Source organism: Sturnus vulgaris, chromosome 26 (genome assembly GCF_052056855.1).
Source record: "Sturnus vulgaris isolate bStuVul1 chromosome 26, bStuVul1.hap1, whole genome shotgun sequence".
NCBI lineage: Eukaryota > Metazoa > Chordata > Aves > Passeriformes > Sturnidae > Sturnus > Sturnus vulgaris.
Window position 1 is genome coordinate 5,021,310 of NC_142268.1, and position 129,101 is coordinate 5,150,410.

Genomic DNA, 129,101 nt, shown 5'->3' on the forward strand with positions numbered 1-129,101 from the left:
TAGGAGCAGATAGCAAATTGATTTGCTTCCTTGTCCAAGGCCCGTAATCGCTTCATCACTTTAAAATATTAATGCTATACTTCTTTGCTAGTTTCCCAATTACCCTAATTGAAGGCAAATTGGTTAAGAAGGTGCAATGCAGAGTATCAGGGGGTTTAGTTCACTCAAATGACAGTTTTAAACCTCCCTAATCCTATTAGCGCGCAAAGCTGCTAACGCTTAGAGACGCTGCGTCAGCTTACCGGGGCGGTGGGGCCGGAGGCGGGGGTCGGGCCGGGGGGCGGCCGGGGGCCACCGGCCTCACGTGACCAGCTCGGCCGGGGATTTATCACTTTTTTAGTTCATTAAGAGGCCTTGGGCAGGCGGGGAGGCAGCAGGGGTGACCCAAAAGGGTGCTGAGCGGGAGGCAGGTGGCAGCATGGGGAGGGCGGGGGGGGCAGGACGATTAGCCAAGGAGACCTGGCGGAGGGTCCTGACCCGAATCCCAGCTGGCGCTGGGAGTCCCCATGCAGCCCCACTGGGAGTACTGGGAGAGGGGTGCCCATCAGAGCAGGATAGGGGCCCGATGTGGAGCGGGGTGGTGCTGACAGAGCTCGTTGGGGACCTCAGTGCCACCATTCCAGCAGCTGGCACTTGGTGGCGAGCCCAGCCCTGGGGAGAGTGCAGCGATGTGGGGTGGGATCAGCGTTGTGCTGGGTGCCACAGCTGCTACCTGTCAGGGACCTGGCGAGGGACAGGCGTGGCACAGACGGTCCCATCCCACAGGTGGGGTTTGGGCCTGAAAAGGAGATTTTCTAAGTTCTGAAGAAAAGCTGGTGAAATAGGATGGGAATGATGGCAGAGACAGCAGGGATGATGAGGACAGCAGGGACAGTGGGGCCATCAAACATCAGGAGGCTCCCCTGTGTCAGGCCCAGACGAGCCTGCCTCACGCTCCCTGGGATGCTCCAGCAGCCGCCAGCCCCTGGACTGGTACCCGGAGGTGTTCCAGGGGGACCTGGGCACCTCGTGCATGCAGGGAGCTCCTTGCTCCATGAGCTCCAGCTCCTCAGCAGAGGCTGAGCCCGCTGGTTGCAGTGCCAGCGCTGAGCTCGGTGACAGCTCCCAGCCCACCTGCGCCGGATCCGGCCGCCCCCTCCCAGCCCGGCCCCTGCGGCCGTGGTCAGCCCGGGCAGGGCCGTCCCCGCAGCCTTTCCGGAGCAGATGGCAGCGGCGTGGGGAGGACGGAGGCGGCTCAGCGCGTCCTTCCTTTCATGCATACACAGCGTGATTCCCGGCGGCTCCGGCTCCGGCGGGAGGTGCCGCTGGGGCCAGCGCTGGCCGTGCATTTCACACGGGTTCAGCGAGCTTAGTCCTCGGGGACAGGCGACTCAGGAAGATTAGACCTCGCTAAAATAGGCAGGTATTAGTGATCTCAGCAGCCCCCGGCCTTCCGGCGCGGCGGCATTTAACCAGCGCTGCTGCCTAGCGCCCAGGACAGAGTCCATGGCGGGGCAAGAGGCAGCCGGGCACCCTGGCCCAGGCAAAGGGATGCCCCTGCTGCCCGCACAGGCAGGGGATGCTCGAGCACGGGAGTAAATGCTCCACACCCCCTCCCGGTGCTGTCCCTAAGGGATAGTCAGGGTGATCACTGAGTCCCGATGGGGCTGCTGCAGAAGGGGGAAGACGGACCCTGGGTTGGTTGGTGGCTCAGGGAACATGGGGCAGCCCGGCTCCAGCGCTGTCATCATGTCCCCTCACCAGGACAGGGACTGTGTAGTTGCGGGATATGGCAGGACGACCAGAATGGTGCCAGCAAATGCTGTATTTATTGAGCCAAATGGTGCACGGTGCCGAGGCTGGTGAGGGGGGTGCACAGTGTCAGGGACCTGCCCCATATGAGGGCTCACACCAGGAGCACCACAAGAGGGACCTGACCATAACGGCTGGAGGGTACCCAGGCATTCTACACCCCTGCACATCCTGGGAAAGCAACCGGGAATGATTTTGGGGAAGAAAACCCGCGCCTAACATGCGTATTCGGACCCGCACCCCACGTGAAGGCACCCAGAGCCTCCGCATCCCGGGACAGGGGCTGCCGGTGTCACCTGCCAGCGGTGCTACATCAGGACGCACTTCTCCTTCACCTCGTCCACACCGCCCAGCGCGCGGTCCCGCAGCGCCGGCAGCTCCACCTCCCGCAGCTTCGCCAGGAAGGCGAAGGCCCCGGCGCTGCCATCCTCCTCCTCCTCCTTCTCGCTGTGCACCATGGCTGCCAGGTCCTGCGGCAGCTCCACCGCACCTCCGGCCACATGCACCTGGGCGCCGTCCCGCTCGTCCTGAACGCGGGTGGTAGAGGATGTCGGGTGGGGACAGACACGGTGCCTACCACGGTGGAGCGAGGGACGGGGGACACAGAACAGCCAGTCCCAGGGTGCTGGGGACACGGGGGATTCCAGGACTGTCCAGTGCCAGACTCGGACGCTGGATGGACAGTAGGCTGGATCGTCAAACGGAGACAGTGGCCGTCTGCTGCCCTCTTCAGGAATCCCTCCCATCCAGGGGAGCATGGCAGCCGTGGGCCTGGGGCTGTTCCGGGTGATGTAGGGTCAAGGGCAGCCCCCCAGGTCCGCAGACAAGCTGGTTCTTACCTGGGCCAGGTGGTACTTGTCCCGCAGGTGCATCCGCACCGTGGCCCGTTCTGCCTTCCTCTGTGCAAACATCTTGTCCCGCTCGATCCTGCAGCAGGTGCCACACCATCATCCCTACCTCACTGAGCCCCCCAGGAACACCCCCACATCACCCTGGTCTTCCTGCAGAGCCAGTCTAGGGCAGGAGGGAGAAGGTCTGAGACGCATAAGAGGGTGAAAGTGGAGATCTGGGAACAGGAGCCAGGTCCTGTCCACCCAGCTCAGCACCCAGATTTAAAGGTGTCTGATGAAGGTGCCCATTGCAGGGACTTGTTCCTCTTGCAGCCTCTCATCTCCCTGGTGCTGAGCCACTGGGTTCCCACAGCACCTGGTCCTAGGGAAGTGGGACCTTAATCCAATCCATGCTGACCCCCCCATCCCTTGGCTCCAAGGGTGCTGGGCTGGAACCATCCTAGGGCTCTGACACCTGAGGGTTCCCCTTGTTACCTGCGGTGCATGAAGGTGCTTTCACAGCCCTGTGCCAGCAACTCCATGGACCTCCCATGCTGTGGGGGAGACACACAGGCTGCCCTGCACTATCTCTTGGCCAAGCTGCCTCCCTATCCCTGTCCTGTGCCACCCTGGGGAAAGCCCACAGCGGGTGGGATCCTGATTCTGGTGTGTTGGGGGACCTTAGTGACCCGCCCAGCCCCAGCAAAGCCTTACTTCCCCTCCAGCAGCTGCCGCTGGTACTCCTCAAACTCCTCGCGGGCCATGCCGTTGGGCAGCGCCGCTGCCTTGTCCTCCTTGGGGGCTGCCTTGGGTGACTCGTCCTTGCCCCCCTGGAAGCTCTTCAGGGCGGCCGTGAAGAAGGAGGCCATGCTGGGTGGTGGCAGCAGCTCTTGCCCCAGGGTACCCACCAGGTCCCTGTGCCTGCAAGGTCAGCGGAACCAGCCCCAGGGGCGCCGCGGATCAGGGGCGGATTAAGGCATTAGGAGGGGAAGCCACAGGCAGGGTGGAAAGACCTTCCCTTCGCTGCACCCAAGGGTGCTTGCAGGGGACAGTAGCGGTGCAGGGGGACTGTAGATGCTGCCACATCAGAGTGATGGGGAGGTAGAAGGAGTCATTGAATTGCAGCTCACACTGGGTCAGGCTGAAATACCCCCATTACACGGATCCCAAATTGGGGCAGTACCCATGGGGCCGGCACAAGCCCTGGTGGGAGTCCCATGCCGTGGGCACCCAAAACCATGCATGCAGGGGAATTGGCGGTGCAGGAAGTCAGCACATAGGAGACACAAGAGGATTAGCCGAAAAAACCCAATCGAGGGTCAAAGGACTGGCGGCAGATGAGGTGGTGGCGGGTGCACACCCACCCTTGTGCCCCCGCTAATCCCTGCTCCAGCGAGACTCGAGATTGCTTGGGAGCCTGCAGGGCTGAGGGCTCCCCACTGCTGAGGATGTGCCCCGTGCCTGTAATCTATATGAAAGCAATTCCCATACAGCCTCTGATTAAAGCATAATCCCCTGCTGCACAGAGCCCCGATGGGAGAGGGGCTGGATGGTATGGGGTGCTCCAAGGCCAGAGCTCCTGGCCTCCCAAAAGCCTTTCACTGGGCTTTGTTAGGCCCCAAGTGAGAGAGAGGCCTAATTTCACCCCAGAGGCTTAAAGATGCTGTTAAACTAATTTCTTTGGTTTAATCAAAAAAGCTCAAATCCATGTGGTTTAGCTGGCTGTGCCAGCATCCCCATGTGGGGCTGGGCACTGGAGCAGGGCTGAATCAGGGTGAGGTCTCATCTTCCAGTGAGTGGAGATGTCCAGTCCTGTCTCCCATCACTGGGAGTTGCAGCTTGAAGGGACCCCACATGTAGCATCCGCTCCTGGGGCTGAGCACAGGGTGTGGGCATGGCTCCCTTGGGGTCTGTGCTTCCTACTCTGGTGAGTCAGGGGAAATCAATCCCATGGCAGCCTTCTCTGGGCTGTGTGGTGGGTGGAAGGACCATGCTGGGATGGAGGGAGGCTGCTGCCCCACCTCTACAGGGAGAGAGCAGCACCACAGGCCATCCTGTTCCTGGCCCCTATTGCCCTGCCACTCCCAACCCTGGACAGTCTAGGGGCTTCAGGTCCTGGGTCCTGGTAGCAGAATGGGGGTTAAATGTCCCTCAGGTGCTTCAGCTCCTTCTGCAGCTTCTCCGTGAGTTTCTTGAAGGACGGGCGCTTGCCTGGCTCCAACTCCCAGCAGCTCTTCATCAGGGCATAGATGGTGGGTGGGCAGCCCTCGGGGGGGTCCATGCGGTAGCCCTGCTCCAGCAGCTCCGTCACCTCCTTCAGGGCCTGCCAGGATGGAGAAGCTAGCTGGCAACCCCCTTCCCTGCCCTGGTCAGGGAGCAGCGGCATGTCCCCATCCCGTGAGTGCCAGTGGGATGTAACCTGGGGTGCTCCCTGGCACAGTGCTCACCAGCTTGGGGTAGGGTGCCCGTCCAAAGGAAAAGGTTTCCCACAGGAGGATCCCGTAGCTCCACACATCCGACTTGGAGGAGAATTTCTGTGGCAGCAGGAGAGGGGGAGGCTGAAGCCAGATGAGGGCTGTGCTGGGTCCCTGCTGCTCCCCAAGGGCAGGACAGAGGACAGTGACTGCCCCCTGCCCCCCCTCAGCTCCCCAGGGTGTGAGCACCCCCCAGTCCCATCATCCTGCCCCAATTACCACTGCATGCCTGCTCAGGACAGAGACAGGATTTTGGGAGATGCAGGGCTGACTGTGCCAGAGGCCCCTGTGGGGCAGGGATGGGTCAGTGAGAATGGGAGCAAGCAGGGGCAAGCCAAGGGGGTGAGATTCTTTGCAAGGACCCCCTGGCCAACCCCTTCCCTCTCACTGTCACTCACATTGTGTTTCAGGGCCTCTGGTGCCGTCCACTTCACAGGGAGCAATGTGGCATCTGCACCCTTGGGGTTGACCCGGGCCAAGCCAAAGTCGCTCACTTTGGCCACGTTCTCCTCGGAGATGAGGATGTTGCGGGCAGCCAGGTCCCGGTGCACCAATTTCTTGGACTCAAGGTAGTCCATGCCCTGAGCCACATCCCTGCCACAACCGAGTGAGACAGAGCCGTGTCACTGTGTGTCCCCTGGGGCTGCACGGTGGGGTGCAGAGCCCCGGATCCCAGCCCAGAGGACAGAGAGGCACTTACAGGGCGAACAGGAGGAGCTGCTGGGTTGGGACGAGCGCCCGGCCCCGCGTGCGCAGGAAGTTCACCAGGTTGCCCTGACAGGAGGATAAAATGAGTCAGGACCAACAGGATGGAGCTGCCAGGAGACTTTTCCTTCTGCAGGTGCTGCAGTGCCAGGCATCTGTGATGACTCAGCCCCTAGACAGGGATATTGTTCCCAAATCTAAGTGGTGATGGGTCCCACTGGCAGAGCAGCAGCCAGGTGCTCTTACCTTGCTCATGAACTCCATGACAATGTAGAGGCCATTGTGCAGGATCACTCCCAGCAAACACACAAGGTTTTTGTGTCGGACCTTCCTGGAATGGAGGGGAGTTAAGGAGATGCCTGCTCATCCCGGGCTACAGGCAGGGTTGGGCCACACCTCCATGGAGCACTCACGTCATGGCAGCTGTTTCAGCAAGGAAGGCCTGGGCAGTCACATCGCACTTGATGTTCTTCACAGCCACCCTCTGCCCCATATACTCGCCCTGTAGGACATCTGGGAGAACATGGGAGAGTCAGGCTGAGCACCACACCTGCACCCCAGGTTGAGCCCCCCCATGCCATGAGATGGGGAGGGGGATCAGGCAGTGCCATCTGGGGAAGCTGCACCTGGGGAACATCCAGTCCCATCCTCTCACCTACCTCCGAACTCGCCTTGCCCAATGCGGTCTCCCAGTGTGAGGTGCTTCAGGTTCAGCAACCAGCCAGCTGGGCATGGGCACGAGGACAGGTTAGCAGGGGCCACCAGTGGGGCCTTGTCCCTAAAATGCAGACCACAGCCCCCTCCCACCATCCCCTACCTTTGGCCAACTCCTCCTCAGCTGACTTCATCCCAGATTTTGGCTTGGGCTTCACCAGCTTGGTGCAGATAGCTCCCTGCTCCTTCATGTAATGCTGCCAAGGGATGAACAGATGGAGGTGATGCCAGCTCTTACCCTCAGGCTCGGGGTGTGAGCCCAGGGAACAGCTTTAGGATGCTCCATGAGACTGCACCATCGCCACCCTCGAGGGCAGCCCATGTCTCAGCCTTGTCCCCCTCTGGGCACAACCAGAGGAGCACCATGATGGGGCACAGGAGATATGGGAGCTCCCAGTGTGGTTGAATCCCCAGCAGGTGCTGCAGCAGCTGAGGGCAGTTTGCAGAGATGATGGGAGCGGATGCAGCCAGACAGAATGGGACAGGATGGGACAAGATGGGATGGGACAGGACAGCCTTTGGAGTTTTGAAGTGAGGCTGGGGCAGCTGAGAAGGGAAAGGAGCCACCTAAAAATTGTGTCTAAAAGGGAAACAAGGGAGTGCAATTCCCAGGAGAGGAGACAGGGTGAGGTACGGATCACCAAGAAAAATTCACTGGAAGGGCGAGAGCTCACACAACAGCCTGGGAACCCTGTGGGGTCAGCAGGTGAGAGTGGACTTTGAGTGGAGGGAGACACAGCAAAATGCCTCAGAGTCCAGGGGAGGCAGAGGCCACCAGGGTCTTCCTGCTATGTGAAGCACTGAATAAGCAGGGATAGGGGTAATGCGGTCCTTGGCCAGGGACTGGGACTGCAGCTGGCACAGCTGGTTTGCAGAGACATCCTTGGGATATCCCAGATCCGCCCATTGCACCCCAAACTGAGTTGGAACGATGAGCCTTTGAAGAGGATAGAGAATTACACCAGGTAACAAACACCAATGAAAACCACAGAGAACAGGACAAGGACCTGCCTCCGTGTGAGCCCATGAGGTCCTTGCCTTTGTCTGGCACTGCTGGGACTCTGTGCCCAGGCGGGGTCTCACCTCAATCATGTCAATGAGGTTGGAGAAGTACTGCTGGCTGTCGATGCTGAGCGTGTTGTCCTCGTGCACCACACGGTAGTGGATCACCTCCTTGCCAAAGCTCACGCACAGCACATAATCACCGGGGTGCCGCACAGACTCACGCACCAGGAACAGCCCGTCCTCAGGGGGCTGCAGCTCCTGCACTGCCTCTGTCCCTGAGATCTTCCCGTGGAACCAGCTGAGGAGAGGGGCATTGGAGAGAGGCTGAGCCAGGGGGCTTCTCCCAGTGAGACGGGGAAAGCAGAAGTTACACAGACCCTACTAATGAAACCCCTCTCCAAGCTGGAGAGGGGCACAACTAGGGATCCTGAAAGCCAGGTACTGGCCCCAGCAAATCCCTCCATTGCTTGGGCATGGCTAGAAGATGCTCTGTCTCCAGCTGCCACCCAAAACATGGATGGGGGGGAACACATTGGACTCATCTGCTGTTGCAGCTCCCAGGGGCTCAGCTGGGTCCCCGGGGCCCCCCAGACACCCCCGCTGTACTCACGGCATCAAGCTGAGTTTGGGGTCGGCGCGGATGGCCCCACGCTCCCGCAGAGCACTGGCTGCCAGCAGCCCCTCCTGCCCCGTCTCGTTGTGCCTGGCGCGGTACCAGCCTTTGCCCTGGGGACGAGAGGGTCTCAGAGCAAGGCAAGGAAGGGGGGATCCCTCTGGAAGGAAGGGACTGGCTCTGGCAGCTGAGCTGATGGCACTGGAGTCCCATTCCGGCCATGCCCTCTCAGCACAGCGTGTACCTGAGCACCCGTGGGTCTCACCTCCACAGCCTCGATGATGGTGACCATGTCTCCCTTGCGGAAGGCCAGCTCCCGGGGCTTGGGCTTGTTGTGGTCATGCTTGGTGACACACTGCGTCCCGGGGGGCCAGTGCTTCTGCAAGGAGAAAGCAGTGTCAGTAGGGACAGCGAGAGCTGGACCCCTCTGCTTCCCACAAGCACCAGGGCCAGCCTCAAGGACCATCTGAAACCCTGGCTGGGGACCAGGGGCAATGGGCACGAGCCCTCCTCCACCCCACTTCAGTCCTGGGGGCACACCAGGTGTCCCCCCGGTGTCTGCTGGCATTGCTGGTGTCCCTGTGCAGCCCCGCTCACCCCAGGCATGGCCAACTGTCAGCGCATCAGGGACTGCCTGTCCTCTCCTGCTGCCACCTGCAGAAGAAACCAAAGGGGCTGTGGAGGGACGGGGCTGAGCTGACTGGTCCCAGGTCACGGCTGCTGTCCCACAGACTCCCCCGGGCAGTGCAGCTCCTGTCCCTCACACAGCCTCACACCACAGGATGGAGGAAAAGGCTGAAAACTCTGTGTGTGGCAGATGTGTCCTGGGGACACTCCTGTCCCACACATGGATGGGAGCAGGACCCAGCACTCCTGCTCTCTGCCTCTGACACCAAAGAGGGGCCCCAGCTCGCAGCAGGAGCCCTGCACCACAGCTGTGCAGGAGCAATGTGGTTTTTTACCAGGAACTTGCTTTTTCACCTCCTCTTTCAGGAGCTCTGAGTCACCAGGGCCCCACTGATGTGGGATGCAGCAGGGCTGATGCGGGGGCTGCTTGGCACTGGGACACAGGCCAGGTTGGGCTGAGGTGGGACTGTCACATGCACTGGCTGACGGATGATGCACAGTGTCTCTGTGCTGCCCTTGACACCAACTGGTCATGCTGGGATACATATGATAGCTTTGCAATTTAAAATTGTGGGTCTTTTCCTCCTGGAGTCCTTCATCTCCAGTGTGACCTCCTTGGGAGAATCACAGAATCAGGGAATGGGATGGTTTGGGAGGGACCTTAAAACGCATCTCATTCAACTCTTTGCCATGGGCAGAGACACCTTCCACCAGCCCCAGGCTGCTCCAAGCCCTGTCCAACCTGGCACTGGACACTTCCAGGGATCCAGGGGCAACTACAGCTGCTCTGGACACCCTGTGCCAGGGCCTCCTCACCCTCCCAGGGAGGAATTCCATCCCAATATCCCATCCAGCCCTGCCCTCTGGCAGTGGGAGCCATTCCCTGTGTCCTGTCCCTCCATCCCTTGTCCCCAGTCCCTCTCCAGCTCTTCTGGAGCCCCTTTAGGTCCTGCAAGGGGCTCTCAGCTCTCCCTGGATCCTTCTCCTCTCCAGGTGAGCACCCCCAGCTCTCCCAGCCTGTCCCCAGAGCAGAGGGGCTCCAGCCCTTGGAGCATCTCCGTGGTTCCTCTGGGCTGGCTCCAGCAGCTCCACGTCCTCCTGCTGCTGTTCCCCAGGGCAGGTGGGGTCTCACCTGAGCGGGGCAGAATCCCCCCCTGCCCTGCTACCCACGCTGTGGGTTGAGCTCCCTGGAGCAGAGATGACTTTGCTCCTTTGGAAAGTGAGTCACAATCACTGCTCTGCATCACTGGTGGTGAACTCGTCTGTGGCAGTGTGGATCCAAGGACTATCTGATTATGCCAGCCCATATCCACAACAACAAAACAGAGACAATTGCACCCGCTACAAGGTTAGTACCAGAAGCCATCGTTAGCCAGCACTGCCATCCCCTCGCCTCACAGCCCATCCACAGCACATATGATTGTCTTGGTGAAGTTAGGGCTGCAAAGGCAGCCACTGTGTGCCTGTTCACCAGCAGGCACAGCCAAAGGCTGATGAGACTGGGTGCAGCTCAGATCACTGCCAGGACAGTGAGGACCTCATGAACACAGAACTTCAGAACAGGGTCTACCCCTGCCATGGTACATCCTGCTCCAAGGAGCGAAGGCTGAGACAGGACGGCCGGTGGCAGCTCTGACAACTGCCCTTCATTTTCTGCTGCTCCAGGACAGAAATTTCGGGTGAAAAGCAGCAACTGTCTGCTCAGTTCTGCCCCCGTGTGCAGGCAGCAGTTGGTGCTGGGAAGGGACAGATCCTCCACTTGAGCACCAAAGGGAAGAGCTTCTCTGCCCAGCTGGGCCTGGGGCTCAGGGTGATGGACACACACCCCACAGGGACACCTGTCCCCGGCAGAGCCCGGGCACTAGCCAATGCCACACCCAGGCACCAGCAGGGACAGCAGTGAATCACCTCCCTCCTGGTGACACTCATATGCCTTGTCCTAAAGCAGCTCTTTGTTCCTGGAGCTGTTTGATCCATCAGGTTCCCATCACTGGAATGAATGTCCCCACAAGCAGAGGTGCAGCAGAAAGCCTGAGAGGAGATATTTGGCCCCTTCTTTGTTTTGGGGCTGTTCTGTACTTTTGTGAATTGGTAGACACGAGTAATTGCGATGAGGTTGAGAAGCACAGAATCATAGTGGGGGTTGGTAGAGCTGTCCCAGTCCTGGACTGGAGAGCTCAAGCTTATTCCCCGTGCACAGGGTTACTCCAGCTGAGGAGGTGCCACACCTGACAGCTCTGTGACTGGAGGGGACAGCGCCTGCAGAGGCTGCAGCTCTGGGTGCGATGGAGCTGAGAGCTGTGCACTCCCCTCCGGAACACGAGCACCCCTCTGCCCTGGGTGTCACTCGGACAAAGGGCAGGTACAGCTGCTCTGCTGGAGCATGGGGGACACCCGGGCATTCCCCCCCTGCCCAGCACGCTCAGCACCCTGCCCGTCCCTCCAACACCTCCTGTGCCCTCAGCGCCTCTCGGACCTCGCTCTTACCTCAGCCATGTGGGGTCGGGGGCAGCGATGGCAGGGGAAGCTCCCAGCTGAGCCTGGGCTCGGATTCCTGAACTCCTGGAAAGTCTCTTTCCTACACAGAGCCAAGCACTACGTTCAAGGGTATCTCCCAGACAGAGCCGGGGCCCAATTTCCTGATTTCTCTGCTGGTGAGGCTGTGATGCAGTGCCCGGGCGGTCCCTGAGCTGGCGCCGCCTGCGCCCTCAAGCCTCCATCAGAAATGACTCATTATTTGACAACACTTAGAGCAACTTCTGCCCTTTGAGGGCACAGTTACACACCCTCGCTGGAAGAGAACTGGAGCTCACCAGATCCTGTCCCCTGTGGCACTTGGGGGAATCAGCATCCCCTGAAAAGAGGGATGGTTGCTGTGACCACTGCTGGCCTGGCCACAGCAGTGACAGTGCAGTGGGTCCGTGTGGTGGCAACAGATCTCCAGGAAGGCTGAGTCTCAGGAGAGGAAGAGCTGGGACCAGAGATCCCCAAGTGTAATCTTGTCCCAACATTGGCTCTGTGAGCCTCAGAGCAGGATGATCTGGGAGCATGGCCACTCTTTGCTGTTCCTCTGGTGGGGGTAATCCAGAGGCATCACTGGTTGGGACAGGCAACAGCAGAGACCTTTAAATGAGTACCACTGTCAAAGAGAAGCAGCTTATCTGTATTCTGCAGCATCCCCAACGAGTCAGGAGGGAATAACCACCTCTGCAGTTCATCATCCCAGCCGGAAAACCACACACCAGTTCTGCCCTAATGTTCAGCATTTCCAATATTCTGAGCAAAATGGTGAAAAAGAGGAAAATGCAGTTGTAGGCAAACACCAGACTTCATTCAGGGGTCTTGGGATCTTTTAGGGTTTACTTTCAAAAAAGTTTTTTAATAAAATGGTGTTTAAGCCTTCAGAAAACATTGGCAATTCAAGGGCAAATGCACTGTAGAAGAAAACTAATACAAACGAGTCGGTACTTTCAGATCCTGGTTATATTTTTCAATCCACAAACAACTTCCCCAAGACATTTAAGCCAGACTGCTCATAGAATTTTTGGGGTGGGTTTCCCCAGGAGGACTCTCTGTATTTGTAGGGATGGATCCTTAGAAACCTGTCTGTTCAGGCTGGAGAATAAACACATGAGTTCATCCTTACAGCTCTGTGCTGCACTCCCAGGACCTGCACAAGGCTCTCTGTGACAAACAGAAATGTTTTGTACTTTTGGGTTTTGCCACATCCGGCCGTTGTTACAGACATGACCACGGGCCGAAGAACTCGGCGTCATGCACAGGGAACCAATCCCTCAGATGTAAGAAATGGCCTCTCCTGTCCTGCTGCACAGCCAGCAGAGATCCCCACGGGCTTCTGCCTGAGCTGATGTTCCCTTTACATCCTGGTGCCACCCAGGCGGAGCCTGAGACTTTCACACACTGAACCTCAGCCCTGCTTTCTCCCTTCTCTGGTGCAGCAAAGACCCAGCTCGGGGGTACAGCTGAACCACAGCGTGCCTGGGTCCCTCCAAAAGCTACAGAGCCAAAACATCAGAACTGTGCAGCCTTCCCAAGTCACTGAGTAAATGGGCAATAGTATGGGAATATTTGTCTCACATTCTAGGCTGGGGCTTTGCCTGCTCACCAGTCTTCCTCCTGGCATCTTGCATTTGGACCTGGGAGAGTGAGGCTCAACATCCTACAGAGCAAATTACTGAGCAGTGTCATTCCTGGCAAAATCAAAGTTATCCAAAGGAGCAGAGTTTGGAGGTGGAGAAATGGGCAATAGTATTCATCAGGAGCAGCACACATCTCAGCAAGATCTGAGCATTAGCAATCCCAAACCCACAGGCTCTCTTTTGCTGACTCAATCCATTTTGGTCCTCTTGGACAAAACCGTTGGATTCACCAGAAATGTAACTCCAGCCTGAGGAGCCCTGCATTTCAAACATTCAAAAAGGGAACCAGAAAGTGGCAAGAAGTCAAAAGAGCAGACCTATCTTTGATGTTCAATCTCCAGCATTTAAAGGGAACATCACTGAGTTAAAACATGCTTTATCACAGCAAAGATTTCTATTTCCACCCAGAAATATAGATTCATTGAAACCCATAATGGTGGGTGTTGGAAGAGACCTTGAATGGCATCCCTTTCTAAACTCCTGACATGGGCAGGGACACCTTACACTGTCCCAGGCTGCTCCAAGCCCCAATGTCCAACCTGGCCTGGGACACTGCCAGGGATCCAGGGGCAGCCACAGCTGCTCTGGGCACCCTGTGCCAGGGCCTGCCCACCCTCCCAGGGAACAATTCCTTCCCAATATCCCATCCAGCCCTGCCCTCTGGCAGTGGAAGCCATTCCCTGTGTCTTGTCCCTCCATCCCTTGTCCCCAGTCCCTCTCCAGCTCTCCTGGAGCCCCTTTAGGTCCTGCAAGGGGCTCTCAGCTCTACCTGGATCCTTCTCTTCTCCAGGTGAACACAGGGGGACAGCCCCAGCTCCAGCAGAGCTCAGAACATGCTGCACTGGGTTAGTTCATACCATGGTCATGTAGTGATGGGATGAGGGGGAAAGGCTTTAAACTGTATGAGAGTGGTTTTTGATGGGATATTAGGAAGAAATATTTTTGGTTATGAGGTTGTCCATAGCAACTGTGGCTGCCCCTGGATCCCAGGAAGTGTACAAGGCCAGGTTGGATGGGGCTTGGAGCACTCTGGAATGGTGGAAGGTGTTCCTGTCCAGGGGGTGGAACTGGATGAGCTTTAAGGTCCCTTCCAGCTCAGTCATTCTGGGATTCTGATTCTATAAAACATTGCATCTATGTAAATATCTATGGAAGCTTTGAAATACATCCCTCTCTAATATATTTTTGTATGGCCTATGATCCTTATCCCAGAATATCTAAGCAGAACCTTTTTTACACCTCCCAGAAATGCACTTAAAGAAGAAACAGCCTCATTTCACAATAAACAATGCAGAAACAATGTTTTTCAGTAAGTTCTAAAAAGCCATTCAAAATACTCCAAAAAGCCTGAAGGAATGTGAAGTGTGATTTGAAACAGAACTTTAAATGAAGAATCACAGTATTCCACAAAGGTTTTGGTTGGGAGGGACCTTAGAGATTATCCAGTCCCACCCCCTGCCATGGGCAGGGACACCTTCCACCAAACCACATTGCTCTAAACCCTGTCCAACATGGCCTTCCTTGAGCACTTCCAGGGTTGGGACAGCCACAGCTGCTCTGGGCAACCTGGGAGCCAAGAATTCCTTCCCAATATCCCATCCAGCCCTGCCCTCTGGCAGTGGAAGCCATTCCCTGTGTCCTGTCCCTCCATCCCTTGTCTCCAGTCCCTCTCCAGCTCTCCTGGAGCCCTTCAGGCCCTACAAGGCACTCTGAGCTCTCCCCAGAGCCTTCCCCTCCCCAGGCTGAACAGTCCCAGCTTTCCAAGCCTTCAACAAATATGTGCAGCTAAAGCCTGTGACAATTCTCTTGCTGTCTGGTGATGTCTCATCCAAAAACCAAAATGTCTAGCTCTGGTTCTCTCATTGCACTCTTTTTCTAGGTACCACTATGACAGCACCAAAGCCATGTTACAGCTTGGTCAGCTTTGTTCAAAACCACTGAGATGGAAGTGTCTCCATGTCTGTAGCTCACTGCACTGCTGCTCCCAAACAGCAGCCCCTGGAGCCCAGGATCCCTGCTCCAAAGGGTGGGGGAAAACCCCAAACCCACACAACAAAACCTGGCAGCTTCAGGCACTTCAGGCCAGAGGGCAGAAATCTAAAGAGATAAAATGTTTAAAGGATACACATGATACCAAAGTGTGTTACGATTTCTTTTTTCTTTAATATATCTCTCTATATATTTTGCTGTGGAAAGAGTTTCTTCTAGAGCAAGGAGTGGGAGGGAAGGAAACATAACAGAAGGAAAGGAACTGTTGCTACAGGCAACTCAACTCTTACACAACGGTGCAATTTCTGTAATGATTATGGAATCACAGAATCATTAAGGTGGGAAAAGACCTCCAGGATCATCGAGTCCAGCCATCAGCCTAGCACCACCTCCATGCTCACCACTAACCCTGTCCCCAAGTGCCACATGCTGTTTGAACACTCCCAGGGACAGTGACTCCATGGTGATCAGCTTGTGCCAGTGCCTGAGCACCATTTCCATGAAGAAATTTTCTCCTATATCCAACCCAGACCTCTCTTGCTGCAATCTGAGGCCATTTCCTCTCGTCCTGTCATTTGGTACCTGGGAAAGAGACTGACCCCCACCTGGTTCCCCTGATCCATCAGGGGTTGTAAAATTTTGGAGAATTTAAGTACAACAAAACTACCTACAATGGACTATTTAAAATGCAAGCTATCAGACTAACCCAGGACTTACTACAGGTAAAAATTGCAATCATATGAGCATTATTTCATACATGCAATATGATTACTACTCAGCATCTATTGTTTGTAATTTTTTCCATCTCCTCCACCCTCTGCTCTCTACCTGTCTTTCTTCTTTTTACTGTGTGCAACAAATGTATTCTTTCAAGGTTTCAAGTGCCCTGATTATGGTTTCTTCCCCTCAAAGCCATTTTTTTAAACCACGCCAGGAGAAGAAGGAGATAAAATGGTAACAACGCGACTGAAATGAAGGCAGCTATATGGAGGAAATGCACAGGAATCTGCAGTTCTTCCCACATGCTATGGAAGATGGAATTTTAAGTTATTTAGAAGTTCACCACCACCACACACCATACTCAGAAATTAAGCTTATATTGCAAAACCTCACCTAAAGCTACAGTAGCCAGCGCCTTTGAAAATACGAAACCAAGATTTTGGTGTCCAAGCTGAAGCCTTCTTCATCTCCCTTCTGGCCTGAGCCACAGAGGTTACAGGCAAGACTGGCTACTGCAATTTTAATTTAATCTCAAACTGGGTTCCCTTTCATCATATTTAACATGAGTAAATGTAGGATTTTCATGTTTGCTTATTTGATATTGATCAAGAAAGTCAGTGCTCTCATTGCACAGTCAAGAAAATTGCAACTGTTAATAAAAAAAAAGTAATTACATGTAAATGACCTTTCTTGATGTGTATCAAACCAAGAACAACTGAGCAAACAGGATGGGAGAGGGCTTGAGTCATGCACTGTACAAATTTATGTGCTACAATAAATTCTGTGGTTTTCCACATAGGCAATAAAAAATGGAACAGAGGAGTCAATGGCACAGAGAAACACTTAGGAGATGAAGCATTTCCTTTCTAGACAGTGGGACACACCAACCTCTCACTGCCAGTGTGGAGAACCAAATTAACCAGGAGCTTCATGTCAGGGCTTGGCATGGAGCTCAGGGAAAGGTTCTTCCCCCCGAGGGTGCTGGGCACTGCCCAGGCTCCCCAGGGAATGGTCCCGGCCCCAAGGCTGCCAGAGCTCCAGGAGCGTTTGGACAGCGCTCTCAGGGATGCTCAGGGTGGGATTGTTGGGGGGTCTGTGCAGGGACAGGGGCTGCACTCATCATCCCTGAGGGTCCCTTCCCACTCAGAATTTTCTGTTGTTCTATGCTCCTCTCACTTTAATGAATCCCTTTACTTACACCTGAGCAACATCAACACAATTTCTGGTATTACTAATGACAGAAGTACAATAATAAAAGAGATACACATAAATGAAATCTCCACATCTCTCAGTAGTTTAAAAGTGTTAATTGCAGTGAGAATCTTCAGTATCCCACTGTCAGGGACATTCACCAGACTGGAATTAACTGCACTTCTCTACCTAAGCATCATTTCATTACAGATTCACTGAATCCCAGAATGTTTTGTGTTGGGAGGAACCTTAAAACTCATCTCATTCCACCCCTGCCATGGCCAGGGACACCTTCCACTGTCCCAAGCCCCAATGTCCAACCTGGCCTGGAACACTCCAGGGATCCAGGGGCAGCCACAGCTGCTCTGGGCACCCTGTGCCAGGGCCTGCCCACCCTCCCAGGGAAGAATTTCTTCTTCTACACTCAAGAGTTCCTGGCAGCTTACAGTCTCTCAAGCATCCAACATCTTACCTTCCTAACAGGGATCTTGCAGTCCAGGTTCATCTGTCAATGCAAGAGATGAGAAAGAAAACCCAGCGCAAGAGTGAATATATTGCAGTTAGATTTTTAACAGCAAACATCAGCAGGCAAAGAATTAAAAACATGTTTTAAAACTATTTAAATAATTCTGAAATCTTGCTTTACCTGAAGTAAGAAAATGTGAGAAGCCGATCAAATGAGCTTTAGATTCTCTGGAATGAGCCAACAGTACAGCATCCGAGACTTCCCTTAAAAGCTTTTCTATAAATAACAACTGTGAGTGTTCTGAAAAGCAACATGAGCTTTGTGGAAGTCAAGTGGGAGTGCCTAGGGCTGGAAATACAGTTCTGAAAAATCCGTGGAATCATAGAATCTCAGAAAGGTTGGGGTTGGAAGGAATCTTAAAGCTCATCTCATTCCACCCCTGCCACTGTCCCAGGCTGCTCCAAGCCCTGTCCAACTTGGCCTGGGACACTGCCAGGGATCCAGGGACAGCCACAGCTGCTCTGGGCACCCTGTGCCAGGGCCTGCCCACCCTCCCAGGGAACAATTCCTTCCCAATATCCCATCCAGCCCTGCCCTCTGGCAGTGGGAGCCATTCCCTGTGTCCTGTCCCTCCATCCCTTGTCCCCAGTCCCTCTCCAGCTCTCCTGGAGCCCTTTTAGACCCTGCTCTGAGCTCTCCCTGGATCCTTCTTTAAATCCTTGTTTACAAAAAGTCCCATTGTCTCTGGAGAGGATTAAAGTGACACGTTAGAAGTAGAAAAACAGACAAACACACTTTCCCTTTAACCAAAGCTCTCTACTTCTCTGGATATTTGCCCATTCCTGGAACTCTGCCTTGGGGTTTGCAGTGCTCTGAAATTAATTACCAGACAGCTTGGTCACAGGTTGTCAAACTACCAGGAATGTATCCACTTCTGTGGGAATTTTGATTACATAATAGCCAAATAAGAAATTAGATTTGCTCTTTTATCACCAAAATGCACACATCCCCAACAAATCAACTCTTCCACCTGACCTTGGTGGCAAAGCTTCCTTGTGATGAATGTCAGGAGAACGAAGAGCTGATTTCAGAGCTCCTTTCTAAAAATGTTAATGATCTCAGACAACCGAGTGCTTGCAGGATTTTACAGATGCCTGGTAATCTTCTTAACTGCAGTAATCATACAAGAAATTCTACCTCAAATGCACACCAAGAGCTGCATATATCACCTCTGTCACTGAGACTGAGTCTTTGGGGTCTCCATGGATATTTCTGTTCTTTACTGGCATTTTCCCATCACTCACCTGCTGCAGTTTGATGGCTGTGTGCAAGAGAAGATTTTTCCCCACCTCCTGTCACATCTTTTATCTGGATGTAGGATTTTGGCATTACTCTCTGAATACTAAACACAAACCCATTGCAGCTGCACACAGAGCTCACTGGGAAGTTGGATATTTTAACCTTCACCATTTCCTGTCTGAGACACAAAGCACATCCTTCAGAATAACTAACCATGACAGTAACAGCAGGAATTTCGCTCCAGAATGTATTTTCTCAAGGTGTACATACTTATTCCTTAATAAAATGTTGCCACCCTTTTGAGTAACATTGACTTTAAAAGCTTCCAGCCACCCTACACTGCAATTCAAGACAGGAAGGAAAAGCAGCATCCATTGAATCTGCAAAGGGCTCTAGAAAGAGCCAATTGAAAATCCCACAAAGAATTTTAACTGGAGCACAGTTCATTCACATACATTGACAGGGTTTGTCATCACGTTGGACATGTCTTAATTTTAAAGCTTATGGGAAGTAGCAATCATTTAGCAAATAATTTCTTACAGCAGATTTTTTTTAGTTCACTGTGCACTCAGGTATGTTCTCTTGAAGATTTATCACCCCTTCCTGGTGCCAGTCAATCACCTGCCTGTGTTATAGGCATTTTCCAGGTATAGATAATATTTACATTTGGCATTTTTTTTCTTTTTATCTGCTCCTGCTTATAGCAAGAATGGAAAGAACAAAACCTGATCTCACTGGAAATGAAGATTTAATTTTTGAATATTAATGTATGATTTCATAAGTAAAAGCAAAGTAACATTTTCAGGAATTCACAATAGCAATGCAAATAATTTAAATGTGTTATCATCTGCCCTGGCATTGAAAACAGTATTTGCACACAGAAAGAAAAAGAGCCTGACTAATACAAAACCCTACATGAAAGCCCATAAATATATATTTGAAAATTCAGAGTAAGGTGATTATGCGCAAAATAAACCAGCATGGCATAAGTTCAACAGCTTGATCAAGCATTGTTGAAAAATAATGTTGCAAAAAAGTTAAAAATTACGATTAATATATCTGAACTCAAAAGCCTCACACGACAATTTGTCCCACAAGGAAAGTGTCAACCTCTCCTACTCAGTCATGTCAAACAGGATGCACACCCAGCAGCCCTCAAGGTACACTTTCAGAGACAGTTGTCTGCTTCAGTTTTGGCACCTTCTATTTCACAAGTTTGCTGCTTCTTTCCTCTATTTTTAGCAGTTTGTGAATGAAGAAAACTGGCTTAGTAGCCCAATTCATAGCTATTTAGGAAGGCATCCTTAACAGCATTTAAATTAAAAATTTTTCATACTATTGCTAGCTGTTTGTTCCTATGAAATCTTCCCTGATTTGTTCTATTCCTTCTCATTAGAGCAATTATTAGAGCAGCAGGCAGTGGTGGATCAAATTTATTACTGACATACTCTAACCCAACACTGCAGCAATGCCTTTGCTAACAGCTTTACTTTGTTAAGCAAAAGCTTCTGCTTGAGCACCTGGCTGGCACTCAGCCTCCCCAGTGTCCAGCTGGTAATGCTCAAAAGGCACAGCTGGCAAAGGCAGAACCTCTGCACAGAGGGGCTGGAGCTGTGGCTCTGTGCCAATCTCACCGAGTTCACCAGGGCCAAGCACTGCTCCTGCACCTGGGTCAGGGCAACCCAGCACAAACCCAGTCTGGGCTGAGAATGGATCAGGACCAACCCTGGGGAGAAGGATTTGGGGTGTTGGTGGTGAGAGGCTCAACCTGCCCTGGCCATGGGCACTGACCCCAGAAACCCCCCCTGTGCTGGGCTGAGCCCCCAGCGTGGGCAGCAGGGCAGGGGGGGATTCTGCCCCTCTGCCCCACTCAGGTGAGACCCCACCTGCAGAGCTGCCCCAGCCCTGGGGAACAGCAGCAGGAGGACGTGGAGCTGCTGGAGCCAGCCCAGAGGAACCACGGAGATGCTCCAAGGGCTGGAGCCCCTCTGCTCTGGGGACAGGCTGGGAGAGCTGGGGGGGCTCAGCTGGAGAAGAGAAGGATCCAGGGAGAGCTGAGAGCCCCTTGCAGGGCCTAAAGGGGCTCCAGGAGAGCTGGAGAGGGACTGGGGACAAGGCATGGAGGGACAGGACACAGGGAATGGCTTCGACTGCCAGAGGGCAGGACTGGATGGGATATTGGGCAGGAATTGTTCCCTGGGAGGGTGGGCAGGCTGGCACAGGGTGCCCAGAGCAGCTGTGGCTGCCCCTGGATCCCTGGCAGTGTCCAGTGCCAGGTTGGACAGGGATTGGAGCAGCCTGGGACGGTGGGGGCAGTGTCCCTAGCCAGGGGTGTGGAACAATATGATGTTTTAAGATCCCTTCCAACCATTCCATGATTCCAAATTTTTCCAATGGTAAGAAGTCTTTTAAAACAAAAGGCAATTCAAGACTCTCCTAGAATCTTTGTGCTCTGCAAATACTTATTTAATTGTAATTATTTCTTTGATGATATTTATATCAACTACCATGCTGTAGTTAGGCCTGAGAGATTCTAAGCTTTTTATCACAAGGGGATATGAATGTCTCCATGATGTTTTACTTTAGATGCTTTCAATATCATAGAGTATTTCTGAGTGGTGTGAGCTATAACCTATTTTCTCCACCCTTAGCATCCCTTCTCTCTGCAGTTCTCAGGATCAGCTGCTGCTAAACTTCTATTCATGCCACATTTCCAGCCTCAGTGAAGAACAGTAACTGCTGAGTAACTTCAGATGCTTGGCTGGTCCCACAGACAAACAGACCTGTCACAGCGTCTCTGAGAGTGAGGAGTAAGCACTCTGTTGTAAGTACTTTGGGATAGAAGTAGACATTGAGAAAAACTCCAGGAAAAACTCTGATCACATTGTGATCATGTGCATGATCTTCTTCCAGGCCACATGAAAAATTTTACAATTCTTGCACTCAGACATTTTCAAAGCCATAACTAGAGAAGATATGAAGTACAATGTCCAGAGACGAGTTAACACTTGGAGCAAAAGGTTTTTAGAGACATCAACTTGAACAGCCAAAACTAATTGTGAAATAATTTTTAGGAATGTTTTAAGAAATAACACTTGAGGTTTGATTGTGATCTGCTTAATTTCTTGGGTTTTCCCTGTTAACTGTAACATCAGGCTAACTTTTGAGAAAAATGTGGTAGAAAACCTTTGTGAAATGGTTTGGTTTCATAGCATAGATGACAACTTTAAGCTAGGAACTTTTGGCAAAGCTAAACAACACAGACCACGCCAGGTTGTCCCAAGAGCTCGTTTACTGCTGTGAACTGACTTAAAGCATACACTTCTATCAGAGTTTTTATTTCAGAAATGTTTCTGAAAGAGCTTTTCCTTGATGTGCACCCTTCTGTGGTGTTTATAACCCCACATACTCATCCCACCTCCCAAGGCTCCCTGGATACATGTAGCACCTGCTCCTGTGAGCCACAGAGCAGACACCACAGAGCCCACATTGATGTGATTTGCATCCTGCAAACCTGTTTCCTCAGCTTCCTGCCTGCTGAACAACGCCTTTCTTGTTGCTCTTTTGTCATTCTAAGTGTCCCTGGTATGACAGGGCAACATATTCATCTCCCTTTCAATGAAAGTACTGTTTTTCTATTAAACATTGTGTCCTTTGAATATAAATGGAAAATTTTCTTCTTTAAACACTCAGATTAAAAACAAAAAAAAAAAAACCAGAGTGGAGTCACATTCAAACCTGTAATGTATAAAAAGCTCCCAAGCACTGGCGGTTTGATGAGTTTCTCCTTCACTGCCTCACACTGCTGGTGTCCCTAAAGCAGAGTTCTGCCACCCCGTATGCAAGAGCCAACCGAGTCAGGACACTGGGCTTTATCACCATTCTGCAGAACAAGGTGCCAGGCCCCTCACAAAGTTGGCACACCTAGGAAAGAAGCATAGGCTTGTATACAAAAAGGTAGCACAGAAAAATGAAACAGAAATGTGTGATTGGTCACTCACGCTTCCATCACGTAATTCTTAATGTGCATCTGATGTCTTAATCCAGCTCATTACACCCTCATTCACACAGACAAATTTCCCTGAGGGGCTGTTTTTTAGTATTATAATAATCTAAGGTAACTTTAGGCTGTATTTTCATCCTATCAGCTACCACCAAGTTAATATTTAACCTTACACTTGATTAGTTTCTGCATGAATCTGTTTGAACAATTGTCAACAAAACAGGGATTTCTGGTGGTGTGCTCCTGGGGGCTCCATTGCTCTGCATGCTGTTCTCATAGTGTCTAGTTGCTGCGAACTTCCTGTGACTTTTTAAAACTTCATCTGACATCACCACTGCAAGAATCCACACAGAACCCATCCATTTTAAGCTTCTTATGCAACCAGTCCAGTCTTGGCTGCAAGACTTGCACGTGGCATGGACTGAGTGGGTCCCTTCCCATCCAGGATATCCCAGGGATCGATGGGATCTATGGAATCTATGATTCCCCATATCCAAACATACCTGTGACATCAGCTCTTGCTGCCTGCAGAGCACACCTGAAGTAGCTGGGTTAGATCCAGGTGACAACATTGTTGGCTTAGCTGGATGCACTGACCTTACCAAGTATGAAGAAATAAAGACCCTTTTACCCCAAGCTGAAGTCTTCAGTAAAGGACAGACTGAGCACTACAACAAGCATAGAGCAAAGATCAAAGAGGCCAGGAAAGCACTGAAAGAGCACTAGCTCTGAAAAATGTGCAGTTTTAGATGTGGTAACTTGGGAGTTAAACACTTGTGAGATGTTGGAGCTCTTTCCGAACAGCCCTTTGAGGAATAGATCTCTTTTGTCCCACCACAACCAGCTGTCACTCAGATGGAACACAGGGACAGTCACACAGGTCAGGGGAAAATCCACCCTCGAGTTTTGTGTCTCTCAGTTGGCTGAGCTCCACACACCAGGGGAGGCTGGCCCTAGTTCCAGGTATCAGTGGACACATTAAAAACCAGCTGCTGGACTGAAGGCGTCCCAGAAGATGTATTCCCATACTTTCATATAAATTAAGAAAGAGATGTTTAGCATATCAATATGCATTGCTTCTTAAAACGAAAGGAGGTTATTTAACAAAAATCATAAGAATTCACTTGAAAAAAGAAAAGCTATTTAACTGTAAATTCTAAAACAGCACATAATCATTCCACAAAACTACACTTATCATAGAAATATTTGCATTTTACCTGGAGAAGAAAGTTTGTTTTTGTTTTTTAATTTACTAAAAATAAATCTCAGGGGAAAAGAGAAACGTGAGCCAGTTTTTAGCACTTCTTTCTTCCTCAACAGCACAAATACAGCAATTTTAGTTACAAATATAGTGCTCACTGTCTCCTGTTTTTTCAATATATATGCATTGAGGAAGGTATAGTATTTTTATAGTCCCTCAAAGATTGTACCTTTTGAAACCTTCCCTTCCCTGCCCACCCCATATCAAAAACAAATCAATGATGGAGTCAGATAAAATACATCACACCTTAAAAAGGTGAAATACTAATTCTATAACGCTTTAATTTCTCAAATTCAGTGCTACAGGAATATCACCTTCTAGTATAATTTCAATAAATTAATGAATACTTACAGTTCACAGTTCATCTCATCATATTCTCTCAACAAATAGATATGGAAAGATATCGCTTATGCACTCAAGGTACTTCTAATCCTATTTGGAGACACGATGATCACAAAATCATAGAATCACGGGATGGTTTGGATTGGAAGGGCCCTTCAAGTCCATCCAGTTCCCAGGTGGGCAGGGTCACCTTCCACTAGACCAGATCGCTACAAGTCCTGTCCAGCATATTTACTGCACAGCATGCATTAAACACAACCTATTTATGAGAACTGAATTTCTCACAAGAAGCAGATGTTTGAGCAAGAAGGTTGTAACTTCACACTGAATAAATTATTTTTCTCTTTACATAGAAAGAGGCTCCTCCAGAAAGAGCCTCTGGGCAGGAAGCTCATCTCCTTCCGTGAATGAAGTTGTTTGAAGTGTCTAATTTAAGAACCAACTACCTGTACTGCAAGAACTTTCAGATAAAGTATGGACGTACAGAAGCCATGGATGCTGGATTCTAGCAGCAGTGGTCCTGCTTGCTCTTCACAGTTGCTCACAGATGTTTGTTGTTCATAACTAATTACCTGTATACAGAACTCCAACAGAAAAACATTAAAAAGAGGAATTAAGCCAACTGTAGTAAAAAATAGTTGTTTTTGATTGCCATGGCAGACAATTCATAGATTGAATTTCTTATTCTGCCTCAAATACTGCATAATTGTTTCTAGAAAAATACCTAGGGATATCTTTGTGGTGTTAGAAGGGAATAGGTGGGGAGCTGGAACAAGGTAATTGTGCTCACTCCAGGGGAGCAGGGAAACAGGAGGAATCACTGACAGCAGCTCTGAACAAGAAGGTAGTTTTAATTCATTCCCATAAGAGGCCCATTCCATTTCCAAATGGTTTCCAGTTTGAATTAATCCAAAATTAGTTATGTTACAAACTTCTAAAGCAAGATACACCACCTCATTAAAACTTACACAATCCAATGTTCTTGCCAGCATGACAGGTACCAATTCAAAATAGGTAATTTTGCAATGGGGTTTAAAAAAAGAGAAAGATTTGTTAATTTTGATTCTCTAGAAATAAAGAGGTCTGGAACACTGATGAAAAAGAAACACATCATCTCACCATTCAAAGGAAGCAGGTGAGGTGCTGAAGTCTAGAAGCACTTCTGACATTTACTAGAGTCAAAGCTGACTCTCATTAACTCATTATCACTCACTACTTCTGGCAATGCCAAGAGATTTATTAAGGATTGAAACCTATTGCATTACTGAAAAAAGCTCATCCTTCAAAAAAAGGAGGTCTGAGATCAGTCCCATACACAACAACTCTTTTCATCACTTCAGTCAAGGGTGAGAATTGCCCTGCACTGCTCTGCACTGGGGCAACCTCACCTCCAGGGCTGGGGGTACCTTGGACACCACAAGATCAGAAGGACCCAGAGGTGTTGGAGAGTGTCCAAAGGAGGGACACGGAGCTGGGGAAGCTCTGAGGAGCAGCTGAGGGCACTTGGCTCGTTCAGCTGGAGCAGAGGAGACTGAGGGGAGACTCCTCGGGGGCTGCAGCTCCTCCCGAGGGGAGGCAGAGGGGCAGGGGCTGAGCTCTGCTCTGGGCCAGGGCCAGGAGCCCAGGAAGGGCTGGAGCTGTGCCAGGGCTTGGCATGGAGCTCAGGGAAAGGTTCTTCCCCCCGAGGGTGCTGGGCACTGCCCAGGCTCCCCAGGGAATGGTCCCGGCCCCAAGGCTGCCAGAGCTCCAGGAGCGTTTGGACAGCGCTCTCAGGGATGCTCAGGGTGGGATTGTTGGGGGGTCTCTGCAGGGACAGGGGCTGCACTGGGACCCTTGCGGGTCTCAACCAGCTCAGGAAATGCTGTGGCTCTGTGACTTAGGTACCCTGATAGCTGACATGGAGCCAGAGGCTTCACACAGGCTGCAGTGCCGAGGCAAACAAAGCCCTGGCACCCTGACTGTCTGCTGGCCACCAACCTGGAAACATCAGAGTCGCCAATAACACCGGCGTGTCCGCACAGGTCCGGAAGCCACAGACACCTGACAGGTACCTCCCCGGGCCCTGCAGGGGCTGTCAGGACTGGCTGACACCGGAGCCAGGAAACCGCAGCAACGCCCACACGGAGGAGAAAACCATGCAGTGGTGATAAAGAGACTGTGTGAAGTCTGTCACAGAGGTACCTGAAAACAAGCACATTGTTGGAGGTTAGGATTTCTCCTTTTGTTTTTCTTTTCCCAGTGAATTTTCTCCCATTTGTTGCCTGATGTTTAGTGACAATACTTTAGAGACAAAAGATGTGCTGGGGGGGGGAGGAGGGGAAGGGTGCAGTTTGCTACCATCCCTTAGCTGGGGGCATCCCTTAGCTCAGCATCCCTTTCTCTTGGGAAGGGCAGAGACACTGCGGGACTTTGGCTGGGGGTGAGGGGCTGGGCTGAGCTCCCCGCTCGCTGTCGGGACCGGGGGTGAACCCGTGTCACCTTGTGGCTGTGGGGAGAATTCGCTGCCATCGCCGAGTTCTGTCCCGCACTGCTTTCTCCTTACTGTGGGTGAGCTTCTGCTAGCAAGAGCAGCTGTTGAATTGGGACCTTTCCAACACCCGACCTCACTGGAAGGGACCCTGAGCCCTTCCCCCAGGAGGGAGCGTCTCCCGGCTGCCTGTGGCAGCTGCTTGTGTGCTTTCTTGGCAGACACCTGTCTTTCAAACCAAGACACACATTCAGGTCTGTCCAGCAGGATATCCTGTCTCCGATGGTGCCTGTAAAAAATGCTGAGGAAAGAGGCAGCACAGAATCCTCCCTCACAAGTTCCTCTGCTTCAACTGTCAGCCCCCAGAATAAGCCAAGCCTGTCATAATTTGTCCTTTGGTAAAGCTCAGAACATCTCTGAGGTACTTGCTCAGCCAGGTTTTTTTCCCTGTTTAACTTTCTGTAGGTGCAACATCCTTGAGCATCCCACGGATGCAGAGCCTATTCCCAGGATCCTCACCTCCTCCACCTGCGTTGAAGCCTCACTCACCTCCTCACAGCCTCATTGGTAACCCAGGCTCATGCAGCACAGGAAGAGACAGCAAACAATCAGTTCCTATTCAGCGGCTTTGTGCCACTTCAGATCCAGTATTTGCTTTAAATCATCTCTCCAGGCTGAAGAGTTCCAGCCTGCTCAGTCATTTGTGCAATGGCAGCTCTGCTCTGCTTTTGATTATCAAAAACATTTTTTGTTATTGTCAGCAGTCCCAGGCTCTCCCCACTTCCTACATATCTTCTCAAAGAATCAAAGAATTGTTGAGGCTGGAAAAGACATTTAAGACCATTAAGTCCAACCACCTACCCAGGACCATCACCATGTTCAACACTAACCCATGTCCTCAGGTGCCACATCCACAAAGTTTCTGACCACTTCCAGGGATAGAGACTCCACCTCTGCCCTGGACAGCCTGTGCCAGAGCCTTCCCTTCTGTGAGGAAATGTCTTGAAGACAAGAACAGAACTGCCTGCCATCTGTATCCTGAGCACAGGTGAACACTATCACAGCACCGTGTTCTCTGTCCTCTCTTTTTGTTCTTAATGTCTGATATTTTATAAGCTAATGCTCTGCAACGTCAAAAACTCCAATATTTTGCTTCTGAGTGGTGATGGCCAGCATAGCTTCTCATCTTGTAGAAAACCAGAAGAGTTCCCCCAGGCTTTACTTCTTTATGTTAACTATTCAGTCCTGCATGATGGCTTCCTGTAACTCCTCACATCTGCCCTACAGAACTGTGGATTATGTCACCTCCCTGCTCATCTATTTTTCAGATCATGAATATACTGACCCAGACCTCACCGTGAAGTTTAAAACTCACGGTGTGACTTATGCCACACCATGTCACCAGCATCACTTCCTATAATCTGGCAGAAATACGTCCTCACACAAGAGGGAGAATACAACATAAAACCTACCAGAAACAATTCAAATATCCTAATCTCCAATCAATTAATTACAAATTTCAGTGTGATTCTAACAGAAATTAATACATAGAGCCAATTGTGTGCTGGATCCCAGCACCTCTTAGAGCCAAGAAATTAGGATTCAATTAATATCATACTAGTGCAGAGCTGTAAGTGATACATGTATTCCAAGAACAAAATATGCACAATTCTGTTTTCCTAGTGGTCCATGAAAACTATGGGAATTTCAGACTTCAGTTCTAGAAGGGATTTCTCCCTGTATGAACCACACAATTTATTCCAAGAGGTAATCTGGTGGCCCCATGGTTCTCACCCTTCTCTACACTACACCAGGCACAGGCAGCATCTCAAACAAGCTTTCCTAGCTTAAAACCCTTGCTGACAATCTTGATGTGGAGCAAGAATAACAAAAACCATTATGTTTGGCACACCAAATCTACAGACTTGCTATCAGTGGCATTAAACATGGACCAGGAATTGCCTCTGTGGGCAAGGAGGGCTTATCATTAAGATGTGTGCTTATTGTGGGAGCTGGATAATGGTCCTGTTCCTCCCTGCCCTTTGCAGAACAACTCCTCACTGCTGTGACTGTGGAGCATCCAACAAAGGTTACAAGCATTTTCTGTTACAGCATAAGTATCTCTACCTTTGACTGGAGCTCCTTGACAGCTCACAGGCCTCCTTCCTCCTCCAAATACCCGATCCTATGCTTGGCAGTAATTTGGTCCTTGCCCTTAGAAGTAAATCCTTTGGCTTAAGACAGATATCTAACCTGTTTGTTTTACTTCTTGTTATAACTCCACTTTGTGATCTTCATGACAAAAGATGAAGTAGATCATTAGTAGATACATCAAATTAGCCTGGGGAAATTAGTCTGGGAAAAGGGAGGCTCAGGGAGGACATTGTGGCTCTCCACAACTCCCTGACAGGAGAGTGCAGCCAGGTGGGGATCAGGCTCTGTTCCCAGGGAACAAGGGACAGGAGGAGAGAAACAGCTTCAACTTGTTCCAGGGGAGGTTCATGTTGGATATTAGTGGGAAATCCTGCCTAGAAAGGGTTGTCAAGCCCTGACACAGGCTGCCCAATGCATTGATGGAATCAGCATCCCTGGAAAAGTCTGAAAAACATGTGAATGTGGTACTTGGGGACACAGACTTGATGATCTGAGGTCTTTTTCAGCCTCATCAATTCTGTGATTCTAGGAAATGCTAATGACAGAGTGGGTTGGAGATGTTACAGCACCGTGTGTACTGATGGTCAGGCCAGGCAGTATTCTAGTCTCCCAAAGCTTCACAAACTGACAATTTTTTCTTCAAGATGTCAAATCTTGAAGAAAAACATCTACTCCTTTATCAAAGCTCCCAAGCTGCACCCAGTGCAGATAAGCTTCATGCATTCAGAAAGAGAACAAAACATTGATATATAGACTTATAGACTAAAAGCTGCTGGTGAATTTATTCATCCTTGATGCCAAAGCAGAGATATTCCTATGAAACTGATCAAAAACATTCTATGAGCTCCATTGTCTTCTGAAGAGCTCTCAGTACATAGATTAAAAGAGCAAATCAAAGCAACTCCCTAGTTAAGCAAACTCCCAACCAGCCCACTAGTTCAAAGCCACAAGTCTGAACAAAAGGTCTGTTTTTTTCCTTGGAAAACATTAGCAATGTATGTCTGTAATAAATCACATGAGATGTAAAGACAATGACTCACTTCATTATCTTCAAAGTAGGAGAACAAAATATTCTGCTGAGACAAAAGTCCCTCAGAAATGCTGATACCCACTGCACTTTGCTCTCTGGTGGCAGCAAGGAACAATAAAACAATTCCAATAAACCTCCACAAAAAAAACCAGAACTGCAGAGATTACAGGATTTTAGTCTGGATTTCTGTGCTATATATGCTCATCTTACAGCTCCAAAAAGGCTCCCTTTGAGGAACAGTCCCACAAATAAAACCTAAAGTAGCAAAACTAAATATGTGCAGAGTTGAGGAGCAAACATGCCAACAGTAAAAGTTCTGGTGGCCAGAGGAAAGAAACCCAGTGGGACGTGGTAATCGTTTCTGTGGATGATCACAAGGATTAGTTCAATACATTCCAAAACTGACACTTCTACTACAAGCAATAAAAACCTCCAAAATCTTCGTAACTTGACATTATGCCATATCAGGAAATTGCTAATTTAATTTACCCAGAGCCCGTACTGCCCACAAGCCACATCCCTTCCTTCTTGAAGCTGCCTGAGTATTTATGTTGGACAGGTCTGTTTTATCTGCTCTATCAGACAGCCAGAGGTGACAGGAACCAATTTCTCCTAAAAGGGTCAAAAATCCTAACTCTAATCCAGGAAATAAGCATAGTTGATGAAAGCTCAGAAACACAATCATGATGCCACAGAGCCCATGCCCAATGATGCAGTGCTGTTGGTGAGGCATTCCTGTCAGGAGTCCCAGGGAATTACTTGGAATAACCTAGACCAAACGCTGAGATTTATTAATCCTGATGCACAATTAGTTCCAGAGTTACATGAGGACAAATATGCAGCAGTAAAATTCAAACTGCATGAAGCCACGGTGTGGCAAAGGACATTCCCAAATGAGGTTTTCTTTTCATTATCCCATCATCTAAAATCCACATTAGAATGCTAGGACGAACTATGAAGGCATGGAGAGCACTGAAGTTAGTAACAACTGATTCTTTTCAATTAAACATTTGCCACACAAGTTGTACAGAATCTCAGTCTTTACCATCTTGACTGTGTAATTGGCATACAAGAAACACTGAGGGGCTGGAGTGTATCCAGAGAAGGGAACAGAGCTTGAGAAGGGTCTGGAGCACCAGGAGCAGCTGGGGGAAGCTCATCCTGGAGAAAAGGAGGCTCAGGGGGGCCCTTCTGGCTCTGTACAACTCCCTGACAGGAGGAGGAAGCTGGGGGGGTTTTGGGATCTGCTCCCAGGAACAAGTGATAGGACAAGAGGAAGCTGTGCTAGGGAAGGTTTAGGTTGGACATCAGGAAGAATTTCTTCCCTGCAAGAGTGGTGAAGGGTTAGAACAGGCTGCCCAGGGCAGTGGTGGAGACACCAACCCTGGAAATGTTCAAAAAATGAGTTGACATGGCACTTGGAGATATGGTTTAGTGGGCATGGGGGGATTAGCTTAAAGGTTGGACTTGATGGTTGTGAAGGCCTTTTACAGTGCTAATGATTCTATGATAAGCAAATACCATCAATACTGGTTGCCAACAAACATCATCCCAGGTGTAGAGCTCCAGTAATCCCTTTTGCCAATGAGAAATGAATACCAGTGAGTGAAAGTGAAAAAAAAACCCAAAAACCGAAGTGTTTATTAATGAAGAAAAAACTCAAAAGGGTGCCTGCAAGGCACAGGAAAGGATTGTGAAAATGGTAGATATGGAAGTCTCAAAACCTTTACCCCCACCTTGCACCAGAGCGCTGGCTGGGAGGCAGAGATGGCAGCTGCCCCCTTCGTCTCAGGGAATGGGAAGAACAGGAACTCACGCAGCCACTCGAGTGGAATAGATGAGAACCTTTCTGGCATTAGTCTCTTCCTCACAGCAAGAAAAACTGGTGGTTTTTAGGTTCCTTTCTTGTGTTGGTTCAGCTTCTCTGAGATTGGTTTGGGGCAGCTCTCCACCAGCTCCCTGAACGGGCCAAAAAAAACCCCAAAATTGAAACAGTTCAAGGAAAAAAACTCCAAAAAAAAAAAGCTGCCAAGAGGATTCCTGGTACAGCATCCAGGCTAGGGAAAGGAAAAAAAATCCCTTCTTGCTTCAAGATGGCAAAAAACTAATCCAACAAAAGGAATAATGTAGAGTCCCAGTCCATGTTGCAGCCCAAGCACCCAGAGACAGTTTGAACCAAACCATGCAGGAGCCCAAGGCTCCCCACCTCAGGTCCATCTTAGAGCTACAGCAGCAGTTTTTGGGCACAGACAATTCAGGAATAAAGTATCATCATAAAATCACCCCACCACGATTACAGAAAAATCTGCCACTTTGTCTATGCGGACAAATCGGCAGCAGCTCAGACCCCGGGAGTTACCACAGCTATGCTGAGCATTCCTGAAAGAAAATATAACCCTGCAGTTGCTACCTTGGAAATTTTGTAGCAGAGCTGATTTAGAAAGCAAATAAATGATCTTTTCATGTGTATCTAAGTCATTAACTTAGAACCTTACTTCTGCATTCAGCATCTCTAGTTGCTGTTAGATAGAAATTAAAGCCATACCATGCAGATCACCTGGGTCACGGCACTGGGGAAGCTCATGTGGAAGCACAAAACTGAAGGAAGGAAAAACATTAAGGTCCATTAGTTGTAACAGCCAACAGAACAAGGTCCCCAAAATGATATTGTTAAATTGCATGAGGAAAACTGATTTAAGAACCTGCTGTAAAAGCCTTCATTACATCATTACTGAGGAAGGCAGAAAACTGTCAGAGCATTCCTCCTCTTGCTATACCTCCATCTCTCGTGCATATTCTAATTCTGAGGCCATAGTTCACCTCAACATTCAAATAATAGAGCTTTTATTTTTAAAAAGTCAACATTTGCAAAGATTTTACAAATATTTTATAATGCCATTTGTTTCCATGCTTAGTTATTTAACTGCAAAGGTGAAGTTATGGCAAAAGTTACTTCTTCCAGCTTCAGAAATTATTGAAATTGGGTCACTAGCAAAAACTTACATTTTAAAAAACACCCTGATACTAGTGTTACTGTAATAATTGCAAGCATTAGTTTCCATTAATGAGAAGAGCCTTGAAAACAGAAATAAGAATCATCATGACTTGTAAAGAGACTTTAAAAGGTACAGAAGAATTTGTACACCCAAAAATCCATAAACTCAAGAAGCACTGTGCTGTAAGTCTTTAAACCCTGACAGCTTTTCATTCTCCCCAGATACAGGATTCTGTCATTTGAAAAGAAATCTGGGACAACATTGTGGCCTTGGTTTCAGTTTATTATCAGATTTAGCTCTTCAAATAAACCAAACCTTGAAGTGTAGGTATCTTCTAATGAGCAGGGTAACACCTTAAAAAAATAAAGCAATGCAGAGGTGAAGATCTTTTCACTTTATTATAAAGAGAAATTATTTAGTCACATTGGCTTCCCCCCCCCCCCTTTTTACACACCACTGTTATTAAAAGCTGTTTTAGAGATTTATCTAATATCTAGGTAAGTAGCAAAGACACAAACAACAAATGCGTGAGCTTAACCTATAAAGTAGAGGGAAATGATTCTTTATTGCTCTCAGGCAGATACTGAGGCACTGTGATGTCAAAGGAGAGAGTCTGACTTTCTTCAGCAGCCCAGTGCTCACCTGGTTCGAACTGCATTGCACCTTTTCTCACACCACATCATCCAGGCAGTAGCAGCAACACCCACATCCACTGCCGAACTCTGACTGAAACACAAGAGGTCATGTTGGGACACAGCAGACCAATAGTACAGGACAATTAATTGGCATATAATTGTCATATAAGACAGGTTACAGTTACCCACATGACAGCCAGCTCAGCAAGCTGCAGAGGAAGGATGGGAAGGGCTGGTCAGCATCAACACTGGGATGTGACACCATCTGAAGGCCATGCTGGAGGTGCCTGGGGCCATTTGGAATTAGTCCGGGCCATAGCTGAGTGCTCACACATGACCAAGGTGGCTGATATGCCGCAGCTTCAGCTGGGGATGAATTTTCCCAAGGAGCTCCAGTGCTTTGCAGCATCTCCAACCTGTTCTTGTGAGGGATTTTTGAGAGATTGTGCTTGGCTTCTGTCACGGAATCTTATAAAATTTTGCCAGAGGAGGTTTAGACTGGATATTAGGGAAAGGTTCTTCCCCCAGCAGGTGGTCAGGCACTGCCCAGGCTCCCCAGGGAATGGTCACAGGCTGCTAGATCTCCAGGAGTATTTGGACAACAATCCCCAGGGGGAAGGATTGTTGACGTGCCAGGAGTTGAACTTGATGATTCTTTTGATCCCTTCCTACTCAGGCAATTCTATGAATCTATGCTGCTATGAAATAATATATTCAAATGATATTTATTTTGTAAACCATTTAAAGCAGATAAATCAATTAAGGCTTGGCCAGCCTTTGAATACAAATTCATGTCAGATGGAGCTGGTGCTGCCCAACTGACTTGAGAACTCTGAAGATTTTGGAACACGTAGTCCAGATATGGAATCCCTCACACACTGAGGCAAGGACTCTCAGCCTCCAGGAGTTCCACTGGGCATCCCAACCCACAGAAAGAGTCCTCAGCTGCAGACTTTACTACTCCAAGGAGGGCTAACCCCACTGGCAGCCCTGGCAGGGCTCCACCATAGCCCAGTCAAATCCGACCTATGGTCATGCTCACCCTCCCTGGTGGGCTCTGACCTGCTGCCCACCACAGCCACTCTGAAATGTGAGGGGGCCCAGCCTGCACAGTGGTCAGTGATTCATCCCTGGAGCCAGCCAAAGCTCAGGCCAATCGAAGGTCCCTGCTGGGGCCAGCAACTGTATAGGTGCTGAGGATATGTATCTCCTGCTTGCTCTAACACCTAGCAAGCTCATGACTGATGATTAGAATTTCTGAAGTTAACCCATTTGAGGGGCAAAACATAAATAGTTGTGCGAGCAGACATCCTTAAGACACCCCACCTATTCAGAAAAGTGTGCAGCATGTAAACACAAAGCATATTGCTGGAAACAGTAACAAAATATCCCAACCATCAGCAGTACCACTGGACAGCCACACACTGCCAGGCACAGCCACACACCAACCGGTACTGCCACGTGCACCCACCGGCACTGCCTCCTGCTGCTGCTGTTCCCCAGGGCTGGGGCAGCTCTGCAGGTGGGGTCTCACCTGAGCGGGGCAGAGGGGCAGAATCCCCCCCTGCCCTGCTGCCCACGCTGGGGGCTCAGCCCAGCACAGGGGGGGTTTCTGGGGTCAGTGCCCATGGCCAGGGCAGGTTGAGCCTCTCACCACCAACACCCCAAATCCTTCTCCCCAGGGTTGGTCCTGATCCATTCTTTGGGTCTGTGATTGGTATGCTTGATCTCAAGACTAACATTCTTGAATAACGTTATTGAAGTACACATCAGGCTCTTCAAAACTCCCTACTGCTAGTTCATACTACCACACAGAGTACCATAGTGAGTGGCAGGTTTTGTCAAACATTCAAATGTACTGAAAAAACAGGCGCTTTCCCTAAGCCGTTGGGGAAACAAAAAAAAAGTAAATTAATCAGTGTGTTTACTGTGCATTTCACTACTGCTTAATATCTTCCTGGAAAATGAGGACTGGAAAATGATGATAAATGTAATTAATATTGCCTAACTGTCAGTCTGACAAAGTGGTTTTCACACCAACAGCTCACTGGACAGATACAACTATATTACAAATTCATTTACAACCAGAATAAACCACATACAACCATAAGCTTCATAAAATAAGAGCTTGGAATAAAGATGACTCCTGGCAACCAGGAAAGCTTCTGGCTTGCTTCCTTATATTTTGTTGTTTTTCTGTTAAATCTTTTACCTATTGATAAATTTTAAAGGAGATGATTTCAGAAACTAGGTTAACAGATAGCGGCTGCTGCACAACAAACATTGAAGGGGGAACATATACAGAAGTCATTAATACATGAAGGAAAAGAGAAACCAAAGAAAGCATAAGGGAAAAATCAGCTTCAATAGCAGCTTATAATAATTGCACATTTAAATAGAATTAAAACTTTTCCACATCTATCCACAAATGATTAAGTGTGGCTGGTTTAATTAGAGCAGCTGAGTGGAGAGAAATGTGAACTGACATGTCCCTTGGCCAATGTGCTGCTGGCGGCAGTGCTGCTTCAGAGCTCACACAGCCACACCTGGCGTTTTCTGCATTGACCTCAGCAAATCCAGAAAAAGTTCTCCTACAAATCACTGGGAATGTAAATGGTGGTGATCTTTCTGCAGCACAACTAGAGACAAACATGCTCCAGGTGACATAATTCACCTCACAAGTGAAATGACAACAGAGGCAGAACAAGAACAGCAGTCACAGGTAACATCAGGGAAGGTGACTCCTGTGGGAGTGAAGTGGCAAGGGTGAGTCCATCCTTCTGCAAATAGCTAGAAGAGAATTCCAAAGAGGGCAAACTGCTCCAGACAGTGGATATTAGTCCTCCTCAGGGGAGGAAATGACACTTGGAACACAGACAAAAGCATCAAGGAGCAGGACACCAGGAAGATTGAGGAGAACACAGGAGAACACTAAGGAAAGAAAAAGCAGAGTTATCTAGAAGGATGCTGTCAGCAGAGCAATACAGGAGCCCTCAAGCCTGGGTGATGAACCCACAAACCCAAAGGTGAGGGATCAGAAAGCGTCAATAAGCAAAGCCTTGGAACAGAGCTGGGGCATGTGTTGAGAGAAGCAGGATAATGGAGAATAGAGGCTGAAAGCCTGTGGAGAGGAAGACACAGGAGAGTGAAAGTGGTGAGAAATCAGAGAACAACATGTGAAACCCTGAAGAAAGGAAGAAATCCAGACACTGAGGAGCCAAAGAAGGATGGCTGGAAGGTGCCAGGGCACCTTTCCAAAGCAGGATCATAGAATGAAGGAATGGTTTGGGCTGGAAGGCACCTTAAAGCCCATCCCATTCCACTCCCTGCCACGGGCAGGGACACCTTCCACTGTTTCAGGTTGCTCCAAGCCCCATCCAACCTGGCCTTGGACACTTCCACGGATGAGGCAGACACAGCTGCCCTGGGCACCCTGTGCAAGGGCCTCACCACTCTCACAGAGAATAATTTCTTCCCAATATCTCACCTAACCCTGCCATGTGGCAGTGGGAAGCCATTCCCCCTTGTACTAGCACACCAGGCCCTTGTTCAAAATCCTTCTCCAGCTCTCTTAGAGCCCCTTTAAGCACTGGAAGGAGCTTTGAGGTCTCCTCTTCTCCAGGCTGAACATCCCCAGCTACCCCTCACACTGCTTAATGGCGGGAGATCAGAGCAAGTGGCAGCTGCCTAGGCCGCTCCAGCACCCGCAGCGCCCCTGTTGCCCTGAGTTTAGCAGCCTGTGCAGGAGCAGACGAAAAACACTCAAAACACGCCGCACGCGGGCCAGCCGCCGCCATTTCACCCCCTGAGGGCTCGGGGGGCGGGGGCGGGCGGGGCCACATAAGACCCCGCCCGGTCCCGGCGTTCCCGGCCGCCATTTCAGAGCTGCGCCGTGGCAGCGGCTTCGGCCATCCGGGAGCGGCGTAACCGGGGTTTAAGGGCGCCGCTCTCCGGGGCTGTGCAGCGCTCACAGAGAAGTAGAGCTTGGGCCCGTAGGGGCTGCGGAGCCAGCACTGCCCACTACGACCGTGTCGGGGGTAGTGGCTCACGGCTGTGAACCGGGAGAGCGCCCCCGAGGTGGGGCGGCTCTTGGGGCCTCCCTGCTGCTCTCTGTGTGGCGTCTGCGCTGTTAGGGAGCTCTGTACCCATCCATCCATCCATCCATCCATCCATCCATCTGTAACCTGGAGTGCTCAGCTGAGGGCACTTGGCTCGTTCAGCTGGAGCAGAGGAGACTGAGGGGAGACTCCTCGGGGGCTGCAGCTCCTCCCGAGGGGAGGCAGAGGGGCAGGGGCTGAGCTCTGCTCTGGGCCAGGGCCAGGAGCCCAGGAAGGGCTGGAGCTGTGCCAGGGCTTGGCATGGAGCTCAGGGAAAGGTTCTTCCCCCCGAGGGTGCTGGGCACTGCCCAGGCTCCCCAGGGAATGGTCCCGGCCCCAAGGCTGCCAGAGCTCCAGGAGCGTTTGGACAGCGCTCTCAGGGATGCTCAGGGTGGGATTGTTGGGGTGGTCTCTGCAGGGACAGGGGCTGCACTGATCATCCTTGGGGACCCCTTCCAACTCGGGACATTGTGACTTTATCAATGTTTATTCACAGCCAGTTACAAACATTTGTCCTTGGTGCTGCTGCTTCCATCCCTCAGTTCCTGCTGTGTGTTTCCCTCCTGTGTCAGAACCACGTTCACCAAGGGCTTCCTGGGTCACCCTGTTTGCACTGAGCTTTTTTTATCTTTCAAGATATCCCAAGAAATGACATGACCAAACATACCCGTGGCATTAATGTTGCATCATCTTGAGATGATTTCAGACATGACACCTGGCTTTATGTTGCTGAAATTCTACATTATCATGAAACCTTCAGGCTGATGTTTTCATATTGAACTGAAACACTGTAACAGACCATTAATAGCAAAAAAAGGATAGTTCCTTTAAAAACTGACACTCTGTTTCAAACAACACCATTTAATTGCCAGTACATCATAAATAAGTGTTTATGGTGATAGATGAAATTATGAGATTGCGAATATGCCATCAAAAGATAAAGGCATCAATGCTCTGTGCAGTGTTGTGCTCATTACCTCAATTTTTAAAATTTGAGACCCACCTCATGTCCAAGAATGGGACTGTTTATTAAAATCTGGATGATAGAAGGAAAATATTGGATTTACAGTAAAAGAAAGCTGCCACTGATGTGAATGACAGTATTGTGATTTGGGGGCTGGCAGGATGAGCAAATAACAGATGCACAAACGTCTTTAATGTTTTATGAGGCCTTGAAGGATATTTCCAAACCTGTCAGGCTTGGAATTTTCATGTGAGGATTCCCCATCTGGCACCAAGAGCTATTGTAGAGAGGAAAAGAAAATGGCCATGTTTTTAACATCACTCTTAATCTGACATCCTCAGTGAGTTCTTCATGGAGCTGAATGTTAGGATTTCTGTCATGCTGTGCCCATTGGATATGGCAGAGGCTGGGCTGTCCCTGGCTGTCACATGTGGAAGATCAGGACATGGTCATTTGAAGGGGTTTCTGGAACAGATTTCTGGGCAGGTAAACCAGAAAACATCAGTTGCAACCATGTTGGGAATTTACCAGACAAGGTCTTGCTGGAGACCACATCAGTGAAAAGGCAGTGAAAAGATATTTGTATTTTCATTGTGTCATTTGCCACGTATTCCAGTAGACAGACCATTTCCACATGTGTGCACAGAAATACCAAAGAACACAAACTCCTGTCTTGCTGCAATTCTCATCCTTCAGGTGAGATCTCACTCTTCTAGACTCGAGAAAGGAGCTAGAGGGGAAATTTGATTTTCAAGTATGTTACTCAACTAAGTAAAATTCAAATCATGAGTTGTCTGTGAGTGAAAATTAGCATCACATATTGTAATGCGGAAGTATTCTGATTTTTTTTCCTTCGAAGATGAGTATCTTAAAATAAGATTTAAAGACCTGAGGCTTACATGTCACACATGAAGCATGCTGCTTTGTACCAGGGTATTATTGCAGAGTACTGTTAGCAATGACAAAAAGACTTCTTTTTCTGCAGAATAGTGGAATTTTACTTTCACAGATGATTCCTGTGCAGTAGGATGCAGATACAAAGATCTTCCAGAAAAGTGGAAACGGAAGAGGGAAAACTTTTGGGCATCTGGTCCCTTCAGGGCGCTGCGGATTTTCTCAGAGCACAGGGAAGTGGTGGCCACCAGTTTGTTTGACAGATTATTATTTGCATCTCATTTACACAGGAAGCATTTAATCTCTTAACCAGTCATCAGCATTCCCGTGGGTTGTGCCTCGGGAGATCCCATGTGCCGGGCTCCGGCTGACACTGGCCCTCAGGCGAGGAGAGTCTCGGCTACCGGGAGCGCTGCCCGCAGCCGGCGAGCCCAGGGCTGCCGTGCTCCATCTTTCACCGGAGCCTGGCTCTCTGGCACAGGGCACCACTCGCGTTTCTCCTTCTCCAAGCGCCCAGCCGGCCGCAGGAGGCACGTTCTCCTCCAGGCTCCTTTCCCACGAGAGCAGCCGGACCCGCGGCTGGGGCGCACTGGCCCTTCCCGAAGCCCCAAGCCGTCCCGGGGAGATCGCTCTGGTCACGCTGCCGGGCCCCTCCGGCCTCAGGCGCTGCCGCTGCCGCCTCCGCGGAGCGACCGCGGCCCCGGCCCCGGCCCCGCTCCCCCCGGCGCGCGGTAGGCTCCGCCCCCGGCCGGCATTTGACGGACGAGCGAAGGAGCCAATGGCGCGGGGGGCACGTGCGCACGGCAGCCAATGGGTGTCGGCGGGCGGTGCGGGGGCGGGGCCGTGGCGCTGGAGCGGCTCGTTGTGCGCTGCGGACCGATCGCCTCCCGCTGCCCGGGCCCGGCCGCCGCCGCCGCAGGTGAGGCCGCGCGTGGGGCCGCCGAGCCGCACCCGAACAGCCCCGGCAGCATCTGCGGGGCCAGCGGGGGAGGGAGCGGGCGCCGGGGCCCGGGCGGCCGGGTCGAGGCCTGGGCCTGGCGGGGTAGCCTGGGCCTGTGGGGGGAGGGGCCTCTGGGCAGCGCGGGCCCAGGCCGGCCGGCGGGCGGGCGGCGGGGTCGCGGCCTGCGGGGCCCGCAGGGCCCGGATGGGGCACGGGCGGGGAGCGGATCCCGAGTCCACCATGCTTGCGGCAGGAAGGCCGCGGGTCTCGGTGCCGCGATGCGCTGCGGGTCCGTACCGCATCTCAGGGCCTTTCTCCGTTCGGTTAATGGCCTCACCTTTCATGTTTATTTTTCCCGTGTTTGTGAGGACACAGCTTTTAAATCTCCCACGTTGGGTAGGACTGGTACGTCCTCGTTGACTGGCGATATCCGAGGGTCCATGCCAGCGGGGTCAGTGCCGGTTGGTATCAATGCTGGCAGCGGGTCCGGTGATGGTGTGGCGAGTGCTTGGGGCCGCAGGAATCATGGCTAAAGCAGCAGCCACTCTTGTTTGTGTTCGTGGGGACAATTTTGAGCGTTTGCTCTGCGTTAGCGGTTGGAAGAGGCAGGTCTGCCCTAGGGGCCGTTTCACGGCAGCACGCGTGAGAGCTGGGGTGGGACAGCGTGGGGAGGAGAGGGCTCCTGCCGGGTTCTGCGCTGCTGGCAGTGCAGGCGCGTTTGCTGGGTACAGTGCTGTGTCCAAGACTTGCTGAGAAAGGAAACACAGTTTATTGCATGACGACTTGCACTGGGATCCTGTAATCACTTAATGAAGCATCTGCGGAAAACAAAAGAGGAAAGTGTTGGGAGGGGTAGGGATTAATTCCTTTTGTTAACGCATATTGTTATATTTGATCACTTTTTGAGGTGTTTGTATTTTTGTTCATTTTACTCCCTGATTGTGGGTGTTGACTGCTCATATTGCTCGGCTCTCACCTCTTTACGAGCTGTTGTTTCCCTGTACTCATGTTTTAACCACTTTTTTTTTTTTTTCTGGAACTGTGTGAACAGTTCTGTGACTTGTGTATTCCCCATTACACTAAGGACGATGCCCATGTTCAATAGTCTTTATCAAACCTGTAGAGTTGATGGGATTGCTTAGATTCCTGTTGAGTCCTGTGTTATGTCTGTGTCTGTGATGAATAATAAAATCAAGAGTCCTGAGCCTGCAAGTCTGTGCTGCCTGAGATGTTACTGTGAGTGTCCTGGTTTTTGTTCTGAAGCAGAGTAACTGTGTGTATAATGATCCTAGTGTTCCTGTGGTTTCCATGATTCAAGGCATTCAGCGGTCTGGAGTTACAGCTGTGATTGCAGTAGGCTCTCCCCAGGCCTGATTGGAATATGAACAGGAGCATCTTAAGCTGGTGTGATTGTTAAATGTCTTGTACAGTGAGTTTTTAGCCCTTCTGTGGTTGGCTCTGCAGGACCAGATGAACTCCTTAGGGAGTTGTCCTGAGCATTACCAAGTTTGTGAAAACAGCAGCAGCAGTAAGCACAGTCTGAACAGAAATGTGTATGTTGTGTGTAGCAGCTTATTTATCTGTTATTGATTTGTTGAACAGTGTCTGGTGTTGACATGAACTTAATGTGAAATGTGCTCTATGCTCTGAATTCAATCACTGTTTTCTTTTTGTTTCTTACATGTTCTATCACTTCTTTTTTTTTTTTTTTTCCTGGAAAAAGCCCTCCTTGTCTTGACCTGAGACGTGCCATTTTATTTTCAGAATCCATCTCTTTCAGCTGTTGTACCAGCCTACTTTCTCTCCTGAAGCTCTGATCTCTGTCTTGTTTTTTGCTTATTTGTTGTGAGCTCTCTGAATTGATTCCCAAACTTAGTGGCTGTCACTCTGACCACACGTGGGTAAGCTGCCTGTGAAGCTGATAGGCTTTTAGTCACCAACTTTAGAAAGCTCAAACTTGCTATGTTTTCAGACTTCAACAAGAAGTTGAGAGAAACTGTTCTTTTTGCACTTCCAGGTAATTTAGAAGCAGCCTGGAAGGCAGCAGCAAGAAAGTCCTGCCAATTTAAGCATTTAGGGAGAATGAAAGATTTCAGGAAAGGAGAGGTGATAAATTTTGATTTGTGCTGAAAATCATCAGGGCACTTCTCCTGTCTGATGTGCAGTTTTATATTCAGGCACCTGCAAGCTTCAAACTGCTGCCCTAAATGATCCATTTGTTATACAACCTTGGTATATGTAGGTGATGTATGCAAAAATAGATTTTAATCTTTTTTTTTCTGAGGGGATGGGGTGGAAATAAGCTGTACTGAGACAGCAGAGACGTTCTTCATGTGTGTGGGTTTGCTGCCTTTGGGGTTTTTTTGTTTGTTTAGTTTGTAATATTAGTTGCAGTGGCATAGTATTACAAAAGTGTGATTTTCCTATCTCGTATTACTTCCATGGCCTCCATGTAGGAACACAGCAGCAAACCATGGTGTCTCACCAGGCCCAGAGGTGGATTTCCAGCTAGTTGTTTTGTGCTGGTGAACACTTTGGATGCTGTCTTTTCCTCCTGCTATTCACTTGCCTTCCTGCCCCATCAAGGTGACAGTATCTGAAGATGGGTTAGTATTATTCAAGGTTGGATTAATGTGTGGAGCAGCTGTTGTTAGAAAGTGTCTGGAATCTACAGTTCTTACATACAGTTTTTCTCATCTCCTGCCCTCTCCCTCAGAATCATTCCCTCACAGCACAGTTGTTTCCAGATGTATTTTGAATAGGTGAAAAAATTGCCAAAGGCAATTTATGGACAATCTAACACTGTCTAAAAAAAGTAAGATAATAGATTATTTCTTTTAATATCAGTTTTTTAAAAAATACCAGTGCAGAAGGTGAGATAGTCCAGGCTGCACAAAGTTCTTTGATGTCTCTTCCCTGTGTAAGAACTTGGTGGTGTTAACTGGCAGAATCTTTGACCTAGGGGCAAACAACTGTGAAATCACAGAATACCAGAACTGCCGGAGCTTTGAGGGACCTTAGAGACCACCTTGTCCCACCCTCTGCCATAGGCAAGGACACTTTCCACTATCCCAGGGTGCTCCAAGCCTCATCCTGCTTGGCCTTGGACACTGGGCACCCTGTGCCAGGGCCTGCCAACCCTCCCAGGGAACAATTCCTTCCCAATATCCATCCCATCCAGCCCTGCCCTCTGGCAGTGGAAGCCATTCCCTGTGTCCTATCCCTCCATCCCTTGCCCCCAGTCCCTCTCCAGCTCTCCTGGAGCCCCTTTAGGCCCTGCAGGGGGCTCTGAGCTCTCCCTGGAGCCTTCTGCAGCTGAGCACCCCCAGCTCTCCCAGCCTGTCCCCAGAGCAGAGGGGCTCCAGCCCTTGGAGCATCTCCATGGTTCCTCTGGCCTGGCTCTAGCAGCTCTTGTGCTGGGAACTGTATTGTGCTGCTTGGAGGGTGTTGATTTGAAACTGAGCAGAGCCTGGTATGCTCTGTCAGGGCTGGCTGTTAACCTCGGAAGATGGGGAAATCTGCATCTGGCAGCAGATGTTCAGTGTCTCAGCCACAGGTTTCTGGTTGCCCTTGTTCCTATGGCTCGAGCTGAGAGGGGCCCCGATCCCTGCCGTGTGTTGGAGCAGCAGCGGATGCTAATTATGGCCAGCCTGTATCTGATTTCTGACAGCATCCCACTGATGATTAATTTTGTTCCTAGGAGTCGAGTGTAGTTCATCAGATTGGTAAAGTAAGGTCATTAGTCTGAAGAATGCAGCTTATTTTTTGGCCTCAAATGCTTTTGTCACTGAATGGCTATATAAGTGTTGACAAAAACACCGTGATGATATTATTATATGGACATGAATAAAAACAACTAAGGGAGGCATTTAAAACCCTTCCAGACAAATGTGATTGCTAAGGAACATCTTAAACTGCTTTTCTGAAATATTAAAAATATGACAGTTGAGATTTGTTAGACCAAAAATGTGCTCAAAACTAAGTTTATGCCCAGTGTTTATAAAACAACGCTAAAAAAAACCCCTTAAAATATGTTGTACTGAAATCAGTGATTCAGCATATGGAAATAGAATTTGTGGAAATGCAGCGGCAGATTTTAGTAATGGCTGCTTCTGGTGCTGAGCTATTTTTAATGGCAAAAGTGTTGCCATTATCTTAGGTGCAGTGAAGCTGAGGAGAAGAAGGGTAGTGTCCTTGTTTCAGGTGTGCAGAGGGGAAAAGAATCAAAGAAATGAGATCTCTTACCTCTGGAAAACCCAAAGGGTCTTCAAGTAGAAAGAGTTTACTTGGTTGCCAAATTTGCAAACATAATTTACATATCAGTGTGGAAGGGTCATATATGTACAGCATCTATGACAACATTCAGAGTTTCAAGGTAAAAGAATCTTCCTGTCTAAAGACAAGTGATTTTTTTAGTGACCTTCAATAGCATATGTCAGCATTGAGTTAGTTTTATTTTTGTGGGGAGGGGAGAGTTAAAATGCCAGTTGAATCAAACTGAATATTAAATTTAGAGTTTTCCTGTTTGCTGATTTAAAATATTGTGGCTGCAGAGCAGAGGAATTCAGATGAGCCAGAGAATATTGACCTGATTGATTGCTCTGGGACAGTAGAAGGAGAACTAGGGTAAGTAGTTTGGGGAAAGAATCTGTGGCACCTCACTTTCTGCCTTTAAATTTCCATGTGTATCCAATCATCATGTTCACAGCTCAAGAAGATGGCTTTTCCAGCAGAATTTAGGATTCATACTCATGAAACATAGCTGCCACTCAGCCTGAGAAAGGAAAGGTGAGGACAAGACTTGATGTGGTAACAGACTTTTGGAAACAGCATCAGGCACCTCTCAGACACGGGCATGCTCCCTCGTACCTGATTTGGTTTTATTCATAAGAAAAGCATTACCCTCTGCCCTCACAAATGTACAGAAATAATCTGTTGCAGACTTGGATATGTTGCTTGGATCTGAGTGTGTGGCCTGTAAACGCTGGGATGACCTTTGATTCTCAACTTCATGCCATTTTCCCTCATACACTATATAAATGCTGTTCTTGAGTTTAATAGACAATCTGGATTTTGCAATTTTTCCCTCCCCCCAAATGGCTTTCAATGTTTGGTCAAGATTTGATGGGGAATTGAAGGAATAATGCATGAATGCACAGTAAATCACATACCAACAGGACTTGCACTGCACTGTCCTTGTCCTGTTCGTGGAGAGGTCTGTGCTCGTGGAGTGCAGTATGCAGAGCTGTTGGGGACATAAAAAGAGTTTGATGTAGAGAGGTCTGGATTAAGTTATTGAGAGAGATGTGTTCTGACTGTGGAGTGATAGGAAACTTCTTTTTCTAGGGGAGGGTTTTCTTCTTGTGTGGCTATTCAGGTGAAACCTATTCTGTTCTTTACAGTGATTTCAGAGAAGAAAGTATGTTACTTTTTCTTCCCCCGGTGTCTATCCTTGTCTATTGTGATTAAACTCTTGCTTCTCAGTCGTGGCATGACAGCTGCCTGCAAAGCAAGCTTTTGCATGACAGCACTGTCTTGGGTAATTCTTGAAATCTGTTTTGCTGTAGCAGTTTAAATTCATGGAGGCTCTTCAGGCCGTTCTACATGTGTGGCCTTCTGGATTGGTTTGGCACTTGCCTGAATGTAGTAGTGTCCTTTTTGTTCTGTTTCAGGTGTGATCTGCAAGGCTCAGCAGCTTAAGTAAGACAAGATTGTGCCTCTTAGTCAGCCATGACTCTATGGGGGAGGCACATCAACAAATATCCATGTGCTGGAGAAACAGAAAGGGCTCTAACAGCCCTGAGATTCTACTTGAAACACCCCATTTAGATTCTTAAATACACAGGCAGAGCTCAAGAATAAACTTATGAGACTGAAGTGAGTTGATGAAACAGCTCCTGGGCAGAACTCTGCAGCATCACTGGTTTCAGGTTCCTGTTCATTTATCACTGACAACACCAACAAGGAGATTTCACCAGTTCAGGGACTTTGTCAGGCACTGTCCACTGAAGCCATAGAGTGTCCTGGGTGATGCTGACTTGCGCTTCATTGCAAAGAAAGATGGAGGTTCGGGGTGAGTAGCTGGGTCAGCAGCCTCAGGTCTGCTGTGGTTTAAGGCTCACTGTGGCCCATTCCCAGTGCTCCAGTCAAGGTGCCATGAGCTCTGTGCTACAGAGCTCGTTGATCCAGGAAGAATTTCTCATTTTAAGTTCTGCACTAGTTGCACCATCATCCATCCCACCTGAAGAGCTGCCTCCATCTCTGGGGAACCCACCGCAAGAAAAACATGGACGTGTTAGAATGAGACCAGAGGAGGCCATGGAGATGCTCTGAGGCTTGGAGGCAGGCTGGGAGAGCTGGGACTGTTCACCTGGAGAAGAGAAGGCTCCAGGGACACCTGAGGGCCCCTTGCAGGGCCTAAAGGGGCTCCAGGAGAGGGACTGGGGACAAGAGAAGGAGGGACAGGACACAGGGAATGACTTCCCACTGCCAGAGGGCAGGAATGGTTGCGATATTGGGAAGGAATTGTTCCCTGGGAGGGTGGGCAGGCCCTGGCACAGGGTGCCCAGAGCAGCTGTGGCTGCCCCTGGATCCCTGGCAGTGTCCAAGGCCAGGCTGGACAGGGCTTGGAGCAGCCTGGGCTGGTGAAAGGTGTCCCTGTCTGTGACATTGGGACTTGGAGCACTCTGGGATAGTGGGAGGTGTCCCTGTCCGTGGCAGGGGGTGGAATGAAATGGTCTCTAAGGTTCTGTCCAACTCAACTATCCTATGATATCAATTATCTTGGGATTCTGTGAGCATCTCTAGGTGTCTGTGTACTAATTTGTGACCCCAGTAGTGGTCTGGTGCCTTTTTAGTCCTGTGAACAAGGTAAAGGTAGACAAAGCTTCTTGTCTCACATTGGACATGGACAGTTCTTCTTGCCAGTGCTCTTGTTTCACACGATCTCCACAGATCCATACAGATCTTCCTTCTTAGCAAACATCTTGCAGTGAAATAATTCATAGCAGTGATTCCTAGCATTCTGGATGGAGATACAGAGTATCATTGGGAAAAAAACTTTTATTGGTCTGTTCTGAGAACTGTTAAACCTGTGGGATCTTATACACTTTTGTGAGAGGGTGATTGTCATGGTCAGTGCAACATTTCTGCAGATATTGCCCATGAGAGCTTTTCAGTCCAGTCCTGGGAGTTCTGGCCTGGCTGAGGGTGCCTGAGCTGTCGTGGGCACAGGTGGTGAAGTGTTGGGCTGCGTGGATTCAAGCACCTCCAGAATTAGTGGAGGATTCGGGCATGGCACATACAGTTCCCATTGCTATGTGCACCCTTGGCATTGTAAGTTTTAGGGCATCTTACCCAAGGAAGAAGGTGGCTGCTGCCTTTTTAAGCAAGCTTCTGAAGCATTTGGTTATTTTGTTAAAATTGTCATTTCAGGACTTGCGGTGCAGTGGAACCTAGTCTTAAAGTTTTAGTTTTTTGGAACATAAAAATGAAGGCCTGTTTTGGAAAGGTTGTAAACTACCAGTCTCTTTTCAGTCAGCTTTCCCAAATGGAGCTGTTGGGCCTTCTTGCCATCATTGGCCTGTCCACTGAGAATATAAAAGCATTCAGTCTTTTGATTTATGTCATTGTGAGCTGACAAACATCATTTAATGAAGTTCTAGATGCAAATTAGTGTCTCGGCCTGGCTCTCAAATCTGGAATATTTACTCATGGAAATGGATTGCTACCACGTTGGTAAAGAAATATCAGGACATTGCCTCAGCAATGTCAGTGCAGTCAGTTCAGTGTGAGCAGAATAAAAACTTGTTTTCCAGTGCAGTACTGCTTGTTTCAGCCATCCTATCTTTTAACTCCTTTTCTTTTTGGAAATCTTTTCAGTATGCAGTGGTTACAATTCTTCAGGGATTCTTTTTAACTTTGCGGGCATGAGAACTGTTCACCTGTTGAGGAGTACACCTGCAGGTGCAGGGTGGGCAGCAGCAGTGTGACTTGCAGGTTGTTTTGGGAGGGAGTTCTTCAACTCTGACAGACTTGGGGCCATGACCATTTCCCTAGGGAGCCTCTTCCAGAACCTTTTCCTAATATCCCACCTAAACCTCCCCTGACACATTGAGAAGACCCTGGACTAAACATCAGCATCAGGATGGGCACAGCCCAGGGGGGCTTTGTCCGGGGTCCCTCCCCAGGGACACCAGCTCGAGCTGTTCTGTGTCTCTGCACCACAAAGGAACAGCAGTCTGGGACTGTGCTGTGGGAAACCTGGGGCCGAGTCAGTGGGAGGAGCTGGTCTGACTGGGAAATGTGGGGTGTGCAGGGAGTCACACAGGGCTTGTGGGGTCACTGGAGCCACCTCTGCAAAGGGGCCCTGATCCCAGCAGTGAGCTGGGGTCGTGCCAGTGGGACCCCCAGAGTGGCATCAGACTCGTGGAATGGAAGAGTTTCCTTAACGCCTCACTAGCAGAGGAAGTGGTTTCCTACTAACTTCCAGGCTGGCTGCACAAGTGCTCAGCAAGAGATTAGGAAGAAAGAAGCATCTTCTCTCTCTGCTCTGCTCCTTTAGCTCTCCTGTGCCTTTATTGCTCCTGCGTGCTTTGTTCCTGGTATCCCATGGAAACCTTTGCCAGGCCTGTGTGCAAGGGCTTCCTATGTTTGCTTTCTAAAAGCATGAAGAAAAGCAGGTGGAAGCTTCCTTCCCACCTTCCAATGGCTCTGAATCAGCATTGCCCCAGGCACTGCTAGAGTATCCTGAAAGGTGTAGACTGTGAGTGTTGCAGACAGGTTAGAGGATGTGGGACAATGATACAAAATCAGTAGCCGCTTGCCAAACTTGTCAATTCTGCTTTATGCCAAATAGAAGTGGGGTAACTTGCCATCATGGTGTGCTGAGAATGTTTCTCTGTTTGATATCTTACTGTGGTGCCTTCTCTTCAGGCAACAAATACACCTCAGAGAATTAAAAAAAACCCCAAACCCCCAATCTTGTAAGTGTCTGTCCTTGAAATCATTACAATATATAGAAATGTCCTAATCTCAGCAGCAGGAAGGATTTGTATCATAAATAAATGGCAATAAAGGGTAGATTTGGTTAAAATGAAAGAAATTTTAACTTTTCCCTCTTAAAAGTGGGAAAATCTCAGTGTTTCTTCCTTTGCTTACTAAATATTGTAGTTGTGCTGTGCAACTTGCTCTCGTCAGCATATCGGTGTGTTCTGTTTGTAGGGCTTGAACTTTGTAGAGGGCAAAGGCAAGCAAAGTTGCCTTCTATTCAAATAATTCTGAAAATGTGTGTTACGTGGTTTTATAACTTAGACACAGTGACCAGAGACAGTTCAGCTGTTTGAGTGTTGTTTACCAGAACAGGAAACTTCTCTTGAGATTGTGCTCAGCAAGTTCTGACAGAGCCAGGAGGGAATGTGTATTTAATGGCAGAATTTGCACTACAACTGAGATGACCTGGCAGTTTAAAAAATGTCTGCGGAGGGGAGTCTCTTGCCCCTCTTCCAGCTTTGCAGTGCTCCCTGTGTTCTCCTGTCCTGTGGAATTAACTGGTGCTTATCTTGCTGCAAGGAAAGCAGATTAAAACTGCTGACACAACAAAAAGGGCTTCCCTCCTGTGTGGTTTTCCATTGCTTTCACAGTACAGACTGGTTATCCCATGGGAAGAGGGTGTTGGAATGGGCTCGTGTTGCCACTTGAAACACAAAAATGGGGGTAGAACCTGATCTGTGGGTGAAGGGGAGCAAGAGCTGCCGGCTCTTAATGCTTCAACACATATTGAAAAGATTCAGTTCAAATCCGTACTGCGTTAAATCTCAAGTTAGCATAAGTCTTCTCATGATTTATTCTACAATGTGCTCAGGTATTTATTTAAAAATTTGACCTTCACTGTCAGACTTGAATTAACAGCAGCTGCTGGTGAAGGGCCTAGAAGTCCCTTCATGCAGGGAGCATTCCCTTTCTAGACTGAGGATTTCTGGTTGCTGTTTCTGTCTTCTTATATTATTCAACTTCTGGCTGTCAGTAATGGTGCAGTCCCTGGAAAGGCTTATCCTTTAGCAGATCCAGATCTATAGATCCTGTTGCAGAAACAGGGTTTAGATACCCTGATTTTGACCATTTCAAACTAGGATTCTGGCAAGCCATGAGCAGCTTGAGTCTGGTGTGAGTTTTAGTTGTAGGTAACTAAAACATCAGGATTCAGTCCGTGATGGTGGACTGAGGGAGAGAGTATCTTCCTGTGGTAGGAATTCTGGATGTTTTCTCAAGGCTTTCTTTAAAAAGCTGCAAAAATAGAAACTATCAAATACTCAATATGCCCCCAAGTCAGTGTGCAGCACAGACTCACAGGTTTCATACACACAGTTAAGCAGCACCAAAGGCAGCATTAAACAGTAACAGGCCTTGAGGTACAGGATGGACAACGTTTACAGGGGGAAAAAATTGAGAAAATTAGTAGTCCCCAGTTGAAACACTGAATTGGGTCAGATCTTGCTGCTTCTTGTTTGCCTGTCTGAAAGAGTTCTGGGCATAAGGTTGGAATTGAGGTTGAGGTGGCAGTTTGGTTTTGCTGGTCAAGTATCTGGACATGAGGGACCTGGTTTTTACTTTGGCTGTTGGGAATACTTCGGTGTTTACAGGAATGTCTTCAAAATCTATTTTGATGCTTTTCATTAATGTAAAAAAATAGAAATCCTCAGGAGCTCTTTAATGGTGCATAGTTCTGTAAAATGTTGTGTTTGTGCTTTTGAAAGAATAAATTGTTCTGGAATTTTCAACAAATAATGTTTTGTTTTCTGAGTTGAAAAAATGCATTGCTGAAGCAGTGGCTTGTTCTCATTTTAAAATAAACATTCAAACTTATTTCAGGTGGAGGAAGTTTGGTTTATGGAAATGTGAAGATCTAAACCTCACTGAGGATTTTTTCACTTTGCAGATATATTGTAAAATGTCCAATGGTTATGAAGATCACATGGCTGAAGATTGCAGGGATGATATTGGTAGGACAAATTTAATTGTGAACTACCTCCCTCAGAACATGACACAGGATGAATTACGGAGTCTTTTCAGCAGCATCGGTGAAGTGGAATCTGCAAAACTTATTCGGGACAAAGTTGCAGGTATGATTTAATATTTCGGAAATTGTCACCTTGTGCTAGACTGCTCGACCAAATACTTGATTAAATACAACTTAATGTAGAATACTAAATATTTCTGAATGTGTAACAAACCATTAACAAGTTTGCCTGGAGCTCCTGTAATGCCCGGATTGGGTATTGGGAGGATGAAATGCTCAAGGCTAAGTTAATGACTGCTGTGTGTATGACTAAGAATTCTAAGAAGTACAATTCCCAAATTTGAACATTAATAGTCAGGTCTAAAACTGGTTTAGATTTAGTCCCCAGCTGATTTATTCTTCCTACAGTCTGTGTGGTTTTGACTCCACCAGAGCTGTGAATATACAAACAAATCCTTTGTTCTGATTTTGATCAGTAAAATAAAGGTGTGCTGAGGTTCTGAAGTGGCTGCAGGTCTTATCACCGTTATGGAATTTAACTTGTAAGTTCCTTAAATAGGATTGGTAGTAGTAGCTTTAAAATATGAGAGGAATGAATTGTTCTGACTTGGAAAACTTAATGTTTCCTTGAAGCAAAACAAGTGCTGACAGAGCAACTGCTTCCATATCTGTTTAGTTGCAGGAGGTTTTAGCTGCTCTCTGAAGAGGTTTTAATCCTTGAACTGTTAAAGTACTTAATTTACAAGTTTTGATTATTCTTGTTCAGAATTCACAGAATCTTGGATTCAGTGAGAGCGCTTGGTTGTTTCTGGAGGGGGAAAAAAAAGTGCTGTTAACTAGCTGTGCACGGGTGTTTGTTCCCAGCCTGCTGCTCAGTGCTTGTGGAATTCTCTGTTGCACATGCTCAGTGTTATGTTTCAGGATCCAGCAATACTGATCGTTATCTAATCCTGCTCCCCGGTCTGTAAAAGCTGCATGGGAGCTGATGGAATGCATGAGAGGTCTTTGTGCGTCATCTTTAGTGCTTTATTTGCTTGAGAATACCCAAGAGAACTGAATAATTAAAAACTTCAAAATTTCCCTTCCGAATAGCCTCTCTGATTTCCATGTCTCTGGCATTCCTGATATCTTACAGGTGAAGCATCTCACGATGTCTGTCGGTCCCAATGTGTACTTAAGGGGTGTATATGTTCAATCATGATAAAACAGTTGCATAAATACTGATTTCTTTGAATGTTTCAGTAGGTGAGTGTTTGTCCCAGATGTCGTCATGCACTTTGTGGCACTTAGAAGTTGAGGCTTGCTCTGAAGGCTGATTTTACAAGGAATAAGACCCCTTAATGATAGCAAGTCATAGCTGACCCACATGTTAGACTGTAAAATGAGCACAGAACCACCTGCACAGGAGGGATGGATATTTTCAGTGGGAAGCAAGAGACGCATCAGTGCCTGAAATTGAGAGCCTGCTTCACACTGTTACCTGGAGCATCAAAAACTCTGGTAAAAGTCTGGTTAACTTTAACTTGGAACTTGACAGTGCTGGGTAGTTTAAAGTCCAAAACATACACTCGTGTGCTAGAGGTTGTTCTTAACCTCAAGAATCAAAAGTAAAATTGCTGTTATTGTTGCAGAGAGTCCTTGAGTGCCTGTGGACAGAGCAATGGCTTTTCTCTAAAGTGGTTGCAGGTGCTGGATTCTGTGTGGCTCCTGTGGTCGCGCCACTAAATTTTATTGCTACCTAATTTTTCATTTGCTTGCAACACTATTAGGAGCAGTTACCAATCATCTCCATGCTTACTGATAGTTCTGGAATATCAGTGCCAAAGAACTGGCTCCTTCTGAGCATTTTTATTCCCTCTTGCTTTTGTTTCTGCCCCTTGATGTTCACATTATATTCTTTATTGTGAGGCTCTCTGTTAAACAGATGGATGTACAGCAGTCCCTGAACAGAAAATCCTGTGGCACAGTTCTGCTTTTCTTGTGCCTCTTGCATTTCTCTGACCCCGTGGCAGACAGCAGGAAACTAGAGCTGCAGAAAAACCTGTTTAGCTCCCTGACCTTGGTTTCTGGTCAGATAAGTCATAATATTGGCATGTGAGATAGAGCAGGTTGAGTAGCCTGGACAGGAGGGAGGGAATCTTCTGCTTTTGTTGGAATTAGACTTTTTGGATCAGTTTAGTTCTTCTCAATGAAGTCATAACTTTTGGTGCCCTCATAAAGTTTTAATAATCAGAGTATTTTGTCTTTGCTGTTCCCTTTATTGTTTGTGTTTGCCTGCTTTTTGTAAAACATTGAATGATACATACATTTCTTATCAATTTGTCTGTTAATGAAACATGGGGCAGAAAATTCTTCTGCCTGGCATGCAGTTTTTCATGACTTATTGAACTGGCATAAGCTGTCTGGAGACTGATTAGTGGGATTCAAGAATTGACTTGAAAGCCAAAGTTTGGATTTGTTTGAGCAAAGTATTTTTTTATGGTCATTACCTTTGCTGTTCCATTTTGCTTCAAATGCGGCAGAGTATTGAACAGTCTGTGTTCCATTTGTTAGATTGCGGTTATAAAATGTAGAGAAACTCCTTGAAGCCTCCAGACTGTTTAGCCTTTATCTCACTTCTGATGAGCATTACAGGAAGGTGAAAGTAGCGACCAACCATAGTGTCAGTTCACATTCCTTACCAGGAGCTTTTGGCTTTGTGTAGGTATGGGTTATAACCACGGATAAAGGTGTGACTGTGTGTCTGGTTTGTTGTTTGAAATGTGACAGCTTCTTTTTCTGTTGTTTTGTTTTTCTTTTTTTTTGTTTCAGTACCTGTACAGAGAAACTTGTGCACAGTAGATGAGCATTAGAGGGATGCAGGGCTCCTCCTGATCATACTGGAGGAATAGAGTGCTGGGCTTTGCATTCCCCAGTTGGTGTAGTGCATTCCTCAGCACTTCCAGACATGGCTTTGCTTGACTTGTGATGACTGAATCAGTTCTGGGGGTCAGCAGGCAAATGCTGGATTGTTGCTATGCTGCTCACCATACTTCTGTTTATGAAGAGTATGTCTTGGATACCCAGGATTTTCATAAAAGAATTAGAGAATTCATTAGACACTGTTCTTTCTGTCAGATCTTAATCGAACACCAGCCATGCTCTCGGGCATTGAGCCCTAGGGGACTGTTAGAAGGCTGATTCCCACTTTCCAATATAGTATGGCACAGTGTCCAGCCTGCAATGTAACTTTTTCACTGGTGTATATCCTGGCCTGTCATGATGATTGCTGAGATCTGTGAGTAGCCATCGACCTGATTCCATCAATGAAATCCTCTCTTCCTGTGGCTCTGGCACATGAGGCTGAGAGCAAGAAGTCTGGGGTTGGTCCAGTTGGCCTGCACTGATCAGGTAGTAGCTCTGCAGCATTGACTGCAGACACAGCAGGGCCAGACTTGTACTCTGCACTGATTCCCTCTCCAGGGATGTGTATGATAAATGCCCAATTTCTTGGAGCAACTGCCTCATGCTGGAGATGATCCAACAGAAGAAACCTGTCTTGTGCTGTATTTTGCTTGGGGGGTGTTTGACTTTGCTGTGACATCCAGGTTCTGGGGTTTGGGTTTCCAGCCATTGTGCTGGGCTGGACTACTCTAACAGGTGAGTTTTTTTAAAACATTTCTCCTTCAGTACCTGTTAATGCAGGAATCCAGGCATCTGGGCCCTTTTGGGCTTGCTCAGTTTCTTGTAGCACAGATGCTGATGGCTTGTTGTGTCAGGATGTCTGACTGTACACAGCACAGATGCTTCTGCTCAATAGCTCTAAATTTTCCAAGAGAACCTGGTCATCTTCAGCCTGCTGTCCCTGCAGCTGTACACAGGCTGTTAGTCCTTTTGGACCAAATGCTGAAGCTGAAAGTTAGTCAGTCATGTGTGTTTTAGTTTCTCTGTCTTCCCCTTACTCTGCTGAAGTATTGGGACTTTCAAACGTGACTATCCTAAAGCTCTGAAAAGGTCAAGTTAAACTGCTTTATTGTGGAATTATTAAAAATAAAAAGCTACCAAATTCACGTGCAATGGCAACACATGGTAATATTAAAAATAATATTCCTGCTTATTGGAATAATTGTGTGAGCTGTGGGGTGCTCCCACCTCTGATACTGTATGTAACTGTCCTCAGAGTGCAAGGGAAAAAAATTCAGCAAAACTACCACAAAGCTGTGTTGGGGGAGTTTAAACTGGATATTATGAAGAGTTTGTGCCCCTTGAGGGTGCTGGGCACTGCCCAGGCTCCCCAGGGAATGGTCCCGGCCCCAAGGCTGCCAGAGCTCCAGGAGCATTTGGACAGCGCTCTCAGGGATGCTCAGGGTGGGATTGTTGGGGGGGTCTGTGCAGGGACAGGGGCTGGAAGGGCCTGACAAAGACCATCAGTCCAACTGAGAATATTCTGTGGTTGTATTCTAGGATTCTCTGAACCTTTTTCCCTATGTGTTTATGGTTTCAGACTTCTGTGGGATCTGTTTATTGCTCCTGACACCATATCCCTGCTCTGAGTCCCTGGTGACTCAGAGCTTGCTGTGCACACCTCGCTCTCTGAGGGTTCCTTCTGACAGTGATGGATTTTTGTAAAGGAGGCATCCAACTTACTGAGGTCTCCTGTTCCTTCCCTCACACCTTCTGTACTGCCTGAGCAGGGAATGTTTTCCCTCTGCTACTCATGACTTTCTACCCTAGGAAGTGTAGATATGATCCTTCACATGGTTCCAAAGGCTCTGTCTATACCTGTCAGCTCTCTAGACATGGCCCCCTCTGTGCAGAGGCTGGGAAGGAGACAGGGGCGTCCTCTGCACCCTCTGCATTAGCTTGTGTCAGTGTGAGCTCTGCTGGAACTCGCTATGGTCAAACAATGGGATCAGCAGCTGTCAGGGCAAAGGGATCTCTCCACTGCTGCTGGCAAGTGTGGAGCACAAAGGACGTTTCGGGGTGACTTGTTAAGGCTTTATGCAGGAATTTGGGGTCCATCTCAAACATTGCTGTCGTGATGGCTCACTCTCTGTAGGTGTGCCTGGGACATGTTGCTTACAGGACCAAAAGAAGTCACTTTCGTATAGTTGCAATTCCTCAGGAATGGACATAAAACTTTACCCTTTCCCTGCTTTTTTCTTTTCATGTCTTCTCTGGAAGACTCACTCTCAGAAATTGTACAGTTAAAGAAGAAATGAATGTCCTTGTCCGTGTGAGCTTTTCAAGCAGAAAGGGGAGGAGGATTTTACTGCCCAGCTGTCAGGTGCTGCAGGGTGGTGAGTAGCTCAAGTTCATGTGACAGGGCAGCTAATCATTTCACCAGTGCAGTGAACTCCGTCTAGAAACGGATTCTGAAGTGTTCTTGTTTGTGGAAAATACCTAAGTATTCTCTTTGGCTGAAATAGTTTCCTTTTGCATGCAAAACACCCGTGAAATTGTTTATGCAGTTTTGCTGTAAACGATGGAATTGGAATGCATCGTTACCTCTGGATTTTTTTTTTCCCTAGTTCTTTAATCACACTTGGTAGTTGGTGATTTCTTTAAATGTACATTCAAGAATGTCTTGTGGAAATAGTTAACTTAATGAGAAGTGCAAATGGTTTGCAGACAAATTGCCCAAATACTGAAAACGTGAACACCAACTTTGCCAGCTCCACTTAATTCTCTTTGTCATAAAGGTGGCCACATAAACTGCCTCAAAAGTAGTAACTGAGTTTTCTCAAGGGTATAGGAATACAGTTAACCTAAATCAGAGAATCCCGGAATATCCTGAGTTGGAAGGGACCCTCAGGGATGATCAGTGCAGCCCCTGTCCCTGCACAGACCCCCCAACAATCCCACCCTGAGCATCCCTGAGAGCGCTGTCCAAACGCTCCTGGAGCTCTGGCAGCCTTGGGGCCGGGACCATTCCCTGGGGAGCCTGGGCAGTGCCCAGCCCCCTCGGGGGGAAGAACCTTTCCCTGAGCTCCATGCCAAGCCCTGGCACAGCTCCAGCCCTTCCTGGGCTCCTGGCCCTGGCCCAGAGCAGAGCTCAGCCCCTGCCCCTCTGCCTCCCCTCGGGAGGAGCTGCAGCCCCCAGGAGTCTCCCCTCAGTCTCCTCTGCTCCAGCTGAACGAGCCAAGTGCCCTCAGCTGCTCCTCAGAGCTCCCCCCCCCAGATCCTTCCCCATCTTTCTAGCCCTAAAGGTTGCCTAGGTTCTTTCAGATTGATCAGAGCACAGCCAGTAGAAGCATCAGCTGTAGCAGCAGTTCTTGGGCTCTGCTTCTCAATATTTGGGCTTATCTGGGGTTGTCAGTGGATTTTTGGTACCCCTCCTATGACCCAGGGTGCTGACTGCTGTCAGGGTGGGATAGCTGCAGGACACCTGGACTTGGAGCAGGTTACTCTGAGCTTTGTCAGGTGTACTTGACCAAAAGGAGGTTAGAGTTTTTGTTCTGGTTGACCCCTGCTTGGAGACAGTCAAGCACTTGTTTAGCTGTTGCTTAGGCTGGGCCTATATACCAGTCTGGCCTAGAGCAGAGCTTCTGGAGCACTGTGAACAGGGAGAACAGGGCAGGGACTGGGCATTCTGCTGTGTTCAGTCCATGTGCACTCAGGGCTAGTGATGGTGTGCTGTGGTCTCCAGCAGTCGTGGCAGCACCTATTCCTGGAACAGCAGAGAGGCCTTGGACAAAGAAAAGCTGCCTTGACTATAAAGGATGGTGGAGCTGTGCAGGGGCCTCTCACTCAGGCTGGGCAGATTTATTCTTAGTTCTGCAAGTGAGGAGGACCTGTGTCACCATGTGAGGGGCCTGTGGGTGTGTTGAAAACCAATCCTTGAGTTTGGGTATCATTAGCACAAGGTGCAGCTGCAGGGGAGTCCCTAGTGAAGTACCCGAAGGTTTGACATCAGGACCAAATCTGTTAGAAGTGTTGGTCACTGAGCTGGCTGATGGTTCCCATTGCACACTCAGTGTGTGCAGTGATGCCCGACTGGGAACAGTGGCTGGTCACCAGGTGTGGTGCTGCCACTCAGAGGGACCCTGAGGGTGTTCTCTGAAAGCCTTGAGGCAGGGCTGACAGACAGGCAGTGAGTCCCTGCTGTTTTGGTGTCATGGTGTCCTTCCACTCTGTCTGGATACACTGAGAGGGTTAAATATATCCCTCCTTACAGTACAAAAGTAAAAAAGGTCAAGAGAATTGTACAGACTATTCCATGGCTCTGCTTCCTTTGCTTTTTTTTTTTCCCCCTCATCAAGCCATACAAATGAACCATGTAGCAACGTCTCTGGTTGTGTTCTAATATTTTCCAGCATGTCTTTAGTAAGAGTTACTGTTCCACATCTTACATTATTTTCATTCTCTTCCAATGGAGCAGCTGTGTTTCTGCAGTGTAAAAGTTGGGTTCAGCTCAGCTGTGATTGGGATGATTGAGCACTTGCTGAGGTTTTTGTACTGTAATGTTTGCAGCTAAAGAAGTGTCATTATTTGGAAGTTGAAGTTTCTTTCTCAAGAGAAGGAAGAAGTGAATTTTTGAGCCCTCAACATCTTGAATAATCAGATTTTTGTTCCAACAATAGGTGAACAAATTCTGTCCTGTGTAAAGAAATAAGATCTTGCAGTAAGTGGGCAGGCGTTTTCCTCCCAGATGCTCTCAAAAAAACAGCCTGTGGTATTTCTGCACAGTTTTGGGCCTGGTATGTTCACTTTACAAATCCTTTTCACTTCACAGAATCTCAGATGCTGGCAGTTCATCTGGAAAAGGAGCCCTGGAGCAACTGAAATTAAATCTCAATATATTGAGAAATGTTCTGGAATTGAAAGAAAAGAAAAAATTAAAGGAGAACATATAGAAATTATAATTATGTAGAGAGGCTTTGTGAAATAAAATTAATTACTAACAAAACCCCACCCTTTTGTTTACAGGATTTAAAACTGTTACTGTTATGGCTCAATTTTTGTGATATTGTGGAGATGGTGAGATCCTTGTGAGTTCTCTGAACCAGGGTTGACAACAGACTTTTGTCAAGTTAGCTTTGTAGCTTTTGACTTTTTTCCAAAGAGGTGCCTATTTGAGTTGCTTGTATTCATCTTTGTTTTAAGGCAAATACCACTGATTTTATGTAAGAAGGAGAGGCAGCTTTATTTGTAATTTGTAATGTTTTGCTGAGTTGTTTGGAGGTCAGGCTTTCCAAAACAGCTAAATGTGCTTTTGCCCTTAAACTTCTCTAAATGAGATTCTTCACTGTTTGGCCGTGAACAGAAAGAGAATTGTGTCCTAAAGCTAGGAGAAGCAGTGGGGACACATTCTGGACTGGAAAGTCATTATCAATATAATTAGATATTTTCTTTGTTTCCTTGCTAGTTCCTTTCTGTTGCCGTCAAGTGTCTCTTCAGTAAGATGTGCTGGTTTGAATTCTTGAGCAGAAGTGGCAATTGGTTCAGTGAGCAGTCTGGGTCTTAGTCACAGGAACTGCAAAAAGCTGGGTTCAGATCCTGCAGAAGGAAGATCCTGAGCTGCTGCACAGACACAATGAAGGGTGAAACGTCGTGGAAATACTTAAATATAAACCTAAACTTTCAGCTTGGTGCTGTGTGTAGGTGGAGCACGGTGCAGTAATTGCTGTGCAGGGTTGGTCTGACTGACCCAGCCCTACACCAGCACGGTGCTTCCCGGGGCTCTCACCAGGTTAGGCACAGCCCCCAGCCTGACACAGACAGCACTGTGTGAGGTTTCTGCTGCTGTCTTAGTGTTTCAGGGACTAAGTGATAGTTCCGGGCAGCATTTATGACTTAACTGAAGATGAGGCAGATGAAAGTATTTCAGAATGATTAATTGTTGCTTCAACAAATTCTTTGGGTAAACAGAAAAATACTTGCTTCCATTTCCCAAAATCTGCATAGGAGATAGCAGAATATTTTTGGTAGGCAAAGTAAAAGTGAAATTTTCCACTAACTGCTTCAGTACCTGCACTAAGGCTCCTGTACTCAGTTGTCTCCAGTAGGGTGTTTTCTGGAGCTCGGTGTGGTCACCACAGCGCAAGTGGTTGTGTCAGAGAAACAGCAGCTGCTCAGTGTCACTGGTGGAGCAGATGAGAGGACATCACTGAGCTGTGGGCTAGGGGATGGAATAAGAGAAAATTTTTGGTTCAAACTATGGGTTTTAGCTTCAGCTTCATGTGTTTCCAGAGTAGCTGAGATGCATCATCTATACCATATATGAAGGATTGAGTGCAAGGCTGGAGCCCCTCTGCTCTGGAGCCAGGCTAGGAGAGCTCAGGGAAGCTCAGGAGAAGGCTCCAGGGAGACCTTAGAGCTCCTTCCAGGGCTTAAAGGGGCTCCAGGAGAGCTGGAGAGGGACTGGGGACAAAGGGGAATGGCTTCCCACTGCGGGTCCCAGTAGAGACCCTGCAAACTCCACTAGTTCCAGGCATACAGCTAGAATGTGTGTGAGGGGCATGTGTGTTTTTTGTCTCCTTTTGAAGATGGATGTGGTGCTTACCTGCCCTCTTCTAGTTTCCTGATCATTCAAAGATGAAAGAGTTTTGGCAGGGACATGAGCCTGATGCCTCATCACCCTTACAAAGAGCCCATTTCATCCCCCCGTGGTATGACTGGGACCAGTTCACTCAACCAGTCAGTCCCTGGCTCAGTGTTCATCCACTGGCCTTTCTCTGGGAGCTCTTTTCAAAGTGCAGAGGCCTGTTAGACTCTGCTGGTGAAGTGAGGCACAGAAAGCATCCTGTGCCCCTCTGCTGAGATCACATCTTAAGTCTGTTGCCATACTTACAGCCTTGTGCTGCTGGGACAGCAGTAGAACATTTTCTTGTTACCCTTGATATTCTTTTGTTTCTTCCCATTCTTTTCAAGTCTGAACTGCATTTGAGCTCTGCCATTCCTCAGACACAGTAGACAGTGTTTCCAAATTCCTCCTCTTGTAGCTGTCACTTCTTCTATCTCCTGTGCTCTCTGTTTCCCTTGGAGCTCTGCCATGGCTCCCTGCTCAGCCAGGCTGCTCTGCTCACACATCTATGTGTTTTCCTGGCTGTTAGGAAACAGAGGATTCTGTATATGTGCTGTGACTTGCTCAGCACTTAGGGTGCAGTCACTTGATCACCTGCTCTGCCAGTCCTACCTTGCTGCACTTCTCCATTGCTGTAACACTTTTCAGGAAGTTTGATGCAGGATGGTTGTGTTTTTCTCCTGGCTGATGTGATTGTGTAGTCCCGGTTGTACAACAGTGTAACTGTGCCAAAGAAGCCCACACAAGGCACGTCTGAGTACTTTAATCTATTTTTATCCTCAGAAACTATAGCCACTGTTTGAATTCTGCTGATGCCTGGTATTTTAGGTGGTACTTACTTCTCGATGCATTCACACGGATTTAGGCTCTCTGGTTATCACTCATGGCACGGTTTGTAAAGCCAAACAAAAAACTCAAACCCAGCTCATGTCCTCCAAAAACTGATTCCCAGTTCAGAAAACAAGTTCTAACTAAGTTGCCATCATGCTGAAGTGCACTGACATTACAGGAGCCAGGTTTGATGTTGGGGTTTCTAAGGAGGACAGGAGGGGGAGGATCTGAGTTAGCTGCTCTCAGTGAAGTGCTCTGGTGTTTATCAGACTCCTCAGTAAAGCTGGAGTTGTCAGCGCTGGGCTGGGAATAAGGAAGGAGCTGGTGACTGAAGCCATGTGTCTCGGGAGCTGGGAAAGGAAGCAGGGACATGGACAGAAACCCAAGTGATGCATGGAAAGAAAACCAGTGCCCTCTCTCCTGAAAGGGCCTTTTATCATGGAAACAAAACTTGATTCTTTCTGCTGAAGGACTGTAGTATTTTGCTTAAAACTAGATTTTGTAGTTACTTTGTTAATTATTCATCCAGATAAGGACCTACTTGTTGCTCTTTTTTTTAGCTTTTCTCTAGAGTAAATTTGTATTTAAGTATATGCAAACTTTAAAAAATATTTTAAATTCGTATCCACTAAAATGTTTTCAAAACTGTTGCAGTACCAATTTCCTTCGTGCTGCAGGGTTCTATAGCAGAGTGGGAATATCAGGAGAAAGCAAAAAATCTCTTCTTGCCTGGGGTAAACACTTGACAGCAGTCATAATGATGTGTAAATGCCATTTCCTTATATATTTTCTGGCATCCTTAGCAGATAGGTAGATTGTACTGTTTTGGAGTAAAATTACGAAGCAAAGACCATCCCTGCACAGGCATCTGTGAGATGGAAATATCTCTTGCAGTGACAGGGCTGTTGTGTGTTGGCCCAGCCTCTGTAGAAATGAACACTGGGCACTTCTTGGGGGGGAGATGGCTGAGGCTGATGGTATGGGGTGTTTTAGAGCAAGATAAGTTAATATATGCTGTCAGTTTTGAATGGGTTGGGTTTTTCTAGCACTTAAGGACTATAAGGTCATTTTATACTACTGTAGTTTAAAGGTGGTAAGTACAGACTAAGAGGGATGATCTACATTCTAGGTTACTGTAGAGAAATACAAGTAATTGATAGTTTCTTACCTATTGTCAGGTAAAAGTTAATAGGACTGTAATTCAGTACAAACTTAGTTGCAAATGTGTAGAGGGAATATGAGAATGAAACTTTGTGATCCTGCCACTTTCAGAGCCTTCTTTTTTAAATCAAATGTCTGTTTGAGTAAACCGTGTTACATCCCTGTCCCCTCATTTCCAGTTCAGACTGTTGGATAAGGAATAGTCATTGAGGAACATGTATAAAACTGGAAGTGAAAAAGATGCTGAATTTTATTTACTCTGACAGAAACAGTAAAGAAGGCCAGAAGGATACAGTGACTGTATGAAAGTACTTTGGGGATACTTGGAAGGAGAAGCTGTGTAAGGTCCAGGGTAGGACTTGTACAGGAATAAGTGGACACAGAATATGTGCACCTCAGTTTGTAAAAGGAGAGTGTTGGCTGGAGGCTGAGGAATGTGCTTTCAGTCAGAGTGCCTGGGAGGAAAATCAGAGCTGCTTTTAATGTGGGCGTCTGTGTGTGTTAGGGACTGGACCCAGGTCACGTGGTACCTTTTACTCCTGCATGTCCATGAGTGCTACAACTTAGGTTTGGTTTTATCTTGTATATTAAGTAACTTAAAATTCCTTGTCACCGATCTCAAATGGTGAATAAACCCATAACCTGTGTGATATTTTGGAAGGAAAGAAAGGAGTGCGGGCAGCAGGGGAGAGGGCGATTCTGTCCCTCTACTCCACTCTGGTGAGGCCCCATCTGCAGAGCTGTCTCCAGCCCTGGAGACCCCAACACAAGAAAGACATGGACGTGCTGGAGTGACTCCAGGGAAGGCCATGGAAAGAACCTGAAAGCTGGAGCCCCTCTGCTCTGGAGCCAGGCTGGGAGAGCTGGGGGTGTTCACCTGGAGAAGAGGAGACTCCAGGTAGAGCTCAGAGCCCCTTGCAGGGCCAGTCCCCTGGAGAGGGACTGGGGACAAGGAATGGAGGGACAGGACACAGGGAATGGCTTCCACTGCCAAAGGGCAGGGCTGGATGGGACATTGGGAAGAAATTGTTCCATGTGAGTTGGGGAGGTCCTGGCACAGGGTGCCCAGAGTAGCTGTGGCTGTCCCTGGATCCCTGGCAGTGTCCAAGGCCAGCTTGGACACTGGGGCTTGGAACAACCTGGAATAGTGGAAAGTGTCCCTGCCATGGCAGGTAATGGAATGAAATTGTGTCTAAGTTCCTTCCAAACCCAAACCATTCCATAATTTACAGTTTTGTGCCTGCTGTGTTCTCTGGTTACTTGTTGCAAGGGAAGGATACTCAGTGTATTGAAGCCAGCGTGGTAAATTTATGTGAGTGGAATCTTGCTCTTCTTCACCTCTGAACAGAATAGTCCCCCAGTCCTCCCCAGTGCAGTATCCATCCAGGAAGTGACAGTCCTGACTGCCAGGGCTCATTGTGGGTCACACTTGGAGGGATTTGTCTTGTTTGGAGTATATTTCCCTGGCCTTTAAGGGCCCATTTTCATAAGTTTTATTAGAACCTGGTTCTGTTTTGTAGTTTGCTAGAATATTCATGTTTATATGGCTTTTGGGACAGACTGAAAATATCCATAAAGCCGCTGTTGCTCTGAGTCTTCAGGGCAGAGCTGGACCTGGGAGGGATGGTGGATCCTTCCCATTCTTGCCAAATGTCCACCTATTATTTTTTCCTCTTAAACATACTTTTGTTTTCTTAGTCTGGAGAAATAAGGTAGGGTCCAGGTGCTCAACGTTTTTCTGATTGTTCAGTTACTCATTTTCTTAATCAGAGGTAAATAATCTCAGTAGGTAAGTGCGTGTGAACCAACCATATTTGATCTAAATGACTGACCATCTTTGACTAATAAAACAAAATGAATCTTATAAAGAAATCACAAAAACCATGCTGTGGGTACATTAGAAACATTGATCAGAATTTTATAGATGTTCTCTTTCGGTCTCCAAAGGATGGAGTTAAATCCTTGCACAGAGTGGTTTGGTGTTAGTTGTGTTCCGTGTCTGGTGTCATAAGAGGCTGTTTGGAGCTGCTAATTTAACCCCAGGTGTCTGAGGGAACAGGATGTTATGGTTCTGTGTGAGACCTGAATGCAGAGGATCTGGCTTCTCTTAAGAGTTTTAGCAGACAGCAGGAATTACCTGAGAGTGTTTATACAAAGGGTGTATTAGACAACAGGCTCTGACATTGTGTGGGTTCAGCTGAGTTACTGCTGGATTAGGTTTCACAAGGAAGCAGCCAAAGGCAGAGGTTGTGCCAGGAGCTGGCACAGTTCTGCAGTCAGTCCGTTGGCATGAAAACACTGAGGGTTATTTGGGGTTTCCTTCCATTCCCATGTGGATTTTATGCTTGCAATCTCAATGTCTCAGCAGACTGGGTATCCTTTTTTTCAGTATCTGAAGCTAATCTACAGTTCTCTTGTAGGCCTTTTCTTCATTTCCTCTGACATTTGTGCTGGGATATCATCATTTGACACCTGTATCTGTATTTGGTGTTCTAAAATGTCTGGAAAGCATAAGGAAACTTTCTTGTCAGCTAAGATCATTGCAGAGCCAAGCAGTTTGATTTAAAAAGGGCTATTTCACCACAGAATCCTTTACCATTGCAATTAGCTTGGTCTTCTAGCGTCCTTAAGCCTAACAATAGAATTTAATAACTTAAAAGTAGTACGTTTTTAGAGGAAAATAGCGCTTTTCCCTATGCATGCTTACAATTCTCTAGAAAATCCCACACATCTGACAGAGACAAGGCTGAAAAAGGTGTGTCTTGGGTTGAATTGCAGTTGTTTTATTGCTCTGAGACTGCCTTGAAAGTATTTTAGTTATTTTTAGGCCTACACTGATAAGAACCTGTAATTGTTGGGAAATTGCCACCCGAACTGATCTTAGTATGTAATGTTCTAATGGATGGTAGCAATTGTGGAGATAGAAGCAGAATAAGTATCCAAATAAAAATCCTTTTCCTTAAATATTTTAAGGATTTTTATTATTAATATCTAATTCTTCTGGTAGGAGTTAAGAGTCAGCTTAAATAAAGTGTTCATGAATTGTCTGCCTTAAAGGGAATTTTTCACTCTTCACTATGATGCTGTGTTTGGGAAACTGGCTGCTTGTTAGCTTTATTAATGAAGGATTAGAAACTTCTTTTTCCCTCTTGTCCCCAGAGGTGGGGGTTGGAATAGCCAGAGAAATTACCAGGTTCTTGATTTGATACCTGACAGTTCATCTGTTGACATTTTCTCACTTTTCTGTTCTCTATCCACAAGACTTTGTACTGATGAACTTGGTTAAGTGACTGCCTTTGTCTCACACCCAGGAAGTTTGCAAGACTGGTCAGAGTTGGTGTTTTAATCCTAAATTTCTTGTTGTTGATGGGTGCTTGTCTTGGTTTGAAAGACAGCTGTCCTCTAAGGAAGGCAGGAGCCCCTCTTAAAATGGAAAATGTAACCCCCCTCCCTCCAACTTATTATAATTTTGAAATTAAGGAGCTCTCAGGCAAAGATATGGGAATAGGAATAACAGTTCTTTACTAGGAAAATTTAAATATAAATACAGTAATACAAAACAGCGAAACACTGACAGAGTGAGAATCCAAGCTGCCCCCGTCAGTCAGTCAGGGCTTGGTGCAGTCCCATTCCATGGTGGCTGCATCCTCCTGCAGTGACAGATGTGGTTCTGCTGGAGCAGGGCTCCTGCACAAGGTGCAGTTTTCCTCCAAAGCTCCAGGGATGATGGGGAAAGCTCTGGTTTTCCTCTGGGATCCAGTGGGAAAAGGCTGCTCTGCTGTTCCAATCTCAGATTTTATCTGGCTAGGAAATGCTTGGCTCCTCCCCTGGGTGGAGCATCTCCCAATGGGATGATGGAATTTTATCAGCCCTGCCCTGGGACTGCATGGCCCATGAACAGGAGAGATCTCCTGGAGGAAAGATGGATTGTGGAAAACATAAAGAACACTGCCCCACTTGGTTTTAACAGATGGTGATAGAATACTTTTGATACTAACCCGAGACATTATCCACCCCTTATTCTATTACCATCTGCATCATACCCAAATCAATACCCTCATTAAACTCTGCAATGAAACCTTACGCACAGTTCTCACTTAAGATTGGGTTTCCCTGTGGTACACAAGGGTTTCTGCATTACCCACCAAGTGTAATCAGGTCCTTGAGCAAAGACAATTTCACGGATGGGTTTGTCTTTGCCTGAGGTGGGACTAATCTAAACAGTCTTTCCTAAAATACCTTAGTCCAGTGCCTGCTGTCTATGAAGACAGAAGGATGTCCAGAGTGGAAATAAAAGAGCTCCGAATTACTCATGATCTATGCCAGACTTGGGAAACCTCCTTGGCTTGCTGAAATATTTGCTGTGTGGATTATGTTAAGTTCACTCCTTGTTTGCATTTCCTTTCATTTTAGTAGTGATAACACTCTTTTGTTTAGGATTAATTTTAAAAAATGTTTTTCCCTTTAGGACACAGCTTAGGCTATGGCTTCGTGAATTACGTAACTGCAAAAGATGCTGAAAGAGCAATAAACACACTGAATGGCCTCAGACTTCAGTCGAAAACTATCAAGGTAGGAGCTCTTCAGTCTTCTGTGACAACAGCATTGTAATGAACTTTATTATAGTTAAGTTTGTGTGCTCCCAGCTGCAGTAAGTATGAATCTGGGAGTAGTGAAGTGTTTTGAAACAGCTTAGTATTTGAAGATTCCCTTTCTTTGTATTCCCACCATTTTTACAGCAGTTGAGGGACCATTAGAGATGATTGCCAGGCTTTTTAACTCATGCACATCTTGCTTCATAATATTTGTTGTAAATCTTGTTAATACACATGCACTCCTTTTCTTATCCAAAAGAATTAACCTGTGTAGGATTCACTCCTGCTTAGGTGATCTATGTAGTGTTCTCCAGTAGCAGAAATTAAGACAGAAAACTGCACTCTACTCATGCCATCTTTTTATGAAGCTTTAGAAAATACATTGGCAGTACAAGTTCCTGATGTGAGCTGTGACAGGTCCAGTGGCTGAGTCAGAACTCAGGATTCTTTATGTGGCAGAAGTGTTTGCTGGGAGTAGTGGAATTGGTCTGCTGCTGTCTCCTTACAACAATGCTGATATAGTTGTTGTCTGTTGAGTAAGCCCAAAATGAATGGAGTTATGTAGAGACATGCTCTTTCTCCTGTTGTTTGGTTGATTTTCCCCTATTCTCTCCTGGTTCAATTTTTTTGAACGCCAGTAAAAATGCATGTGTTGATAATGAGGGGGAGTTAATTAAATTGGCTCATGACAATAAATTGATTGTCCCTGTTAATACCCTGAACGTGTGTTTTTATTTCTTTTGCAGGTTTCCTATGCTCGCCCAAGTTCTGAAGTTATCAAGGATGCTAATTTATATATCAGTGGCCTGCCCAGGTCAATGACACAGAAGGATGTAGAAGATATGTTTTCCCGTTTTGGGCGCATCATCAACTCCCGTGTGCTTGTGGATCAAACCACAGGTAAGTTCTGGGGCCTTGGCTGCAGAAAACTGCAGTGTACACCTGTGTTTGGTGTTTTCTGAGACTGGCAGTACCTAAACTTAAGTAAATTTGACTTCCACCAGCTAATCATGACATCTGGTTTCAACCAGTGATAGAATTTCAGCAGGATATCCATGATTCAGTGATTTTTTTTTTTTAACACAGAATTATTCTCACTGCCTTTTTGCCAGCTTACAGCCCAAACCTCAGATCATATGAAACTCATTCACTCAATTTTCTTTTATTTTAAACCATTTGAGATGTCTTACAGGCCTCTGTGGTTACTGCTAAGCAAAGGAATTGATTTCATACACTTAGTACTGCCCTGAAAGTTCTGAATATATTTTGTGTAATTAAAAAGAAGAAAAAGAGAGAGGAATGGGAGAAGTTACTGAGTTATACACTTGGCTCAGGAGAGACTAAAGTTAAGGGTTTTTTAATAATGGTAATTCTGATTCTGTGTTACAGTGTGTTTTCAGAGTTTTAATTTCTTAGCCCGTTATTTCAGACAGTGTGACTGTCTGGCTTATCCTGTCATCTAGGTGTTCTGTGGTTTTACTGGTAGCCCCTATGTCATGTATTAATCTGGAGATAGGTTTTACACATACGGTTTTTCATTGAATGTGCATCTGCTGCATTGGAATAGAAGACAATCTTAAATCTAGCAATTCCACATTTAACATTTATAACTGGGATGTACATTTATACACATCAGTTCAGAAGCAGCTTTCCTGCTCTGTGAGGAATCTGCTGTAGTTCGGAGTGGGCCACCAGCAGCTCCTGGTGGGCTCAGTGTGAGTGCAGGCTGAAGTGTGCAGGGCTGTGTCCCCATCAGAGCCAGCTCGGGGTGCAGGCACCACCTGCAGGGGTTTGGTCAGATCGTGCTGCAGACATGACTGTGCATCAGAGAAACCTGAGGTGACTTGGTGACATCTGGGGACTGACATGGCAGACAATCCATGGCTGAGTGAGGAAAATCCCATCCTGCCTTTCCTGGAGAAAATTATTTGTTTTGCCCAACTCTGATACCTGGATGCTCCTGTCTCTAGAGCTGGTTATCTAGGACACAGCTGTAATGAAAAGCAAGAAAAAAATTTGCAGAGCACAGCAAACTTATTAATGCGAGTGTCCAAATTAGTCATCCCTGTCTGGCAGTCCCTGGGGTTTGGAGAGTATCTGGATTTGACAGAGCTGTAAAATGAGATGACAGAAGTCATACAAATAAAACCTCCCCAAGAATAATACAGTTTTAATGGGTGTGCTGAGGCCTGATGCTGTGTAATTCAGCTCAGAGCGCACTGCCTGCTTGCTGATAGCCTTAATAATGCATTGACTCAAGAGTGGGTTCTGTTACATCTCACAGTTAATGCCTGCAGAGCCTGGCCTTGCCATCCCACCAGGAATGTAGCTGTGCCTTGGCTTTAAGCCTGCCCTTCATATGGTAATCTGCTCCCACTTAAGACACATTTTAATTTGTACTTAGCTGTACCTTCTCACAGAGCTGGTACTCCAGCTTTTGAAAATTGTCTGTTTAAAAATACGCTTTCTACAATATTTATGTTTTAAATGAGTGCATTGAGAAGCACTAGGATGAGCAAGCATGAAAATGGAGGAGTCACAGTAAGCTGAGCTCTAGGATAGGCCTCGCTGAGTTCTGAGTGATGCTGCTACTCTGCCCTCTCCAGGGTGTGACATAGCCTTCCCCCTGGCATGGGAGCTGATCTCAGTGGTACCTGAGCATACAGTGCTGTGAGCTCTACTCTGGTGAGCCCATCTGTTGTTATTTATCAAAATGCAAACATACCTTGATTGCTGCAGGCCCAGGTTTTGATATGTTGCATTTCCTTCTGTGAAACTGAGAAAATGATCCTCAACTGTTGCCAACAACCTTGTGATTTATGATAAGCTTAACTTCTGTATCTGGCTTTGAAGATGGTCCTGCATGGATGTGAAGAAAACATGAAAGTGTCTGATATGTCACCTTCTGAAACAGAGCTAATGAAGTCCTACATTTAGTCTGGTCACAATACCTGCTTTTTAAGCAAAATGTGCCCTTTTTAGCTTCACTGTGGTAATCTGTGTTTTCAGCCTAAGGTTAAGTCACAGATAAGCAGGGGGAGGAGAGGAGAGCCCACAAGGCAGAACTTGTGCCTCATTCAGGAGGATAGCAGCATTCAGGGGCTGGGACTAGGAAAAAAATACACAAAATTTTAACAGCTGTGATACTGGTTCAGTGCCAAGTTACCAAGAAGTAATTCTTCATTGATTTTAATGAATAAAAATAATCTATGTGCCAGCTAGAAATAAAGTATGTGGTGCAGGTGAAACTGTGATCTCTGCATTAAAAAAAGTGAAAGTCCTTTATTATAGACAGACATTTGTTCCCTCATCTCTGAATCTGAGTGTGTTTCTAGCATGGGAAAATGAAAACATTTGCAAAAGTGTATCAATTCTGTGTTTGTGGATGCTCTTTAGTGATAAAGTAATGGAAAACAGGAAGTTTGGGTTTGTTCTTAACCAACAGGAATTAATTTTTTTTTACTTAATTTAAAATGTTGAGTAGTTTTTTGTGAATGGAAATGTCAGTTGATGATGAATATTGTGGCATTCTGCCATGTATTTTTTAAGTGTTCAGTCACTGTGGTTGTTATAGCTGAAATGTGTATGCTAATTTGTCATTGGTTTCTTAATTTTGTACTTTATCCTCCAGCTGATGAAGAAATGTAAATTTAGAAAACTTGAAAGCTGTGACCATAGAAATACTGAACTTTTTTGGGTTTTGTTTTCAAAGTTATTTTGAGTTTATCCTGAACTTCAATTTTTTTGTTTATTTGTTTGTTTTGTTTTTCTTTGTTTTTTTTATTGGTTTGGTTACAAGGTTTGTCCAGAGGGGTCGCATTTATCCGGTTTGACAAAAGGTCAGAAGCAGAAGAGGCAATTACAAATTTCAATGGTCACAAACCCCCAGGTTCCTCCGAGCCCATTACAGTGAAGTTTGCAGCCAACCCTAACCAGAACAAAAATGTGGCACTGTTGTCGCAGCTGTGTCATTCACCAGCTAGACGGTTTGGAGGGCCAGTGCATCACCAGGCGCAGAGATTCAGGTAGGTTAGGAAGAATAAATGCATTTAAGGCTGTGCTGCTGTTCCTGTGTCTGTCTGGGGAGCTGTGCCCCTGCAGCTGGGCAGTGATACCTTCATGTGTGAATGAATACATAGTGCACTGTGTGTCCTCAGTGGTATGTAAAGAAACTGTTGCATTAAAATGTGATTAAAGAAAAATCTTACTTGTAAAATTTATACTGAAGTTAGTATGTAAAGGTACCTGCACTCTGGTGTCTGTTTCCACTACTGGGTTACAGTGAGGAGACAACAGCAGCAGGTTCCAGGTGGGTGTTGGTAGGTGCCTGTCTCAACAGATCCCCATTCTGTGGTCTATATATCTGAACACAGATAGAATTTGGCAACTTAATTAAAGCTCTGAATGGTTGGTTCCAGCAGGGAGGTGTTACAGTAAGAGAGGAAAACCTTATTTCTGATGAGGAGGTTCTGTGGGATTCCTGCCTGCCCTGCAGTCTGTGCAGGGTTCTGCCTTCCCTTGAGGCCTCATTATATTGAGTAAGTGCAGCATCCTATCTGCTTCCAGGGCTATGGAAGACTCTGTGCTTTGCCACAGAAAATTGCTTTGGTTGCTTTGAATATGAATTGCTTGAATTGGAAAACCTTGGGTGTTCATGGAGGAAGCTGATGGTTGGAGGGTGCTCTGCTCTGGAAAATGCAGTGTATTGACTGTCTTTGCAGAGAGGCAATGGGCTTTGAGATGATACATGTTCTTGAGTAGTGGTTCCCTGTTGAGAATTTACTCTTATTTTTTTCTTTTTCTCCTGTGAGGGATCCAATGAGATGAATATAATTGGACTCAAATCTCAGCCACCTTTTAGCTGTGCTGCTGTTCCAGTATTGCTGTCTTGCTGTCTCCTGTCCACAGTGCTGTAGCTCAGCATTTTGAGCACAGCTCTGTGTAATGGCTCTCCAGAGAAAATTTGTACTTTGTAGTCAGCTGTGGTTTTATACTGAAAGTGATTGAACAATTTGCCCAAGGAGACAGTGGAATTTTTGTCCTTGAAGATACTGAAACTTGGCTAGAATTGATAGCAAAAGGGTTAATCTAATTTCTACTGTGCTTTTGTAGTTTTAGCAGGAAACAGGGTATGCAGGATCTGGTTTCTCAGCAAGGATGGTTGGAAGATAAGGGAGAGACATCTGGCTTGGGAATGCAGCCACAGCCAAAACAAGGACTGAACCTGGGAACCTGGGGAAAGCTTTATGGTAATGAGCAAAATATGCACGTGATGACTGTATATAAACAACACACTTGTAGAGGATCACGTGCATGCAAGGTGGGGTTGGAGTTATCCTCTGTGCAACCAGGCCTGTAATGAATGCCCTTCTTTCTGAATGCTACACTGTGCTAAGGAGTTTTATTTGACTGATTCTTGGTGAGTTTCTGTGACAGGATGAGCTTAAGCAACCTGCTCCAAGTACGCTGCTTTGAACATGGGGCTTTATTAGAGGATTTCTAGAGGTCCCTGCCAGCCCAGTTCTCTTCAGCTGTAGCCCAGGGAAGTTTAGCTCAGGCAGCTCCTTGTCTCCCTGGAGCAGTCACCCAGATCTACACCCAAACCTTCTGAGCCATGCTGAGGAATAAACTCTGCACTGTTTGCATTTAGGTGAATTATTAAAAAATTAACACACCTGCCCTTTGTCTCAGACAGGGCTTCAGTGTGTCCTGGTTCTAGTAAAATCTCGAGACTTACGGCTCATTTTTTCATTCTTAACTTTCTTAATTTATTTGGACATTTTCATCATTGTTCTTCCCCCTAAAATTTATACCAGGGTCAAATCGCATCAGAATAAGCACTGCAAATGAAATTTACATCTATAATTAGGAGACCAAATACCTTTAATTCAGTCCTGTAATGATCACTCAGGAACAATAAAAATTATTGATGTATGTATGTCAAAGCTTGTGGTGAAACTAAATAACCAGTTTGTTAATTTTTCTTTTACTGTACCATTTAGAGCAGTATTAATGTAAATTGTGAACATTTCGCAGAATCGCAGACTGGTTTCGGTTGGGAAGGGACCTTAAAGCTCATTTCATCCTACCCCTGCCGTGGCAAGGACACCTTCCACTATCCCAGGGTGCTCCAAGCCCTGTGCTACCTGGCCTGGAACACTTTCAGGGATGGGGCTGCCATACCCAGTGTTTCTGTAGGCTTGGGATGTCACAGTGGGGGTTAAGATGAAGGAAATGTTCTGTCTCTTTTCCATTCCTGCTGCCATGGGAGCTGTGTCTTGCTGGATGTCTGTGCCCAGTGCTTGTTTGTCAGCACACTTTGGCTGGCTGCTGCTCCCAGTGAGTGACAGGCCTGCTACTGGGGAAAGAGCTGAAGATTTTGAGGTCCCACAGCCTGGCAGAGGTTGGAAGAGAGCAGTTGTGGGTCAGAACATGCTTTCAGGAAGATGCTGTGGACACAAGAACCATCAGTTGACTTGCAGACACGAGCTCTTCATCTCTGCCTTGTCACAGCCTTGTGAGAACTCCAGCACTTCCTACAAAGCTTCCTTCCCTCAATCACTCATGCAGGCACATCTGTACACAATGCTTACACCATGGAGTCATGGAATGATAAAAGTTGGAAAAGACCTCCAACATCAAGTCTGTCCCACAGTCCTTTGTATTTTTCTTCCCACCTTTAGTGTTAGCTGCAAGTTTTTCTAGTGAGTCTATCTTCCTTGAAGGATGCTGAACTGAAGGAGTTGTGATTATTCATGCTGTGGTTAAACTCAGGAACCTGAGTTTGGGCTGGAGTCTTGTTTGCTTTGGTAGTGAACAAGACATGATGAATGGATAAGCAGCTTCCACAGAGCCCACAGTCTGTATAAATTAAAGTTGTGATCTCTGCTCCACAGGGGTTGAATACTTAACCTGATATTTTGATTACATTTCATCTTGTTTCATCATAATCCCTGTAAATCCAGGATTAAGCCTTTAGTATCTAATTTGTAATTATTAGTTTCCTACAGATATTTCTCCAACCCTTTGTTTAAAGTTCTTTTAATCCTTTCGAGTTCCTGTGGTATTCGTGGCTCACATCAGGATCTGGTCTTAGTGCTGTCTCTTACTGGATCCTGGGCTAATTCAAAGACCCAGGCTCTCTGCTTTCTTCCAGAGGGAGTGATGCCACAGAATGGGGTTGTGTCTGGAGGACAGATAAAACATCTGGGGCAGGGGTTTCTTTAGAGTGTAAGATCTGTTTGCTTAGAGAGAATAGCAGATCTCCAGGTGCTGATCTGATGAAATGGAGGTGTTTAGCTCCTGAAGCATGAGGAGACTGCCTAGAGCCCCTGGAAGTCCTGTGCTTTTGCAGCTTGTCAGAGCTTTATAATAGAACAACATCCTTTCAAATCTCAGTTATTACCAGTTCAGCTGATTTTGCTTTCAGACTTGTTTCAGGCTGTTCAGGGAGACAGTTCGTGTAATGGGCGTAACTCTACCAGTATCAGCCCATGAGTTCTGCCCTGAATGCCAGAAGGGGAGCGAGCCACTTCTGATAGTTCTTTGATCCAAGTGGAAACACAAGAAGACTGTTTAACCCTGTCAGCGATATGGTTGTTCAGACAGCTCCTGTATGCCTGCTTGATTTCACTCCAGTGAAATGGTTTAAATTTTCCGGTTTTAGACCAATTTGTAATTTGGATGCAAACTGTGTGTATTGAGTAGAAACCATTTCATCCAGAGTAGTATTTCATCAAAGTTCTGGAAGAATATGTGAGTGAAACCCCAGTTGCTCCTGTTCTTCCTTATGTGGTTGTTTGACCCAACACCTTGATTTATTTCGCAAGCTTAGAGCTTGTGTCACTGAATTCTCAACAAGGTTTGTGTTGGCCACAGCAGATCATTTCTGTTTGTAACAGAGACAGCAGAAAAAATTCCTTGTCAGAAGGACATCATCAGCATAGCTGAACTCCTGCTCTTTGGAACTATTAGAAAGTAAAAAGCTGCCAAGCTTAAGTGCAATGGCAACACATGGTAATATTAAAAATAATATTCCTGCTTATTGGCATCCCACCTGTGCTGTTGTGTGTAACTGTCCTTAGAGTGCAGGGAAAAGAGGTCCGCAAAACCAGCACAAAGCTATGTTATGGGATGTTTAGGTTGGATATCAGGGAACGTTTCTTCCTTCAGAAGGTGCTGGGCACTGCCCAGGCTCCCCAGGGAATGGTCCCGGCCCCAAGGCTGCCAGAGCTCCAGGAGCGTTTGGACAGCGCTCTCAGGGATGCTCAGGGTGGGATTGTTGGGGGGTCTGTGCAGGGCCAAGGGTTGGACTTTATGATCCTTGTGAGTCCCTTCCAGCTCAGGAGTTTCTGTGACTCTATGAAAAGCACTTATAGGACTTGCATAGACCTAAAGAGAAATTGCTTTCATTTAGGAGTGTAATTTCTGAGATTTATATTCTCCAGTGAGTTAAGCTAATCCCAGGATCTGTTAAATGAAGTAGTCTGTCTGTCTAACAGCAGAGGGAGCAAAAGGTCATTAACAGAAATGAGAAGTTTATAAAGTGAAGAAGTGTTGTGATTGAAAATCCACTATCGTTGATACTTAATGCCCTGAGATGTTGGAGTATTAGGTTAGCATGGCTTGAAAGAACCATCCACAAATAATACTGGCTACAGATTCTTTGTGAGGGTTGAAAAAGCAATGTGGAGGAGACAGTATAAAAATAATTACAACAGAAATGAGGACACTAGCTGTAAGTGTGCTAGGACTGAGATTGTTCAAATGACAATATTAAAGGAATTTTAGAACCACTTTCTCTGAAACATCCTGTATCTCTGTTGGCCCAAGTGTTTGCCCTAGTAGGACATTCTTTTAAACATCCTTAATAAGTATCACTTCCTAAAGGTCATCTTAAATTGGCATGGCCACAAAAATCTGTCCTGGTAGGACAGAGAGCTGTGTGTCAGCTGCTCTGGGCCCTGCTCATGCAGGCTGTTGCCCTGAGCTGAGTGAGAGATCTGAGGTCCCTCTTGTACAGAGTGAGAACAGATATACTGACTGCTGGAACCAACGTCAGGCAATTCTGAGCTCAGTGGTTTGAGCAGGGACTCAGGACTGGTGATTTGTTGAGATGAAAAAACCTGACAGATATTAAGATAAATTCATCCTACCAGATCATTACTCACTTGGAAAGAAGCTACAGAACTGAAGGTGTCTGTCAGAACAAGTAAGTGTATCAAGCATGCAAACACAGGAACGTATTTATACAAAGCCAAAAGAAATAGATGTGTCACCTCATCATCAGATCACACGGGTTGGTATGTCTCCTTCACCTTGTGGTACTTCTAACTGCTTTTTCAGTTTGGCTGTAACAAAAGGCTTCCCAAACTTGGATTTTCCTGGGGCTGGCTGTCAGTGGGTTGGTGCAGCTCGGGAGTGTCCCAATGTGCTCTGGGGGCCCCTGGGCTGCAGAGCAGCAAGGGAAGGGTAGAGTGACACTTGCTCTGGGAACAAGAGAGTCCAGGAGCTCAGGTGTCCGAGGCAGTGAGCTCTGAGCACCAGAGAGCCTGGGGGAGCTGGGCACTGAGTGGTTCTCGTGTGTGAATGTACAATGTGTGTGTGTGTGTGTGTGTGTGTGTGCGTGCACTGCTGCCCCTCTGTTCCCTTCCCTCCCCTTACACCTCCTTAAGCCCCCTCTCCTCGAGAAAGGCAGCAACAGCTCCTTCATGCAGGGCAAGAAAGAATCATAGGGGGAAGCATTTGGCACCTACTGCAGCATTCACTGCCCAGACATCCCTTCCCTGTTTCCTCCAGGTCAGCAGAGAATCAGGATGTGCCACCGCCCTGCTCTTGGCAGAGAGCAGCTCGTGTACCGCTTTTAAGGGGTTTGCAAATCACCAGTGGTACACCTCAATTTGGGAACCCCTGGTATAGTATCATTATATTTCTATGATCACATGACCTCATATGTTTCAATAATAAATAAGCACAAGGGTTCAAAGTGAGTTTTTGACCTTAACTTTCACTTTTGCTGGCCTCTGAGCTGTGCAACCCTAATATTGCACTAAAATACTGAGCAGCTTTGATTTTCTGGAGTGTAGGCCAGAAATAGAATAAAGGGGAATTAGAAATGTGGGTTATAGGAAAAAGAAATTAATACGAAGCAAGACATAAAAAGATGATTTTTGCTTTTTGTTATGCATGAATCCTGCTGAGATATTGTGAAAGAGGCAGGATTTAGGAAGAGTGGGTAGGTAATTTAAAAAATCCAGTTCAGTAAAGTCAGATCTAAGTTTTCCTGGAAAAATAAATCAAGCCATTCATACACACTGGAATATTAAAACTGCACTGAGCCTGCTCATGTTGGGAGTGTTTGCCTGCCCCTGCTGCCTTTGGGTGGAAAGGGTTTTGTTCTTTTTCACAAAAGAAGAAATTAATACATACAGTCTCTACTTCTAAGAACTTAGCACACTAATCCCCTGCCCCAGCAAACCTAAAGAAACTCTTTGACTTAAGAGTTTCCTAACATGCTTAGAGGCAAGAAAAGGAGCATGGGGTGGAAAAAAAGTCTCCCGTGAAGTAAGTGTGAGATGCCTGGGGGTGTCTGGGGCCTCTGGGGAAGTGCTGCCTGTGCCCCCAACTCCAGCAGTTCTTCAGCAATGCAATGCCCTGGACACTAAGCAGCCTGACTGAGTTCAGAGATCCATCCAGATCCCTGGAAAGGTGATCATGTAATCTTGCCTTGCTTGTTCCTTGCCTATTTCTAAGGATAGTTCCCTGTTGATAAAGCAGTTGGAATATTTAACTTTTTTTTTCCTGGCAGCTGTCAATTTGATTGTCAATTTGAATGGGGAAACATTTATGTGGCGGTTTTGATGTGCCATGTATAAAATATTCATTCTCAGTTGCTTCCCATTCAAGTTAATTTGCTTAATTGAATTGAACTTTTACATGAAATATTGTGCTTTTTATTTGCTAGGTTCTCTCCTATGGGTGTAGATCACATGAGTGGGCTTTCTGGTGTAAATGTTCCAGGAAACGCATCTTCTGGCTGGTGTATCTTCATCTACAACCTTGGTCAAGATGCTGATGAGGGAATCCTCTGGCAGATGTTTGGCCCCTTTGGTGCGGTTACCAATGTGAAAGTTATTCGAGATTTCAACACCAACAAGTGCAAAGGTTTTGGTTTTGTGACCATGACAAACTATGAAGAAGCTGCAATGGCCATAGCAAGTCTTAATGGCTACCGCCTGGGGGACAAAATCTTACAGGTTTCCTTCAAAACCAACAAGTCCCACAAATAACTTGCTCGTGCTTTTTGTATGGAGTAGATAATGGAGTGACAGAAGTTGAAACATTTTTGTTAGTGTAAAACTCATTTTGCGCCAATTTTCACAAGTGTTTGTCTTAGTCTAAATGAGAAGTGAAAAGGTTTTATATTCTGGGATGCAACTGACATGTTCAAATGTTTGAAATCCCACAATGTTAGACCAATTTTAAGTTCCTTTAAGTTATTTCATTTAAAACATGTTAAAACTCCCCTGAAATCTTAAGTAGATTGCATTAACTAGATCCTCTGGATGGTGGTAAAATTGAAGCATGCTTTCACTTATGAGACTAACATTTGTTTCATTGAATGTTGTCTGCAAAAACTGGAATTTTCTGAAAAATATCAGGCTGAATTCATTGATTTTCTTTGGTTTTATGTTGTTCTTCCTACCCATTCCCCTGTCCTTTTGTTTCCCCCCCAGTTTCAGTAGTATGGAAGAATAGTTGAGAAATACTAATGTTTTAGTTGACAGTAAATTGTTTGATCAATTAATATTCATTATTCTGTGTCTAGTTGAGGATCAGGCTTTTTAAAGTCAAGGTCTTGTAAGTAGTAGCATGCCAGCCTAACTTTAACACCATTGAGGAGGTAAGTTGCACACTGAGCAGTGGCCAAGCTGTCCAATTCACAGGTTTTAGAAAGGTGACTTTTAAAGCCCATTTTGAGAGGAATGGACCAAAGAGTTTCAAAGAAACTCCGGGAAGATTTCAGAGTCAAAATGAAACTCCAAAAAAGCGAGTGTGAATATATGTTGCTACTTTATCAGACTGAATCTCTTCTGTCCAAATATTTAATGCATGGTGCACTACTTACTGGTACATTATAATACAGCAAGATACTTACTAATTTTCCAAGATCATTATAGTTGGAATTCCTTTGGCAGTTCTATTTTGTAAAGAAAAACCAGTTATAAACATTTGAGCATTGTATTTCTCGCATCCCTTCTAATGAGTGCTAGTTTTTCTATTTTAATAGGATTTTGTTTTGACAACTAGCTTTACTTATTGAACACTCAGCAGAAAAGTACTTACAACTTGCAAGTTAGATATTAACCAAAAACCCCTTTGATTTGTAGATTTAAAGATTAATCCCCCAGGTTTTCTGCAGACTGCCTTGAAACTTTGAGTTGTTCTGTTTCTGTTAATTTTCTTTTGCTTTTTTGTGTTTTTTGTTTGTTTTTACTTTTGCATTTAAGAACATTAAATTTGATTTTGTTTTGCTCAAATTTTGTTTTGTTTTTTATTTTCTGTTCTTTTTTTTGCTAAGTATTGCACAAAGTGTCCAGCTTTCAGAGTGTTGTTTTAAGGAACTGTAGCTCTTCTTTAAGAGAATTTTAATTTACTACTTTGACAGATGAGTAGAAGAAAAAGAGTTTTGAAACAAGCATCACAATAAATCTGTCACATAGAAATGATGTGTCACAGACTGATGTAAGCCTCAGGTGTGCTTGGGTAGGAAACTGGGAAGGCTGACCCTACCTGTACAGGTGTGTGAGCTGCTGTGCACAACTAGAGACTTGGCTCTGGTGTTTATGTAAGTAGAGCAGGTGTGGAAATGAGGTCTGTGGCATTTTAATCCAGTGTCTCCTTGTTTTGCCTGAATCTCTACCAGCCCCAGAGTTCATTTCCAAACTCCAGAGGCCAGTCCGTGCTGCCTGCTTGTCACACTCTATCCCCAGCTGACCTTGCCTTGTGCTTGCCACCATTTGTCCTCTCCTTGCCATGGGATCTGCACAGCCCGAGGGCTCCCTCAGCCTCCCCATGTGGCTGAGCTGCTGCCCAGCTCCAGGGAGGACCTGTGGGAGCTGCTGATGTTCCTGGACATTCCCAGGACATATCTAAACCCTCCAGACAGGCCTTGGCCCAGCAAGCAGCCTCCTGCTGAGTTTGCACTTGGGTGCTGTGAATGCAGGTGGGATTTTTCCTGTTAAAGCATCCAACCTTGCCTCTCCTGATGGTCTGTTCCCTCCTCATCTCTTGAGAAGCTCAGTGGTCGATGAAACAGTGACTGTGACACAGCAGCCAGCCCACTCCCACCCTCCATAGCTGCTCTTGGCTGTCAGAGGTTTCCTTCCACCAATTAATCACCATCCATATATCACATCAATGATTATTTCTTTTCTGTGTACAAGGAGAGCTTGGGAAGCGTTCTGGGGGTTCTCCCAAGTTGAAGCTGTGTAGTACAGAGAAGTTCTCTTACCATATCCCATCATTGTTTCCTGTTCCATCCTGTTCCACAGGAGTGGGCTGTAGTCATTCCGAGTTCCTGTCATTCTCTCTTGCTTTATTCCGTTGAAGATAAATTTGCTAAACTAAATGGGAGTTGCTGTTTATCACAATATTTAACTGGGGGTTCAGACTTCCAGCGAGTGACCCCTCAATATGACTCTGTATGAGTACTAGTTCCAAGCACACTGGCCATGGCAGCAGCACATTGCTGTACTGCCACTTTTAAGAAAAACTCCTTCCTTTAGATGCTTGCTGGCATCACTGTTCCTTGCTTTTTCCACTCCTTCCCTATTTTTCCGTTTCTCATTCTTTGCTAAATAAGAAGGATATGCAGGATATGGTTTTATACCGCTACTACAACAATCTCTTTTAGGAAAGGTCTGATTCTAGCTTTCTTTGATAGTTGCTCTGATAGTAATTTTCAGGCAATTGGTATGAGTAAAGCACTGCTGCTCGAGTCAGGAAAAAAGGAAAAACTCCTGCTACTATCCAGAGCTGATACCAGAAGTAGTGTATGATCTGCACTATTCTAACAGTCAATAAAACCTGGCATAAATAGCTGAAGTCCAGAAAAAAATGTGTATGTATTCTTGATGCATTTGGTCCTAAACAGCAGACCAAAAAGGAAGCTTCTGGGGGTGGAAACTAAATTCTAACAAGACATCTGCTAGGAGTTTTTCTGCGCAAAAGGCAAGAGCGACTGGTTTCCTCCTCACACCGTGCTTTGAAGCTCTCACTTGAACAGACCTGTTTCAAGAGAGGTTTTGGCCTCTTTATTCTTCAAGAGTGTTCTTTCATCCATCAATTTGATGGAATGCAGGTGTTTCTGTCAGGTGATGCTTCTATCAGTCAGCGCTTACAGCATTTTGGTAGAACCAAAGGGCTGTCTCAAAGCAGAGGTCTCACATTGCTCGTGAGATGCAGTGGTCTCATTTAGGTAGAGAGTTCTGGAAAGTCTTCATTGGTGGATTAGGATGTGATGATCCGATTTTGGAGACCTGGATTTGTTGGTCTGTACTGGAGGTGTGCTACAGGAACAGCTGAGATGGGACTGTTCTGCGGTCCTTTAGAGTAGGTTTAGAGTCTCTTGGGACAGCCCCAGGTGTAGCTTCTGAAGGACCAGGTGTCATTCCTGCTGAAAACACATTGTCCATGCTGTTATCACAGGGTCTCACGTATAGATGCCAAGGGGAGTTGCTACATTTGTTTCCCAGATGTCCACATGACTGGAATTCACTGTGTGTGGAATGTGGCCATGAGCCTCATCACCTATAAACTTCCTGTTAGCCATTAGCAGCCAGGGCAATCCCACATAAATATGGAAGAGGAATCTCTGATGTTGCTGTATGTGCTTGGTATGAGCTGGTAAAGGCACGTGCAGATCCTTCAGGTGAGGGGATGGCAACACCAGAAGTTGAGACATGAACAGAATCAGAGCAGCTCAGTGTGTTCAGTTCTCAGTGATTCCCTGTTAGATGGTGTCTGTGCACTGGAAGTGTTGGATTTATTTTATTTTATACTTCAAGCTGCATTATCATAAAATTTGGTTTACTTGAGCTGTTCCCCTCTCCTGTCAGAGACTGGCCCCTGCAGTTACTGTTGCCTCCTGAGCCCTCGTGTGCCAATCCCTGTTCTTGCTCTGGGACTGGGAGAGGCTTGAGGATCCAGCTCTTAGGGTGAGTGGAGAAGTCACCATCGCCACAGTGGTGTGTGGGTGGCCTTACAGCTTTTCTTTCCCTTTGCTTGGATATGTTTTTTGTACATCTGTATCATGTGAGCATGAAAACCACTGAAAATCCAGAGATGAGTCACTGGAGCAGGATAAATTGTCACCGCAGTGAACACTGGTTGCTCAAGTGTGTGGTCACTTGCCCTTGTCCAGATGACCAGAGGGTGTTTGCATGGAGAGGACACCTATTTTTGTAGGTGGTTTGAATGTTATAGTAACATTATTTATGCAAAGCAGTTAAAAGTCTTTTAAAAAGTTAAAAAAAACCTTGATATAATTCATAGAAAGAATATCCAGCAGTCAAAACCAAAACGATGAATGAACTGTAAAGGTGATCCATTATTTTAAGGCTGAGTTTAGAAAATGAATAGTCCTTAAGGTCCTTCAACATTTGTTACAATTCTGTGTTGCTTTAATGTTCTGGGTAAGGTCAATAAAGTAGAAATTCTTCAAATATTTCAGGAGATATTTTCTTTTCAGTGCATTTTAAATGGCAATAACTCAAGTTCCTTTTTGGATAGTTTATCGTTACATACGTGCTTTAAAAAAACAAACTTGGAGAATGTCCCCACGTTTACTTTTCTAACACAATATACAGGTCAAATGATGAAATAAACTGTTTATTCAAAGTAGCTCCTCTGCCTGCAGAAGGTTAGAGTTTCTGGAAGGTTTTTAACACACGACTCTTGTGAGCTGCTGGTAGCCTGGTTCAGTCAAATAAGCACAGAGCAGTTTCTCTGGATGCTGTCTCTGTTAGAAGGTCACCATATTTTTTTATTTCCATAATGAAGAAATATGTTCTTTATAACTCTGTCATTGAAGCACCTTATTGTTGTATTTCTATGTTTAGGTATCTACAAATAGCTTTAGAGGGAAGGGACCAAATTCACCTTTAGCATAAGGAAACACCAACCCCTTGAGCTCCCCGAGCGGAGCTGTACTTGTGTTTTGGCTTTTGTTTTGTTTTGTTTTTACTTTCCAAGAGCTAAATTTATTGCCTGAGGTATTTTAATCTCTATTTGGAAGCAGGAGAGTCTTTTTGTGCCTTTGGCAAGTTCCTCTAACGCAGTTCTGCACTACTCAAGGTTGGCTACTCAGCACAGTAGAATGGATAAATCCAGAGCTCAAGAGGCCAGTGGTTATTTTCTCTGATTATTATATTTATTATTACTGGGTTTCTCCTTATTAACATAAAAAATAAAAAATGTGGAGTTCATAAAAAGGGTCTCAGTTCCCTCCCTCTCACTTGGAAGAGCAGTACCTCTATGACAACCAGTGGATTGAAAATCACCTAATTAATTTCTAAGCATCCACTCGTAGGTTGATCAGGTACAGCATCATTTCAGTGCTTGCTGTTTGTGGTAGTCTCACGTAGTCAAACAAAACCAAACTCAGAATGTTGCTTTCTTATCCTGCATGATTTAAAAACAGTGAAAGTCTTTATGATCTCTAAAGCATACCCACCACCCCATGAGTGGGTTTGACATTCAACTCTGGTGATTCCTTCTAGATTACACTCGATCAAACAGCAACAAAGGTTTAGAAATACTTTTTTGTTGAGTGGAGTTTTCAGCACTGAAATTCTCTTTTGTTGCTAATGATGGGAAAACAGTAATGATAGAACTGCCACCTGAAACCTTGGAAAATTGCTTCTATGTTCACATTTTAGAATCTCAATATTCTTCTACTGTTGTTCCTTATTTCTAAACATTTTTGAGCAAGTTTTTAGTGGTATGGGTGAACTTTTTCACTTGGTCATTGAGAAGAAAATGACTTGAGACATTTGAAACATAAGTTGGGATAAACCTTTATTTGATGAGTAATTTGAATAATACTGTACTTCTAGTCTTTTTATTGATTTATTTTCCTTTAACTTATGTAATCTTTTGTTTATAAACTAATCTGTTTGTGGGACAGAAGGTTTTATCAATTGCTTTCCATACTGTACAGTATATGGTTACACATTTTGTATATTTAGTGTGTTTTTAAGTTATTGATTTGTTTTATATCAAATAATTTATTTTTCAGGTACCATTTTCATTTAAACTTTGTTTTTACATGGGTTTACTTTAAATAAAGTATGACACTGCTTTCCAAATGTCTAAAATGAAGTTGAATCCCATTGTGTTATTTTGAGATGATTTATGTAAATTAACTTATTTTAGAAATAACTGCAAAAATGTACCAAGTTCATACTTTGGTTGTGCTTCAATTCAAGTGCTTGGAAATTCTCTGCAATGATTTTTGAGCAGTTTGAAAAAAATGGAATTTTCATATTGAAACAGTTCAAAGATTTGTTGATGAAGCAGCAGCTTTGTAGAATCCTGTGGATGGAGTTATGAACATTGTTTTCTATATGGATTTTCAAAATTAAATGAAACAACTCATAGATATTTTACACTGGTGTTAAGACTTAAATGATATTATCTATGTTAATAGTGCAAAGGAGTTTTGTACTTTTGCCACATGTTCATGGCTGGTTTTGTTGAGCACTTGTTTGGAACATACTTGGGATGCTTTTACTTGAGCCCTGGTGAAGGGTGTTGTACTTCAAAATAGAATTAGGCTTTTACTTAATTGTTCATATTTTGTCTCTTTTTCCCTGCAGGAATTGGATTGTTATTGTGCAGTTTGGATTTGACATGTTTTCAGAAGAATCTGAACTGTGTTCAGGAATAGGCCAATCAAGGTTCCTCCACTAAAGATTTTGTAACTTGCGGCCTTGTTAGAAAGATGGAATTAAAAGAAGAGGCTTAGTTTCCTTTTTATCTTTCAGGAAAAAAAGTTGTTGTCTTTATCTTACATTTTTCTTCCTGATAAAACCAAACCCAAAGCCCAGCTACACGGGCTTTCTGTTACTAAGAAATCTGTAGAGAAACTTCATTAGGGAGCTCCTGGAGAAACAGCCTCAAGTTGGTCCATTGGAGGTTTAGATTGGAAGAAGAGCTTCTGCAAATTGTGCCAGGATTGTCAAGCCCTGGCAGAGAGCAGTGGTGGAGTCACCATCCCTGGAAGTGTTCAGAAAACACAGCTGTGGCACGGGGGGTCCTGGGCTAATGGTGAACATGGTGGTGCTGCCATGATGGTTGGGCTTGATCACCTTAGAGGGCTTTTCCAACCTAACAGCTGTGATTCCATGAGAAGGGACCATCAGTGCAGGTCAGGCTCCCTGGTGCCTGGTGAGGCTGGGGCAGGAAAGACACCCCCAGGTAACACCCTGGGGGAGGTTCTGTGGGGTTTTTCAGAAATGCTTCTGAAACCACGGCCTTGTGGTTGAAGGAACACGTGTAATCACATGTGTAACACATATAATCCTGCTGGTTCTGCACAGACCGTGTTCCAGCCTTAGTCCTTTCTTCACCAACACAAACTTCTAGTTTTGGTAAGCTGAAGTCTGTCCTGCTGCATTTCAGCAGGTGCCTCATGTCCTTTAGTCACAGAAGTAATCCCTCTGAGAGCTGGGCTAATTGTTATACCTTTGAGATGTTCCCTCTCATTTTTCTCTTAGAGGCTTACTGTGAAAAGTGATGGAAAGTAAGAGGTATAAATAGTGTTTCATGTATGATGTCATGGAACGTGTGGCAGTGCTGCCTCAGCTCAGGATCTCTTCCAACTCAGGAGTTTTTAGATTTGCAGTTATTTTTTCTGTGATGGGAGTTTCTCAGTTCAGCACTGTTCACCATATGGAATTATTTGTTGAGCTAAACTAGTAAAGAGCAGAAGTGAGAATTTCTATTCCTTCCATTATACCAGTGGATTGTTGAATGTGCAGCATCTGGTGTATTCAGGCATGCTTCATCAGGATTTAGACTTTTCTTGGGTTTTCCTTTGCATGGAACTGGAACACCTTCTCCATTCGTGCTCCCACCAGAGTTCATCTTATGTGGGTCACTTTTGCTCATGTTCATTTTGACCACTATTGTATTTTCCATGTTTTCCATGTTTTTCTTCTGTGAAAAATCATGAGGGAAAAAAATAGATTAAATTCCAAAAAGCTTAATAGCAGACATGGCCACGTGAAGTTCTAGCCCCTCAGAAATGGCTCTTTTTTTAAAAGCAAACCAAAAAACTTAGTGTAGACCCATTAACGCCCAGACAGGGGCCCTGGGTTTCGCAGGATTCCTGACAGGCTCTCTGTCTGACTATTCCCCCTCCTTGCTCTGCTGTTGTGGTATCCTGCTTCCAAATTTCACTCTCTTAATTTCCAGAACAGTGAAAGAGGGAGAAAAAGAGAAAAAAGGTTTTAAACTGATATGTCAAAGAAAGATGTCTGAATCGTTTTCTCTGTATTTCCTATCCTTAAAAAGGGAAGAATATGACTGTAAGAAACGTCCTGGGTCATGCTAATGCTACACTTGCTCCAAATTCTGTCCCAGCAGTAGCAGTGAGCAGCTATTTAAGGAAAGCCTGGCTGCATCCCCCCCTCCCTTCATTCCCCTCGTGCTTCCCCAGCTCAGCAGTAGCTCAGTGTCAGAGGGGCCCTGCCTATTCCCCAAATACCTCCTCTTCTTTAGAGTCCTGATTTTTGAAACTGCCTTTCTTTTCCCTAAACTGTCCTCTGCTTCCATCCTGTACTGACAGCAGGAAGGGGAAGTGGAACGTTTGGGAGTGGTTTTGCACGTGTGTGCTCTCTGTGCAGCTGAATGAAGGTGAATAAATCACGATGTTTTGCTCTTTGCACTATGACACACTTTCTTTTTTGTCTTTTTTTTAAAGTGTTTATGTATAGAAATAGTGATGAGCAACATGGGACTCTGAATCTAGTTTGTCAAAACATAACTTGTACTAACATCTCATTAGCAAATAATATTTCATTGCAGCAAGATTAATTTAAACCAAATTTGGCACAGTTAAAATACAGATTTTCTTTATTTGAATTTTAAGTGTGGTTTAAAAAGTTCTAAAGGTTGACCTTTCCAGAATGGAGAGACTTCTCCCTGCAGGTCTGGAGCTCCATGCTTATAAAAGAGCATGTGCTCAAACTAGAAGAACAAAGAACTGAGTTTAATAAAAATAAAGTTTGAGGCTTCCTGTGTTCTCAGAGTAGGGATCAGAGGAGCTGTTAGACCTACTTTAACAAACCTGTTAAACCTACTGTTTGAATGTGTTGGAACAGATTCTGCCCCAAGAGAAGGCTCATAGAGGAGAGCAGAGCAGGAGTGGTTTGGCTTGGGAGCAGAGTTGGGGCAGTGTAAGCAGTGCTGAGCTGCTTCCTGCCATGGGCTCCAGCTCTGGTGTCACAGGAGGAGGAGGCACTGGCAGGACTCCAAGGCTGTCTTGCAGCCCATGAGCAGCTGTGGTAAGTAGCTCGTGCTTCTCAGTCCTGGCACAGAGGGGTTTGGTCTTGGTCTAACCAGACTTGCAGAATTTGTGATGAAACACTTTTGTGACCACGTATCCTGCTTTACCTTTCTGTCCCAGCTTGTCCCTTCTGCTTTGCATTGTTCAAGAGACACAGAGTGCATAAAGTTAGTGTGTGTGTACACACACGTAGTACCTGTGTGTAATAAAACATGTAGATTGTATTTATACCTTGTTTAGAGTATATACACATAACTGTCAGTTTTGTGTTACTGTCTCTGCTGTATAGGTGCTATATATAGCACATGTGGAATGACACATCTACACTGTCCCACGTCCTGCACAGTGCAGAGGTAATACATAGAGATGTATGTCCTTAAAAAACAAGATTATGTGAAGTGTTCTAAGGTGCTGGTCACAACTGTACAGTGATGGGAGGAGCAAGCTGTGGAGGTTTAAGAAAATTAATGTCCATCTTGGAAAGAATTTTAACATCCACATTTTTCTAACTAGAAAACTGCCATATCTGTATATTGTGTCTTAATATTTTTCAGCAGTGGTCCTATACTGTACTATATCACTGCTGCTCAGGGAGTACCTCCCATTCCCTTCTCCCTGTGAGATACAGTGCTGTCACTCCAAGGGAGTCAGTGACTTCAGAAGTCAGTGGTTTTCTTTTAAGCCAGCTTTACTCTGTATTTTTCCCCCTTTCTGTTTTTACTATATTCCATGGGCCTTAATGTTTTAATCTTTTCTTACTGCAGGAATGGAGGAAGGAAGCCAATTCAGCTGCAAGAAGGACTGTGGCTCTAGAGGGATGGCAGTGACTGACTGTGTGTGCCACGACACAGGGCGTGGCCAGGCCCCTCTGCCCCAGCACTGGATTCCTGGAGGGACATCAGGGCTGCTCATGCTTTTTAGATAAAACATAGCAAAGCTTTGTTCCAGTCTGTTCAGAGATGCTTTTCTGAACAACACAAAGTTCAGGTTTCAGCTTTGACTCACTGTGATATCTGTGCCTTGTTCAGTCACTCAGGTGGCTCATAAAGACTTGGACCAGGTGTTGTATTCCAGGGCAGTGGTGCCTCCAACACTGTAATAGTTTCTGGAGAACATTCTGTCTGCCCTGATTTGCATCTTACCTTACTTAAACACAGTGATACTCAAAGGCAGAACAAGAGCTGTAAGATGGAAACTGGTTGAGAAGCTTTGTGCTTCCCTCCTGATCTCGGTGCCCTGTGCTCAGCTGGGCATGGGTGAGCCCCATGTCCTGTTGGACTGCTGGGGGCCTTGAAGAACGAATGTTTACAATGGAATATTTGCTCTGACTTTCCACGTTTATATGACAAATCCTGACATTACAGAAGAACATCTCTAATGTCCACTCTGTGGAATGGGATGTCCAGCTTCTTTGTCATCACCCATTCTGTGTTTGGGTGAGGGAATAATGAGAGCTGGTTGTATCAAAGAAAGAATAAAACAAGAAAAAGACAGACTTGTTGAATTGGTGAAATTAAGGCAGCCTGGTGTAATTTGTGAAACGTGACAGGAAGGATCCTTGTGGAAGTGTTGGGGTCAGCACGAGGTAGGGAATTGGTTGATAGGAACTGTGTCAGCCCTTTGCTTAGTGAATGCTTTGGTGTTTTGTAGATTATGTGCTACAGCTGGGAGGCAGTGGGGCCTGTGGGGCAGTACTGCTGACTGGTGTTAGCTGAGCACTGTCTATCTGCTGTTCCTGTTTGGAGATGGAGGAGGAATTCCTTGCAACGGCTGCATTTTCATCCTGTGTGAAAGCTTAACAGGTTATTAAAATAATGTTACATGGTACAGCTTCATACATGTTTTTGTATTAGAAGATTTTAGATATTGAGGTTCTAGAAAAAAAGTCCCATCATGATAATACTAATCATCATCAAATGTCTTTGAAGATGTAAATAAGGCTCCAAAGGTGAGCTCTGGATATGTTTAGGTGCTGATGTTGCTCCAGTGTCCAGTATCTTGTAACAACCCTCCACCATCATCATACTTGTGCTGATAAATCTGTTGGTAGGCATTTCTTTTTACATTAAAATAAAGATAAATCTTGCCAGTGGTTCCTTTAAACCTGGTTCAGTTGTTGGATCTGGTTTCCCTGTAGTCCCCATTCCAACCATGCTAAAGGGTCAGTTAAAGGGTGGGATCAGGCTGCATAATGTGACACTTAGCAAAAACTGCACTGGATTGTGCTTGGGGTCAGCTGGAGGCTCAAGAAAACCGTGGGAATTAATTATTCTGGGAAGCCAGCTAGACTAGAGAGTGGATTGTGGATGTGAAGGACTGTGCTTGGAGTCACTTCTTAGTCAAAACTGCTGGTACAATCATCGGTCCATGTACCTGGCAAAAGCCAAAACTCCTGCCCTTGTGTTCTGGTTTAGGGCAAATTTGGGAGGAAACTTCTGAATGAGGTCCCTCTGGAAAAAGGGAAAAAAAATTGGAGAGAAGTGGATAAAAGAAAACTGTTTATTCAACAGGCAACACACCTCCTAGCGCAACAATGAACAATATCAAACAGCAAAACCTCTCGCTGTTCCGAGGAGATGGCAAATTTTGAAGAGTTTTTTCTGTGGGCTGCCCGGCTCACTCAGTCTGCTCTCAGTCCCTCCTGTGCTGGGGAATGCCCAGGCCAGGCCTGGTGGGCCACAGGTGTGAGTTCCCGGTGCTTTTTTGGGTTTTCAGTCCAAAGCAGGTTCAAACAGTTCCAGGAAAACAGAAAAAGGGGAAAAAAACAATCCAGGGGGCTTCTCTGTCTCAGCTAGCCAAAAAACTAACCAAGAGTAAAGGAGAGCTCTCTCTCCCTGTCCACCGCAGACAACACAGTCTGTCTGCAGGAATGTGGGGGAGCCCGTGCAGTCTCTGATAACAAACTCTGCACTTCTTCTTCCCCCCCCTGCCCTTTCACTCCTGGAACCAGTTTTAAAGTTGCAGAATTTAATATTCAACACCAACAGAACAGACGATTTGGGGATATAGGCATCATACAGTCACCCCAAGACACCTGGCAAAAATCTAGCCCCAGGTATTAAGATCAGAGTAAATGGAGTAGATGAGAAACCAAAGGTACTTGTCAAAGGTCAGGAAGGAAAGGAGCTATTTGTAAGCTGTGCAGTGGGGAAGGAAGCAGCTCCATGTTCAGCTGAAGGGAGTACGTGGCGTGCTGGTTACAGAACTTGTGCACTGGAAATGCAAAGACCTGCAAGGGAATGGCCATGCTAAAACCAGGAGAGATGTGGTCTTGAACAGAAGTGCATTGTCAGCACGAGAGTTCTGCTAGGAAAGATGTGAACTTGTCCCTCCTGGCAGTGTCTGCTGTGGAAAATGGCACATCACAGAGAAATGTGTATTAGGGCTGTATGGCATGGGCTGGTACAACCCTGATAAACTGGTCTCTGCTGCATGGTGTGTTTCCATAGACAGGACACTTATCCCTGCAAAGTGCTGAAGCAGGGGATGAAGGCTGTGGCAGCTTCTTCCAATGGGCTATTAATTGAAGAGGTTCCATCCCACCAAGTCATGGTCTAAAAAACTACTATGAAGCCGTATGCTTCAAATTCTGAATAACAGAATTTAAAGATAATCGAGCAAAATAAAAATGTTCAAATACATTTTGTCACAGAATAATTAATTTGGTGGGTTACTTTGAGAGTAGTGAGTAAACAGATTTTTAAAGTGCAGTAACTCCCATTTACATGGACTTTTGTAAAGAATTTGATAATGGTGTTGGATACCACTAAATAAACTTCGGTAGTTACAAATACAGGAAATTTAGGGTGGGAGTTACTTTAAAGAAGGAAGACAACATGAAAGGGTTAGCAGATTTTTCAGCTGATGGGATATTACTCATTTCCAGATTTTTGGAATGCATTTCCAGCATTTACCTATGTTGAAATACCACATATGTGCTATGGCATCCTCTGCTGCAAATTGTGGGGGGATGCTGTAGCTCCTCCCTGACTGCCCCATTCCCACTCTCCTGTATGAGGTTTTGGAGAGGCAGAAGGAGTATAAATGCTCTTGGTCCTGAGCGTGGGTCAGGCATGATGCAAAGGAGTGCACAGACACGGACATGTTCAGGAGCCAGGTGTGTGGAGCTATAACAGGGATGTGGGACCCAGCTGTGAGAAGGAGCTTTGGGTGCAAATTGTGGAGTAAGAGAGTCCATGTGAGTCCTGTAGGCTCGGTCATGTGCTTTTGTAGCATCTTGTGACACAGGACTGAAACTCTCTAGAGGAGCTTCTTGCTGGGGTAGTCCATTTACATCTGTGTGTGCCACCATCTCCTTTGGCTGGGAGATGCACTATGCTGGGTGTGGGGAAATCCTTCCAGGACACAATTTGGCAGTCTACTGTCAATATTGTCACCTGTTTATGAACAAGCAGTGGAAGGCCATTGATGAGAAGTTCAAAATCTCGATGCATCTGTTGTTCAGGGGTTGGTCACACAGGTGACATAGGAGGCTCAGAATGGGCAGATAATGAATTCTTTCTCCCAAAGAAGCTGTAGTAGAGAAGCTTAATGGATGTCCCATTCCCAGGTGCAGCGTGTGGCACTGCTGTTGAGCTCTTTTTGCTTATGAGGAAACAGATGGAGAGGCCCATCAAACATCAAACCTTGTGATATGTGTTTGTGCTGAACTGAACCATTCTGTCTTGCTTATTATAACAGGGAACCAGCTGAGCAATTTGGTGGTTTTCCTCATGGGGGTGGGAGATGAGGGAAGTGAGCATGTCATGTAGGGTAATGATGCAGTGATGAGAATGAATTGTGTACACCAGAAACCTGCTGTTGACAACTTTGACCAGCTCAACACATTTCTCAGGTAGAGTGAGTGCTGGCACTGCAGCAATGATGGATGGGACTGATTGCTGTCCAGAGCCAGCCAAGGAGTTGTGGGGGTTGTCACTGAATCAATACCCTCCTCAGAGCTGTCTTTACAATCCTGAATTAATGCAGTGTGTTCCTGATGGTTGCAGGTGAAATCCAGCTGGAGGGTGGTCTGATGAGGAGGGCAGAGCTTACCAGGAGCATGAGGGCTGTACAGCCAGGGTGGCCCCATGAGCTGCACATCCAGGAGGGGTTTCTCTCTGCACTGGGCTCAGTGCCACAGCTGTGTTGGTACAGGCACTAGCCCTGGGTTCTTCCTTACAGAACAGGGTGGTGTTACGAGGCCATGTGCTTTGGGCAGCAGGATGCACTGGTTCTTGTCCCCAGCCTGACTCAGAGTAGGTGGAACTGTGTGGCTGTTGGTGCTGGCAGCAGTGGGTGTTCCTGGGGCTGCCTTTTCTCTTCAGCTCTGTTTGAATGCTTTGAGAGTGCGATGGACAATGCAACAGGAGTCCTGATTGTTCATATCTGCCCATTTGCAGGGTTCTTGTGTCTCTGGTTGTTTTATATCTGCCTATTTTGGGGGGGTTAATGCCCCAGTGGAGCTGCTGGGGTTCATGTGGTGTTCACCCTGAGCAGTGGTACTCTCCAGGTTATTTCTGTTCTCTGCTGCTTGGCTGTGTCGCTGCTGAGACCTACCTTGCCTCCTGCTCACTGAGCTCTTGCCTTTGCTGGATCATGATGGGAAAGGCAGGTTTTATTACTGTGAGTTCAAAGGTGAAGCCAGAACCTGAGCAGTTCCCTGTGTGTTTGATTTGCACCTCGTTGGAAAGATGAGAGGGTGAATTAAAACAAAGTTCTGCTTTGCTAGCTAGTTGTGAGCAAGTGGGTAATTGCTGCTTGGGAAGGATGTGTATAAATGTTTTATTTCCTGCTTAAGGCTTCATGTCTAGGAAATGCAGATTGGTGCTCAGGTTAGAGGGAAGCATGGTTGGGAAGAGCAGCTCATAACTCTGAATAGCCACTGGATAGATACCCCATCCTGTGGGGAAGAATCACATGAGTAGTAAAAACCAACAATTAAAGGTCAGGATTGGCATTTTCTTGGCATTAGGAGGAGAATTGTGAGGAAGTTAGCCTGGCTTGAGCTGTGACACCACCAGCAGATGTCTGCCAGGCTGTAAGTGCAAAGAGCATGTGCTTTGTCTGTCTCTAGTGATTGCAGCCTGTCAAAGTAAGTAACTGCTTGGGACTTGAGAAAGCAAGACAGAGAAATGGAGAGTGAGATGTCTAGAGACAACACAGTGTTCTGAAGTTGGGATCATGATGCTGCTCTTCTCAATGTTTTGGCACCAGAATCTGGTTTAAAATCGTGCTTTGCAGATGGTTGAAGACTCCAGGAATATTGAAAGGGAAAGAAGGAGGAGAATGGGTATTTGGCCATTTTGTTGTGTTTCAGGGAAGGACAGTGAGTAGAAGATCTCTGAGGTGAAATGGCCAGGTAAGTGGAGGAGCCAGTTTTGGGTTGGGTGTAGTGCTTCAGCCTTATTGTTCTTTCCTGTGTTGAGCTGTGTTTTGCCAAAGTCCATGGCTCAGAGTGAAAACTAAAATCTGGCCTTGTGGAGTTTGAAGACTCAGGATTCTAAATATAGGTCTCTTGCTCAGACATGTAATTTAGGGTGGGATTCATCCTACTGACTCAAACTATTAAGGTCTTAGCACCCAGTCCAAACCCATCAGTAGGAGCCTTCTGAAGACATCTACTCCTAAAGCCTGAGATGTACTGCTCAGAAAGGTGCCAGGCTCTCACTGTTGGCTACAGGGCACTTGATATGTGTAGTTGAAATGAGACACGAAGCTTCTAGAAAACAAAGGTAAGTGCACATTGCACACCTGGCTACCAGGACCTCTGCACATGCAAAAGTCTGACTACTCCTGATGTGGATTTTGGAGCATCTTACACAGGGATGCTACAGCTTCCTCCCCACACTGAATGCTGGGAAGTTTGCTTTGGAGAATGTCCAACACGGTGAGGTGGAACACGCTGCAGAATTGCCCAGGCTGGTGGAACCCAAGGTAATGAGTCCATGGAGCACCTCTGCACCCTGTGCTGTGCATGGCTGGGGGCTGCTGGGATCTGTGGGGCTCTGAGGGGGTCTAAACACTAGCCCTGAGGGCCCAGAAAAGGTGCAGATGCAACTTTTAGGAAGCCTGCAAGAGATCCAGAGAGGGACTTGAGACAAGTGAGAACAGCTTCCCACTGCCAGAGGGCAGGGTTAGAAGGAATATTAGGAAGAAATTCTTGACTGGCACAGGTTGTCCAGAGCAGCTGTGGCTGCCCCTGGATCCCTGCAAGTGTCCAAGGTCAGGTTGGATGGGGCTTGGAGTAACCTGGGATAGTGGAAGGGGTCCCTGCCTGTGGCAGGGGGTGGGATGAGATTCTCTGCATGTGAACACTGAGAGACAATTCCTGAGCTAGATGTGAGCTGTTAACTGTTGAAGTTTGCAAAGGGTCCCCTGAGCACAGCACTGATGTTCCTCGCTTTGCTCTCAGTGCCATGTTCTGAGCAGGACCTGCCCTGACCCTGGGCTGTGTGTGTGTGTAGTCCCTGGGTGATGGACTGAGCTGCAACTGCCTGCAGAAAGAACTGAAATAATTAATTCAGATTTTCTAGAAAGTTTTATTATCACGTCAGACAAGATTAGGAATTCCTCAAGGAAACAAATGCGTACAGTGAATTGGAAAGGGAGAGGCAGAAAACACATCCCCAGGGAGGCATTCACTCCTTAGAGGAGCATTTAGAGGAGGTTACATGCTGTGATTGTCAAAAAAACCCCAAACTTATTTGAGTCATATCTGTCGTTCAGAGTTGCTTTGGAAATCTGGTTTTACAGAGAAACCTGAGATTTTAATAGATTTAAATAATTACCATCAAAACATTTTGTGGAAGGGAATTTTCAAAATTATTCTAGAAAACTTCCAGACTAATTTTGAAGTGGGTAATATTTTAAATTAAAAGAGATCTTTGGGCTAGTTGTCGCATCTGTTGTTTGGATTTTGCCACATGCTACAGCACTGAGTTATTTTATTTTTTCAGTTTTAGTAAAACACAAACCAAGGCACATTGTGATCCAAAGGAAGGATGGCAGCAGTGCTCTGCTGACCGTGCCCTTCCAGCTCCATTTATGCATCCTAAAAAGGTGTGAAAATAATATAAAAGCAAAAGTTCCTGATAAAAACTCATAATTTTATAAATTCACATATGTAAAACTGACTTGTGCTGAAAGACAACTGATACACAGTAAAGAACCAATCTGTAGGATCAAGGCAACTTATCCATAGGCTTGTAGGGACAAGCCATTGTGTTTTGAGTAAAGTATACACTCAAGTCATTCAGTTCAATGAAAATTCATTTAAGCCTCGTGTTTATGGTCAGTCACATCCTCAAATTCCCAAATACCATTTTGGAAATGTCATTCCTCAGTCAAGGCTCATGTGGCCAACAGGTGGGTTTTCTGCCCATGTCTGGGATGTGCCCCAAAGCCAAGGGCTGCTTCAACTTTCCCTTTTGCTTAATAACCACAGACCCCATAAATACCTTTCACATGGATTGTAGTTCACCAAAGCAGCTTTCCTTGAATATTTTTTTTCAGTAAAATAACACTTGTATAACAGCCAAATTCCTTCACCCAGTTGCTCTCCAACTTTATTACAATATTATACACAGCAACCATAACCCAGGGATCACCTGTATTACCATAGCAGCTGAGATTTGTGTTTGTAAGGAAAACAAGGATTTCCAAGGAAGAAATACAGGTTTGAGCTTGTGTGATTTCTGTACAGCAGATTTCTGTGCTGTAGGGTGTGTGCCTTGCACTGCCTGTGCTTCTCCAATTGCAATGGAAATAACGCAGTTAGATTTTCAGTGTAGAACAGAGGCACTTCTTTTTTTTACAGATGCCTGGGGAAAATAGTTGAAAATACTTTGAAGGTGCAGTGTATCAGTCAGTAGAATTTAATTATGGAACCACAGAATATCCTGAGCTCCAAGGGACCCACAGGGATCATTGATTCAGCCCCTGTCCCTGCACAGACCCCCCAACAATCCCACCCTGAGCATCCCTGAGAGCGCTGTCCAAACGCTCCTGGAGCTCTGGCAGCCTTGGGGCCGGGACCATTCCCTGGGGAGCCTGGGCAGTGCCCCAGCTCTCTTTTTTTAACCTTTTTTGAGGCTGAATAGACAGGTTTCAATTTGCCAAGTAAGACACCTCAGTTTTCCTGATGTGGGACACGTGGAACTTTACCTCCCTCCCATCCTGGTCTCCTGACTACAGTTGGTACAGAATAAAATTCTTACAGGTGATGCCCAGTGACTTTGTCCAGACTCTGCTACTTTCTTGTCTTCTAAAAATCTCTTGTTCTTCACCCCCAGTTAGTTTATGTTGCTCTCTACAAAAGTCCTGCTGACATTCTGGGGTTCCATGGGTGCCACTGATTCTTGGGGCTGGCGCAGGGAGGCTGCTGTTCCTGCCTGAGCAGCAGAAAAACGCTGATGTCAGTGTTTCCCCAGCAGCACAAAAACACAGGTGGGGTTGGGATGGTGCCATCCCAAGGGCATCATCTGTGACTGGGCCCCTCACCAGCTGGACCATCCCATAAATCTGCTTCATTTGCTTTTCCACAATTTCCACCCTGTTGAAGGTGTTCAGGTGCCTCTCCTGTGCCTGCAATGCTGAAGATAGATTGTCCTTGTTGCTTTTGAGTTTTCCCCATGAATAACAATGCCTTCCCTCTATACCAGACCACAAAGTGATTTTCAGAAGCACGTGAATTATTTTTTCCCCTTGTTTTATCCTGTTAGAGGGGCACAGTGATGACAGCCCAGTTTTGAGGCTGTTGGACTCAAAAGTCTCCCTTGCTGTATTTGTTACAAGGACAAAGCTATGTGGACTCTGGCATGACACTTAACCTTACTAGCACCAAAATGCCTCCTGCTGATTTCCAAAATCAAAGCATCTCTGCTAATGTGAATCTTACCAGATAGTAATAGATGTTACCAGCACTTTCAAGGCCAGGTTGAACAGGGCTTAGAGCAAGATGGTCTAGTGGAAGATGCCTCTGCCCATGGGAGATAAGCTTTAAGTTCCTTTCCAATCCAACTATTCTGGGATTGATAAAGCACAGGACTTGCAGCTCCTCGGCCAAGTTGCACAGGGTGGGATTTTTTTCAGCAATAATTTTTTCTTTGTTGCAGTGAGCTCAAGGATGTGCTGTTTAAGTTGTGTTAGTGTGACTTGCACTTTCTGGGGCAGGGGATAAGGTGGTCTGGTCTGCAGCAGCCAGACCCCAGTGATGGGAGTGACTGCCCAGAGACTCATCCTGCAGTCCCAGCATTTACTCAAGGACCTTTGCCATGGATGTTCCATCCTGCCTTTTGTTGCAGGGTTAATTGTGTGCTGTAATATCCAGAGGTCATTAATTAGGGCAGAATGGATATGAAAGTGGGGCTTGTCTCTGCTGCCTGTGCTGATGTCTGTGCTGGTCAGCCTGGACTCACCCAGGGCATCCAGTGAGGGATGTGGGTGCTCCCATGCACCAGTGACTGACCAGAAAGGTCTCATCCATGCCACCTGTTTTAATTGCTGTGTTGGAGCAGGTGCATTGCAGGTGTCTGTCCAGCTGTGTCTGTGGGATGTGGGTGACTTGCAGATGGACAGGATACTCAGATCCTTGCCCAGAGCTGGGGCTGCCTGGAGCCTCCTCAGGGTGCACCCACATCTCCCCGGGGGGTTGGGTGGCTGAGCTCAGTCTTGATAAAGAGGAACAACCACAAATCCCTTCAGAGCCAGTGAGGCTGAACCAGTGTGTGATGTATCAAGGTGATCATAAATGATAGAGGAAGGAGGGAGGGATGTCTGGAGAAGCTGCAGAGATTGATTTGAAAGTGATTATTTTGGGTTTGTGAATGACATGACTGCTCCTTGAAGAGAGTTGGGCTGTAATGTTTAAGAAGGAAATAATTAACCTCACCAAGGAGAAAGGGTGAAAAAGGCCAAAGTTAGCAACAGTGTCTCAAGCTTATGTTGCCCAGGATTCTAATTATGTGGAGGCTTTTGTAAGTGAATAGAAGACAATTTTTGTGCAAAAGCTGGTTTCTGATATTTAATAGTTTCTCCTTTTCATTTGGCAAAATTGGAACGAATATTTCTAAATGAAAAAATTTTTTACAACCTGTGACTTCAACTTGAAAGAATTTTGCCCAGAAAATGTTTTCTTTATGTGCAATTAGAGAACAGTTCAGTGATGTGAGTGGGGGTCTGAGCTATGTTATAATTCCTAATTCTGTGGCAGGAAATATCAAGAAGGAGAAAAGGGATGAGATGACATTTTGAGAGACAAATTAATTCAGTGACATGAATTGTTGGTATAAAAGGCTTTTGTGTAGAAGGCTGCCCTGGGAAGCCTGGATTTTAAGGCTGTAATTGGAATTTGAGCTTGGGGACAGATCCTTAGTCAGGAAAATCAACACAATTGCAATTGGGCCTGGTTAATTAGTTCTCTGTAATAAAACAGCTGTAAAAACAGGTGTACATCTGGTCCTTCCTTCCTTCCAGCCAGTGAATCCCACTCTCCCTGAGAGATTGCAACAGCTCAGCCATCCTGTCTGCAACCTGACAGCTGGGAAATCCATTTATGTCCAACTTGGATTTTGAGCTCTAGACAAAAATTCACTTAATCTTAGTTTTTAGATGAGAACCCAGTAGTAAAATAAAAAGCAATGATTAAAAAAATAATCTCTATAATAAGGAAAACAAAAGCTTTCTGGAGCACAGCCTGGGAAGGAAAGAGCTGCTGGCCAGAGGGTTCAGTGTTATGTCCCATCCCTACTGCATTCTCACCAAATCCAGTGTGCTAACACCTGCTCACCTCCCTAGCTTTCAAAAATAGGTGAGCCTGGAAAAATGGGAGCTATAAATCCTTCAAAGCCAGCCATTTAAGACAGGGCAGCGAGCTCCCAGCTGTGTGTCCTCAGGTGCAGGGAGGAGCTGGCTCCGTGCCCCAGCAGCAGATCCGTGCTCTTTGGGTGGCTGCTTGGAGTCCACAGTCTTCAAAGGATAAGAATTTTTCCACTTTTTGTGCCAAGTAAGGCCTTTATCTTGCAGAGCATCCACATTCGACACTTAACAATGTCAGTGTTTAGCACCAAAATGCCATTCCTGGGAGCAGGAACGCTTTTATCTACACCTGGCAGATGTTATAGTGAATTCCTGTCTGATCCAACAGGGCTTCTTCAGTCACTTCAGTCCCATTGTCTTTGGGATGCAGGTGTGAGGTCTCAGCAGAAGGAAACTTGTCTTTGTTGCTCATTGGGTCTTGCTGCAAAATGAAAAGAGCACAGTTTTAATTTCTGGAGTGAGCAGGTGCCTTGTGCTGTCCTGCCATGTCCCGTGACCCCCTGCCTTCCCACCATGCCGTACATACTGGGGGTGGCTTTGGGGCAAAGTCCTTCTGGCAGACGTGTGCTATGATGCCAGCAGCCAGGGCGTCTCCAAGGACGTTGGTCATGGTTCGCAGTCGGTCCCTGCAGAGAGACAGCGCCAGGATGCAGGGGGTGGCCATGGCCAGTGTGCCCAGGCTGTTGATGGCTTTGGAACAGTCAGCCCTCATCCTGAATGTCCCTCCCACTGGTGTTGCCAAGTGCTGTTTTGGTTTTGCACATGCAGAGAGGAAATGGTGTCTATCGTGAGCCCCGTGCTGGGGCAGCATCTGTCTCACCCTGCCTGTGTGAGCAGCGCAGGGACCTGCCAGAGCCACCTCCCAAACTGGGACAGGCACTGTTGTGCTAAGTGGAGGGAGAGCTGCCTCAGCAAATCATAAAACTCCTTGAGATGCCTCTCGAGGAAAAATCCTGTAGATCCAGCCACTGCTCCTCTCTTGTCTGCCCAGACACCTCTCACATTAGTAGAAGGTGCCAGTGATGCTGGGTACCCTGTGATGCTGAAAGGCTGAACTGGTGTGTTAACCTTCCTTCCCGGGGGAAAGAGAAAAGCAGCCATGATCCTTGGCACTGTTCCTTCTTCTCCCTGGGGGGTGAGTACAAACCAGCCACCCATGCGTCGGTTCTGTACCTGGGCATCTGCTCTCTGTGGTTTCTCACCTAATGACTTGCTTTGTTTTTATCTTAGTACTTTGGAATGGCACATTTCACGAGCTGTGTGTTTATTTGTCAGTGACAAGTGTAATCCAGCATCAGTTTCTGTCTCAAGAGCAATCTGGTTTCATCCATCCAGATGAAGATACATCACCATACACTGACCCTGGGCACCGCCCATGGCAGTGCCTGGAGAGCACTTACAGAGCCCAGTCGACGGCGATGATGAGGGTGATGTCCTCGGTGGGCAGCCCCACGGAGGTGAGCACAATGACCATGGTGACGAGCCCGGACTGCGGGATGCCAGCGGCCCCAATGCTGGCTGCCGAGGCCGTGATGCTGCAAAGAGAGGGCGGCTGTGCAATTCAAACCAGCATGTTTGCATGGCAGAGTTACTGCTGTGTGGAAGGACTGGTTGGATCTGACTTCCTCCACCTTCCTGTTCCCAGGTGCTATCACAAACTGCTCTGTGCACAACAGGGTCTGCCAGCGAGTGCTGTGGCTCTGTGCTGCCCTCTGCCTTAAGGGTAGGGATTTCCTCCTTAAAATTGCTAAATATTTGCAAATGTACTTAATTATTATTTAGTTACATGCTTTATTTCCCTGCTTATGAAATATCCCATTCGTGAAAGGGAGTAAATGACACCTGCACAAATCCTTCTGTGCTCAGGTCTGCAGAGCTGACCTGCTCCAACCACATGTCTGTGCAGCTACAGGCAAAGTCCTTGACTTGCAGCAGATTCTGGGGTGTGGAGCTAGCCTAGCTTTCCCTGGCACACAGCATAGGGACTGGGACATGCTGCACCCTCCCCTGCTCCTCAACTTCCCAGCAAAGGTCACTCTGCATTAACAAGATCTCTGCAAATGGGAAAAATGCAAGAGGTTATCCTAATATCTGTAAATAGGAATAGAGAGAAATAATCTGGCTGCTGCAGAGAAACTTTTACCTTATAGTTATGATTTGTCCCAAATCCAGTTCATACTCATTGACCTGGGCAATGAAGATGGCAGCGACGGCCTCGTAGAGCGCGGTGCCGTCCATGTTGATGGTGGCCCCGACAGGGAGCACGAACCGCGCCACGCGTCTGTCGATGCCGTTGTTCTCCAGGAGACACTTGAGGGTGATGGGCAGGGTGGCTGAGCTGCAGGACAAGAAACAAGCAGTGATTGCTGTTTGTGTTGAGCTTTGTAAGTTGGAGTCGGTGTGATGGGAGAAATACCAGCCCTCCTGAGGGTGGATGCCGCAGTGTTGCATAGATTGCTGTAGCAATCAAAGTCTCTTCAGATCTTACCACCTGGGGAATAGACATCAGCAGCAAAGTGAGCTGCAGGCTGAGAGAGAAAATGTCAGAATATAATTTCAGTGGCTGAAGACACAACTTCAACCACCTGTGTGCCATGGCTGCAGCTGTTGAACATCCCTGGTGCCCACGTTAACCCTGCAGTACCTCCTGCAGTGTGGCACAGCGTGTGCCAGCACTGGCTGCGCTGGGGTCCAGCCAGACCCCCATCGTCCTCACCTGTCTGCTCCATGAGGGATGCCTGCCTCAGCTTCTGCATCCCTGACCTCTCTCTCTTGTTTCTGTCTAGCATGAAGATGACAGCAGTCCCACAGGAACTGGGATGAGGAATAGAAGAGAACAGATTGAAGAAAGGAAACCACAGAAGTCAATTGGATTGCGACGTACTCAGAGATGGGGACTGCATTTGGGAAAGGCTCTGGATGCAGAGCAGTGGCCCCAGCCCTGGGCACAGACCATGGGGAAGGGACAAGGAGCAGGGTATTCCCTCTGTGACAGTTCTCCCTCCCTTAGCTGGCTGCAGAGCAGAGGGAGGAGAAGCCTGATGGAGACAGAGCTGGAGATCAGGTTCAGGAGGAGAGGGTCGTTAAGAGTCATTAAGAGTTGCAGAAGCAATGGTTGCAGCAGTGGGCACTGGGGAAGGGGAGGCACAGTCCAGGTGGGTTTATTTGGATTATGTGGAGAAGCAACAGAGAGGCCAGGAAAACCCTTTACCTGGTCAAATGTGCTCCAGGAAAATGTTTGAATTTGTGTGTCTTTAGGAAAGGATGGTGGTTTATAATGTGAACTTTTTTTCATTGTTATAAGGAATGTATTAAAATGAAAATAGAATAGATAAATATAATCTAAAATTATTAAAATATTTTAAAAGTAGGCAAGATTTTTCTGTGAATGAACTTGGGATACACTGTAGTTGATTTTAGATTGTCAATAAAGCGTTCAGAAGATCTTTTGATGTTTCCAGTTAAATTCCAGGAGCATGACCCCATGCAGTTTATCAAGCACCTACAACAGTCCTAGTTTGAATTCATGGAAAGAAAATTGCAGCAATAGAATGAAATTTTTGTGCACACACACAAAAAAACATTGCTGGTTTGCTCTGGGAAAGCCCTGGGAGAGGGTGAGTGAAAGAGCACCATGAGCTGCCCAGGTCTGCTGACCAGGGCAGGGCTGAGCATCTGCTTCCTCCTAAAACCAGGAGCATTCTCACTTCAAATACTGCTGGAGCAGTTTTCCTTTGAGTTACACCTGTCCTCCCAGAGTTCCCCTGCCTGGACACTGACACATTTCCCTTGCTAAACCAGATCCCTGCTCTGCAGTATCCGCAGGTTCCAGCCACGTTTCCCTACCTGGAGGATGTAGCTAAGGCGATCAGCAAGGCTTGCAGTATCCCCTGAATGAAAGCAAATGGGTTTTTCTTGGTGATGAGCACAAAAAGCAGAGGTAAAAGGATGATTCCATGCAAGGCAAGCCCTGACACTACTGTAATGACATACAGTCCCAGCTTCTGTCCTATAACTGATGGATCTTCCATCTCCAAGATCTTTCCAGCTATGAGAAATACAATGCCAAAGGGGAAGTACCTGCAAAGGATAAGCATAAAAAATTATGAGAACGCAGCAATCACTGTAGCACTGCAGGATAGACATGGCAGTGTTTGGTACTGTGCAGTACATCGTACAAAAACAAGTTCAGTGCTCACAACAAACATTTGCAGGGTGACTGGCATCACCATTAGGTAGCAGGAAAGAAAATCAATCAATCAATCAATCAATCAATCAAAACCAGATTTACCAAACGGCCATCGAGACAATTTTCATAACTGCTTCATTCAGACACTGGCACACGTTGACCAGCGGGGCTCCTCGCTCACCCATTTTCCCCAGGAGAAGTCCTGCAAGTGAACACAGCAGCTTATGTTACCTGGGAGCACCACGGGAACAGCAGCTGACAGGCCAAGTGTCTTAAGGGTCTGGTGGCCTCAGAATGGGGGTCACCAGGCAAAACCTGATTTAGTACTGGTTGCCATGTGCTCTTCCCAGTCACAGCCACTCTCTATTCCAAGCAAACACAATCATCTGGCCTTTCTCACAAAGCCCCACCAGACCCAAATCCAGGATTTGGACTCTTCCTTGCACAGAAAACAGATAAACTTCACTGCTGCTCAATGCTGGAAGAGTAATTTTCTGGGGTGGATAAACTGTGGATTAGCTGGATTAAGTGGATATCTGGATTCCTATTTGGTAATACAAGAATAATGAACTCTTGAAATAAAAATGGAATTTTTTAAGGATAAGGTGTGGTAGGGTTCTCTGTAGCTGAGGATGTGATGCTGTGCTGCATCCCTGCCCTGCTGTGGAGTGAAAGGGGCCCCTCCTGCCACAGTGACTGGACAGTGCTCAGGGCCCCAGTCCCTCACTGGTTCCCTCATGGGCTGGGCTGTTCGGGGTTGGCTCCCAGGCTGTGCCATGGTGGTGACAACACATGTGGCTGTACAGTGATATGTCAGGAAGGATCTGAGCAAGTTGCTTAGATACAGGCATTAAGCCTTCTCTCCTAAGTTTGTTTTATTTCCTTTGATGTTGCATTAACCTAATCCAGCCTCACTTTCTGTTGAAGGAACACCAGAACAGAAATACAGGTTATGGTTGGAATGGTTAGAAGGGTTATAGTGCTGTCCTGTCTCCTAGTGTGAAACCCCACTGCTTTCACTGGCTGCGAGGTTTTCCAGGTACCCATCAAGCAAAGGGAAAAAGAACCTTTGAGTATTTGCCCATCTTGTTTCCAGCTTGGTGCAAGTCCTTCTTCCTGTGTTGGCTAAAATTAATTTTGAAGCACTGCACGGGTGTCTGTTTTATCTTGGAAAAGAAAAATATAGACAGCATCTTGTCCTGCTTATCCCTCTTCAGTCTTCAGGGTTGAGGACTCCAAGAGGCCCTTGGCTGGTGGTTGGATCTGGATCTCTTGCCTTGCTCAAAAGAGAGATGAGGTGGGTTCACATTTGCCAGAACTTTCAGAAATGAGACAAGGCTTGGCATGTTTAAATCTCAGCTCTGTGGATATTCGTCCAGTACTTGGTGGCCACAGCAGCTGCTTTGGAAGAAAGTAATTTCTTTTCGGGTCCTACAGAGCTGATTTCGGAGACATGGCCCAAGTAAGCAGACAGATTCCTTCAAGGATCTTGAAAGCTCTGCCCTCTCGTGGGTTTCAAAAGCAACAGAGAGGCCCTCAGTGACAGTGAAGAACTGTCAGAGCTGGGGTAGCTGTGTGGGGTCACCCCTCACAGCAAAGTCACTCTAGGTACCCAGCAGTGGGTGCTGCATGGACACCTTGGTCTCAGCCCCAAAACCCATTTAGTTTTGGTGTTGAACACAAATATACTTTGCTGGGAGCTCAACCAGCTTCCACCTACCCCACCCCCCAGCTGGCTGCATGGAGGAGGTGATCCTTATTTCCCAAGGCATGGGTCTGTGGTGCCCTGCCTGTCCCTCTCCTGTTTTCTGCCAGGCAAACCCAAATCAGCCTCTCCTCATAAGGGAAGCATCCTGTGGGTTTATGAATGCCCTTTATCAAGTTGCCCATGCCTGGTGCAGGTGATGCTCTGCCAGCCTATGGCTTTGTGGAGCTCTAATCCTGGGCAAAACATGGGAAGTGCAGGTGGTGGCTGGGGCTGGCTCAGGTGAGCTCCCACTGCCTCCTGACTCAGGCTGATCCCACTCCCACGCTGGCAGGGTTGTGAAGTGTCATCTTAGAAGAGAAAAGCAGCTTCTCCTTGCAGGTTTGGTAGGGCTGGGGGGGGGGGGCACATGTCCTGTGGGCAGGAGCTCAGCACCTTTCCTTGTTGTCCAAGGTGTGCAGAGGATGTTGGTTTTTGGGACAGGAGATTGCCAGAGACATCTTCTGGCTGTAGGGATCTGTCAGTGGGTCTGGCTCTGCCCAGTGTCGCTGTGGCCAGCTCCTCTGAGGTCTCCCATTTCGAACTGGCTGCTCTCTGTGGCTCTGACTGCAGCCCAGCACTCCGGTGCTGTGCTGACTGCGCTGCCTCCACACCTCAAATCCTCTAATTGGCTTTTTGGTTGCTTATACACAAAGTTCAAGCTCCTTGCCCTCACCTCTTAATCTACACATAATCCTGCCACCATACTCATCTCACTGCCTCCTACTCTTTTTCCTTCCTGATCTCTCCCTCCTCCCTTTCCCCCTCAGCCTTGCCCCCATGTCCTCTTACACTTTGAGGCAGCTTCAAGTTCCTCCTTTCAATGACTTTCTCCCCTTTAAACCTCCTCTCTTGCACGTGTCTCTCCACCACCTTCTTCCTTCCCAAAATTGCTACCAAGCACCTTTTCCACACAGGACTGCAAGCCGTTCAATGCAGGCTGCTGCCCTACTCCCTTCAGAAAGTCCTGTTGGGTATCCTCATATATTTGTAACCGCACCAAGTCTGACCCTGCTGTCGGATCCTGCCTGCTCAGGGGCTGAACACTCAGCATGAAGGGTTTGGGTCATTGTGATGAGCTGTGTCCCAGGCAGCCTCTGCAAAATTACACCTCACTCAGACTTCATTAAAAGGACTCCCCAGCTTATGTAATGGTTTGAAAACCCTCAGGACCCACACGTGGGCTGTGAAGGAAACACAGATTAAAACAGCCTTCCCCATGTCTACAGCTTTAGTGAGCTTCACCACGGGTGGTGCTGACAGGGGCTTTGGCATGAGCTCTGTGCTGGGTCCAGTTCCCAGGGACTGGGCCAATTAAAGCTAAAAGAACCTTGTCCTACATCTTTTGCTCTGTAAAGCATGTTGGCCGCAGCCGTGGCCACCCTGGGCTGCCCCTGGGTCCCTGGAGGAGCACATACCTATGGTTGCTGAGAAGATGACAATCCCCAGGACATTCATTTCATTGCTGGTCCCAGCCAAGGTCCTGTAGGTCATTTCAGGTGATGGTGTCAGCTCAAGGAACACAGGCCGATGGATCTCAGGGTTTTTGTCATCAGGTGCAAAGTAAATAAAATTGACAGGTTTTCCTGGGATCTTTGGAAAACCAGGAGACTTCACCACTGGGACAAGAACAGTTCGATACTGGAAAAGAAGCAAAGGAGGGAAGTTAGTGTGCTGCTGGCATGAGCTCCATCCTGCTCTCAGCATGGAGGCCAAGCCAGCCCTAGGCCGAGTGCTCCTGGAGGTTAAAGGTTTGGGTTCCAGGCAGTAAAAGGTTGGTGGAAACAAGGAGTGAGTCAGGCAAGAGGAGCTGTGGTTGTTGGCTGCAGACTGTGCTCAGCCAAGGCTGCAGAGCAGACTCGCGGTGTTGGTGCCCGCGTCCCTGTGGGATACCCAGCACAGAGCTGGGGCCTCTCTGGTGTCTCCAGCCCTCCTGGGAGCTTCACCAATGCTTTCCTAATGCCATGAGTTCACTTGTTTTCCCTGTCCCTCCACCCTACCTGGCCACTCGTCTGCCCCCTTTGAACACTCTACCTTCCCTCAAGCGTTCCTTCTTTGTGTCCCTTTCCTTGCCTGCTGCCTGCCCATCCCGGGGATTAAAAAGCTGCAGCACAGGAGTGGGATCTGAGGGCAGGGATGTGTCCTGCTTCCTCACAGGAGCCTGCAGGCACAGGGCAGGTACGGGGGTCCCTGTGAGCCTGTGCCCCCGGCAGCACCCTCCTGCCTTTGGGTGCCCATCCTGGGGGGAAGGGGAAGGGGAAGGGGAAGGGGAAGGGGAAGGGGAAGGGGAAGGGGAAGGGGAAGGGGAAGGGGAAGGGGAAGGGGAAGGGGAAGGGGAAGGGGAAGGGGAAGGGGAAGGGGCTCCTTTCCTGGCTGTGGGTGGGCAAAGAGGCTGCCCCGTGTGGAGCTGAGCTCCATCCTGGCTGCATGCAGAGGGGTCAGGTGAACTCACCTGCTGGAACGAAGCTTCAACCAGGTTAGAAGGAAACATATTTCTGTAAGAAACCAATGACACAGGGTTAAAGTGTGTTGTGAGAGCATAGGGAGCATCCTGGGAAGCACTTCTGGTGGGCACAATGTTCAGAAGAGGACATGCAAGCCAACAACAGGTTACGACAGCTGTGCAAGCTGAGAGCAAAGAAAGGTTGGAAGGTGAACGCAAAGCAGGACTGAGAACCATGTGTAAATTGGATTGGTGGAAAGCCTGAGCCTGAGATGGACATCTGCCATCTGCAGCCCCCTGCTCAGAGCCTGATCCAGTCAATCTAGTACCCCCAGAAATGGAGATTCTCCCCCAGCCCCTGGGTATGTACTGCAAGCCCTCCCAGGTAACCCCATCCCAGCCCTGGGCCAGTTCTGGGCTTGCCATGTCCCAGCTGGGGCTGCAGAGGAGAATCTGAGCCTTGCAGGGAACACGACTCTGTCTGATCTCTGATGCAGTGCATCTCTTTGCTGCTGGCTTTGGGAGAGCAGGGACAGAATGGCCAGAGGGGCATGGATGGAGGGAAATGAGCCCCGCATTATCGGCCTTGGAGATACCAGCATCTGGCCAGTGGTTGTCCTGTTTCCCTTGAGATCTCAGGGTCTTCTGGGAACTCAGAACCTTCCGAGATTTTGTTATCACAACCTTGGCTCCTGCTGAATTCCTGTGACACACCTGATTAAATCCAGTAACGCGTCGGCCGAGCTGAGCACCATTTTCCCCACAGTGTAGTTGTCCTTCTGGGCAGCTGCACCAGGATGGATGCTGACCACGAGGATGATCCCCACGGTCACTGCCATGAAGGTTGTCCAAAGGTAATAGGTGATGGTGATCACCCCCATCTTCCCGCAGGCCCTGGAGTCCATGGTGGCCAGCCCAGACATGAGGCTGCAGCACAGAACAGAGTGGTCACTGTTTGCTCCCCAAACTGAATAAGATGCACCTGATGGGCAAAATCTCCAAGGTGGGAAGGGTTTCCATAAGTTTTTAAACCAAAACCTAGGGGCGTCATTGAGCTCTTGCACATTCCTGTGCCAGTGCCCACAGGATCTCAAACCCAGGATGAGCCTGTGACAGCCCAAGCTGAGTTTTGAAGAGCAGGAGGCACCTCCAAGCCTCTCAAGGTCTGGCTGTATTTTCTGTTTTCTATAAAGGTTTTAAGTTTATACTCTTAGTGTGTTTATACTCTTAATGATGCTGCTCCTTTCTGTGAGATCCTGTTCTCTTGTGTCTCCATCGCCTCGTGAGGAGCAAAGGAAGGTACCAGCAAGGTTCAAAAAGTCCTGGTGGGGATGGACCCCATGCACCCAGGAGAGACCTGCAGGTTCAGATTTCATGCACACTAAGCTTTCCTAGGAAGTAACCCATAAGCTACTTCTCAGCAAAACTGGGCTAAAAATAGAGAGGGCATTACAGGCTGCCCCAGCAGGGAGAACAGTGCTGGTGGTGGAGACAAATTGAGTGCAGGACTGGGTTTGCTGAGGCCACACACTTGGAAGGAACTGCTGATGTTCTCAAGGACAGAGAGACCCTGACAAATGTGAGGATTGGGAAATTCCCAAAGGTGTGATGTTTAACAGGGCAAGTGTTGAATCCTGCCCTGGGATGGGGCAGCCCTGGATGCAGGGACAGGCTGGGAATGAGAGGCTGGAGAGCAGCGCCGTGGGAAGGGACCTGGGGGTCCTGGTGGGTGGCAAGTTGGATCTGAGTCACTGCTGGCAGCCCAAAGGGCCACCAGGCCCAGGGAGGGATTGTCCCACTCTGCTCTGCACTGGGGCAGCCTCACCTCCAGTGCTGGGGGCACCTTGGGCACCACAAGATCAGAAGGACCCAGAGCTGTTGGAGAGTGTCCAAAGGAGGGACACGGAGCTGGGGAAGCTCTGAGGGGCAGCTGAGGGCACTTGGCTCGTTCAGCTGGAGCAGAGGAGACTGAGGGGAGACTCCTCGGGGGCTGCAGCTCCTCCCGAGGGGAGGCAGAGGGGCAGGGGCTGAGCTCTGCTCTGGGCCAGGGCCAGGAGCCCAGGAAGGGCTGGAGCTGTGCCAGGGCTTGGCATGGAGCTCAGGGAAAGGTTCTTCCCCCCGAGGGTGCTGGGCACTGCCCAGGCTCCCCAGGGAATGGTCCTGGCCCCAAGGCTGCCAGAGCTCCAGGAGCGTTTGGACAGCGCTCTCAGGGATGCTCAGGGTGGGATTGTTGGGGGGTCTGTGCAGGGACAGGGGCTGCACTGATCATCCCTGAGGGTCCCTTCCGATTCAGGATATTCCAGGATTCTATGAAATGTGAGTGTTTGGGGGCTGTAGTGTGCCCCACTTGCATACAGACCCCCACTAATCCCTGCAGAACCCAGTCAAGCCCTGACCCTGAGGCAGGACATAACAGAAGGGCTGCAAGGGTCAGTGCCAGCCTTGGGGACACAGAGGGTGGCTAAGGTGGTGGTTAGCCCACGGATGCCATTCAGAAGCCACACATACAGGAGAAGAAGGGCCTTGGAAACTCAAGAGATCCACAAAAGCAACGCTGACATAGGTGGTGCTTTCCAGCTTGGGGCTTGAGGATCTCCAGAGCTCCATCCCCAGAGCACACCCAGTCCCCTCTGGGATGGTGTGTAGACAGCTCTTCACCATCATTCAGTAATCACAGAAAAATCCCTGGTTCTATCCAACATGAAAGAAAACTGCCAGGAGGCCTCTGCAGACCTTGCACTCACAGACAGGAGAGTGATCAGAGGAGACCACTCAGCAACTGAGCTGCAGAGAGGTCTGGGAGTGAAGGGAAACCCTCAGACACCTCAGGGACGGATGTGACATACAGACCTCTCGGCAAGGGCTGGTACTGAACAGGTCAAGTGTGGCCAGGATAGAGACCACACTGCTCTCAAAAATGAACCAGAGGCAATGGGACAACAAGCAAACTCTGACAAACAATAGAGAAATGACACATCCTTGAGGGAATAAGGACTTGATCATGTGTGTGTGTCTAATGAGCACATGCCAACTTATTGTTTGCAATATGTTAATCCATATAAGGTTTTCAAGACCTTGTTTACACTCCAGTAGGACTGCTGGCCCTGTTCCTTATTTCTAGATCTCTATGGGCCAACAAAATGGGGATTTGCAAACAGAGACACAGCACTGCGGAATGCTTATGTTTTTTACCTGAACTTTCTCAAATCCCTCTAAGGGAATCTGCTTTGAGATTCAACAGCCCATCACAACTGCCCACAGAGGTCCTGGCTTCACCAGCTGCCCAAAAGAAGGGAAAAACCCCAACCAGTGCAGGTGTCTGACCGGGGTGCAAGTGCCTACCAAATCCAGGTGAGGATTTGTCCCAGACTATTGCTGGGAAATCATGGGGTTTGATGGACACCAAGCCAGGGGATGCTGCTTGACTGCCAGCTGCTTGGAGCCAGGGTTATTCTCACCCCATGCAGTTTTGGGGTGTCTCCTCAACAGGGCTCACAGGGTGATCTTTTCAACATGAGGGAAAGATGGTGCTTTAGAGCAGAAGATGATATCTTACCTGGAGGTGATCAAGGGCAGGATCAGCATCTTCAGCATCCTCATGAGGAGCTCTCCAGGAAAGGAAAAATACTGCTTCTCCTGCACATAGAGCAGAGTGTGTGTCAGGTAAATGATTATGTGTTAAGGGCTCAGACTTGATCAATCTTCCTTTTTCCCAGCCAGACCCAGCTCTGAGCTTGCAGCTGCTCCTTGAGGGACTCCATGATACCATTTCTCTGCTGTCCCTTACTGGGAGTTGGCTCAGGGATGGGGAATACTGGCCACATGGCAAACCTGGCTGTAAACAAGGGAGGGGCACATGGGGTTGGTCCCCTCCCAAAAACATCCTTGGTTCTGTAGCCTTCTAGGGAATGGTGCACATAGCCCCATCACTGGCTCCTCCCAAAAGTCATGGCACTCATTATCAAGGAGCAGAGGCTTGGCTGCATCTGCTTTGGGGCAAAAGTGCCCCAAAGCTCTTGGCAGCAACAAAAGGTGGGAATATCTCAGATTAAAAGATGAGCTCAGGAAGAGCCCAGGTGTCTGGCCCATCCATGGGATAATCTTGGTGCCATGACATCTCTGCACCTCCTTCCCCCCTCACATGGACATGGGAAAGGGCTGAAGAGACATCCCCCAAAATCTGGATCCCACAGCCATGACCAAGGTGAGAGTGAGGGGTCTGTGGGACCAGCAGCCTGGCTAACATCCCTCCTTCCCTCCATCCTTATCTCTACCCCCCATCCATCCCTCCATCCCCCATCTATGCATCCATGCATCCAACCCTGATCCCCCTATTTCACTGTGCCACTGTAGAAGTGTCAGGGAGGAATCTGAGTTGGCCCCAAAACAAGAAGGTACTTTTGGTTACTCTAAAGTAGCCACCATCCCATGCTGGGGCTTTGAGGGGTACCAAGGCAGCTGTTCAGTCACTGCCCTGTGCTGTCCCTGCATTGTCCCAGTGTCTGGCCTGACCATGGCTGATGTCCCCAGAGAGCTCAGGCAGACCAGAGCTGTGATGGGCCCAGCTGGGTGCAAGGGGTAATGTCAGATCTGAACAGCATCTCTTTGCCAGTGAGTGTCTCAGTTTTGTGACACTTTCCCATTGCAGGGAGGAAAGCGGGAATCAGCCATCTCTCCAGCTCTCCTCCAGATTTTGTGACAAAAGTCTCTAGTGGGGACAGTCTCTAGTGGCTGCCAGGCCCACAGCAGAGCTGTGGCAACAGGGCAGGAGGGGGCTGGAGCAGAGGATAGAAAATAGACTTGATGCATGGCAGGAAGGGGTCTGGAGCCCCAAGATTTTGCCAGCCTCATGCCCAGCATGGGTGGCTGCTGGGCTCTCACGGGTGTGTGCACTGGGATGCAGGGAGATTACACCCAGCTTCAATTAAGTAATGAGATCATCCCTGCTGCGTTGATGCTGAAAGGCCTAATTGAAATGACAAGACTTTGCTAAATCCTAGTGGGCAACACAGGGATGTTCCAGCATCAGCTGAGCTCTCCTGGAGCAGCATTCCCCCTCCTGGGCTCAGCAGCCTGGCTGAGGATCAGGGCTGAGCTGTGGCCCAGCTGCCCCAAGTCAGAGGATCTCAGCTTGGTGCTGTTTCACAGTGTGATGCTCCTGGAGAGTGCTGAGCCAACTCTCAGTGCCTTTCTCGTGTGTTTTCTCCAATTTGTCACCAAGGCTCCTCACAGGAAGGTGACTCCTTGAAGCCCTTAGGCTCCCCACCTGTCCTCTATTTATTTGCTGGGTCCTTTCCATAGCATGGAAATGTGCTTTGATTGCACATAGCTGGGGAGAGTAATAGGAGGACTCCATCCCTTGAACCCCATGTCCTGGACCCCATCTCCTGGGCCCCATCTCTCAGAGCCCAATGCTGCTGGTGGTGTTGGGGGGAGCCTGTTTACTGAACATCTTAGCCCCTGAGTAAACATTCCCCCCTTTCCAATCCTCATCCCACCTCGAGGCTCCTGCAGCCCCACGGGATCCAACCCAGAGCTCCCCACTCTCATTGGAGGGAGGCAGGATTTGTCCCATAGCTTGGGCATTTGTTGGCACCTTCTTGGTGAAAAGAAAAAAGACAAAGACAAAAACAAAAAACAAAGACAAAAAGACAAAAAGACAAAGACAAAAGCCATGGGCAGAAACCTGCCTTGAGGTAGTTTTCTTGGGCTGGAGCCTTTGCTTTTGGGGCTGTGCCCATCTGGGACCCTTACTGGCACCAGGGCTTGCCCCCTGCCCCACTCCATCCCCCTCACTCCCATCACCATCCCAGCCAGGCTTACCAGGTCTGTCAGCTCCAGTGTCCGCAGCAGGAACCCCAGGAGGCATCCAGTGACAACAGAGAGCATGGAGAGAGTCAAGAGGCCATTTTTGTACCAGAACGCCCGTACCCACTTCCAGAGGCGCAGGAGGGCCGTGCACAGCGAGTGCAACACAGCTCTTCTGACCCACTCCCACATGGTTGTCCTCAGACACCCAGCTGATGCCCCTGGGAGCAGCTCCCAGCCCCACTCATGGCCACGGGCCCCTCGGCACCGATGGACCCCTGCTCTGTGCCAGGAGCTGAGTGCGCTGGTGGCTAATCCCCAGAACCAAAAGCTTCAGGGATATTTGGGAGCCTTTCCCATAATGGAAAGTGACGTCTTCAACTGGTTAATCTGGGCTTGGCATCCTGCCGTGAGGTGCTGAACCCTCCCAGTTTAACCCTCCAGCCCCTGGGATGGGGGCCAGTGTGCAGACTGAGAGGAGGGACTCAGAACTTCTTCCTGATCCAAAAGGATTTGGGTTCTGCCACCAGATCTGGGTCCTGCACTAGATTTGTGCTCCCCACTGGCTGTGAGTGCACCCTGATCCTGCTCCCATGTGTGAGGGCTTCATAAAGGCAGGGTCTGCAAAGGGAAACTGTCCCAGTGAATGAGAATTTCCCATAGCATCTGCAGACATCATCCCAACATCACCAACAGATGATGCTGAATATTCCCACACAAATATCTGCCCCAATAGATCTGACCTCCTGCCAGCTCTCCAGGGAAGCTGCCCCAAGGCCATGGAGTGCTGCTGGAGCACCTGGTCCATAATTCATGATATTTTAGAGTATTTCTCTGTATGTTTCTCTGTTTCCAGTTTGCTGTCATATTGCAGCTAGCCTAAAGCTGTGGGCCTGAACTCAACCAGCCTAGAAGTAAACAGGTCCCTAGGTGAGCTTTGATAGGATAGATTTGAACACATACAAAGGATCCCAGCCAAGTCATTGAACCCTAAGTGCAAATGTACCATTGGCCAGGGAAATGGGCAGTGCAAACTCCCAACCAACCGTCATGAGCTGGGAAATTTAAACCTTCTATTTAAGGAGGGTTCAGAACAATAAAAAAAGCTTTTGTCACATGAATCTCAAGAGGGTCGTGTCTCTGTCTCCAACCACACCCCATTGAACGTTATAGTTTGCCTCTGGTTCAGGCCAGGAGTGTCACTGGGGCCAGAGTGTGGTGCAGAATGAAAGGGCAGGTGAGTCCCAGGCTGCAGATGCTGCTCTGGGAATGGGAAAATAGTGAAAACCTTTATGGGTCTGATTTCACCCCTCTCCCCACTCAAAAAAAAAAAAGAGCCATGAAACCCTCTTGAACCATTGTATATTTTACACAGACAAAACAGAGCTACAGTGAATGTGTGATTTGAAGAGATGAGGCCCCTTGCGCTGTGGGGCAGGATCTGTGCAGCCCCACATGCTGAGCAGCCACGCCACTGTTCTGGCAGGGACACGGTGGGTTTGCAGTCTGTCTCAGAGGAAGCAGAGCTCCTTCATAAAAGGAGCCTGGTGTCTGGTGCTGTTCCTGTTCCAGCCCTTGGGAAGGTCTCTGTGGTGCTGTCTTGTGCCTTTGGCCTTACTGTGGTTGGCTCAGCCTGCCAGAATTAGATAACAGTGTGTGCTTGTAAGCAGAACTGAAACACAGCTGTCTCTATTCAGCTCCATCTTCAGAGCCAACTGCCAGCCAGGGATGGAGTTTGCATGTCAGGAGAGAGCAACTGCTTGGGAAAGGGAAGTCTGAGTTGTCTGGGGGATCACCTCAAAGGACATTGAAGAAGCCCTGGGGCTGGCAGCAAGTGGAGGCAGTAAGCTGAGAACAGGGTGTAGAGAAGTCCAAATAATTTGGAAGAGAGGAACATGAAGACTTTTAGGGAACTGTGAGTAAGCAAAGGACACCTCAGGGAGAGGAATTGCACAGGGGGAAGAGAGAGAGGGAAGGCAGCAAAACAGCGAAGGGTCAGGAGGAGGGGAATCCTGGTGCTGGTGTGGTGGTCACTGTGGCCCAGTGAAGGGTTCTGTGGCAGCAGTTGTGTGCACCTACCATTAATCTCAACGTCATCATAGATGTCAGCGTCCCTGCAAAGACAAAGATGGGGTTCTGTGGGCAGCATGGACTCCCATGTCCCACCACCTCCCAACCCCGAGGCAAGGGCCAGCTCCTGCTGCTGTATCTGTCCCATCTCCTCCTGACTTGTCTGTGGACTCTGGTGTCCACCTGCCCTGATTCCCCCTCCCAGCTGTGCTCTCCCTGCTTGGCTGGGACCATCTGGAGTGGGGTCGAGATGACTCTGGCCCCTCTCAGGATGGTGATCTCATCCCAGGCTGGCAGGAGCTACAGACCCAGCCATGCAGAGGGGCTGCACACTCATCCTGTGCCAGCAGCAGCCTCTGAGCAGTGTCTGGGCAGGTTCCTCATGAAGTACCACAGCCTGGCGAGTGCCTCCAGTGCTCCAGTAACAGAATCTCTCCTGACACCAGAAATGGCAGATTCGATCCCAGGGGAACCAGCTGGTGTTAAGCTTATGGTCAGTGTTAGGCTTATGATCACAGCCTGAGCTAGGTAGTTTTGTCAGCCAGGACTAGGTTGGTACTGGCCACTCATGGAGCAGTTATTGCAGCTCATGGAGTGGAAATGAAGGGGCTGGGAAAGGGTACTCACAGAGGCAGCATCACAGCCCTGGGCACGTAGCCATCTGCAACAGAGTGAAGAAAAACATATCAGGTTGTGCTGGGAACCAGGGCATGAGTAGGAATCACCCCAACCCCTGCCCCTGCCCAGGGCTTAGCAACACCTCATGTTCCCAGAAAGAGCTGAGACAACAAGGAATCCAGCTCTGGGCAGCTGAGCTGGACTGTTCAGAGGAACCCGCTCTGGGCAGTGTCAGGAAGGAGCCTGATCTGCCAGGCTGAATGGCAGCTGGCAGGAAAGAGCCTGATCCCAGCCCATTCCACCTGGAGGCTTCGAGAACAGCAAAAGCTTTTAGCAGAGGGAAAGGACAAGCCCAACTCACAGCAGAAATGCTGCTGCTGAGTGGAAGGAAGAGCAGAACATTAGTGCAGAGAAAAGTGGGAACCTCCTCAGGTATCAGGGTACCTGTCAGATCTGTCTAACACGTGGAGGAGGTCGGTCAGGAGGTGTCATGGGGTGTTTGCATGAAGAAGCTTCTGCCCAAAACTGTGCTGTGCTCCCTGCTGTGGGCAAACCCCATTCCCCTCCAGACTTACACCTCCTCTGGCTGTTCCGGCACAGGATTTGCTCCTGATTTGTAAACTGAATGACATCAAGGATTTCTCCCCGTCTCAGTGGCAGGTTCTTCGCTCCACCCCTCTTCTCTGTTGCTGCAGGATCGACCATCATCCGAGTGAGGACATTGATGCTGCCTTCGAACTGAAACAAAAAGAGCAGTGCCCATGGGGAGTTGAGTCAGGCAGGTCTGACTGCTCTCCCTCTTTGAAGAAAAGCAGATTCCTCTTTGGCCAAACGGTCTGTGGGACCGCTCTGACCTGGGGGAAGGAGGCAGGTGTGACCTCGGGGAACAAGGTAGGGTGTGATCTAGGTATCACGGGTCCCTGTGGAGCACAGCTCCTTTCTGCCATTGCACTGCACCCTTCCCAGGAGGGGGGAAGGAGCTCAGAGGGAAAAGCGATCACTCGCTGCTGCTCACCTTGAATTTCTTCTGAAACTCTCTGTCCATCTTGTCCTCCTTCTTGCATGCCTTGAGTGTCATGGTGTTCATCTTGTGGGAGATCTGGGATTCTCTGCAGTCATTGAAAGCCATGGGAAGGTTCAGTTGACCGCATGCTCTACTCCCTCCTGTCCCCTTCTCCCTGCTGGCTGCTCCCCATCGCATTTCCAGCTCTGGGGCTGTGGGGGCTCTCGGGGCCAGATGTACAGCCTGCAGCCTGTGCTTTTCACCACAGATCTTCCTATTGCAAGTCCAGCAGAGACCATTAAAGCAGCACCTTTGTCAGAGCAGCAGGGAGCCCTAGCCATTTTGGGTCCCTTAGAAAGAGCAAAAGAACCCCATTACCTCTGTGTAGCTGCCAGCAAGGTAACCCTGTTCGAGGCTAGGTCAGCATTTCCACCTGTAAAACCAAACCCCGGGAGAGGTGCTGCCGTGAGGCTGCCATGAGGTGTAAACACCTGCCAAAACAGAATACAAAGAGCAGCAAGAGCTTTCTCCTCTTGGGACTGAATCCTGAGTTTGCCCCCAAGTGTGGGGGGAGCAGGGTTTCCTGTGCCCTTTTACAAGAGGAGCCCACTGCCCTCCTGTGTGGGGGAGCAGCAGACTTAGCACAGGCGCTGCTGCTGCCCATGGCTCACTGAGGCCTTGCAGTTCTCAGAGCTGCAGGTCTCACCCCAAACAGCATCTAAGCCCCTCCTGTACTCACCTCCTCTGGGGCGGGGATACACTGGCAGCTGGGACACAGAAGGCAGCAGAAGGCCTGGGCTTCTCCTGGCCGGCCCAACGGGCTCAACATCATCATATATCTCATCTTCATCCCTGCAGCGAGGCACAGCATGATTAGGAAGTGCTGCTGCAACGACAGCGTTGGGGGCTGAGGGCAGAATCGGGGCTGCCAGGAGAAGAGTGGGGAGGTGGGCTGGCCATGGGCTGGCCCTGGCTCTGGGGCAGAGCTGGACAGCAGCTCCTCACACAGCTGGATGTGGATGGGCAGCAGGGTGCAATGGCCACAGTGAGGTAACACAGCCCCAGGGGATGGCTGTGCTTCACACTATGGGCTCCAGCAGCAGGCAGGAATACCCAAATATCCTCCTGCTGTCATGACTTGTGCCCTTCCCACTGGCTTGGCACAACCTGGAAGCCACCTGGAATAGCAGTGCTGCCTCAGTCCTCACCCCGTGCCACTTGGAGCATCCTGCAGTGGGAACCGTGCGGGCACTGCTGCAGCACAGCCTGGTTCAAGGAGATCTGTGACAAACAGCAGAAACAGAAGGGAGCAGATTATTTAATATTTTCTCCTCAGCCACCATGAGGTGAGAGCCACTCTAGGCTGGATTTAGTGCAGGGGGAGGTAGGGAGATAAAACTGACTACACATCTTGATAGAGCACTCCATAGCCCATCTAGGGATTTTCTTCCAGCACACTGGTGCACAGCACATGAGGCTTCTCACTGAGGACCTTGAATATGTATTTTCCCATTTGTATATTTCTAATGTTACTTTCTTCCTGGACAAATGATGGAAGGAGAGGGCAAGAGGCCAAAACAGGAATCATGAATGTGGAAAACTCCTAAATTTCAGATATGTACCAGAGTCAGGGCAAGTCCTGGATATCTCCACGTGCTCAGGAGCATCATCAGCCAGAATATACTGCTGCTCCCTTTACCACTACTAGCATGACCACACCCCTGCTAACATGCCATTATTTCTATCACAAGCCTTGTCTCCAGCCTGGTCAACCAGACCAACCAAAAATGGGCACAAAGACCTGAGTACAACATAAAATCTCTGCTGGTTTATGGTACCAAGTAATACACAATCAGGTATTTGGTCCTAAAATCGTAAGATTGCCCTAAAATTTAACAAAAATGATCAAATCAAGGCAAGGTGTAAGGACCCATGAGACAAACAAATTGTAGCCAGTCATATGAGAATATCCCAGCACAACAGCATGGCCAGCCCTGATAACACCTTTTAATTATAATACAGACCAGCTCAATTTTTCAGTTCTCTTAAGGAAAGGAAGGAAAGTCTACTCTCATGATTAGAGAAATTGAGCAAGAAATGGTATTTGAAACAGCTTTCATCACCTGGAGTGTGGATTAGCAGAACAGCAACTGTGAGAAAGCACCACAGTGACCTACATCTGGAAGGGCAGGGTCAGACTGGCACCTCTCCTGCTGCTTGTGCCCATCACCCCCTGCCCCGGGCACCTGTGGGAAGAGTCTGGCCCCATTTTCTCCCTGTTAGGTAGCTGTGGACAGTGAGGTCTCCCCTTCCTTCTCCTGCCAGCTGAACAAGCCTGGGTCTCCATTGCTCCAGTCCCCAGCCATCTTGGGCTCACTCCAGTTTGGCAATATCTCTAGTGTTACTTACTCCAACCTTACTTCATACAAATACCCCAGAGACAGAAACTTGTGCCCAGCCAGGGAGAGGGTACTTTGTTCCTTCACCTGCCCTCCTTCTCTCATTCTCATCCTCATGCTATTGCTTATAAAAGCCCCTTTGGTCATACAAGCCCCCACCTCTCCATCAGCCCTCCCAGTATTTCCATCTCCCAAGAACTGCAGGCTCTAACTGGGGAGATTTTCCTTCCTGAATGAAGCAGCACCCTTCCCTGAGGGGCTTTCATGTGCCTGGCCACACATACCCAGCTGAGCACGCCTTGGTGGTTCTGCGGCAGGACAGACAGATGTCCCAGGATGTGCACCTGCTCTGAACTTTGACAAATCCACATCAGGAGGGCGCCGGGGCTTGCCTGGCTTCACTCCCAGTGCTCTGACGTGTGGCAAAGGCTTCCTCCGGGGCAGAGCTGGGTGCTCTGTCCTTTGGGGGCTTCCGACGGCGAGCAGAGGGTCTGCAACAGCTGCACCTTTGACAACAACTGCTGGAGCCCCCTTGTCTTTGGCAGGTGGCCATGTCTGCTGGGCTGGCTTCCTGTAGGGAGGATCAGAGCCGGTTTCCACCTTCTTGTTCAACACATCTCCTCCTGGCTTTGCAGGCACTGGGTGGAAGCTGGCATCTTGAACCGTGCCCTTCTTCCGACACACCATTTGTGCCACGCTGTCACAGGCAGAATGAGGTGAATGCTGTCCCAAACTCTGACCTGCACTGCGAGAGGGAGAGGCCCTGCTGCAGTCCCCCCTCCTGCTCCAGGGGGGCTCCTGAGGAGGATCACCCTTGGAGGCCATGGCAGGGGTCTGTCCTGGCTCTGGTCCATGAGAGGCTGCAGGGTGACTCTCTGGCCAGCCACCCACTTTGGGAGGCTCTTTCCTGTTCTGTTGGAACTTTGCCCGAAGGTGTTTCACTACAGCATCTCTCCCCTCCAGATGCATCTGCAACCATTAAGAAAAACAGTTCCAGTTAAAACACCATGGAGTAAAATGAGTCAAAACTCCCCCCGGAGAATGTGGTATTCCTTCAACATGGTCTCACACTAAGTCTTCTCCACAAAACAAAGTCTTTGCTCAAAAAGGTCCTGAAACATACCTGAGAAAACAACATGGGGCTGCACCAAATGGGCACCAAGTTACCCCACCACGAGGGCAGGAAACCTTTCATGGAATCTTTTGGCCTGATCCACCTTCTGTCTACTACCAGGGACCATCAAATCAGAGGGATTGGGTGGTAGTAGCAAAGCTCCCGAGGGCAGAATCTGAGATCCAGAAACTTTCCAGGGCTCAGATGGGAGCAACCTGCCTTGCCCTGGTCCGTTTCCCATGATGAAGTGGTGGGGGAGACCACATAGGGCCATTGGATCCCTCCCTGGAGGAAAAGCTGGGATGGCACTGCTAAGTCTTATCCCACCAAAGCCTGAGTGCAGAAAAACAAGACCAAGAGGCAGCAGACTGCCCTACCTGCCCTAATTTTCTGATATGTGTCTTTCCTGTGTGGCTCACACTGTGCACACATGAACCACATGAATGTCTGCTCCAGCACAGAGCTGCCTTTAGCTTTCTCAGTGACCAAAATTCACCTTTATCTAGAGCCTCCAGAGAAAAACTGCCAGGAGGAGGCTGTAAATAGCTCTTGGAAGAAGACTGCCAGGTTGGAGGTATGGCACAAAGCTACAGGATGGGGCTACATTTTTCTTAAGTTTCTCAGATGGACCTTGTGAGAGGGGAGAGACCACCTTACTCTCCCCATCTTTCTCCCACCCCCTTGTCCCTAGACCACAGTGTCCCTTTGCACCAGAGCTGGCTGCTTCACTGGAGCTGTATGCTTTGAAGTCTCCTTCTTGGACTTCAGTTTGGGTTTTTGATTGCATAGTTTTTATTTTCACAAGGGAAGGGCTGATACAGAGAGACAAGCTGATGCAATGTTTTTAGACATTGCTGACATTAACCAATCAAATGTATACATACAGACTTACAAAGGTGCAAGTTCCCCAGGCAAACACCCCGGTTTTCCTGGTAAACCCTCAAATGCAGGACTTGGCATAGCAGTGCTGAAGCAGCATGAATGTGTCATTTCCTGTATACCAGCAGTGGGGCTTTCACTCAAATTAGTGAAAAAAACAACGTTTTCCAGATTCCCAAACATGCCATTGGGATTTTTGACACCTGAAAGATTTGTTGGTTTATAACAATCAGTTTTGGGCCTGTTCCATGAGCTGGGACTTCCTCAGAGCCCCTGGATGTACAGCACTGCCATGACTGTGATCAGTTCCAGGTTTTCCAATCCATTTTGTGCTGGTGGGGGCTCTCCTGGACTCAGTGGGAGTGTGGCCTCCTCCTTTCACAGATGCTTATGTTCAGCCTAAGTTCACCCAGCAAACCTTCCTCTGAGCCCAGAAACTGGTCAGAGACCTTTGAAGCTCCATCCACCTCAGATGTACAGGAGGACTTTGCCTTTCTGCAGGAGCAAGGGTGTTGGCTAGATCCAGCCCCTCACAAGGACATCCCCAAAACCCTTCCAGCCAGGCCTTATGGCTCCCAATGTCCCATCCCCACGTCCACTAAGCCCAGGTGTGGTTCTTACTCACCATCTTCCTTCAGAGGATGCTTTCCTGTGTGCTCACCTCCTTGCTAAAGACCACCCGAAGCATTCTGGACAAGCCTCTCTGAGGCTCCTCCCTTGAGACCAGCAGCTCTTTCCTAACAGCTGGCGAGGAACTGTATGCAACGCCAGGAAGTTGCTTTTGCCTGATGGTGAGACCGCACAAGGAGGAGGAGAAAGAGGAGGAGCAGCTCTTGGTACACAACTGGTTTGGCTCTGCTGCTGTTTGACACTTGCAGCCCACCAGGTCCTGCTGGCTGTAAGAGTCGTATCCAGAGGAGAGCCCCAGTTTTGGGAACTGACTTCGGGATGCGAGGGGATGGGATCAGGTGGGTGGACAATGTCCTTGTCTGATGGTGGCCCAGGACTCCTCTGCAGGTCAGGTCTCAAAGCTGCACAGGACTTGCAGAGCGAGGAGGTGCAGAGGGTGCACAGTTGAGCTCTATGGAGCACAGAAAATCTGGGTGAGGGTTGTGGGTTCCTGGAGTATCCAAAACGCGGGACATGAGCTTCGCTGAAGAGCCTAATTCTTCTGGGAAGCAAGGGGAAGCTGTGCACAGCAGGGTGCTGTGTCGGGCCATCGCAGTGTCTGACTGTCCTGCTGTCACCGTTCACTGCCTCTGAGGCAGGAATGGTCTGAGAGGTCGAGTCAAGCAGGGCTGCTCTGGCCTGCTGGTTGGTGCTGGTGTCCCTCCTTTAGGACTGGCGTGTCCCTGCAGCCCTTTGGGAGCGTGTCCCACCAGCAGCGCCCAAGGTGGCTCCTGCCTGCAGATGAGTTAAGGATATAACAGAGTTTGAGGACATGGGGAAAGCTGGGGCGGGCACTTGTTGGCCAAGGAAGGTGGTGCCGGGGGTCCTGTGGAGGGTGGTGGGTGCCTAAGGGGGCACTGGAGGGGTTGATCCCACCAGCTGGGGATGGGATGGGATGGGATGGGATGGGATGGGATGGGATGGGATGGGATGGGACGGGACGGGATGGGATGGGATGGGATGGGATGGGACGGGACGGGACGGGACGGGATGGGATGGGATGGGATGGGATGTCTCACACTGGACCCCCGGGGAGCTGGCTCTGGAGCACAGGACGGGCGGACAGCAGTGACAGCCACCTCCCACCTGCCCCACTGCTCCTGCCGCTGCCACGGGGAGGGCACGTCCCTGTCTGCGGGGAGAGGGAGGCCCGAGAGCCGTGGTGGGGCACGGAGGTGGCAGGGAGGCACTGAGAGCCATCATTAGGGACGATAAGGATGGGGTGTGCGGGGTGTCTCCGGGGACAGGATGAACGGGAGGATCAGGGACGGTGTTTGGGGACGGGAAGAAGGCGAAGGTGAGGCGCTCTGTGTCGGTGGCGGGAAGGGCCGGAGGAGGGGCCGGAGGAGGGGCCGCGCTCGGGGATGAAGCGAGGCCCCGCCGAGCTCGGCCCGGCCCCGGCCCCGGCCCCGCGCAGGCGCAGCGCTCGGGCGGGATGGCAGCGGCGGCGGCGGCCGTGCCGGGACCGGGGCCCGCGGAGGCGGCGGCGCCCGGGGAGGAGGCGGCGGGCGCGGGGCCGCAGGGCCCGGGGCCGGCCCGGCTGGCACGGCTGCCGCTGGCGCGGGTGAAGGCACTGGTGAAGGCGGACCCGGACGTCACCCTGGCCAGCCAGGAGGCCGTGTTCGTCCTGGCGCGGGCCACGGTGAGGGGGTCCTGGGGGCTGGAACGCTGCGGGATGCGGGGATGCTACTCGGTCTTGCCCGAGAGCTCAGGGAGCCGCGGGGAGGCTGCGGCCGGGCAGAGCTGGGAAAGGGTCTGGAGCAGCGGGAGTGGCTGAGGGAGCTGGAAAGGGGCTCAGGCTGGAGAAAAGGAGGCTCAGGGGGGCCCTTGTGGCTCTGCACAACTCCCTGACAGGAGGGGACAGCCGGGGGGCGTCGGTCGCTTTTCCCAAGCAAGAAGGCACAGTACAAGAGGAAACAGCCGCAGGCTGCGCCAGGGGAAGTTTAGGATATTGGGGAAATTCCCTCATGGAGAGTGAACGTGGAGGTGGTGCTGGGTTGATGGTTGGACACAATGATCTCAGAGGTTTTCTCCACCTGAAGGATTTCATGATTCATCTCCTGAGCACAGGACACCTTTTCCCCTTCAGAAGGTTCCCTGGGAGCCCGTGGTGTGGAGTGGGTCTCTCAGAGAATGTGAATTTTGAGGAACCCACATTCCCAGCTTTCTCCCTCATTTAATGTCCTGTACATCACTGTCCAGCCATTTCCTTTGGTATTTGCAAACCTGTTGACTGGGAAGGGGTAATGGTAGGATGAAGATTAAGATTTAATCGTAAAGCCTTGTAGGACCTTTCTTTTTCCTCAGGATATTCTCTCATCTCCTATGTGAACCTGTCCTGTTTGGCCTTGCAGGAGCTGTTTGTTGAAACCATAGCCAAAGATGCTTACGTGTATGCCCAGCAAGGAAAAAGGAAAACCCTGCAAAGAAAAGACCTGGGTATGGGAGCATGTTCTGTGCTGGCCTTAGCAGAGGGTTACTGCAATGGGGGATTTTTCCACCTGTATGGAGGTGCTGAAGTAATTATGGATTTATTCTTTCTTTCCCAAAGATGGGAGAGAAAAAGTTCTACCAAAGACTACACTAATAATTCCACACATCATGTCCAAAACAAGTAAATCTCTTTGAAATTGGTCACTGTGCTGTGATGTAATTTCAAATGCTGCAGTTTGAAACAGATGCAAATAGGGAGTTGGTTTATCTATTTTAATTGTTCTCAATTTGCTTTTTAGATAATGCCATTGAAGCTATTGATGAATTTGCTTTTTTGGAAGGTGAGTTTCTACTTGATTTCAGTATTTTGTGTACTCACCTTCTTAGGAGACAAAAAACTGAATCATTTGCAAAGCTCTCTGCTTCCACATCCTCAGTAATTCCTAGCGTGGCTTGCAATGCCCCTCTGAGCACTGGAATGGCTCAGCTGGGCCCTGAGGCATGTGCAGTATTTTTTTTTGTTAGATTTGGTTTTACTCGTGTGAGATTTGCATAAAGTTACTGTACTTTCTTTTGCCAGCTAGTTAACAAGATTTATTTGTTTACAGAACTGTGCTTCTGATTCCTGAGAATGTGTTTTTTCCTTTTCAGGTACTTTGGACTGAGCTGGACAGAGACAGAACTCTCTGGAGAAAGACACTGCAGAGGTGGTGTGAAATGGAAAACAGGATGCTGAGAGTTCAAAAGTAATTCCTAGAATTGAGACACTGAAATTAAGACATGGCAACCATGATATTTTGTATAAAGTTGAAGTTGTTGTAAATTCTTTATTTAAAATGCATATTTTTTAATAACTGTTTTGTATGTCCCTTCCCATGTGGCTGCAGTGCAGCTCTGCTCTGGCCAGGTTACACAGCAGTTACTCCCAGGAGCAGTTCCAGCCTCTCTGGGTACTCTGCAGCACCGCAGAGCTGTGAACAGAGAGTGGCTTGACTCAGGTGCCCAGGCACAAGGAATTTTTTTATGCAAGTGTGAGTTTTGTTAGATATGTTTGTCTCTTAACACAATTAAATTGTTGCCGTTGTTATCGTTGTTTTTGTTGTTGTTAAGCAGCTGTGCTGATTTCTGCTCTGAGCTGGGGTTCCTGTACAGACTACAGGAACCATGTACAAACATGGTGGTAAATGGTGTGGTTTTGATAGGATGCTTTCTCTAGCATTTTGGTTTTGCTAATTGTTTTCTCAAGGTATCCATTCCAGAGAAACCCAGTTGTCCACCTAGAACTGGGGATGAACTCCAGGGAACTCAGCTTGTTCTGATGGCTGTGTAGCTTCTCCAAGTGTCTATGATTGTTGCACTTGTAGGTAATTGTAGGGAAAAAAAAAACAGCTCAACCCCCTGAACCTCATTTTGAATGCCAGAGGAGTGTCCATGCTGCCGTCAGTCCTCTCTTGTGTGCTGTCACTCCTGAATCTGGCACAGAGGTTTTCCCTGGGAGCTGGATCATTCCCTGGATGAGTTGGTGCGGAGAGCCCGAGTTCTGTGGTGATCCTGTGCTCAGGAACACCACTGCCATCAGCCGTGTCTGAGAGCCCTTGACAGCACACACGCACCAGCGCTGCCTCTGCTGCTTCCAGGACTCTGGTGACCAGAGCTTTCCTTCTTTGAGTAGTGCTTTCCTATGTGGAGTTAACGGCACAACTGTGTGGTTGTGAGGGACACGCTGCCATCACTGCTGTGACATGTCCTGCTGTGTTGCCAGCATTGTCCAAGTGCCAGCTCTGACTCCATTTGGTGTGAGGAAGAAAAGGACAGGGTTGTCCCCAGACAAAACCATTGAATGGGATGAAGGAGGGTTGAGGATGCATCTTCTTTCGAATGAGGGTATTTGAGAGTGGCTCCCAGTCATCACAGACTTAAATTAGTTTGGAAGTGGTGTTAAGAACAAAGACCCCCAGGGGAGCTTCCCCAGGCTGTCAGCAAATCCAGTGGCTCTCAAAAAACACTTGTAAGTTTGCAGGGAGGCTGATCCAAGCCTGATCAGGCTGGGAGCACAATCCTGATCATGGAGAGATGCTCATTTCCCAGGTTGCCGACGTGTTTGTTCAGATCACAGTCAGGGGACATTTGCTGGGATATGTGAACCCATCTGGCTCAGAGCTGTTCACCTTCTCATCTGCCAGGGATGGCAAGTATAAGTATCAGAGGTCCTGGAGACTTTCCTGTGCTTCCCAAGGTGCAGCATGCAGGACCCACGAGCTGTGGTCTTCCACGCAGGGCTCTTGCAGGTTCCCATCTTTGCCAGTAAGTTCCTTTTTCCTTGTCCTTGGCACTACTTTGGCCTCTGGCGTGGGAGAGCAGAGGGGGTGTGGTATGGGGCTGAGGTGGGCTCTGCTCACATGTGATGCTGCTGTGGTCGGTGTTTGCTTTCCCCAGTGAACAGCACAGAGGAGTGTCTGCACTTGGGCAGCAGTGTGGGGTTTGTGTCAGGGGAAGCTGCTGTGCAGGAATCTGGGGGGGTTAGTGCCCATGAGCTCCTTTGTGCTGTGGGAAGACTCCTTTTACCCAGCTCTGCAGCAAGGTGGAAGTAGAAGAGAGCAGATAAACCAGAATATTTTCCTGGAGTAACTACACAGGCTGTTCATCCCACCCGGCCAGGGTCAGATGTGTCATGTCCATCTATAACAAAATCTCTTCTTTGTGCTGGAGCCGTTTAGTTCAGGATGGGGAGCAGCTGGAGCTGTGCTGGGCACTCAGTGCTTCATCCCAGCTCATGCAGAAAAGGTGGGGAATTGTAACCAGGGTAATGCTGGGCTTGGTGATTTGTGACTGCAGGTGCAGGAGCTGTTGCTGAGTGGAGGAGCAAGGGAATCTGTTTGCAGAGGAGGCTGCTGCAGGAGGCAGAGCCATTTCCTCCACGTTGGGCACGGTGAGCTCATAGAATCATGGAGTTTGGATTGGAAGGGACCTTAAAGCTCATCTTGTTCCACCAGACATTTTCCACTAGGTCACTCCAAACCCTGTCCAGCCTGGCCTTGAGCACTTCTGGGGATGGGACAGCCACAGCTCCTCTGAGTTTCCCTTCACTTTCCAGAAACCAAGATTCTTGATGCTTCCACACTCACATCCTTCCCCATCCCTTGGCTGGCTTTTTTATATTGAAGTTTTCCAAGTGACTTTTCCCTTGGGGGATTAAGGACAGAAATTTGCTGGGGACTTGTTGCCCAGATAATCCAACAGTTCAACGTCTTTTGTAGGAACTGATGAGTAGCCTGACCCCTGGGTCTGTTCCTTTGCACAAAGGAGCTCAGTTTCCTGGACCTGAGCTGCACCATGGTTGATTCTGTGTTTAAATTCCCTGTTTATTGCTGCGTAAGTTCATGATGACTGCAGACTTTTGCTTCCCAGGATTGATGTTGTAAGTGCTATCAGCAGGACAACAAGCTGCCCTGTAAAAGTAGAGAAAGCAGAGGAAATAGAAAGTAGCTCCATTTGTTCATCAGAAAAAAATCTGTGGCCTTCAGGGGCAGCCTGTGGGCCTGGTTCCATTTTGCAGTGGCTGTAAGGACACAACAGCTTCACATTCTGAGGTTTCTTAGGATTTTTCAGTGCACGAGAGCAACACTTGTACAAATTTAACTTTTAGTGTTTCCCAGACACCAGCTTCTTGTGTTAGGAATGATAAAATTATCATATCCAAATTAAAAGCTGTTAAAAGCAGTGGCACCTTTTCAGCTTCAGGGACAACAACTTCAGAAGAATAAATAATGATGAAAATATAATCACAGAATCACAGAATATGCTGAGGGAAGGGACCTACAAAGATCATCAAGTCCAACTCCCTGCTCTGCATCAAGTCCATTCAAG

The 129,101-nt window shown here is 47.7% G+C and overlaps 6 protein-coding genes and 1 long non-coding RNA gene across 15 annotated transcripts; 3 read left to right on the forward strand and 4 right to left on the reverse strand.

Annotated features, from left to right (window-relative positions):
* Nucleotides 1–1,959: 1,959 nt before the first annotated feature.
* Nucleotides 1,960–3,638, reverse strand: LOC106857953 (complexin-3-like). Its single transcript, XM_014884329.2, has 3 exons — nucleotides 3,336–3,638; nucleotides 2,631–2,718; nucleotides 1,960–2,318 (listed from the first exon to the last, which is right to left on the reverse strand). The coding sequence occupies exons 1-3, from the start codon at nucleotides 3,488–3,490 to the stop codon at nucleotides 2,100–2,102; spliced, it is 462 nt and encodes a 153-aa protein (XP_014739815.1). The 5' UTR covers nucleotides 3,491–3,638; the 3' UTR covers nucleotides 1,960–2,099.
* A 644-nt stretch (nucleotides 3,639–4,282) lies between these two features.
* Nucleotides 4,283–17,608, reverse strand: MATK (megakaryocyte-associated tyrosine kinase). 7 transcript variants are annotated; one of them, XM_088179292.1, is made up of 14 exons: nucleotides 17,466–17,584; nucleotides 17,292–17,324; nucleotides 8,730–8,786; nucleotides 8,398–8,511; nucleotides 8,130–8,245; nucleotides 7,598–7,817; nucleotides 6,618–6,711; nucleotides 6,460–6,525; nucleotides 6,214–6,313; nucleotides 6,047–6,131; nucleotides 5,796–5,869; nucleotides 5,494–5,689; nucleotides 5,069–5,155; nucleotides 4,283–4,944 (listed from the first exon to the last, which is right to left on the reverse strand). In XM_088179292.1, the coding sequence occupies exons 3-14, from the start codon at nucleotides 8,736–8,738 to the stop codon at nucleotides 4,762–4,764; spliced, it is 1,344 nt and encodes a 447-aa protein (XP_088035418.1). In that variant the 5' UTR covers nucleotides 8,739–8,786; nucleotides 17,292–17,324; nucleotides 17,466–17,584; the 3' UTR covers nucleotides 4,283–4,761. The 7 variants fall into 7 exon arrangements, with proteins under 7 accessions (XP_088035418.1, XP_088035414.1, XP_088035417.1 ...); XM_088179288.1 differs by having other exon boundaries at nucleotides 5,069–5,212; XM_088179291.1 differs by lacking the exon at nucleotides 8,730–8,786 and having other exon boundaries at nucleotides 17,466–17,608.
* Nucleotides 17,609–40,245: 22,637 nt separating this feature from the next.
* Nucleotides 40,246–80,015, forward strand: ELAVL1 (ELAV like RNA binding protein 1). 2 transcript variants are annotated; one of them, XM_014884373.2, is made up of 7 exons: nucleotides 40,252–40,346; nucleotides 51,304–51,487; nucleotides 67,350–67,453; nucleotides 68,223–68,376; nucleotides 71,276–71,501; nucleotides 77,275–77,388; nucleotides 78,440–80,015. In XM_014884373.2, the coding sequence occupies exons 2-7, from the start codon at nucleotides 51,316–51,318 to the stop codon at nucleotides 78,762–78,764; spliced, it is 1,095 nt and encodes a 364-aa protein (XP_014739859.1). In that variant the 5' UTR covers nucleotides 40,252–40,346; nucleotides 51,304–51,315; the 3' UTR covers nucleotides 78,765–80,015. The 2 variants fall into 2 exon arrangements, with proteins under 2 accessions (XP_014739861.1, XP_014739859.1); XM_014884375.2 differs by lacking the exon at nucleotides 77,275–77,388 and having other exon boundaries at nucleotides 40,246–40,346.
* A 19,972-nt stretch (nucleotides 80,016–99,987) lies between these two features.
* Nucleotides 99,988–114,241, reverse strand: LOC106857987 (excitatory amino acid transporter 5-like). Its single transcript, XM_014884372.2, has 11 exons — nucleotides 114,065–114,241; nucleotides 111,798–111,877; nucleotides 108,956–109,168; nucleotides 108,251–108,293; nucleotides 107,217–107,439; nucleotides 104,157–104,256; nucleotides 103,712–103,945; nucleotides 102,009–102,203; nucleotides 101,266–101,400; nucleotides 100,392–100,491; nucleotides 99,988–100,286 (listed from the first exon to the last, which is right to left on the reverse strand). Exons 1-11 carry the CDS (start codon nucleotides 114,239–114,241, stop codon nucleotides 100,149–100,151), a joined length of 1,638 nt encoding a protein of 545 aa, XP_014739858.1. The 3' UTR covers nucleotides 99,988–100,148.
* Nucleotides 101,329–103,311, forward strand: LOC148221210 (uncharacterized). The gene is made up of 2 exons (XR_015808518.1): nucleotides 101,329–101,588; nucleotides 102,652–103,311. It is a non-coding gene; the product is annotated as an uncharacterized LOC148221210 (long non-coding RNA).
* A 1,156-nt stretch (nucleotides 114,242–115,397) lies between the features above and the next one.
* On the reverse strand, nucleotides 115,398–123,452 carry PRAM1 (PML-RARA regulated adaptor molecule 1). 2 transcript variants are annotated; one of them, XM_088179074.1, is made up of 10 exons: nucleotides 122,758–123,452; nucleotides 120,424–121,108; nucleotides 118,949–119,021; nucleotides 118,480–118,592; nucleotides 118,119–118,173; nucleotides 117,753–117,846; nucleotides 117,313–117,475; nucleotides 116,747–116,780; nucleotides 116,129–116,163; nucleotides 115,398–115,682 (listed from the first exon to the last, which is right to left on the reverse strand). In XM_088179074.1, exons 1-10 carry the CDS (start codon nucleotides 122,758–122,760, stop codon nucleotides 115,678–115,680), a joined length of 1,260 nt encoding a protein of 419 aa, XP_088035200.1. In that variant the 5' UTR covers nucleotides 122,761–123,452; the 3' UTR covers nucleotides 115,398–115,677. The 2 variants fall into 2 exon arrangements, with proteins under 2 accessions (XP_088035200.1, XP_088035201.1); XM_088179075.1 differs by having other exon boundaries at nucleotides 118,119–118,231; nucleotides 122,758–123,449.
* Nucleotides 123,453–124,232: 780 nt separating this feature from the next.
* Nucleotides 124,233–126,319, forward strand: POLE4 (DNA polymerase epsilon 4, accessory subunit). Its single transcript, XM_014884338.2, has 4 exons — nucleotides 124,233–124,443; nucleotides 125,156–125,240; nucleotides 125,534–125,575; nucleotides 125,886–126,319. The coding sequence occupies exons 1-4, from the start codon at nucleotides 124,237–124,239 to the stop codon at nucleotides 125,897–125,899; spliced, it is 348 nt and encodes a 115-aa protein (XP_014739824.1). The 5' UTR covers nucleotides 124,233–124,236; the 3' UTR covers nucleotides 125,900–126,319.
* Nucleotides 126,320–129,101: the final 2,782 nt, after the last annotated feature.

Bases quoted from the DNA above. Each gene is read 5' to 3' on its own strand.
- LOC106857953 (XM_014884329.2), bottom strand. From the start codon at position 3,490: ATGGCCTCCTTCTTCACGGCCGCCCTGAAGAGCTTCCAGGGGGGCAAG. The intron at 2,719-3,335 runs GTAAGGCTTTGC...CACCTGCTGCAG, and splicing joins CGGCAGCTGCTGGAGGGGAA to GATCGAGCGGGACAAGATGT. The intron at 2,319-2,630 runs GTAAGAACCAGC...ACCCGCGTTCAG, and splicing joins ACAAGTACCACCTGGCCCAG to GACGAGCGGGACGGCGCCCA.
- MATK (XM_088179287.1), bottom strand. From the start codon at position 17,324: ATGAACCTGGACTGCAAGATCCCTGTTAGGAAG. The intron at 7,818-8,129 runs GTGAGTACAGCG...CCCTCTCCTCAG, and splicing joins CCCAAACTCAGCTTGATGCC to CTGGTTCCACGGGAAGATCT. The intron at 6,314-6,459 runs GTAGGTGAGAGG...ATGTTCTCCCAG, and splicing joins TGGGCAAGGCGAGTTCGGAG to ATGTCCTACAGGGCGAGTAT.
- ELAVL1 (XM_014884373.2), top strand. From the start codon at position 51,316: ATGTCCAATGGTTATGAAGATCACATGGCTGAAGATTGCAGGGATGAT. The intron at 68,377-71,275 runs GTAAGTTCTGGG...TTTGGTTACAAG, and splicing joins GCTTGTGGATCAAACCACAG to GTTTGTCCAGAGGGGTCGCA. The intron at 77,389-78,439 runs GTATAGTATCAT...TTTATTTGCTAG, and splicing joins CCTCAATTTGGGAACCCCTG to GTTCTCTCCTATGGGTGTAG.
- LOC106857987 (XM_014884372.2), bottom strand. From the start codon at position 114,241: ATGTGGGAGTGGGTCAGAAGAGCTGTGTTGCACTCGCTGTGCACGGCC. The intron at 109,169-111,797 runs GTAAGATATCAT...TCTGTGCTGCAG, and splicing joins CTGCCCTTGATCACCTCCAG to CCTCATGTCTGGGCTGGCCA. The intron at 101,401-102,008 runs GTAAAAGTTTCT...CTCTCTTTGCAG, and splicing joins GGACAAATCATAACTATAAG to CATCACGGCCTCGGCAGCCA.
- PRAM1 (XM_088179074.1), bottom strand. The intron at 117,847-118,118 runs GTAATGGGGTTC...CAATGACTGCAG, and splicing joins TTGCTGGCAGCTACACAGAG to AGAATCCCAGATCTCCCACA. The intron at 116,164-116,746 runs GTGAGTACCCTT...TTGTCTTTGCAG, and splicing joins AGGGCTGTGATGCTGCCTCT to GGACGCTGACATCTATGATG.
- POLE4 (XM_014884338.2), top strand. From the start codon at position 124,237: ATGGCAGCGGCGGCGGCGGCCGTGCCGGGACCGGGGCCCGCGGAGGCG. The intron at 124,444-125,155 runs GTGAGGGGGTCC...TTGGCCTTGCAG, and splicing joins TCGTCCTGGCGCGGGCCACG to GAGCTGTTTGTTGAAACCAT. The intron at 125,241-125,533 runs GTATGGGAGCAT...TTTGCTTTTTAG, and splicing joins CCTGCAAAGAAAAGACCTGG to ATAATGCCATTGAAGCTATT.